The 144,179-nt window shown below is 36.4% G+C and overlaps 9 protein-coding genes and 1 non-coding gene across 22 annotated transcripts in view; 6 read left to right on the top strand and 4 right to left on the bottom strand.

The window, feature by feature from the left end:
* Positions 1-428, top strand: part of LOC145801476 (uncharacterized) — an 8,112-nt gene extending 7,684 nt beyond the window's left edge. For all 4 annotated transcript variants that reach the window (XM_082893141.1, XM_082893144.1, XM_082893145.1 and 1 more), the window contains exon 4: positions 1-428. This exon is cut by the window's left edge and continues 365 nt beyond it. In XM_082893141.1, the coding sequence (XP_082749267.1) occupies positions 1-97 (97 nt within the window). In that variant the 3' untranslated portion in view covers positions 98-428.
* An 870-nt stretch (positions 429-1,298) lies between these two features.
* On the bottom strand, positions 1,299-7,713 carry LOC145801475 (eukaryotic translation initiation factor 3 subunit C-like). The gene is made up of 4 exons (XM_082893140.1): positions 7,043-7,713; positions 6,580-6,649; positions 4,631-6,448; positions 1,299-2,502 (listed from the first exon to the last, which is right to left on the bottom strand). Exons 2-4 carry the CDS (start codon positions 6,601-6,603, stop codon positions 1,486-1,488), a joined length of 2,859 nt encoding a protein of 952 aa, XP_082749266.1. The 5' UTR covers positions 6,604-6,649; positions 7,043-7,713; the 3' UTR covers positions 1,299-1,485.
* Positions 7,714-48,474: 40,761 nt separating this feature from the next.
* LOC114272810 (IQ domain-containing protein IQM6) lies at positions 48,475-54,105 on the top strand. Its single transcript, XM_028214510.2, has 9 exons — positions 48,475-48,801; positions 49,858-50,421; positions 50,938-51,052; positions 51,133-51,198; positions 51,558-51,646; positions 51,742-51,829; positions 52,297-52,536; positions 52,652-52,753; positions 53,111-54,105. The coding sequence occupies exons 2-9, from the start codon at positions 49,943-49,945 to the stop codon at positions 53,858-53,860; spliced, it is 1,929 nt and encodes a 642-aa protein (XP_028070311.1). The 5' UTR covers positions 48,475-48,801; positions 49,858-49,942; the 3' UTR covers positions 53,861-54,105.
* Positions 54,106-54,741: 636 nt separating this feature from the next.
* HST (homogentisate prenyltransferase) lies at positions 54,742-59,742 on the bottom strand. 2 transcript variants are annotated; one of them, XM_028214517.2, is made up of 10 exons: positions 59,533-59,742; positions 58,240-58,361; positions 57,986-58,132; positions 57,574-57,799; positions 57,351-57,424; positions 56,926-57,018; positions 56,462-56,579; positions 56,231-56,293; positions 55,922-55,954; positions 54,742-55,113 (listed from the first exon to the last, which is right to left on the bottom strand). In XM_028214517.2, the coding sequence occupies exons 1-10, from the start codon at positions 59,740-59,742 to the stop codon at positions 55,039-55,041; spliced, it is 1,161 nt and encodes a 386-aa protein (XP_028070318.1). In that variant the 3' UTR covers positions 54,742-55,038. The 2 variants fall into 2 exon arrangements, with proteins under 2 accessions (XP_028070318.1, XP_028070326.1); XM_028214525.2 differs by having other exon boundaries at positions 58,240-58,374; positions 59,533-59,672.
* Positions 59,743-59,894: 152 nt separating this feature from the next.
* On the top strand, positions 59,895-64,732 carry LOC114272834 (small ribosomal subunit protein uS7). The gene is made up of 5 exons (XM_028214538.2): positions 59,895-60,028; positions 62,206-62,333; positions 63,313-63,584; positions 63,996-64,199; positions 64,381-64,732. The coding sequence occupies exons 1-5, from the start codon at positions 59,899-59,901 to the stop codon at positions 64,433-64,435; spliced, it is 789 nt and encodes a 262-aa protein (XP_028070339.1). The 5' UTR covers positions 59,895-59,898; the 3' UTR covers positions 64,436-64,732.
* A 3,620-nt stretch (positions 64,733-68,352) lies between these two features.
* On the bottom strand, positions 68,353-83,226 carry LOC145801528 (uncharacterized). The gene is made up of 4 exons (XM_082893296.1): positions 82,632-83,226; positions 82,472-82,554; positions 72,165-72,429; positions 68,353-68,984 (listed from the first exon to the last, which is right to left on the bottom strand). The coding sequence occupies exons 1-4, from the start codon at positions 83,224-83,226 to the stop codon at positions 68,353-68,355; spliced, it is 1,575 nt and encodes a 524-aa protein (XP_082749422.1).
* Positions 83,227-83,752: 526 nt separating this feature from the next.
* LOC114303227 (eukaryotic translation initiation factor 3 subunit C) lies at positions 83,753-97,334 on the top strand. 4 transcript variants are annotated; one of them, XM_082893130.1, is made up of 6 exons: positions 83,836-83,914; positions 88,031-88,062; positions 88,201-88,249; positions 92,281-92,350; positions 92,482-94,299; positions 96,138-97,334. In XM_082893130.1, exons 4-6 carry the CDS (start codon positions 92,327-92,329, stop codon positions 97,152-97,154), a joined length of 2,859 nt encoding a protein of 952 aa, XP_082749256.1. In that variant the 5' UTR covers positions 83,836-83,914; positions 88,031-88,062; positions 88,201-88,249; positions 92,281-92,326; the 3' UTR covers positions 97,155-97,334. The 4 variants fall into 4 exon arrangements, with proteins under 4 accessions (XP_082749255.1, XP_082749258.1, XP_082749257.1 ...); XM_082893132.1 differs by lacking the exons at positions 88,031-88,062; positions 88,201-88,249 and adding an exon at positions 84,051-84,204 and having other exon boundaries at positions 83,754-83,914; XM_082893131.1 differs by lacking the exon at positions 88,031-88,062 and having other exon boundaries at positions 83,816-83,914.
* Positions 97,335-97,541: 207 nt separating this feature from the next.
* LOC145801474 (uncharacterized) lies at positions 97,542-101,494 on the bottom strand. Of its 6 annotated transcripts, none has more exons than XM_082893134.1 (4): positions 101,209-101,494; positions 100,732-100,778; positions 98,606-99,542; positions 97,542-98,327 (listed from the first exon to the last, which is right to left on the bottom strand). In XM_082893134.1, exons 3-4 carry the CDS (start codon positions 99,527-99,529, stop codon positions 97,866-97,868), a joined length of 1,386 nt encoding a protein of 461 aa, XP_082749260.1. In that variant the 5' UTR covers positions 99,530-99,542; positions 100,732-100,778; positions 101,209-101,494; the 3' UTR covers positions 97,542-97,865. The 6 variants fall into 6 exon arrangements, with proteins under 6 accessions (XP_082749260.1, XP_082749261.1, XP_082749264.1 ...); XM_082893135.1 differs by having other exon boundaries at positions 100,732-100,759; XM_082893138.1 differs by having other exon boundaries at positions 100,727-100,778; positions 101,209-101,466.
* Positions 101,495-113,207: 11,713 nt separating this feature from the next.
* Positions 113,208-114,302, top strand: LOC145801526 (zinc finger BED domain-containing protein RICESLEEPER 2-like). Its single transcript, XM_082893282.1, has one exon. It carries the CDS (start codon positions 113,208-113,210, stop codon positions 114,300-114,302), a length of 1,095 nt encoding a protein of 364 aa, XP_082749408.1.
* A 7,227-nt stretch (positions 114,303-121,529) lies between these two features.
* On the top strand, positions 121,530-124,172 carry LOC114272799 (uncharacterized). Its single transcript, XR_014343054.1, has 2 exons — positions 121,530-121,666; positions 123,736-124,172. It is a non-coding gene; the product is annotated as an uncharacterized LOC114272799 (transcript).
* Positions 124,173-144,179: the final 20,007 nt, after the last annotated feature.

The following is a 144,179-nucleotide window of genomic DNA, read 5'->3' as shown; positions in this document are numbered from 1 at the left end:
ACCAGAGTCACCCAATGAAAAAAGCACAGAGTCACCCACCAAAGCAGAAGACATCCCGGAGTCACTCACACTGAAAAAGGGTCAAACAGAGTATTGAAATTTGATGACACCCATAATTGAATTTCAATTATGGTAAGCTAGCAAACCATATCCATGAAATGGAGAGATCCTTCAATTACCAAAGAGTATCCATTTTTTCATTTTTCTATCTTTTTTCAGTGCAACTTGGCTAGCAATGTCTCATCAACAATTGTCTCATTCTATGAGTTTAGGTTGTCTCCTTTTTCTCCCCTTGGTTCCCCAACACCCACCCCCCCCCCCCCCCCCCCCCTCTTTTTTCGTTTCTGTCTGTCCATTTTTATTTGTTCATGTAATGAACACAAATTTTGCTTGCACTGGAATTGATTTTACGTGTTTGTTCTTTCCAACTGGGCCTTTATTGTTAGCCTTCTATATCCAAATTCCATTTCCAAAGCTCAATCCAACTGGGTGATCCTGATTCCTGATCCAGATTTTTTTCTTTCTTTCTTATAATATATGCTGCCATAGAACTAGGGAAAACACTCATTTTCAACCTTATGTTTTGTTACTCATGTGACTTGTAAGAGTGTGGTCATGTCAATGAAGAGAAGTGCCATTGGAAAGGGTTTTATTTTTACGAGGAAAATATTAAGTTTAAAAAAATCAAATAGAGAACTTGGTTGCGCTGTGTTATGTTCATTGTCATGCACAAATTTTTTTTGTTTATTAAAAAAAAAAAATTGGAACTTACTTTCAAAACTACTTTTGGTAATTGCTTTGTTATCAAAAAAAAAATGACCAGCACTCAAAAAAGTGTTATTATTAAAAATCGACTTGTTTTCAAAATCAACTCAGCATCTAACATTTTCAGGTAAAATTTAAATAATTAACTATTCGACTCAACAAGTCAAAGTCTAGGCCTGAATACATGTTAAAACTTCCTAAATTTTTAAATCAAACTTGAATAACTTTTCAACTCAACTGGTTTGCAACTCATCACTTTGGGAACAACTTCTATCCATACATAACTTGGAACATCTCTCCACGATTCCAATTATTTGCACATCTCTGTATGCACAAGTGAAGCTAATGAAACTCCTCTTCATCACATCAGAGATTATATATATAATCATCATCATCATCAAAAGGGTCCAAACAAATACAGCCGGACCAAATTTCAAATCCCAAAATTTCCTGTAAGCATGTTATGGAAACACCAACATATCAAGCTTAAATCCTAACACCATCTAGCTGAAATGAAATCACTTCAAGATCAGTAGCTAAAATCACAAAATTGACTTTTTTTTGAAGAATTCAAGCTCCATTTAGAACACTTTCAATTAAAAAGATAAACAATTAACTACCAAAACAGCAATAGACAAATTTCTGGTTCACCTGCCAAAATGTTTTCGAAAAGCAATCAAACAAATAGGTGCTTATTCTCTGCTTCTCTCTCTCTCTCGCTTAAGAACGAACACCCCTGTTCAGACTAACCATGCGCGTAGTACCATCCATCTGCGATCCCCTTGTAGAACCACTCTGATACGTTCTCCCAGGTCCACCATATGCAGTGTCCTGATATCGTGTGCTCTGATACCCCGTAGAATATCCACCTGTTCCTCTCTGGACACGGTCCCTCATATAGCCTCCTCCGGAAGTTTGTCCTCTAGCCATTGATCTCCCACCACCAGCGTTATACCCAGATCGCCCACCGCTACTGCCTTGCCTTCCCTGTGAGTAAGACGAGTTGTCTTGCCACTTGGCACCACCAGAAGACACCACAGCAGCAGCATAGTCCTGACCGTCCCTCCTCCTCACGGGCAGGCTGTCCAATCCGCCACCACCAGTCCTTGCCTCTATTGCCCTCTCGTTACTTTCCGCAAGGATAGACAGCTTCTCTGTCAGCTGGAATGCCAGAGCCTGCAACCTCGTGTGCTCAACATCATGGAAAACCATGCATCGGGTTGGTTGGTCCCAACTCGCATGGAGCTCCTCAGTTATCATCATTTTGCTCACAATGCTGTGGGTCTGGGCATCTGAAAGATCAAACATCTTTGCAAGCTGGTCCAAGCTCAAAGACTCATAAGCCGACGAGTATGTGAAAAGGTAGGTCCTCAGGGCTTCTTCCTTAATCCGGGCCCTAAGCATCTCGAGAACATTCTCATGGTTCCTGAGGAGCTTCCAGGCATCGAGGGACTTAATGATATCAAATGCATTCTGGAAATCTCCCTTGGTAAGAGCTCTAGTGGCGGCCATCACATGGTCTCTCACATTTTCAGGTGGGCCAGTGAATGTTTGCCTCTCGCTCATCTCAAGCAATCGCCGGAAGGTCTTGCTTATGACTTTGCGCTTGGCATCATGACTATTGGCTGCCATGTTGGGGACCTCTAGCAGCATGGCACATATCAAATGGACAGCCTCCAGAAGCTCTAGATTTATGTGCATGTGGTATGGCATCTGCCGTCTCCTTTCCAACCGTTCCTGACAAGATTCAATCATCATACAAAAGTGAGTCCAAAGATTGTGACACATAATATACAAGCTCTAGTAAGCTGAAATCAAATACAAGTATCTAATAGAATTAAATTAACAAAATTCCAAATATATATATAAGATAAACAAACAAAGCCAAAGGGGTTAAAAGTTAAAAGGTCATCTAAGCAAAGGGGTTAGAAAAACACTTGTAAGAACTAACAAATAGCTTCAACACAGTTATTAGTGTCTTGAGGCACACGACTATAAATATGATTCAATAAATTTTACAGGCAGATCAACATGTAACACAGATATACATCCAATGTTAAATCTCCTCTATAAACACTTAAAAATTACTTGGAACATACAAATTTTGAAAGTTTTGGCATTTTAAAAAAAAAAGTTAATTCCAAACATAATTTCACTAAAAAAAGTGGGTCTGTCATGTGGTACCAGATGAACAAATAAAGCCAAACCTTCCCATTGAGCAAAGTAGTTAGAAAGGTCATTCAATGTATCAATGGAAGTAAATACAGTATCATGCAACATGTCTATGCAACAACGGAACTTTTATCTTCTCAAAACAGATGAAATGCAATGAGTTCTTAGAAAGGGGTGCTATGTGAAGAGTTCATCATCAAAAATTGAAAGCCAATGAATGCAGTAACCCTCAGTTTATATGAATTTTCCTGCAGGCACAAGCATGCTATCTGTTGGAAAGAAGGTAATTTTTACTCATTATCAAAGGTGAACACATAACTCGAGGCGTTTTACCCCTCATGAAGCGAGGTGTAAGCCTTAAGGCGTTGAGGCAAAGCATTTTAAATTTTAATATTTAGTAAATAAATTAAATATTTCAAAATAGTGAAAAAACAAATAAAAATTAAACATAAAGGTATAAATACTTTTCTCTTTTAAGGCACCGAACATTTCACTACAGAAAATAAAGCTTGCCTTCATTGAAAGTGAAATTGATATTGTTAGCTTTAGTGATTGAGCTTCTCACTTGAGCACCAACTTTGTATTTTTTGTTCATTGTTCATTTACTTAATTTTTTCTATAGAATATAGTCACAAAAGGGTTCTTTTATTTTTGGCATTTTGATGTTTAAACTATATAGGCTAAGTTTGGGAAGTCCCAAATAAGCCAAAAAGTCAAAAAGTTACTCAAAAAGTTAAAAAGTTAACACTATTCACCAAAAGTCAACAATTACGGCTGCACAACTCCCAATTCAAATTTTCCTCTACAAACCAATTTTTACAATTTTTTATTACACATTTTTCCATAAAAAGTCAAAAAGTTAACCCAAACATCCATATTTTCAATCTCAATTTTTTAGTCCAAAAAGACAAAAAGTGCACTTATTTAGTCTTCCCAAACTTGGCCTAAGTTTGACAAGAGTCTAAGGCAAACTATTCATATGCATACATTTTTTTTTTGGGTGAATAATTCATATGCATACTTGTCATAGGCTTATGCACAAAAGGCATACAAGGCGCACATAAGGTGCATGCCTCAGGTTGTGATGAACAAGCTTTTAGGGAGTATAGCCTAAAAATCAAAACCTTGATGCGTTTTACCTTAGCCTTGAGGCGAGAGGAGCCTCAGTAAAGCCTTTGAAAACTTTGCTCATTATTTTCACCTTTCTTGCAGGAATTAAAATGTATCTATAAATGGCACAGAACATACAATTGAATACAAGACAGCTAATTTGACCACTACAGTATAAACTGAACAGTGACTACATTCTAAAAGGGCCAATTCCAATCAAAACCAAGCCACTCCTTTCCCCAAGTTAAAAGTTCAAAGAACTTGACCATTGATTTAGAACGATCAAAGTTTCATATAAGATGCATGCAGAATAATTAAATTGATTTGAGAAAGCATGTGACAATTCAAAATAAGAATGAAAGTGCATGTTTTTTAGTACAAACAAATTGTGATTACTGATGCAAGATTATGGATCTTATATTAGGAACCAAAAAAAAAACCTAATAAGAAGCATCTGTTAAGCACAACTAGCAAAAAATCAGTCATCCACTTAATCAAGCAGGAAATGTTCCAACTCAAAGAGAAGACATGTTTGCCAAGCTTGAAACTATAAGCGCAATCAACATCAAACAAAAATCAATACCTGTTCAGGAGTCTTCTCATGATATCGGCTTTGGGAGACACCCTGTGCAAGTAACTCCTTCACCCTGCCACCTGAATATAGTTCAGAAAGACAACCATGTCCTTCGGCAATTAGACCCACCCTAAACGCACATAGACCAAGCTGAGCCATAGCCCTGTTAAAAAGTATCTGGGTGGAAATGTCCATGTGCTGAATACTATCCTGCAAGTGACTCATTAGCAACAAGTCACGTGAGGTTGAAAATTCATCTAATATGGCATGGTGGTATATGTCACAAAGCATTGCCCGAGCCTTAGTCCGCTCATCCCCATACTTGTAAATGAGGGAAACTAAGATATCCATCAATGCCCTGCTGTTCTCTGGAAAGGTGGGTTTACGAGGCACGAGCTCAGGAGTAACGACAAAGGCAGGCGGGCCCCTACTTTCTTCGACCACTTTGGGTGCATCCCCTGCTTCTGTTTCTCCATTCTCTCCAGCTTCTGTCAGCTCAGCCAACTTCCTCATAGCATCATATACTTCTTGTGGCTTATAATAAACGAGTTCAACCCGTTTTAGTGCTACCTTTGCAGCAGCCTTGTAATCTCCAACCCGCTCTAGATATTCCTGGACATTCTGCGCAAGAACCAAGAAAATAGGTTCATCTCTCAGCCTCTCAACATATTCACGAGTATGAGGATCAATGCACTGCAAGCTCTTAAAGAACTCAACATCTATCCTCTCAAGGAAGGCCACCAAGTTTCCCCAAACACGAATCGTCCCCTGGAAGTCTGTTCCTTTTCGAGTTTCATCCTCTTCAGGCTCCACCACGTCATCAACCACAATGTTAGGATGCTGGACAAGGATATCAAGTATGGCAAGCATATTCTGCACACACTTCTTCCATACATTTATTGGCATGTGTCCACTGAGACTTGGATTGACATCAAATTGTGCAGAAACAACACTGAAAAGTATCTCAAGCTTCTGAGCAGGCGTCTTAGCCACCCTGGTCAGGAAGGTGAGCTGTTCAACCAGCTCAACCCTTCCCGTTCCCTTCCTGCCACGAGCAGCCACAATCTCTTTGAACTTTTTGTTAACTATATCCCATGTGATCTCACTAGGGTCCTTCATGAACTGCTTGTCCATTATCTTATCTTTCCTGCTCATCATCTTCTCCCAGACCCCACCACCCTCAGCTGTGCCATCCCTACCCCCTTCATCGTCATCCTCATCTCCCGAATCTGACCCCCCCATGGCAATCTTCGATGGATCCTCCTCAAACTCTAAATCCTCGTCCTCATCATCTTCACTCCGGTGATCAGCATCCCCGTCATCCTCACTCTCGGGATTCTCCCTGCACTTGGTAATCAAATCTTCATACTGCTTGTTGTTCTTCTTCAGTTTTTGTTTCATTGAATTCAAGGCCTTAGCATTGCTACTACTCATCTTTTTCTTGGCTTCCTTATTGGCTAAAGCCTGATTCAAGAAGTCCTCCAACATAACAAGAGCTTTGATGTATAGATTTGGGACCTTTTCAAACTCAGTAACGCGCATGACCTTCTCAAGCTGTTTATTAATCTTGTCAAAGCTCTCTTGCAAACTGACCCAATCGTTGATCTTCATGGCATTCTTCATCTGATCAACGGTAGCAGACATCTCCTCAGATCGTTTATATTTGGCAGATCGGACAACGCGTTTCTGCCCATCCGAGTCATCACTATCACTAGCATTTTCCTTAAGATATCTGCTTCCAGCAGCTGCAGTGGCAGACTCACCAGCTCCGCCAGCAGTGATGTCCTCACCATAATCACTCTCCACGTCATCACTGTCACTATCACCCTATCATAGACAAAAAATAAAAATAATCTGTTTAAATGAACAAGTCACCAATAAACATATGCATGATACATGTAAATTTTAACTGGAACACAAAATAAAACACTCAAAATTTGGTGGCATATATCACGAACCTGAGTCCAAAACCTTGATGCCATTTTTCTTGTGCGAATTTCAATCCAATAAATCAGAAATCACAATAACCTACAGAAGACAAAGAGAAAGAAAGACAATCCATCGTCAAACTCAAAAGCAGAACTGTTTTTGCCCCAGATTGCATCATGATACATCAAAAAAACTAAACCCACAACAAAATGAACAGAAAAAATAGACAATCCTCAAATACTCAAAACTGCTGAACTAAAACAGATATCAAAAACCCTAAAATCCTTTGAATATTTATGTATATGCATATATATCAGAAAGAAGTCAAGAAATCAAATCTAACATAGTGAATTTACCACAAATCAAATAAAAGTTAAAACTCCACAACTGCCACATTTGTTCACGTATCTCATGGACAGACGACAAATTTTCCAACTATAGGCATGGGGCAATTTGAGCCATAAAAGGAGCTACAGATCGATTCAAACTTACACGGCTAATTTTAGCAACAGCAACCGTCGAAGGTCACCGATCGTCGAAGATCGATCTTGCGAAAGTCGATCAATCGCTGCTGGTCGCCAGAGAGAGACAGATGGAAGAACGAGACAGAGTGAGATGAGAAGAGACAGGCTGCGCACTGTGCAGACGTTGAGAGATTAGGGTTTGGTTTGGGCAACATCGATTCGATCTGGTCGCGCCACACAGAGAGAGATGGAAGAACGAGAGAGAGTAAGATGAGAAGAGAAGAGAGGCTGCGCAGATGTTGAGAGATTAGGGTTTTGTTGGGCAAAAATATTGGGCGAGTTGTGAAATTCTGAACCTCACAAAAGCAAAAACTAGAGCATTTGGGCCCTGTTTGGTCTGTGGTTATCATTTTTGGCTAAATAATCACAAAATGATAAATAAAAAATTATAAAATTATAAAAAGATAAAAAAGAAAAAAAAATTTAAAAAGCCAATCAAAATTACTAAACGAATAAAAAAATCTTAAACTAAAAAAATTAAAAAGATTAAAAAGTTAACTAAAAAATTCATTGCCAAACAAATGCTTAATATGAAGTTTTGGGCTGTGCAAAACCCAGACAGATTGGGTTAAGTTTTGGGTTTGCCCTTCTTCCCCTTCTCCCGAGCTATTCAAAAAATCAAAAATAATAAAATTGAGCAAGTCTCTAAACTATCCCAAAAATAAATAAAATAAGGGTTTGGGGAAATTTTTCTTAACAATTTTTTTATTTTTTTGATCATTTTTTAAAAATATTTTTTATTACTTTTTACGCCTTATTACATTAAAAGTTTGTAAATTTTTTAAATATATACTAAATGTGGACCCAAAAAAATCACAAAAAGAATATATCAATTTTCTTAGTTTTTTTTTTAGGGAGCTTTTTTCTAGTTTGATCTTTATTTATTTTTTAATTGTTCAAGATCTTCTAGTCTAGATAGTCTTAAAAGATTAATATATGTATATTTCATACCAAAAAAAAAAATCACTAAATATAACAAATTTGGAAAATATATATGTTTAATGGAAATTTTGTTTCCAATATTATGAAGTCAAGACTTGTAGAAGATTGAATGTTGCAATATTATTCTTTAGGGTATGATTTTTTTTTCTCAAATTTAAGTTTAAATTGGATGATGTAATTTATGTAACGGGATTTCGCTATGTTATCAAAAAGTCTAATTTATGGCTCAAATTGCCCCATGCCTATAGTTGGAAAATTTGTCGTCCATCCAAGAGCTTCAACCATAGAAGGCGAGAGTGAACTACGAAATGGGTCAAGAATACGTCCTCCCGTACTAAAAGCCGACTCCGATGCAACGGTAGAAATAGGCATGGCCAACACATCCCTAGCAAGTTGTGATAACACCCTATATTTGGTTGCATTCAACTTTCAATAATCCAAAATCTCAAATGTTTGATTCTTTGCAAAATGTTCAACCTCGGATAAATATTGTTCCAATTCCGACTTAGATCCACTAGTGCATCGCCCCTCCAAATAGGAACTAAATTGGGAGTCAACTAAAGAATAGGGATCATCATCATCATCATCTTCCACCATATTCACAACTTCACTCACACTTGGAAATTTCTCATTTGAAGGATAAAGTGTGACATAATGGCTATACAAACGACTCAAGCAATTCTTAACCTTGTCTACCATCTCTTCCACCTTCCTATTATCTCCAAGAAACAAATTGGAAAAACAAAACTCCAAGTATGTCATTTTTTTGGTAGGATCAAGAACCACCGCAACATACAACAACAAATTGATTTTGCTTCCATCCCCCCAATACTTGCTAAACTTTAGCTTCATAGTCTTTGCCATTGTGCTCAAAGTATCATCCTCCTCCAAAATTAATTGGTTAATTTTGCTTTCAATAACAAACATCTCTTTGTAAAAAGCATTGGAAGTAACAAAAAGGGACCCCGAAAATTTCTTGGTTGCAACATAAAATAATTTTAGAAACCTCAAAAAAATTCTACACTTTTTCCAATCCAACTCATTCGGACTTCTTCTTATGCCACCATCAATATCCTTAAAATAAAGTTCAAAGTTGGAATCCACTAACTTCAATCGGTTAAAAGCCTTCTCATACTTTTCGGCGACCTCTAACATCAAATAGGTAGAGTTCCACCTAGTTGGTACATCTAGGCATACAAGAGCTTTTGAATCAAGTTTGAGTGTGGCCGCACACTTCTTAAAAACATCATGCCTATGAGGAGAAGACCTCACATATCTCACCGCAAGTCTAATGTTGGCAATAGAATCATCCATTTCTTTCAACCCATCACTCACAACGAGATTAAGAATATGTGCACAACAACACATATGAATAAACTCATGTTGCAAAATAGTCCCCTTCCAATCTTTGGTTATCGTTTTCAAATATTGAATGGTAAGATTATTTGAACTAGCATTATCAACTGTTAAGGTGAATATGCTATCAATGTTCCACTCAATTAAACACGACTCAATTTTTCGACCCAATGTTTCTCCTTTGTGATCCTCAACTTGTTGAAAATTTATGATTCTTTTTTGAAGTTTCCAGTTATCATCAATGAAATGAGCAGTCAAACACATGTGACACAAATTCTGAATAGATGTCCAAGTGTCCGTAGTAAAGCAAATTCTACGACCCTTCATGGCCTTTTTTAACTTATCCCTTTCATTCTTGAATATGTTGAGCACTTCTCTAGATATGGTTTGACGAGAGGGAATTGGTGTGAATTTGGGTTGCATGACATTACAAAATCTTCTAAACCCAACACCCTCCACAAATCTAAATGGTAACTCATCAATGACAACCATCTCCGCAAGAGCCCTTTTACAAGTATCAAAATTAAAAATTGTTGCTACAACCTCAACACCCTCTTCATTTTGTTTCGGTTTAAGATTTAATGTTTGTTGACCATCTGTATCCCTATTTGGATATTCTTTACAATTGGGTGTATGACTCCTCAAATTGCTAGTCCCATGAAGTCTAGAGTCAGCCATATACTCTTTCTTGCAATATTTACATACGGCTCTACGCTTCCCATCGGTCCCTACAACCTTGTCAAAATGATCCCAAACTGTGGATGGTGCTCTCCCCCCTCCACCCTCACTCTTTCTCTTTGGGGTCTAGGAGGCTTAGGTTCAGGTTCATGTTCGGGTTCGACTAAGAGGGGATTCATTTGAGAATTAGAGGATTCCGGAGGTACAAGATTGATTGCGGGAGATTGAATACTATCCTCCATTTAAACTGGATTACAAAAACAGTCAAGGATTCAATTTTAATTCAATCAAACAGATTAATTCAACAGATTTAATCAAAAATTCCCTAAACAAACACAAACACAAAGATAGTATTCAAGAAGACTGGATTAACTCTTCTTCATTGCAGTACTGTGCTATAAATCTAGAAATACCACAAATAACAAAATCAAAACACAGATACAAAAACCATAGAATTCAAAATGCAAGATCGAAGGTAAGGATAAAGGGATCGAAATAGCTACAACCCAGAACAAGTCCCATTTCCACAAAACTATAATGGCATTGCCCATCATGGGTATGTCTATAAAATCACCAAAGACGATGAAAACTAGAAACAATAAATAAAAAACAGATCTGATAGATGAGAACTTGAAACTGAAAATACAAATACAAGGGTGGCAAGATCCAAACAAATAACCATCAACCGACCTATATTCAAAATCATAAATTTCAAAATAAAATTGCTCCAAATGTACCCCAATTCCGGAAATCTAAAATTTCAACAACAAAGTCAAAAAAAGTTTTGGGATTTCAAAGATCTAATCTTAAACGAAAGAAAAACAAAACAAAATGAAAACTGATCCACAATATTAATTCAATCCACCACAAAATTTGTATGTACGAGAAATCAACACAGACAGATTTAAATCAACACAGACAGATTTAAATCAACACAGACAGATCTATACAAATTCAACACAGACAGATTTAAATCAAAAAATTAGTTGCTTAAATCAAAAATTATACATTCCAAACAAACAAACACAGACAGAGATCGGGGCGAGAGAGAGAGAGAGAGAAAGAGAGGCTTACCTGTGAGAGAGAGCCGATCGGTGTGGATGCAAAACCAGAGAGTAAGAGACTGAGATGAGAGAGTGAGGGAGATGAGATAGTGAGGGACACAGATCAGAGTCAGAGAGAGACAGATCTCATATGTTCGAAAAAAAAACCAAAGATCGGGGAGAGAGAAACATAGACAGAGATCAGAGAGAGGGTTTTACCTGTGTGCGATGAGGTCGATCGATCGGTCGATCTTGTGAGAGAGAGATTCGATCGTTGAGTGAGTGCACAGATGAAAATCGCGAGTGAGAGTGAGAGAGAGACCGAGAGGACGAGAGGCGATAGATAGATACAGTTCTGATGATGAGTGATGAGTGAATGGGTTTGATTAGGTTAGGGTTTTTTATGTTTTGGACGATCAGATTTAAAGGGGCAAAAAAGAGGTAATTTTGAACGGTCAGATCAGATTAAAAAAAAAAAAAAAGAGTTTTATGCGGGCGGGTCGGGCGGGTGCGGGTCAAACCCGCAACCCGTCCGCAACCCGAAATTTACATAAAATCCAAACCGCACCCTACCCTAATGTGTTTGCGAAACCGCCCATACATGCGCGGTTCGAATCGGGTATGGCGGTTTGGGCGGTTCGAATGACCTATGCCCAACCCTACTTGTGATTATTGTTGCCCCTTTCCTTTCAATCTTTGTCCACCAATAAACAAGCTCTATATCTAACCGAACTGGTAAACATGTTCACTCCCACTACCAACCAAAGCTCTTTTACAATGAAAAACCAAAATAAAAGTTTTTTTTTTACCTTTATCTGGAACCTCATACCACTCCTCAACTGAATATGGATTAATGTTAAGCAAAAATCATAGACATGAGACACGTATCCTTTGAGCTTTTATTAGCAGATCTAATCAAAAACTTATAATTGTGAACAATAATTAAAATTTTCATAATCGATTCAACAATATCACACGGTCAAGATAGTTATTCATGAATTAGAGAAGAGCTTAGAGATTGGATGAGAGGTATGATAACAAAAAGGGAAATAAGTTGCTATGCTATTCTAAGCAATGATATATCTCCTAATTCCCCCCCCCCAAACCAAAAAACACCCCTTCAATGATGTGGCAACCAATTTTGAAAGGAGAAATAAGAGTTTGGTTGGTCAGTATTATTTGCCATATCATTGAGGGGGAGAAATTAGGGGAATGGAGCATTTCTTATGCTATTTTATAAAACTCAGGTTAATTGATGGTTCAATCGCAAACTTTTATTCAACAATTTAATGATATGTCAAAATATTTTTATAAAATTGACTATTTAGAGCTATTTTGGCAACAAATTATAATAGTAAAAAAAAATCACCAAAGAAGCTAAAAAATCAAAGGCTTCATTTGGTTTAGTTTTTGAAAAGAATTTTGAGTTTTGAATTGTATTTTGAAAGATAAGTTGTTTAAAAGAGTTTTGAAAATTGAATTTTTTTTTAGTTATGAGTTTTGAAAATAATTTTGTGATGACTTGTAGTTTTTTTTTTTTTTTTTGTAGTTGAATAAATAGGTGTGAGAGAAAAATTGATTGATTGATGTGTAAAATGTGATAAAATGAAATAGAGGAGAGAGAAGAGAGAAAAAGTGATTAATTAATTTATTAATAACAAAAAAAAAAAGAGAGAGAGAGGAAAGAAAAAGAATGAGTATGTTAGGTTTCAGTTTTTTAAAAATTGAGTTTTTTTGTTTTTTATGCTTTTTTGTTTTTGGTGAATATTTTTAAATTTTTAATTAATTTTTTTTATTTTTTTAGATACACTTTACTTAGATGTATCTAAATAGTAAAATATTTATGAAAAATATTTAAAATTTTAATAAATACACAAAAATGCAAAAAATGTACTAAACTTTCTTTTTTTTTAATATTTTTGGTGCTTAGTAATTTTTTTAAAGATTTTTTTCACAAATATTATATTTTAAAAGTATATTTATGTTAGTTGTGTCTAAAAATTAAAAAAAATAAAAATTGCTTAAAATATTTTAAAAAATCAATAAAAGCAAAAAAATACGGAAAACGAAAATGTAAAATTTTCTGAAAAATGAATTATTAAAACTGAAACCAAATAGAGTGAATAATTTTGAAAAAAAAAAATTGAAAATTTATTAACCAAACATGTTTTTTGATTTTTTAATCCAAATGTTAATTTAAAAATTAAACCAAACACTACCAAAGATTCCATTTATTCTCTATTTTTTGCAATTTTGTTTTATTTATTTTATTTATTTTTTGTAAAAAACAAAGAAAAAAAATCATCCAAAGCATACTAATTTATTTGACTTTATATTTTAATCAAAAAATAAAAAAAAATACTAAAATAACCTATTTATAAACAAATCTTTAGTTTAAGAGCAAATTACCTACACCGTTCTTGAGGTTTAACTAAATTGCAAATTCTCCTCTCAGGTTTCAAAACTTACATCCCGCCCCATTGCAATTAACGCCGTTGACGGATATAGTAAATTGACCAAAATGCCCCTAACTGGGTTATGTAGAGAAATGATGATATTTGGCTGATACATCATGTCAAGTCAGTCAATAGTTGCACAGTTTAAAAATTAATTTGATTAAGAAATAAAAAAATAAAAAATAATTATCATTTTATATAATTTTTTTTGGAGAGGTTAGTGTGACGACCATTTCCTTAATCAATTAAATTAATTATCGTAATTGTATACCTGGTGTTAATTGTGTGATTATGTGCTAATTGTGAATTATGTGTCATGTGTGATATATATATATATATGGTATTGTCATTATGAACAGATAAGTAGAGCTATGGATTAAATCTATCTGATTCGTTAATTTTAACAAGTTAGAATTAAATAATATAATAGAAAATTAAAGCCTAATTCACATTAATTTATTGACATTTAGTATAATTGAGATTATATTGTGGTAAGGGTTAATTTAAATCACTTCGCAATGATTTATTAGCCTTAGTTGAATTAATTAAAATATTAATAGAAACTGAAAATCCTACTCATTTAGTCATCCATTTAGAGAATAGTTGTATGCTTTTAGGGTCCATCTTCAAACAATAAGAGGAGTATAGTGGACTTTCTGGGGTCTTAGTCCATCTCCACGTAGGGAGAGAGGGAGCACTTTTGGAAGGAGAGTTCAATAAGAGAAATAAGTTAGAAAGAAGAGGAAGCGAAAAGGGACTTGGAATCTTCACCAATTAACCAATTAAGGTAAGAATTTTTTACCAAATTTCATGAAATTGAAATGCTTTCCTTATAATCCTTTAGACTTTGAGAAATAATTATGAGATTAGTAGTGTAAATTGATGTTAGGAATTCATTTGATCACACGAAGAGGGAATTATGGAGAATTAACTTGAATTAGTAACATGCATGGCATGAATTCAAGACACTCTTGTTTAGATGCATATTTCTTGCATAATCTTCATAAGTCTAAAAGTTTTGAAAAGATTTTCTCATCAATTTTAGACTTGAAGCTTTGAAATACATGATTTATGTGTCTATGTTTTATTTAGAGTCTTGAGCTTTCAAATTGGCAATTTGGTCATTGTTTACAAGTTTTAATTTGTGTTTCATGATCAAGGTTCAAAGTCAAGCATGTTTCTATGAATTTTTTAGAGTGAATTGCATGAAAATGAGCTTGATTTTGCAAAAGAACACATTGTCAAACAAGAGCAGATTTCGGGCTAGTTTTGGAACAACCCCGCACGTGCGGCTTAGGGCCCGCACGTAAGGAAAACAGGGTAGTTTTGGGGTGTATATTGAAATAAAAGCAAGTGCGGGAGGCACGTGCGGCAAAAACCCCCATACGTGCAGCCCTTTGGGCTGACTTGGTTTTGTTTCCGTTTCTCTTTTCCACCTTCTAGGCCTCCGTTTGTATGGTTTTAAGGTGTTTTTCATGTGCATTTCATCTCATGATTGAACGAATGAAAAATTAGAACCGAACGAGTAAAGACATATGGAAATTGAATAAGTAACAACTGAATCGAACAGAATCAACTAGCGATATGAATGCAATTGAGTTGTTGTGTTTGATTTGTTTGTTTAGGTTGGACGTCACATCCTTAGTGCATTTTAATGCGTGTTTCAAGGAACCCACTGTAAGTCACAATATTGTAAAGCTATGTTCAATTATTATTTTCTGAATGATTGACTGTACTGCTTTATGAAATGATATTGTTTATTGAATGAATGTTTGTTCTAATTTATGAACTGTACTCGTGGCATCCATAGCAACTGACTGTTACTGCTACTGCTACTGTTATCGTTACTGCTACTGTTACTGAGATCTCTGTCAGTTCCAATGTTTGGAACTACTGTTTACTGTTTTGATGGCCATCAACTGACTGTTCAGTCTTCTAAAGCCTACTGTACTGTTTAGCTATTGGATGTATCATGTATGACTGCTATGATTATTTTATGACAGATATGATATGGAATATGAGATTGATTGAATAAATGATTTACTGATGTAATTAACTGTTTTAATCATTGAAAAAACATTCATTCTTAACCCTTTTACACATTTGTTATTTACTGGGTTTTAACTCACAGTTTATTATATATATGTAGGTGGTCAGGTACCGAAGCAAAGTTAGCAGCGTCAACCTGAATCTGTTTTGTCAAGCCATGTGCCTCACCACGAGGCTCTGAACTGTTAATGTCAAGGCTTTTTGGGTGATTGAAATCCACCATTTTGAATGTTATCTAAGTCAAGTTAATGTTTATGATTTGTTTTGACTTTGGAATTTAATTCCCAAACTTCTATTTTGTTTTTATATATAAGCGTCTTATGGACTTATGTGTTGTGTATATTAAAGTATATGAGATTTGTGTTTGTGACAACCCTCACCACTGATTAGTGCTAATCTATTATTAAGCATGTTAAGTGACTGATTGACTGAAATCCTGAACTGATTGATTTAGTGTATTAGTTTAAATGCAAATCTATCTGTTTGACTGTTAAATTATCTGTTCAAGTTTTATGTTTTAAACTGCAAATTGAAGGCCTTATCGGCGGCCGAATCTGAAATTGATTAGTGTTTCATGCTAATTAGAATTTACGTGATTTTATGGTATGTTTAATTGAAATTTGATTTAGTATGATTAAATTGGATTAAATAATGTTGAATTACATTAGTTGGCTTAATTACCATTTTGCCACTTAGTGGACTAGTTCATGAGCCTTTTATTTGATCTCTATATGCTAGCATTATAACATTTCTTCAACCATTCCTGAACCATAACCAACTAGAGAGAGAGAGTGAGAGGAAAAACTTGATTTCAACAAATTTAGCTTGGAGACTTGAAGATTTTGAAGAGAGATTTCATAATTGCGCTCCTAGACTTGAAATTAAGGATCTAAAGTAGAGAATTCATCTTCTCCATTATGAATTTGAGTTACTTCTTGCATGGTTCTTGGTGAATTAGAGTTTAGGGTTAAGATTTGGTTTAAAATGTTGATTTGAGTAGTAATCAATGCATGCATGTACATGTTCTAGCATTTTGAGATTGTTTTCATGGAAATTGCTACATACATGTCCATATCTTGGTTATAGTTCATAAATTCATCATGTTTTTGAAAGGATTGACTCATTTGATTATGTATTGGAAGCTTTGAAGTTGAGTGAATTCATGCATGTTGCATGTCCATCATGTTCTTAAAGTTTTGTTTGAAAATGGGTTCAATTGAACTACCTTTGGGCTTTGATTTTGCAAATTGATCTTTGAAACATGTCATATTATGAGTTTTAAAGTGTTTTTCCAAAAAATTAGCCCAAAAAGATTGAATTTGATGCTTTAAATGTTGATTTTGAGCTTGGAGGTTCAATCTGGAAATTTCAGAATTTGGACACACGCTCAAGCGTACACTTTGAGTTCATGCAGTCCGCTCGAGCGAGTAAAGTGACGCTCGAGCGTGAAATGCGTGTGTCCAGTACTTTGCATGTGTTTACAGTTCGCTCGAGCGAGGACTTGTGTCTCACGCTCGAGCGGGGGTCGAGCGCCCATCGAGCGTGAATTTCGTGCATCTAGTACTTTTGCAGTCCGCTCGAGCGAGGAAAGTCACGCTCGAGCGAAACTCCTTTGTCTGCATGTCCGCTCGAGCGTAGAAAGCCACGCTCGAGTGAGACCCATGTTTTCTGAAATTTTGAAAAGTGTTTTTAAAGTGCATCTTTGCATCTTCATTCCATCTTAGGCATTTCTAGACCTAGTTTAAGGCATCTTAATGAGGATATTGATGTAGAACCACACCGAGTCAAGATAGGGACTAAGTCATTGTTTTCCAAGTGTGCAACTTAGTGTGTGTTCGTTCTGTAACTGTGTAGGGTTGGCATCCGAGGACGCTCACTAGCCTATCTGTAACCCAGAACTCTGTGAGTAACAATGTTGTAAAGATATATTCAATCATGAATACTTTCTGAATGATCAACTATACTGCTTTCTGAAATGATATTTCTTACTGAATGAATGCTTGTCCTATTTGTGAACTGTATTCGTGGCATCCATAGCAATTTACTGTTACTATATTGTACTACTACTCTCACAGAGATCTCTATCGGTTCCCATGTTTGGAACCACTACTGTTTACTGATATGATGGCCACCAACTGACTGTTCGGTCTGTTAAGACCTACTGTATTGTTTGCTATTGCATGTACCACTTATGACTGCTATGATCGAATAACTGATATACTGTTCGAATGACTGTTTTTAATACTGAAAGAACATTCATTCCTAACCTCTTTACTCATATGTTATTCGCTGGGCTTTAGCTTACTGTTTATATATATATGTAGGTGTCCAGGCACCGGACCGGAGCTAGGAACGGTGGGTTTAACTCCCTTTTTGTCAAGCCAACCACTGTGGCTCACTGAGAGGTTCCAAGTCCTTCAAGCTAGGGCTGCTTCGGGGTGTTTTAGATTCCCCATTTCTGTCTTTGTTTTGTATAGACTTGTATTGTACTGTTATGGTAGGGATTTGGTCCCTAACCCGAATGCCTGTATATGTGTATGTACATACTGCTTTTGTTCTGATTATGAATGTGTTATGAAAAGTCTTTTTGCATACAGACTGTCACAGCTCATTGGATATCTTTTATTACTATTTTGGCTTCTGCCAGCCCCTGTACTCTGTATTACTGTCTTTACTGTTAAGCAGGCCTTCGGTAATCATGGATTACTGGCCAGTTACGGTGCTAAACCCATAGGGGCAGGTTTGGGTCGTGACAGTGTTATTCGTTTTAGTTTTCCCAGTTCTTTGGACATTATTTTTCTATGATTGATTGGTTTCTGCCAGCCTCATTATTGTGTTATTGTCATTATTGCTAAATAGGCCTTTGGTAATTACACGCTAAACCTTATGAGGCGGGTTTGGGTCGTGACAGTTAGAAATAATTTTTAAAATTAAATATATTTGTTCATATTTATTTTTATTAAATTAGTTTCTATTTTTTTTTAAATGAAATTTTTTTTGTAAACAACAAATCAAACATTGTTCAAAAAACTTAGGTAACGTTTGGTTTAGAACTCAAATCATAATTTGAATAAAAGAATTCAAAACTTATAACCAAATTATTTTCCAAACTCTTTACAGAACTCTATTTTTTTTAAAAAAAAGAATCAATTTTTTTTCTTTAATTTTTTTTATTTATTATTTATGTCAAAAAAATATTTTTTATTTTTTGAAGAAAAATATTTTTTATTTTTATTTTTGAAGAAAAACATATTTTGTTATTTTTTAAGTATTGGCCAAATAATTTGTTATAATTTAGATATATATAAGTGATTCAAAAAAATTTAAATTAGGTTGTTCAGTACTTTGAAAAATGGCATCAAGGACAATATCGTCCATCAAGATTGTGGAGAAGTGGTTTGGAAATACTCTCTGGATCTTGTAGGACGCTCTTAATCCTCAGCTAGTCACCTGAAAAGGAATGAACGATCCGGTCGGGGGTACCGGAATTAGCACTCGGACGGATAAGTTAGTGTATACTCTATTGGCTGCTTGTATCTTCAGTTAATCTTACTTGTTCTCACATACCTTTTTTTGGTTGATGCTCCTCTATTTATATTTTTATTTTGGGCCTCAGGGTCGAGCCCACCCTCAATCCATTGCACATTTATTTATTCAGCTTTTGTTCAACTGGTTCTTCGGCCGATTAGTCTATTCGGTCTTGCCATCGTCCAGAATGAAGCCGAATACAAATTTCGTCCTTGACTGTGCTCATACCGTCATTCTTCTTTACTACCTGTATACTAACAATATCCGGCTCCCACAATTGCCCCCCAAACATCCTATTAACGCCAGTTAGTCAACACGTTTGGTTTCGAACGGCGTGTTTGGTTTTGAACTTGAAAAGACAAGGAAAGAACGGTGGTTAACCCTATTCCAACGCATGTCAGAACACACGCTTTTTAGGTATCATTACATCTTCTCGCCTCTTCGTACGCTTTCTTCATTTAATGTGATTTGAAACTATGTTGTCCCTTCGAATGTAAGTTTTGTGAATACTCAAAGCTTATGGTTTGCCTTTCGATATACCTCCATTTCACGACCTTTGCAATTTTCTCATGTCTCTCATTGTCTCTTCTGTTTCTTGTAAGTTCTCTTATCCTTCATTTCGAATCCCACTTCTTTGTTTATTTTTAGTTTTGCACAATCCTTAGGCTAGCTAGGATGACAAAACACTTGAAAGAACTCTTTTTTACGGATCAAATTTATGGTTTCCAACGCCATTATTCCATCCCTGACGACGTCCCTCTATCACTCGTGACAGACAGAACCATTGATATGGAGAGGACTGATGAAAGTACAATCATCTTTCCTCTTCTATCAATTGCTGAGGGCGGAGTCTGTTTTTCCATTCACCTATTTTTAAGGGCCATCATTCGCCACTAGGGTTTAATCCCTTCCCAACCTAATGTAAATTTTTTCCAAATCATAATGGGGATTATAGAGTTGAACCGACGCCTTACCATTAACCTTGGTATACTTGCAATTCGGCATTATTTTGCCTTAGCCAAATCTTCTGGCCGGCAGGGACGCTATTTTCTCAAGGCCAAGGATACCGACCATCACTTAGTGGCTATGCTTGCCAATTCTGGTAAGCGTGTTGATGATGTAATGGTCGTTATCCGAGGCGACTGGAAATTCGGCGAGGGTGAAGATCGCCTGGATCCCATGCCAAGACGAAGAGGCAAACTAGGTGGCCGTATAGCTCCTTATTTTTTATTATTATATATTTATTCGGCTTTCCTTTTATGTACTTACCATTTTATTTGTCCAGTCAATGATTTGAAGAAAGTTTTGGTTTCAGCCAACGACGCCGTACTTGCGGAAATTAAAATCATGCTCCAACTCTTTGGTCGTCTAAGCCTTCAGAAACAAGGGAAGGCGGCCCACATTCTTCTGAGATACGAGCCAAATTACGCAACGTTTTTGGCTACAGACAACATTCCAATTCCAAGGGGCAAACAGCAGCTTACGGCTCTTATCTTACCCAACTTCAAAAACCTAAGGCAGATTGGTTTGGAAGCCTCTAATTCGGAGCAGATGGAGGAACAAGTAGCCGAACAGGCCGTCGAGGAGTCAAACCAGTCGGAAGCTGAGGTAGACGAGGCTCTAAACTTGGTCTTTGAGGAAGCCGGCCTAAATTCATCCAACCCTCCGTCCACTTTAGGCTGAGGGGACGTCTCCTTTGGAGACATTTTTACAGACTTAGGAGACCTTCCCGGCGCGTATCCTGAGAATAAGGTCGGGGAGTCGCTCACTCAACTTGCCAGAAGGAAAAATGCCGAAAGGATGGCCACCCGAAGGAGAACCGAGGCCATCCGATCGGAAACTCCACCCGTTGCCGTCGTTGAGTCCTCTCTGCCTGTTATTGAGGAAGAAACAGCTCAGACCGAAACAGCTGAGACGGAGCAAGTGGAACAGGGGGATCAGGAGGCTGAGCAAAGGGAGAAAAAACACCCCACCTAGCGAGAAACCATCTCTGGTAAGGACCAAATCGATAAACAGCCGCGTATTGAGGAATCGGACTTGGTTGTTTCATTCACTGTTCAACCAAAGATAAGGAATATGCCGATTGTCTCTGATGTGTCGGTTTTGAAGGACCTGGCTGTCGCCTTAAGCATGGCCTCCTCAATTTCCTTGTCGGTTGACAGAGCCACATTTCGAGCATAGCCAGATCTACTGTCAATTGCAATTGCCGCTCAATCGGCCTTATTGGTACATTGCTTGCCTTATCTACAATCTTCCGCCTAGATATATATATATATATATATATTTTATTGTAACTCTATTTCCTTGTTTTCCAGATTGTGGGAAGGATAGCTAAAATCGGCCGACGTCAACATGACGCTATAGAACAGATCGGCTTGTTAAAAGCCAAAATTAAAAATAAAAAAAGCAAGGCTGTGGAAGCCTCTCAAAGAGCCGATTCTGAGGCAGCAAAAGCGCCAGAGGAACGTGCGAGAGCCGACTCCGAAGCCGAGAGCGCAAGGAATTCCGACCAACTAAGGCTGGCCGCCGAAGAGAAGGCCAAAGCGAGTGAAGACGTGCTCAAGTTAGCTAAGGAGGTGATCGCCAAGCTGGAAGCCGACTTGGAAGAGTCGAGGAAGGCAAAGGAAATAGCCGACTCCGAGATTTCCAAAACGTTCCAAGCTGAGAAGGACGCCGCCTTGGAAAACTACGTAGAGGAAGTGGCCAAGTTTGAGAATCGGGGCTTCCAAAACAGCTGGCTCAAAGCCCTCACTGCCGCGAATGTGACATTGGTACAGCCGATTCCATACGAGCAGGTAGACGTTGAGCCGCTGGAGTCTGACCCTGAAAATTGATTAGGGTGATACTTTGATTTTTGTCAAGCATCTTAGATGCATAGTTTTTGTAGGTTTTGTTAGTAGATTTTCATTTCTTTACTTCTACTAGAAGTTTAAATGTAAGGTAATTTTCATGTGTAAAATGACTACTATCTGTGCTTAATTTATTAATGAAAATTTTCTATGCTTTTCAATTTACTGCATATACTATTTGTCTTCAATTTATTAATGAAAATTCCTTGTGCTTTTCTATCTGCGTCGTATGAGTAAATTAAACATCCGATAAATTAACCGAATCAATTAAACATCATATGCTTGTCTTTGCTATTTAGCCGAATAAATAAACGAATCGGCAGTTAACAATTGGAAAAGGTACATGAATATTCGATAAAATAACAAGTAAATCGGCTTAAGGCCTCGACGTCTGGCCGATTAAATTAATGGATCTACCCTTGCCCCAGCTAATGCATGAACTGGAACGCCGAATGCTATTAGTTCATAGGGTGGCTAGGGCACATGAGCTGATCGACGCCAGGCCTGTACATTTGGCCGAATAGATTAATGAATCTGTCTTTGACCCAGCTAATATATGAACTGGAACGGCGAATTCTATTACTTCATAGGGTGGATGGGGCACATGAGGTGATCGGCGTTAGGCCTGTATATTTAGCCGAATAGATTAATGAATCTGCCATTGACCCAGTTAATGTATGAACTGGAATGCCGAATTCTATTAGTTCATGGGGTGGCTAGGGCACATGAGATGATCGGCGCCAGGCCTGTACGTCCAGCCGATTAGATTAATGAATCTGCCCTTGCCCCAGCTAATGCATGAACTGGAACGCCGAATGCTATTAGTTCATGGGGTGGCTGGGGCACATGAGATCATTGGCGCCAGGCCTGTACATTTGGCCGAATAGATTAATGAATCTGCCTTGCCCCAGCGAATGTAGGAACTCACAACCTAATCGGCGCAAGGCCTTGACATTTGACCAAGTAGAGCCTGGTCGAATCTGGCGAAAGGTTTTAAATATTAGCATTGATGAGATCGCCTCGGGGATGCTGCACCCGTAAGAAATAAATGGAATGGGTGTTGGGTGCGTAGAGGGGCCATTGTTGCGTTCAGAGCCAATAAATTGAGGGAGGAAAAAAGTAGTGTGGACAATTGTGGATGGCAAGAAGGTTATTCTTCAACAGTAAAGGAGAAGGGAGAACACTCGCGGAATTGGACACAGAGATGAACCGAGGTGGCGAACATACGCGCACTGGGAGTAAGACGTTGAGGGAACGTGAAAAATGCCAATCTCCGCGTCCCCGAAGTAGGTCACCCAGAAGGGAAAAACAGCAATGGGGCAGCTCTCCTCTACCATGCTTGAGAGGAGAAACCAGTGCAACGCCGCGCTCGTTAAGTTTTACGGTTTTTGTGGGAAACAAACCGATGACGGAAGCGAATTCAATTGTTCATGACCCAAATATGGCAGTCAAGTTTGCTCGACATATTTTTCCACCAGAAGTCTAGCAGTCGATGGTCAGTCGACCTGCTTTCGAAGTGTTTCGGGAGGACATCCATAGAGCGGTGAAATGGTTGTATACCGCCTATCAAATCAACATGCGTCTTCGTGCCGCGCGGCGAGAAATAGAGCAGAAGGATGAACGCATTTGAAACTTGGAAGCTCAAGAATGGTCAAAACTGCCGAGACACAGTCGGCCGGACAAGTTAACCCGATTGTGGAAGAAAACGTGACCCAACAACTCATAAGTCATGCGATTGCCGATCGAGATACAGCAAACATGTTCGCAATGGAGGCTGCAAAGACCAAAGCTTATGAACAAGGCTTCCATGACGGCCGAAAAGTTAGGATATAGAAGACTAAGAAGAAGTTCGCTGAGGAGGTTTGCCGATGCAGGAATCGTGGATTTAAGCACGGGTGGGTCAAGGCTCTCTAGGCCACAGAGGCTCTCCGAGCAGAAGGCGTTGATTCGGCGTCGCCGTTATATCAGGGTCATCATTTTCCCTTTGTGGCTTTCGAAGTCGAGAAGAGCGATGACGAGAGGGATGCCGAATAAAACTAAACATATTGTACCGCTCTAACATAGATTGGAAGCGAATTATGTATTATCAATTAATTCAATGAAACATTTTATTTTAAATGTTTGCATGTTGTTTTAATTTATGTTTATATATTCAGCTGTGATCATCTTCCATTTTTCGTCAACTGCGTTTATGCTTGTCAATCATAATATTCACGAAAAAAATGCCGAATTCGAAGGTGTTTTGCCTTGGCCAAACGTGGTTTCCACGAAGAGTGCTCCAGATTCGGAGGCTTATTTCCTTGGCCAATCGGTCCACGGAGGGCCCTCCAAATTCAGAGGCTCGTTCGGCCCAAACGTGTCTTGCACGGAGGCTTACTCGGCCCAAACTTGTCATTCACGGATTTGACTCCAAATTTAGAGGATTTTATCTTGGCCAACCGTGAAATCCACTAAGGGCGCTCCGAATCCGGAGGCATACTGGGCCCAACGTGTCTTGCACGGATGGGGCTCCAAATTCGAAGGCTTTTATCTTGGCCAATCGTGAAATCCACGAAAAGTGCTTCGAATCCGGAGGCTTACTCAGCCCAACGTGTCTTGCACGGATGGGGCTCTGAATTCGGAGGCTTTTATCTTGGCCAATCGTGAAATCCATGAAAGGCGCTCCGAATCTGGAGGCTTATTCAGCCCAACGTGTCTTACACGGATAGGGATTCGAATTCAGAGGCTTTTATCTTAGCTAATCGTGAAGTGAAATCTATGAAGGCAGCTTCGAATCCGGAGGATTACTCGCCCCAACGTGTCTTGCACGGACGGGGCTCCGAATTCGGAGGCTTTTATCCTGGCCAATCGTGAAATCCACGAAGGGCGCTCTGAATCCGGAGGCTTAATCGGCCCAACGTGTCTTGCACGGATGGGGCTCCGAATTTGGAGGCTTTTATCTTGGCCAATCGTGAAGTTGTCACGACCCAAACCCGGCCCTATGGGTTTAGCACCGTAACGGGCCAGTAATCCGAGATTACCGAAGGCCTGCAGAACAGTAGAACAGTAAAACAGAGTACAGGGCCTGGCGGAAGCTAAAACAGTAAATAAACAATGTCCAATGAGTTGTGACAGTCTGTATGCAAAAAGACTTTCATACATATATACATAATCAGTACAGAACAGTATGCACAAAATGCACAATCATTCAGACTAGGGACTCAACCCTTTACATCACAGTACAGTAACCATTCGGTCTATACAAAACAGTAAGACAGTACAGAAGGGGGAATTATAAAACACCCCTAAGCCTTAACATGATAGGCTCGGAACCTCGCAGTGAGGCACATAGGCTGGCTTGACAAAACTGGAGTAACCCTGACGCTCCTAGCCGCGGTCTGATGCCTGAACACCTACATATATATAAGAGCAGTGAGCTAAAGCCCAGTGAATAACATAATGCGTAAAGAGGTTAAGAATGAATGTCCTTACAGTAATGAAAACAGTTCATTAAATCAGTATTTCAGTCGTTCAGTCAGTACAGTCATATGTGGTACATCCATTAGCATAACAGTACAGTAAACAGTAGGTCTTAAAAGACCGAACAATAATGATGGCCATCAGTCAGTAAACAGTAGTGGTTCCAACAAGGGAACCGACAGAGATCTCTGTAACAGTAACAGTAACAGTAAACAGTAGGTGCTAAGGATGCCACAATACAGTTCAGAATATAGGACATACATTCATTCAATTAACAGTATTCAATTCAGAAACAGTACAGTTCAGTTGTTCAAAAAATAATCATTTTTGAACATATCTTTACACAATCGTTACTCACAGAGTTCTGGGCTACAGTATGCTAGAGCGTGTCTCCCCAGTCGCCAACCCTACACAGTTAACAGATTCAACACACTAAGCTACACAGCTGGGAAAGATAATAACTTAATCCCTAAATGCCTCGGTGTGTTCTACATCTACGCCCTCATGAAGATGTCTTAAACTAGGCCTAAGAATGCCTAGGATGAGATGAGGATGTAAAGATGTGATCAGAAAACAGTTTCAGGAGTTTTCAGAAAAACAGAGTCCCGCTCGAGCTCAGGTTTCCCCGCTCGAGCGGTCATGCAACAAAGGTACACGCTCGAGCGTCAAATATCCCGCTCGAGCGTGCTGTAAAGTACTGGATGGGTGAAATCTCCGCTCGACGGACGCTCGACGCCCGCTCGATCGTGAGACACATGCCTCCGCTCGAGCGCCCAATCCTCCGCTCGAGCAGACTGTAAAACAGTGCAGAGAAAATACTGGATGCTCGGATTCCCCGCTCGAGCGTCACTAGCCCCCGCTCGAGCGGAAGTGCAGAATCTGGAAAACCCAGATTGCACCTCCAAGCTCAAACCAAGTTTTAACAACTCAAAACTCGACCTCTTGGGCTGAATTTCCAGAAAACATTTGTAAACACATAGAATAACATGGTTCAAAACTCAACTTTGAGAAATCAAAGCCCAAGGGTGTTTAATTCAAACCCAATTTCAAACCAATTTCATGAACATGGAGAACATGCAAACATGCATGAATTTTAAACAACTCAAACCTCAATTTGATGCTCTAAGGAGCCAATTGATCCAAAAACAAGATGAAAACATGGACCATTACAAAATCATGGACATGCATGTAACAATTTGCCATGAACTCAACTCAAAATCCAACAATTCAAACATGCATGCATGGATTATGCTCTATATCAACATGTATGAACTAAAACATGACTTAGCTCTACAATTTAACATGGACCATGCAAGAATTAGCTCAAACACAAGAATGAGAAGATGAAATCCTTACCTAAGTCTTGGAATTAGAAGACTAGGAGCTCAAATATGTAATATATACTTCAATTACTAAGCAATTCTTCAAGTTCCCAAGCAATTCAAGATGAACAATTCAATCTCTCACTCTCTCCCCCTCTTGGTCGACTATGGCAAGGAGAAAGACTGAGCAATGTTTTGATCTAAGTGTACACAAGGCTTCAAATATGAGTAAACAAAGGCCCTACTAGATGGCAAAAGTGTAATTACGTCAAACTCTTTAATTGGCTTTACTTAATTTAGTTTAATCATACATAATCAGTTTTCAGATGAATTTACCATAAAATCACATTAATTATGAGGATCATAAAACATCAATCAATTCCCGGTTCGGCCACCGATAAGGCCTTCAATTAGCAGTTTAAACATAAAACGTGAATAGATCAAGTAAACAATCAAACAGATAGAATACATAACACACATACTCAGTCAATTCAGTTCCAGTTTTCAATCAGTCAGTTTAGTACTTTAATCAGTTCAATTATCAGTCATAATCAGTTCAGTTATCAGTCATAATCAGTTCAGTGTGATGGTAATCAATGTTTATCGGTAAGCAGTGATGAGGGTTATTATAGAAGTCCACGAAGGGCACTCCGAATCCAAAGGCTTACTCGGCCCATCATGCCTTGCACGGATGGGACTCCGAATTCGAAGGCTTTTATCTTGGCCAATCGTGAAATCCACGAAGGGCGCTCCGAATCCGGAGGCTTACTCGGCTTAACTGTCTTGCACGGATAGGGCTCTGAATTCAGAGGCTTTTATCTTGGCCAATCATGAAATCCACGAAGGGCGCTCCGAATCCGGAGGCTTACTCGGCCCAACGTGTCTTGCACGGATGGGGCTCCGAATTCGAAGGCTTTTATCTTGGCCAATCGTGAAATCCACGAAGGGCGCTCCAAATCCAGAGGCTTTTGATTTGCCGAACTAAAATTTCATACAGTGATAAGAAGTCCTGCATTATAAAAACGAAAGTTGTACACAACGAACATTCAAAACAAGTTATCATGCCCCCACAAGTTAGGTTAATGATAAAATTTACGCAAATACGTGAAATTCCAAGGACGTGGCAGACTTTTCCCAGACATGTCTTTGAGCTGATATGCCCCTGTTCCTGCGATTAAATCAATCTGATAGGGGCCGTCTCAGTTAGGATCCAGTTTTCCATCAGCCGGATTCCTGGCAGCGGGAAGTACTTTCTTGAGGACCAATTCTCCTGGTGTATAACGGCGTAGCTAAACACGTTGATCATATGACTTAGCGAACTGTTGCTGGTACCGTGCCATGGGTCCAAGGGCACGGTCTCATCGTTCTTCAATTAGAGTCAAATCCAAGGCCAACATCATGTTATTTCGGCCCATATCAAAAACTTTCGATTTCAAGGTTGGGAGGCCTATCTCAGGGGGATGATTACCTGGGTTCCGAAGCATAAAGCAAACGGCGTTTCCCCAGTGGATCGCCTCGGAGTAGTGCAATGAGCCCATAACACATTGGGCAATTCTTCGACCCATCTGCCTTTAGCTTTCTCCAGCCTTTTCTTGATGTCGTCCAAGATGGCTTTGTTGGAGGTTTTAGCTTGACCATTGCTCTGTGGATAAGCCAGGGTGGAGAAATAGGGCCGAATACCATACGTGCTGCATGATTCTTAGTAGACGCCACAATCAAACTGGGTGTCGTTGTCTGAAATGAGTGCTCTTGGAATGTCGAATCGTGTTATGACATTTTTCCATACAAAATGCCTAACATCAGTATCTCGAATGTATGTTAGTGCCTCCGCTTCGACCCATTTTGTGAAATAATCTGTCACGATAATCAAGAATCGCTTGTTCTCTGGGGCCCGTAGCAATGGTCCGAAGATATCAAGCCCCCATTGAGCGAACGGCCAAGGACTGGTGATTGAGCTCAACTTCTCAACAGGAAAATGGGTTAGAGGGGAAAACTTTTGGCACTATTCACATTTCTTAACGTAACACTCGGCATCAGCTCTCATGGTCGGCCAGTAGTACCCTTGTGTTACAGCTCGATGAGCCAAAGAACACCCGCCAGAATGGGCACCACAACTACCTTCGTGTATTTCAGTCAAGAGTTCTTTGACTTTATCCGAATGAACGCATTCTAGGTATGGACCAGAAAGGGATTTTTTGTAGAGCTTTCCTTGCAGATCTAAGTAATATTGCGAGGCTTTGTTTTGTAGTTTGCGCGCTTCTTTCTTGTCTGTCGGGAGCTGTTTGGAAGATAGAAATGCAGTGATGGGGTCCATCTAACTTGGACCTGATTCTATGATATTGACTTGAATTTACTCTGAGGGGGGAATGCTCGGCTCAGGAATGAATCCTACTTCAATTGTCCGTTTAATTTCTGAGTTGATGGCGGAGGCTAGGCAAGTCAGGGCGTCTGCATGTGTGTTCTGATCCGGGGTTATTTGATTTAATTCATAATGGTTGAATTTTTCCAGCAAAGAATTCGCCGTTTTCATGTAAGCTGCCATACGGTCATTTTTTGCTGCATATTCCTCCTTCAATTGGTTGATGACTAGCTTTCAGTCGCAAAAGATAAGCAGATGCCGAGCACCAAGGAGAAGTGCATTCCGTAAGCCAGTTAACAATGCTTTGTATTCAGCCTCATTGTTTGATGCTTCGAAGCCTAGTTTGACAGCCTGCTCGATTATTGCCCTGTCGGGAGCCATGATCACTACGCCTGCCCTACTGCCATGTCGGTTGGATGATCTGTCATAATACAACTGCCAAATGTCCCCAACATAAATTTTCCAGTTCGGCTTAGGTTGAATTTGATCAACCTTAAAGTCGGCGAGACATATAGTGAATTCAGCTATAAAGTCGGCAAGCACTTGCCCCTTGATTGAGGTTTTGGACAGGAATTGAATATCGTACTGGCTGAGTTCGAGAGCCCATTTTAAAACGCGCCCTGATGCTCTACACTACGGAGTACTGACTGGAGGGGGTAGTCCGTTAGTACCCCAATGGTATGCCCCTAAAAGTAATGCATCAGTTTTCTTGCTACCATAACGAGAGCAATGACGAGTTTTTCCAATGGAAGGTAACGTGTTTCGGCATCAACCATTGCTTTGCTCACATAATAAACTGGCCGCTGCTCCCCTAATTCTTCCTTTAACAATACGGCGCTGACGGCCCGGTCAGAAACTGCCAGATATAAAATGAGCGGATCACCTACCGAAGGTGTTGTCAAGAGTGGAACTGATCGGAGGTAAGTCTTCAAACCGTCCAAAGCACCTTCGCACTCGGGGGTCCATTTAAAAGCTTTACCCTGCCAAAGGGTATGAAAGAATTGTTGGCAGCGATCTATAGAATGACTAATGAACCTGTTGAGTGCGGCGGCCATTCCCATCGGCTTTTGAACCTCTTTAATAGACCAAGGAGAGTCGAGTTTTAGAATTGCTGTGATTTGCCTCGGGTTAGCTTCGATTCTGCGGTGGTTAACAATGTAGCCAAGGAATTTGCCGGATCCGATGCCAAAGGCACATTTGGAAGCGTTCAGCTTCATTTTATATTTGCGAAGAATGCCGAATGTCTCTTCCAGATTGGCTAGATGAGTTTGCTCTTCTTTGGACTTGACCACCATATCATCAATGTACACTTCCATAGTACGACCGAGTTGCTCCTTGGACATGGAAGTGACTAGTCTTTGGTAGGTTGCCCCCGCATTCTTCAGCTGAAAGGCATAACCTTATAGCAATAGGTTCCTTTGGGGGTAAAGAATGCAGTTTTGTCTTGGTCCTTCGGATGCATGGCAATCTGATGGTAACCTCTGTATACATCCAAAAAGCTCATACGTTCATGATGTGCCGTCGCATCTACGAGTTGGTCTATTCTGGGGAGGGAAAAACAATCCTTGGGACCAGCTTTATTTAAGTCCGTGAAATCCACACAAACACGCCAAGTTTCATTTTTCTTCTTTACAACCATAGTATTCGACAGCCATGTAGGATAGGTCACTTTGCGGATTGCCCCGGCCCCCGGCATCAAGCAACCGATTAACTTCTTCAACAATGGCAGCAGTGTGTTCCGCGGCTGACAGCCAGCTTTTCTGAATAATCGGCTTACATTTGGGATCAACGTTTTAGCGGTACTGAGACACAGATGGATCCACCCCCGGTATTTCATATGGTGACCATGCGAATACATCAAGGTTGCCGAGTAAGAAGGAAATTAGCTCCTGTCTGTCGACTTTATTCAGGGAAGCGCCGACCATGAAGAACTTGTTAGGATTCCCGTCAATTTCAACTCGATCTAGGGCTCCGGTTGCCTTTTCACTTGGGAGTCGCCCAACGTCGTCAAGGCTCTCTTGATCTGGCACCTCAATTGAATTCACTTCCAGCTCTCTTGGTGTCTTTACGGCAAGAAGATAACATGTCTGCGCCGATTTCTGGGAACCTCGAATTTGCTCAACGTCGCGTTCAGTCGGAAAGTGAAATAGTTGATGATAGGTGCTTGGCATGGCCTGCATGGTATGCAGCCAAGTTCGTCCCATGATGAGATTATACGGCGAAGAAAGCTTGACAACCAAAAATTTAACATCCACTGATCGGGAGCCCGCCTGAACTGGTAGTGTGATTTTGCCCAACGGATATTCCGGATTAGCGTTAAACGAATAATGAGATGGAGACATGTCCGACTCAGTGAAGCCGAGTTTGACGAAGGTCTTGTAGTACATAACTTCTGAAGTACTCCCTTGGTCAATGAGAACACGTTCAACGGTGAGTCGGTTTATGCGTAGTTTAATGACCAAGGAATCAATGTGGGGGAGCGTTACGCATACCAAATCAGAATCATCGAAAGTAATACTCGCAGCTTCATGCGGCTGTTTCGCTAGCGTGATTTACTTTTGAGGTTTAGGATGCGACTGAATTGTATGTACCGCGGATGCCGTCGGCAAGCTGTATATCATATGGATTACGCCGAGTGGAAGTGAATCCTGCCGTAAAGCAATTGTTTTGGTTGAGTCGTTCTTTCGAACGTGTTATTTAAGCCGACCGTCCTGTACCAACTCCTCAAGGTGATCCTTCAATGCGTAACAACTATCGGTATCATGACCATGGTCTTTGTGATATTCACACCGCTTATCCCGTCTCCTCGTGTCGGGAGGTCCTACCATCTTGGGTGGCCATTTAAAGAACGGAAGGTGTTGGACTTTAGACATGACCGTGCTGATCGGCTCCGACAACTTTGTATATTTCTTGTCCGCGCGCCTTATGCGCCTGCTATCCACTTGAAGTTGTTCATTAGCTCGGTGTGAACATTGGTCATTTGATCGGCGTGAATCTCGTCTTTTGTCTCGTTTAGTCCGATTCCGTGGTTCAGGGCTCCGTGATGGTACAGAATTTATCGGTTGAACGATTTCAAATGAAGCCGTCTTGTTGGCCATGTACCCGGCTTTGACCCGCAGGGCGTCATCCTCCACTTTGCAGTATTCCTTGACTTTCTTCATTAATGACCAGACTGTTTTGAGGGGCCTTCTGGTTAAGGGGTTGCAGGGGCGCTATCAGGATACAATCCCATTTTAAAGGCGGTGATGGCCATGGAGTCATTACAGGCATCATCTACTAGATTAAAGCATTCCTAATAGCGCGTCGAATACGCACGCAGTGTTTCCCCTAGTTGGATTTGCATTGCCCAGAGAGAGTCGGCCTGCTTCGGTTAGACCTCATTGGTGATGAACCTTGCCTTGAAGGATTTTTGGAGTTGATGGAAGCTCTTGATCGATGCCGGTTCCAACTTATAATACTATCTGAGCGCCAATGGTCCCAAACTGCTCGGAAATATTCGACACATGAGAGCCTCGTCGTCTGCATGAAGCGTCATGGCTTGCTTATAATGACGAATGTGATCAGTGGGGTCCGATTTTCCATCGTATAAGGTGAACGATGGAGCTTTGAACTTTTTGGGTAGCACTGCCCTTGCGATCCGTCGCACAAAGGGGTTATGTTGATCCTCTTCATTTGAATCATTTCTTCTTCGCTTATTCTGTGAACGCGGACTTCCTTCGGAAGAACTGGAGACTTCTACTTATCCATTTTTTTTGGATTCTGGAGATGGTGAGTCAGAATCATTGCCACTATCATGTCTCCGAATTCGAGGTCGTCGACCATCCTTTCTCAGAGGTCGTCCCGGATTTTGGCGCGCTGCTTGTTGGGATTTTGCTACCTCTAAGGCCAAATCCTGTCGAAAGCGCTCGTTCTCAGCCATTATGTTTTCCAACCTCTGTTCATTTTGCTTCGCCTGATCCATAATCGTTTGCATTGTCTCATGTGCTGATGTTGAGGGTGAGGTATGGGCAACTAAGTCGAAGTTCAAGGCCCTTCGTGAGGTAATGTTCTCTGGCCCAAGCATGTTGCTTGGAGTGGTATCATCTCGTGGTGTAAGGTCATCAGCGACTACCGGAGGATCTTCCGTCACACCGGCCATGGATATGCTGTAGTATTCCCACAGACGGCGCCAATTGTGGAGAAGTGTTTTGGAAATACTCTCTAGATCCTATAGGACGCTCTTGATTCTCAGCTAGTCACCTGAAAAAGAATGAGCGCTCCGATCGGGGGTGCCGGAATTAGCACTCCAACGGATAAATCAGTGTATACTCTCTTGGTTGCTTATATCTTCAGTTAATCTTACTTGTTCTCACATACCTTTCTTTGGCTAATGCTCCTTTATTTATATATTTGTTTTGGGCCTTAGGGTCGGGCCCACCCTCAATCCATTGGACGTTTATTTATTCGGCTTTTGTTCAACTGGTTCTTCGGCCGATTAGTCTATTCGGTCTTGCCATCGTCCAGAATGAAGCCGAATACAAATTTCGTCCTTGACTGTCCTCGTACCATCATTTGGCTTTATTGCATGTATACCAACAATATCCAGCTCCCACAAAGATCTATTTTCATGATGTTAGCAACAATTCCTATCGTTTATTTCACGACATGGAGCAAATTGTTATGCAAATATAAACCTCGAGAGACAAAATGTAATTTCTAAAACTTAAGGGGAAATTTGTAATTTAACTAAACTTCAAGAGGACTGTAGGTAATTTGTCCTGAGTTTAATTATAAACAAATGGAGAACTCACTCCCTCTTCTTTTAGTACTAGACTAGTGGAAATAATATTCACACTTTTTTATTTTCATTTCCATAATTTACTTTTTAAAAAATTTTACTTTTTTTATTTTCATATTTTTTTTTTGTTTTTATTGAATTTTTTTAATATTTTACGCAATTTTTTTAATTTTTAGACACGCCTAACATAAGTATAATATTTATGAAAAAATCTTTACAAAATTCACTAAATACCAAAAATACAAAAAAAATAAATAAAAATTCAATACATTTTTCGTGTTTTTTTGTGTATTTATTAATTTTTTAAAATATTTTTTCACAAATATTTTACTATTTAGATACATTTAAGTAAAGCGCATCTAAAAAAGTTTAAAAAAAATTAAATTTTTTAAAATATTAACTAAAAACAAAAATATTCAAAAAATAAAACACTCAATTTCTAAAAAAATTAAATTTAAAAACTTAAAACTAAACACACTAATTAGCTTTTATAAAGAACTTGTTGAATGGGTTTAGAAGAAATGTACTTTTCTCATTTTTTGGTCAATTTCTATCCAAATGTGAGACCCATAAACCCTTCAAACAAGCCAAGTAATATGTAATTCAAGCCCCACAATATGGGTTATGACTTTCAAAATAGCGAAAAGCCTTAGACCCCACTGGGGTGACCCATAGGGCCCCAATGGGACGTGATTGGTTGAATTATTTTTTTTTTTTTTCTTGGTCCACAGCCTCTAATGTGGAGGTGAGGGTGCTGGGGTCACCCCTCACTGGGGGTCCCCAGCACGACTGTTCAAAATATTATTACTAGGTAAGTTAGCGAACCCACAACTTAACTAACTTTTGTGATCATTTTAGAGTTTGCATATTTAGTAATTTTTTTTGTTTTTTATAAAAAAAAAGGTAAATTACACTGACACCCCCTGACATTTATGTTTATTACAGTTCACTCCCTCACATTGGGAAATTACACTGACCCTCCTGTTAATTTAATTTTATGTATGATGATCATTACGGTGAAGGAGGGAACTGTTATGAAACTTTAAATCTCAGGGGGCAATCTGTAATGAAATTTTAAACCTTAGAGAGGGGAGTGTAATTTCTAAAAGGTAAGGGAAAAAAATGTAATAAACATAAACCTCAGGGGGTGTCAATGTAACTTACCCAAAAAACAAAGATAATATGATAACTTGTAACAAATAAGCAAATAAACTACTTATTTATGATGTTCCCAAACCACACCTTAAGGACATTTGGTCCATAAATCAAATTCTCAATTTTGTTTAGCTAAAAGTCCATGCGCTATAATATTTGTCCAAAATGACAACTTTGGACAAAATGACCAAAATACCCCTATTTATATTCGCAAATTGTTATGCGAATATAAATTTCGGGGGATGAAATGTAATTTCTGAAACTTAAGGGAGAAATTTATAATTTAACTAAACCTCAAAGGATGTAGATAATTTGCCCGTATGTTAATCATAAACAAGGAGATAACTCACTCCCTCTTCATTTAGTACTAGACTAGTGGAAATAATATTCAGTGTGCTTGGTTTCAATTTTTTGAAAATTGAATTTTTTGTTTTTCATATTTTTAGTGAATATTTTTAAAATTTTAAACCATTTTTTTACTTTTTTAGATGCACTTTACTTAGATGTATTCAAATAATAAAATATTTATGAAAAAATATTTTTTTAAAATTAATAAATACACAAAAATATGAAAAATGTATTGAATTTTTTTTATTTATATTTTTGGTATTTAGTGAATTTTTTGAAGATTTTTTCACAGATATTATACTTTTTAAATGTATTTATGTTAGATGTGTCTAATTTTTTTAAAAAAAAAATACTTAAAATATTTTAAAAAATCAATAAAAGCAAAATGAAAAAGTTAAATTTTTTGAAAAGTAAATTCTAAAAACTGAAATCAAATAGAGTGATTATCTTTTATAAAAGACTTGTAGAATGAGTTTAAAAGAAATGTATAAACCCTTCAAACAAGCCAAGTAATATTTTCAAGTCCCACAATATGGGCTATGACTTTCAAAATATTCTTACTAGGCAAGTTAGAGAACACGCAACTTAACTAATTCTTATGATCGTTTAGAGTTTGCATATTTAGTATTTTTTTTAGTTTTTATGGAAAAATATATACAAAAATAAAGAGATAATATGACAACTTGTTACAAATAAACTATTTATTTATCATATTCGCAAACCACACCTTAATTGCAAGTTGCCAAGTTAAAAAATGCAAAGTGGTGAAATAATATAACTGTGTTTGAATTATGAATTTAATTAGAAATTTAGTAAGGGAAAAGAAAATAAAAAAAATTAAGGGCATTCAGTCCGTAAATCCAATTCTTGATTTTGTTTGACCAAAAGTTCAGACACTAGAATACTTGTTCAAAAGGACAACTTTAGACAAAATAACCAAAATATCCCTATTAATATCGTATACACCTTAATACACACACATACACACACTCTCTCTCTCCATTCCGCCGCCGCTTTTTCTCCATCGCGATCCTCTGTCGTTGCTCCGCTGCCTTCCTTCGCCGTGAGATCCAGATCCATAGCTTGTTAGGCAAATCTAGAAGAGGATTAAGGTTGAAGAATACGAATCTACCATTGATGAACATCTAACTTACCAGGTTGCTCTTGATTCTCCTGTGTGGATCTGTGAAAGAAAGAGAGAGAGCGAGAGAAAGAGAGAGAGAGAGAGAATTTGAACATATAGTCAAAAATTCGAACAAATAGTTAAAAAATATGAACAGATAGAAAATATTGAAACAAATAGATATAAATTTGAACAGATAGAAAAAAATTAAACAAACAATCAATGAAAAGTCAACAGATAAAAAAAAATCAACAAATAAATTAAGGGTAAAATTGAAAATAAAATGTCCTCTAAAATCAACGAAAGAACTTCGCACCAAACTATTTTATGAAGGGTAGACCTCTCACGAAAAAAAAAATATCCACTAGATCTAATGTCTTATATCATCCGTAGATTGGACTTTTCAACAATTTACTCTGAAATTAATTATATTTTAATTATATTTCTTTTACATTTTCTTGGTGACCATTGTTTCATATTTTAATAAAAAAATTTACTTTTTAAATATATCTAATTTAGATACATCTAAAAAGTAAAATAAATTAATTAAAATATGAAAAATGTTTAATAAAAAAATGGAAAAAAAATTATATGCATTTTTATTTGGATTTTCCTTTATTTTTAGTGTTTTTTCTACATATTTTAGTTATTTTTTTACCTTTTAGATGCACTTAGGGGATTTTTGGGAATCAAGCATTTTAGTTAAAAAAGTAAAAAAAATAACCTCAAGTTGTCAAATTATTATATCTATTTTTAATACATTTTTTTTTGTAAAAAATAAAAGAATCACTAAGAACTAATTCACAAACAAGCCCCTAGTGTTGATATATCTATTTTTTTTTATTTAAAAAAACTAAAATATAAAATAATTCATTGAAAATTCATTTAAAAACAAATTATGACAATCAAAGGAAACAAAATAATTATACAAACTTGATCAAAAAAAGAAAAGAAAAAAAAAAGAAGGAAAGCCAGGTCTCTCGTATGATAAGAGATAACATTATTTTGACTTTTAACGATGTGAAAGAGAAAGAATAAAGAGAAATAGACAGAGAAATGACGAGTAATATGGGTTCTCCATTTACATGATCCATTTAATATGATTAGAGATTAATTGAAGCCTTGTTTGAGAACAAATTATTTTAATGATTTTTTAATTTTTTATAAAAAAGATGTGTAAAAATATATAAAAAAAAATAATATAGCAACTTATAACAAATTTTTTAATTTTTTTTTGACTAAAGCATATAACTGTTGAACAAGACCTAAAAGTGCTCAATTAAAAGTTCAAAATATTTTTGTTAGATAATGTCTCAATGGGACCACATAATTAAATGTGGTGTTATCATTTATAAGAAGCCTATAATTTAAGTGATTCAATTTAGTTAATAGGCTTAAGGGTATATGTGTTATGGACCTAATGTGTAGATACTAGTTGTATAATTTCTATTTCTATGAGGGGCAGAAATAGAAATTAAAACATATTGGTTAAAGTTGGTTTTCATTCATTTTGAACTTCCACAACCTTTCAGTTTTGAAAACCAATAAATAGAAATTAAAACCAATAATGGTTAAAGTTGGTTTTCATTCCTTTTGAACTTCCACAACCTTTCAGTTTTGAAAACCAATTACAACCTTTAAAAGGTTATGGTCCTTATTCCTTCCCAAGTGGAAAAATAAGAGCACTGCCATTTTTCTTTCTAAATCCTGTCAAGGAGAAACATAAGGCACCAAAGGGGAAAGGATTAGAAGGCAATAACATAATCAATAGCAAAGAGTTCATTGATAATCATGCTTCCGTTTAACCGTTCATAATGGATTCAGGTATGTCATTTTGTCTTGATTTCTTGATAATACACATGGTAAATGATCCAAAGTGTAAGGTTTATGTTCTGAAATTTATGTTGACAATTGGTATCAGAGCATACATATCATGTGTCTTATCAGAATTGATATGCTTTATTCATTCTATTTAGTTTCCTGGAATCAGATTCTGAATTTTCTTATGAATGTAAATTCTGTTTTTTTTCCTGTTTTGTTCTGTGAAAATGGCAATCTGTTTTTTGGAATTGTAAAATGATTCGGTGGGCAGTTTTTTTTTTTTTTTTTTTCTCTCAAATGGATGAACATCATGTATTTATATATATATATATATATATAGATATATCTTGCGATTTGATCGGTTTAATTTTGAACATTATAAAAATATATATATATTTATTTATTTTTGGACCCGTCAATTCTATTTATATATGTATATATATAATTGGAATTGCTGCAGGTTATATAACATATACGGGGTCACAAATTTAGAAATCTTTAAATTTAATGTAATTTCATACAACGTCTACAGAAATTTAATTTTCTAACACTCTTAATATAAGTCAATTCAAACAAGATGTCACAAAAGTGATCTCTCTTGTCTAGATTGTTTTATATGGAATGTTTTGAAGTTCATGTCTGTGTATCTCATGCGGGTATTTATCGGTCCAAAGACATGATTAAGACTTGGCAGAATTACACACACATTTTGTGGTGATAAACATGTGCCAATTGTCAAGAAAACCTAATGTGAATAATAAATCCATCAAAAGATAGATTTGTTATTTGATATAACTTATTGTCAATGTTTGATCATTACAACAAGAATACCACTTACAGTTAATATCACTACCCAAAGGCTTGGTATTAATGTTGTGCTAGGTATCTTGAGATGTTGTCATTAAATTAATTTATTTAGAGATTATCTGTTTGGTAACTTAATGTGAGCATAATTGTTTATTCATTTTATTTTCTTTTTTATTCAGCTTTAATGTCGACTACTTCAATCTCTGCCAACATGAACAATGTTCCAATGTTAAATGGAACAAACTTTAAGGACTGGAAAGAGAACATATTGATTGTTCTCGGCTGCATGGACATAGACTTGGCATTAAGGATGCCAAAACCGAATGCTCTCACTGCACAAAGTACTCCTGAGGAAACTGTGTACTTTGAAAAGTGGGATCGTTCTAACAGGCTAAGTCTTATGATCATGAAGCGTGGGATTCCAGAAGTTTTTCGGGGTGCAATAACAGAGGATGTTACCGTTGCCGGTGAATTTCTTTCAGAAATTCAAAAACATTTTGCTAAAAACGATAAAGCTGAAACAAGCACGCTTTTAGCAAGCTTGATTTCAATAAAGTATAAAGGCAAGGGTAATGTTCGCGAGTACATCATGGAAATGTCTCATCTTGCTTCAAAACTTAAGGCACTAAAGCTCGACCTATCTGATGATTTGCTCGTGCATTTAGTTCTCATCTCTCTTCCTGCACAATTTAAACAATTTAAGGTTAGTTATAACTGCCAGAAGGAGAAATGGACTTTCAATGAGCTCATTTCATTTTGTGTGCAAGAGGAAGAGAGATTGAAGCAAGAAATGACTGAAAGTGCTCATCTGGCAAGCACCTCCAAGCATACGGGCAAAAGAAAGCATAAGGGAAAGGAAGTTGCTATTCCTCAGGGTCCGGAACCAAAGAAACAGAAAGTGCAGGATGGTTGTTTCTTTTGTGGCAAGCCCGGACACAGAAAGAATGATTGTGCCAAATACGTCGCCTGGCGTGTAAAGAAAGGTACATTTCATGTTTTGGTCTGTTCTGAAATAAATTTAGCTTCAGTACCAAGAAACACTTGGTGGGTAGATTCTGGTGCTACTGCTTACATATGTGTTTCTATGCAGGGTTGCCTGAACTACTGAAAGCCAACTGATGCTGAAAGATACATCTTTGTGGGTGATGGCAAGTCAATAGAAGTGCAGGCAATAGCGCACTTTAGATTATTACTGAAAACTGGTTATTATTTGGATTTATTAGACACTTTTGTTGTACCGTCCTTTAGACGGAATTTAATTTCTGTTTCTGTATTGGACAAATTGGGATATTATTGTTCTTTTGGAAATATGAAGTTTAGTATGTCTATTAATTCCAATGTTGTTGGTACTGGTTTACTTAATGTGTTTGATAATCTATATTTGCTCGAAACTATTGCATCTTATACTGCAACCTTGCACGTGGAATCACGAGGTACAAAGCGTAAATTAACTAAGGAAAATTCAGCCTCATTATGGCACAAACGCCTAGGTCACATCTCTAAATCTAGAGTTGAGCGCCTTGTGTCTGATAGAATTTTGGACTCTCTTGATTTTTCAGATTTTGATGTCTGTATTGAGTGTATCAAGGGAAAACAGACCAAAATAAAGAAATATGGTGCCCATAGGACTACAGATGTCGGCGTCTTGGAATGGTCAATAATATTTTATCACATTCATAGACGACTATTCCAGATATGGGTATCTATTTCTTTTCCATGAGAAATCACAGTCTTTGGACGTATTCAAAAAATTTAAGGCCGAAGTTGAGTTACAACTCAACAAACGGATTAAAAGTGTCAGGTCTGACCGTGGTGGTGAATACTATGGCAGATATGATGGATCAGGTGAACAACGTCCAGGACCATTTGCAAAATACCTGGAGGAATGTGGAATCGTCCCACAATACACCATGCCAGGATCACCTAGCATGAATGGTGTATCTGAGAGACGAAACCGGACTCTTAAGGATATGGTAAGAAGTATGATCAGTCATTCTACTTTACCAGAGTCCCTCTGGGGTGAGGCTCTAAAGACAACAACTTATATCTTAAATCGGGTGCCAACTAAAGCAGTTGTAAAAACACCTTATGAGCTTTGGGTTGGGCGAAAGCCTAGTCTAAAACATTTGCATGCGTGGGGGTGTCCTGCTGAGGCGAGGCCTTATAAACCTCATGAACGAAAATTGGACTCTAAAACCATTAGCAGCTACTTTATTGGCTATGCCGAACGATCACGGGGTTACAAGTTTTATGATCCCACAAATAGGTCAATATTTGAGACGGGAATTGCAATATTTTTTGAGGATGTTGAGTTTGGGGGGAGAAATCCAGTTAAAGACATTGTCTTTGAGGAGGAAGCAGGAGTAATCCCACTTCCTACTACTACTTTTGACCAATCACAGGTTCCTATACCTGTCATTGCTCGAGAAGTAATTTCGGATCCTCAACCAGACAATGTTGTTCAAGATAATATAGTTCAAACCCCCATTCAAGATGAGGTAATTGTTCCTGAGGAACAAACTCTACAACCTCAACCTCAAGAATCTGTGCCATTAAGGCGATCCACCAGAGAAAGGAGATTTGCATTTTCAGATGATTATATTGTATATCTCCAGGAACATGAGGTAGAAAATGGAATGTCGAAAGATGATCCAATCAACTTTCGTCAAGCCATGGAAAGTTCCAACTCTCATAAGTGGATAGAAGCCATGAATGAAGAATATAAGTCTATGCAAGACAATAAAGTTTGGGAACTTGTCTCATTACCAGTTGGTGCGAAGCCCGTAGGTTGTAAATGGATATTTAAAACCAAAAGGGATTCAAATGGTAATGTGGAGAGGTATAAGGCACGTCTTGTAGCCAAAGGCTTTACTCGAAAAGAAGGAATTGACTTTAAAGAAACTTTCTCTCCAGTTTCTTCGAAAGATTCTTTTAGGACAATTATGGCGCTTGTTGCATATTTTGATCTTGAGTTGCATCAGATGGATGTCAAAACAGCTTTTCTTAATGGTGACATTAAAGAAACAATTTATATGGTGCAGCCAGAAAACTTTGTGTCAAGAGACCCAAAGAATATGGTTTGCAAATTGACTAAATCCATCTATGGACTCAAACAAGCTTCTCGTCAGTGGTACTTCAAATTTCATCAAATTCTCACTTCGTATGGTTTTGAAACTAATGTTGTTGATGAATGTGTGTATCACAAGTTCAGTGGGAGTAAACACATATTTTTGGTTTTATATGTTGACGACATATTGCTTGCCACAAACGATATAAACTTATTGCATGACACCAAGAGATTTCTATCTAAGAATTTTGAAATGAAAGATCTTGGTGATGCTTCCTTTGTATTAGGAATCGAAATACTCCGAGATCGTTCTCGGGGTATTCTGGGATTATCACAAAGGAGCTATATCGGAAAAATACTCAATAGATTTGGCATGCAAAATTATAAATCAGGTGAAACCCTGGTTGCTAAGGGAGACAAGTTTAGTCTCAGCCAATGCCCGAAGAACAGTCTTGAAATTCAAGAAATGCAGAAGATTCCTTATGCCTCGGCTGTAGGGAGTCTAATGTATGCTCAAGTATGTACGTGTCCGGATATTGCATTTATAGTTGGCATGTTAGGCAGATATTTAAGTAATCCTGGCATGGATCATTGGAAAGCAGTCAAGCGTGTTATGCGATATTTACAGAGAACAAAGGAATATATGCTCACATATAGGAGATCGGATAAGTTAGAGGTCATTGGATATTCCGACTCCGATTTTGCTGGATGCCAAGACAGTAGGAAATTCACATCAGGCTATATTTATCTATTAGCTGGCGGAGCAATTTCTTGGAGGTCTGCAAAGCAGACGCTCATAACTTCATCCACTATGACCGCAGAATTTGTAGCATGTTATGAGGCATCAAACCAAGGGATATGACTACGGAATTTTGTCACTGGGTTGCGTATTTTGGAAGGCACTGCAAGACCACTTAAGTTATATTGTGACAACAAGTCTGCAGTTTTATATTCCAATAACAACAGGAGCTCGACAAAATCAAAGCATATCGATATCAAGTTCCTAGTTGTAAAAGAAAGAGTGCAGAGTGGACAGATTTCCATAGAGCACATTGGGAGAAACTCCATGATAGCGGATCCACTTATGAAGGGACTACCACCCAAGGTCTTTCATGAGCACACTGCTCAGATGGGTGTTGTTCTATTTTAGAACATTCTGGTTTAGTGGGAGTTTGTATTTATATTACTGCTTCATGTCAGCCTTGAGTTTTATCTATGTAATTAGATTAATTTCTACAGAAATGAAATATTCAGTTTATTACGCTCTGTTACGTATTATGAAGTATTGATCTCAATAAAGTTAAGTAGGACCAGTTGGAAATAGGCATGTATGGATCACATCACATGTAATTTACACGCTACGCATCCATAATTGATCTATGTCATTTAGCTGTATTAGTATACGTGACCATTGGTGGGTCGAGTTACGATTGATGTAACGAAGACCGCTTTGATCCTATATTAATATAGTTAATGGACAAGATTGTTTGGATACCCTCAAGTTATGATAACAAATTTCTGAGCTCACTAAAGTTAAGCACATTTTTCAGAATACATATGTGGTCCAGTGGGAGATTGTTAGATAATGTCTCAATGGGACCACATAATTAAATGTGGTGTTATCATTTATAAGAAGCCTACAATTTAAGTGATTCAATTTAGTTAATAGGCTTAAAGGTATATGTGTTATGGACCTAATGTGTAGATACTAGTTGTATAATTTCTATTTCTATGAGGGGCAGAAATATAAATTAAAACATATTGGTTAAAGTTGGTTTTCATTCATTTTGAACTTCCACAACCTTTCAGTTTTGAAAATCAATAAATAGAAATTAAAACCAATAATGGTTAAAGTTGATTTTCATTCCTTTTGAACTTCCACAACCTTTCAGTTTTGAAAACCAATTACAACCTTTAAAAGGTTATGGTCCCTATTCCTTCCCAAGTGGAAAAATAAGAACACTGCCATTTTTCTTTCTAAATCCTCTCAAGGAGAAACATAAGGCACCAAAGGGGAAAGGATTAGAAGGCAATAACATAATCAATAACAAAGAGTTCATTGATAATCACGCTTCCGTTTAACCGTTCATCAATGGATTCAGGTATGTCATTTTATCTTAATTTCTTGATAATATATATAATAAATGATCCAAAATATAAGATTTATATTCTAAAATTTATGTTGACAATTTTTCCTTTATAAAACTTGGAAAGGGACAATGTCGGTTATCTCTCTCACTCACTATCTGGTCAAAATACGAACTAGCATGGAGATGCACTCTTGAAATGGGTAAGAGTCAAAAGTCACCGTCAGTCACCGTCTCTCTTTTTTTTAAGAATTTAATTTCTAGTGTTATTCACACCATTTCCAGCTAGCATTTCGAATATAAAGACAGCGTTTGGCAAATTTTAAATAAATATATATTTTCAATTAAATATTTAAAAGGAAAAAAAAAAACCTATTTATTTGGAGCAAAAAAGGTTTTCAAACAACAATATATATATATATATATATATGAAACAATTTACCAAATGAACCAAGTTTTCTGTATTTGATAATAATTGTCGAACCCATTCTAAAATTAGTATGTAATTTTTTAATTGTCTTTTACTTTTCTCTTTCAACCCATCCACACACCCACTCACCTACCAAGCGTCTCATTTATGCTTCACAAGTATACTCTCTCCCACACTTTACAAAGTCTGTTGATGTCACATTTCACAAAGCTACACTTCACGAAGTTACTTCAGTGAACTCTTTTCAAAGAGAAAAATTGAAAAGGCTCCATCATTTTTCAAGAAGGAAAATTGAAAAGGCAAAAGAAATATATAAAGAGCAAGACAGAGTAGACCGAATCAACAAAAAAAAAAAAAAAAAAAAACAAAGCAATCCAACCAAACTCTCTGTTTCTTTCTCACTTCTCAATCTTTCATGTAACAAATCAAGGCTTCTCCTTGTTTTTCTATCTTTGAAGTTCAACTTAGACATTATTTGAGATGTGTGAATATCGCGACCCAAATCCGTCCCCATAGGTTTAGCGTTGTAACCGGCTAGTAATTCTCAGATTACCAAAAATCTCATGACATAATAGTATGTAACAAGGGGCTGCGGAAGCATCATACAAAATATGAATAATCCATTGAGCTGTACTGACTTACATAGAATAGATAACTTAAAACTTCTTTATAACAAGATACAATATTTACATACATACCAAGTACATGCCAATAAACATCTTGACCAAACACAACATAGTATAAACATAGTCTAAAGTGTTTACAAAAACAGCCATGAAACTTGACTTTAATCGGAACCTCCTTGGGAGGCACAAGGGTTAGCTGACAAAACTGAAGTATAGGCCATCAACTCTGGGCCTAATCACGTGCTTGCTCACCTACATACATAATATAAATAGTGAGCTAAAGCCTAGTGAATAATAACAGAGTAAAGATTTTACTGAATGATGTCCATACAGAAACAAAGCCCTGTACATAATCGGTTATCATAACAGAGTAGATTCATAGACATAGTTACGTTCGTATTCAAAGCTTGTATATGCATCGTTATAACACGTGACACATCCATTAGCATTACAAATCTGATGACCCACAAGGGACTGCCATGAAGGCTTTCTGATGACTCATGTGCACAAAAACGTTTCTGATGACCCATAAAGGGACCTGATGACCCATGAAAGAACCTGATGACCCATAAAGGGACCTGATGACCCATAACGAGACCTGATGACCCATGAAGGGACGCATATCATATGATGCTAAGGATGGCACGAGTAACTTTCAGAATCTTGGACAATCATTCATTCGTTTCAAACATAACATAGCACTTCAGAAAACTAATTACTTCGTATCATAATATTCAGAAAATAGTTAACATTGAACATAACTTTACAAAGTTATTACTCACAAATAATTGGTCGCCCCAACTAGATGGCAAAATGCCACTTCACTTATCCTGAGACGCGTGACCTACACGAACACACATACAAATACACACTTGAATTATACATAACTTATTTTGTTTGTTCTTAGTGTATTTTTAGCCATTAACCTCATTATAGGGTCTTAATCATGGCCTAGGAATGCCTAGGATGGAATGAGGATGCAAAAATGTAGTTGAAACACTTAGTCAAAATTTTGCTGAAACAGGGGTCTTGCTTGAGCGTGGCTTTCTTCGCTCAAGCGGACATGTCAAATGCGAGTGGTTGCTCGAGCGTAGACTCCTTTCGCTCGAGCGATCTGCAAAAATGTGAAAAGTACTGATTATTGAAAATCTCCGCTCAATGCTCGCTCGAGCGTGAGACACAGGTCCTCGCTCGAGCGCAAGTCTTGTCGCCCAAGCGTGCTTCTACACATACAAAATTCTGAGAGTTTGCAATTTCCGCTCGAGCCAGCCTTCTGTCGCTCGAGCGGAAGGATGAAAACAAACATGGTCAGTCGAGCGTGGAAACAAAATTTTGGGTTTTCCAAATTTGCTCCCAAGCTTCAAAATATGATTCCAACTCTTCAAAACACACCTCTTGGGCCCCAAAACTTGAGGCAACAAAGCAAACTTGTAAAACATGAAGAATTGAGGATCATTTCACAAAATTATGGCCCAAGAGTTTGCCAATTGTACAAAATTCAACTTAAACTTCGTAAATGTTTGAGGAACACAACATGCATGAATTTTTCTTGAATCCAACATTTTCAAAACATGATCAAACTTGGCAATTTAATGGAAAACATGATGAACTCCCAAAATGTAAGTGAGATGAACACACGCATAAAAGAAATCTTTGAACTCATGCTCAATTTGTGAGAAAATGTATATGCGTGCATGGAATGGCCCAATTCTAGAGCAATTCCTATATAAATTCACTTAATTCACTAATGATCTTGTAGAATCTAATTAAATTACTCAATTAAGAGTTTAGTCTCTTACCTAGAGGCTTCAATCTACAAAAAATTGATGTTGAGGCTCTACAGATCTTTTTCAATTAACAACATTTCTTAGCACCTCCCTTAGTTTGAGCTCAATTCCTCAAGTCTTGAACCAATTCTCCCCTCTCTCACTCTCTCTCACATTTGGCGTTGAAGATGGAAGATGATAGAGTCAAAACATGTATAAGGTATGAAACAATCTTGTAAAAGCCCACTCAATGACACTTGTAAACAACTTAAGCTAAACTAATTAACATTCGTTATTCTAATTTAATCGTTCCAAATCGACGTTTAATTAAAATTACCATAAAATCTCATAAATCCTACTTAACACATAAATCAAGTCAATTTCTGAATCGGATGCCGATAGGGCCTTTAATTCGTAAATCGAAAGAAAAACATAAACAGATTTTCCTACGTTGAACAGATATAGACATAATCCATGCAACACACACATGCAATTTAATACAGAATTTCACCCTAATTACTAATTAAGCATAATTAACCACGGATTAACGTTAATCAGAGATCGGGGTTATTACAGCAAAGCAAGATCTTCAGCCTTAAAAGAGGGTTATTGTTCAGAGATTGAGGTATCTCTCTTTATTCGTTTTGGGGTTTTTATTTTTGATGTTTTGATTTATAATTTATAACTTTTTGTTGGTTAATACTTCATATTTTGATTCTCTAATCACGGTTGATTTGGGAGTTTCTAAGTATTTTTCATTTTCTTATTTTGATTTTTTAATTCTCTATTTTTTATTGTTATGTTTTCATTTACTTGTGAATTGTACAAAATTATAAAGTTTAATCTATCATTATGTTAATTTCAATGGGCTAACTTTTGTTGTGATTAATTGAGTAATTTTAATTTTGAATTGGGCTGTAAGTAATTTTATTCCCTTAATTTTGGATAAAAAATGATAAAAGAAAGAAAAGCCCAACATGTTATCAGCCCAACCCGCCCAAACCGACCACATCCGATTTGACAACCCGACTACCAATTCGGTCAATTTCGACAGGTGTTTGGTTCAAAAACTGTTGGGTAGAATGTCAATCCGAACTAATCCAGTCGACTACCGAGTATGTATCCAATCCGACCCCAACCAACCCGTGAACAACCCTAAGTATATGGATATAGTTTCATAATATTGTTAACTGCCCAATAGAAAATCATGAGTTAAGTTCAAAAATTAACAAAAATATTATGAAAACCCATTGAAAAATAAAGAAAAATACCACACACAAACACTCTCTCTCTCTCTCTCACACGCGCACACACACACACATATAATCAAACCATTGAAATTGTTGGAGGCTATCTCTCTCTCTCTCTCTCCAACTTCTATATATAAATGTTGTTATATCGGCGAAGGCGTATAGCCAACCTGTCTTTTGATATATTCAGAAATAGTAGTGTAAGACAAACAAACGACAATCTTAAATAGACAGAGAAAACAACTATGCACCCTGGTTCTTTTAGGCCCCATTTTGCCCTCTCTCTCTTTCTGTCTTGCATTGGTGCTTAGAGAACCCACATCTCTTGAGGGGTCATCTTTCCTTTTGTTTATCTCTCTGCCTTCTCTTTATCCCTAGGATCTTCCCTAAGCCCAGTCGCATCTCCAATTCACAGCTTCTCATCTTTAGGTAAATATATTCTCTCTCTCTCATTGTGGGTTTTTTATTTTTTATTTCTGTTTCCCACATAGGTGGTTGTTATTTTGTTGTATGATTGAACGAGTTCAATGAAATGCTGCTTCCAGCTTCCTTTTTTTTTTTTTTTTTTTTTTTTGGGTATTGCTGATGTGATCATGATAAATGGGTATTGTAGCTTTGAATTTCTTTCTTGGTAGCTTAGTCGCAAATTATGCATTATCTGGGCTTTTATTTTGTTGTTTGGTATTGGAGGGTTAATAATTATTGCTGAATTGATAATGAGAAATGGGTACTGCAGCTTTAATTTTTTTCCTTGGCAGCATAGTCACAAATTATGAATTTGGGGCATTCATTCAACCTTTTTTTAATTATTATTCTTTTTTTGGTTATTTCCTTGAATTTGGTTAAAAACATCTTGAAGCTGATGTTGTGGGATAATTTTGCCTCTTTGGCTTCAACATTTGATAAGAATTGTTCTATTTTGAAGCATTACTTGAAATATTTTATTTGTTTTGTAAATTTACGTTGTTTTGTTGATCAAATTAAATGAGCATGACTCAGTGTTGCTTTTTTGGAATTCTTTGAACTTTCATTTTTTTAATACTTGATTTATCTTTTTCTGTAGATCAAAACAAACCTTAGTAATTTAAAATTGTTCTTGAATCAAATGATTTATCCATTTTTTATTTGGGGCAAATTCAAAATTATTTGAATAGTGTAATCGTCAATTACTGACTTTGGTAAATGACCCAAGGCAATTTGATTATAATTCAAAATTATGTTTTGTTTAAAACTCTCATTATGCCCCCAAATTTGTGGATTTATGTTGGGATCTCTATAAAAATAAAAATAAAATAAAAAAAGAAGAAGAAGAAAAGAGTTAAAAAATCTCATGTATGAAATTTGGATGTTGAGGAACTTTATAATTCTCCATTCAAAGAAGTTGAGTTATTATTGATGGATATTTAGCATTACCTCGTAATGTTGTTCAATGTTCTCTCATATTGAGTTAAAGGCTAAATTCTATAGTTTTGTTCCTATTAACAGGCATTGTGATCCCAAAGATCTTGTTCTATATAGATCCCGGTCCTTTGGAGATTTCTAGCACGATATCCCAATTTTTGTTCATAAAATGGGGGTACCCTTATCCTGTCCATTCGCTGATCTCGATGATTTGGATAGACGGTTTGAAGCCCTTTTGGCTAGATCAATGAGCTTGGATGGCAGCAATATGGCGACAGCCTTGCGATCATTTAGTTTCAATGGTCGAGGTTCTGAACGTGCCAATCTGAAATCATTCAGTTCTGGAAATGTGTTATTCAAAGGTTCGGTTAGCTTTAAAGGGAGGGAATTGGGGACAATGATCTCATTTAGAGCTCCTTCTAATATGGGGGAAAATGTGTTTGTTAGATCTGCTAGCCATACAATCAACAAAAGTGGTGAACAATTGCCAACAGATAGCATGTTTGAGAAAACACCCAAAACCCCATTGTTAGAAGAAGAATCAGGGAACCAAAGATCTCAGGCGGCAATAAAGTTGCAGAAGGTGTACAAAAGTTTCCGTACCAGAAGACAGTTGGCGGACTGTGCTGTTTTAGTAGAGCAGAGATGGTTTGTTTACTATGAGAATTCTCTAAAAAAAGTTTCAGCACCACATTGAGCTGAAATGGATTCGTGTTAATTTGAAACTACTGATACATCTTTCAGAATGAAGTGATTATAATGTAGTGTTTCGTTCATTGGAACAAGACTAGAACGGAATGGGAATTCCGTCGGAATATTTATTCTCATGTTTGGTATGGTAAAAAGAAAAGGAATTTACATTGGCAATGGAATTACCATTCACCAGTTTAGAAGAATGTCATTCCATTGGAAGGATAAGGAATAACCATTCCATTCTTGCCTAAAATCATTCCAGTGAGCCAAACACCACCTAATGGTTAAAGCGACCCCCATTTCTTTGAAAGTTTAACATGAACCTTTTCCATGCTGTGGAATAGTTCTAGATTGTAAAGAAATCCAAGAATGGAATGTTTCATTCCAATGTGATGCATTGAAATTCGCTGTTTCTTCGTATTCTTTTTTGTTACAGTGTTTGATTTCTTTTTTTTTGGTTGCACTTTCTAGGTGGAAATTATTAGATTTTGCTGAACTAAAGCATAGTTCTATATCTTTCTTTGAAATTGAGAAGCCACAAACTGCCATTTCACGTTGGTCAAGAGCAAGAACCCGAGCTGCCAAGGTAATTTTGAGACAAACTAATGCATACTTGATACTTCTTTGTTGTAGATCTGACCTGTTGGCTTATTTCTCCATTGGCAGGTTGGGAAGGGTTTATCAAAAGACAAAAGAGCTCGAAAACTTGCTCTACAGCATTGGCTCGAGGCAGTAAGTCACATTAATAGTGAAGATAACTTTTGAAATTTGAACGATACTATTGCTCCGTTTGTTTGGGTAAAAACATTTTTTGAAAAACGTTTTCCATATTTTTTGGTTTTTGGTATGACAGAAAATGAAAGTCAACATAAAACATTTTTTGTGAACAATGGAAAGCAAGCTTATTTGGGTGGAGACTATAGTTTTTCCACCCCACCACCTCCACTGCCACTAGCAAATAAGTTTCAAAGTCGCAACCAAACATAGGAAACCATTTTCTAGAAAAAGTTCTTAGCAGAAAATGTTTTCCACTAAAACAAATGGGCATTTTTGAAAGGTTCATTGTTAATTTTTGTACTACTTGTGATTAGATTGATCCACGACATCGCTATGGTCACAATCTTCAGTTCTATTATGTCAAGTGGCTCCACTGCCAGAGTACACAACCCTTCTTTTATTGGTAAGATTAAATGGACCAAAAAGCAATCGAGAAGAGAAACATATATTTTCCGCTTGAAATTGGCAATTTCAACTAATAGAAGGCTAAAATTGCAGGCTCGACATTGGAGATGGTAAAGAAGTCAATCTTGAGAAATGCCCCCGATCAAAGCTTCAACAACAATGCATCAAATATCTTGGTCCGGTGAGCCTCATCCTCCTCCATGGAGGTCCTTATGATTTACTATATGCCTAAGACTCCTTTATGAAGTAATGAATTTTGATTCCTACATCAATTTGGAACCAGGTTGAAACACAATATGCAATTGTAAAGTCTGAAATATTTTCTCGTGATTTCTTTTAAACATTCCTGTAGGGAAGTGCAAAAGTTACAACCTATTTGATTGAGTTTTCAAAAAAAAATTCATATTTTTTTCTTCCAAAAAAAAAATGAAGAAAATAAAAATCCATCCTTGTCAAATGATTTTATCTTTTTTGGGGCAAAAATAAAATTTGACTTTTTTATTTGAGGAAAGAAAACAGAAAACATATTTCGAAAACTCAACCAAACAGGGTGCTACGTACTTAAATGGAGTGATATGAAATGAAATGTCAGAAAAATTATCTTCAGTTGACATTTGCCTTGCCAATAATTTTTTATTCATTTCGCAGACAGAAAGGAAGGCTTATGAAATTGCAGTGGAGGACGGCAAGTTCTTCTACAAGGAAACACAGAAGCTTGTTGATACAAGGGAAGGACCTCAAAACACCAAGTGGATTTTTGTCCTCAGCGCCTCAAAAACATTGTACATTGGGCAAAAGCACAAAGGCACTTTTCAACATTCAAGTTTCTTGGCTGGAGGGGCCACATTATCTGCTGGGAGATTAGAGGTGGAGGATGGTATTCTCAAGGTACTGAACTCAAGTGACATATATAAGTTCACTTTTCTTTTCCCCTTGTGTGATATCTGTTTGAATTTTAAGGGATTAATGTTCTCATCTGTTACTCGAAATTCGAATTTTATAGGCAGTTTGGCCCCACAGTGGGCATTATCGGCCGACGGAAGAGAATTTTGAAGAATTAATGTCATTCCTGGAGGAGCACAGTGTAGATCTTAGTATTGTCCAGGTTAAAAGTGTAACCTTGATTTTTTTAATTTTTTTTTAATACAATAATTGTTCAAAAAATGCCACAAAGTTAGAGCATAAAGAGTCTGTGCCGGATGATGCAGCAGGAAGTTATTGGCTAGTCACTGGGATTAGTACTAAGAATTATTTTGAGTATTGATGTAAATATATATTTGGATATGTCTTGAGCTCCTCAAAGTCAAACCCCATTTTAGCAGGAGTCTCGTGCACTGGATTGCCTTTATTTTTTGTCCGTGTGTGGATGCATCCCAGTAGGTAGCCAAAACATTCTGTGACATCATCAAGCGGAGAAAATATAGGCCTCTCATCTATCTTCTTTTTTTTGGGTTATGTTCAGACAAGCCCAACAGACGAAGAAGAAGAAGCACATGGCAAGAAGAGAAGTGGCATTGCCATACAAAACAGCTTAACAGAACTAGATTTGACTAAAGTCATTGAAGAAATCATTGCCAAAAGTTCTGCTCAAGAGAAAACTGATTCTAGAGCACAAGATTGCAATATTGCAGGAAATACACGTATACCCTTGCCACGATTTTCCCGAAAATTACACTCAAAGATAACTACACTTGAAATACCGAGAAAGGATAATGTGATCAAGATGTTCAAGAAAGATGGACAAGAACAACAACTGGGGCCAAGTGGCAGCATCCCAACTCCAACAGACGGGTATGAAACAGCAGAAGAAGTTTTATCAGACGATGATGATTTCATGATTCCGAAACGGAACTTGTTTGATGAGGATGAGGAAGAAGATTATGAAGATTCCGTACCAAAAGAGAAGATTATTCAGAGGATAAATTCACACAAAGGAACAGAATCATGTCAGTTGGCTCAGCGGTTATCTTGCAAATGGACGACCGGAGCTGGACCAAGGATTGGGTGTGTGAGGGACTACCCTACAGAGCTCCAAAACCGGGCACTAGAGGAAGTGCACTTGTCTCCAAGATGTGCTTTTTCCTCTCCAAGGAGATCGTTCCGTCCGAGTCCTAGGGTTTTGACTCCTACAAATTTGTGTAGAGAAACCAGTGCAGCCAGAAGTCCACTTGCTTTTGATCAAGTGATATTGCATAAAATATCAACACCATAGTTTTAATCTACAGGGTCATGTGTTTTGAGTATAGTATGTATTAGGACTTATTTTCCAATCTTTTTCTTTAAAATTCTTTTACACAATTCTTTTGTAGATCGTATGGCAATGTAAAAAAGAGCAACTCGGTGTACATTTTCCTGCTAAAGCGGATATGGGAGGGCAAAATGTACGCAATTTTACTCCTATTTCTGGAGATCTTGTGATAAGATATTGAGTGAAAAGTTAAAAGTTCAGTTCTCCTATTGGTAAGTGTTGACATTCCGTTATAATGAGAGGTAAATTTAGATGAGAATTTGAATATACAGCACATAGCAGTGGCTCCAGTTAAAAGTTCATTTACAAATAGACACTCGTAATATGGCCGAACGTTTCAATCTAGCTGAGAAACGGTTATGCTATGTTTTAGATCTTAGATTTGCAAGGGGAAACTAGAAGAAAAGGGAAATGTTTAAGAGATTTCGGGTGTTTTGAAATATGTTTTTGGAAATTTTTTTCTAAAAACATGTTTGGTTATAAATTTTCTCAAAAAATTTTTAAAATTATTTCTCTCTATATTACACATCTATCAATCACTTTTTCTCTCTCATTCTCAATTACTTTTTCTTTTTACACACATCTACTCAACTACAATAAAATATCAAATCATCCCAAACTCTAAAACTATTTTAAAAATATACAACCAAACAAACCAAAAAAATTTCTATACTCTCCCCAAATTTTTTTTTAAAAAAATTATCTCAAAACACAAACCAAACATTCATTTCTCTCAACAAATTAATGATTCAAACATAACCTGGATCTGCAAAAATTCAGAAACATCTAAGTAAATTGCATTTCACTCATACTTCACCTCCATTATCATCCATTTCACAAAGAACTTTCAGGGTTACATCAAGTAAATTGCATTGCAATGGTACTTCTATTGATGGAAATTTTGTTTTGATACAAGCAACAGTTAATTTCTACAATATAGACACTCGAAAAGAAAAAGAAAAAAAAACTCTGTATCCTCTCGGTAATGTATTTTTTTGGATTTATAATTTTCAGACACATTGGAAACAAACTTGAACTCTATTCTAGCTTGGCCCATTTGAAGTTCCATGCTCTCATATGCTGTGGCAACTTTGGAAACTTCCAACAACAAAGGATACAGCTCGTAGATAAAGAATAACTTGTTACATGAAAGGAAACATGGCATACTCAGCATAGAAGAGATTCCATATAAACCGATAGAACTCTGAGATTGCTTCCTGCAAGATGCAAGTGAAACAGTGATCAGACCTTAAAATTAAGCATTCTGTTTGAGCTAATTGTTCCATCATACATTCTATTTTTTAATTTTATTTTTATTATGAAAATAAATAAAAAAAAAGAAAATCTCATCCCTTATCAAAATTGCAAGCATGAAATTCTCTATAGGACAGTAGAATTAAACGATCTTGAAATGATCTGTTTTGAGATTTCCATATGGTGGTCGAACCACAACCTAATCACTAATAAAATGGCGAGTGTTAATGAACACAGTACACATTACGGTTTTGCTTTCTATAATCTCTGGTGGCTGGTAACAAATTAAGTCTAATCCTCAGTCCATTGTGGTCAAATATCGTTTATGATACGCACATATATATGTGTGTGTGTGTGTGTGTATTGTAAATTAGCCACTAGTTGTGGCTATTTGATCTTGAATTCATGACCAAAAGACACTATCTTGGATCACAAGGGAAGGGGTACAGAGGAGAGGTTGAGGAGAGAGGGCAGGCGGCATTGGGGGAATGAATGGGCATGGGCAAAAAATGACTTTTTGTGACTGATCTGTATATAAGTTTTAATACATAAGACTTTAGAAGGAATATCTTCATTTCATGAACTTAATTGTAATAAGTTTGTCTTTTATTGTCATGAGTGCAATAATCACATAGATAGAACTACGGGTCCTATCGAGGATCCCTATCTCAAGCAAGTCCAAAAACATCTCAATGAGGTTACCCTAGAGAGAGAATATCATTGAAGTTGAAAAGCTATTACAATTATTCATAGAACTTGAAAAGGTGATACCTTTGTATAATTTGCTTTTTCCAACAACCGTGCCTGAAACCACACGAAATGAAATATTATGCTAGAGAAATCCATCTGAAAATTAAAACTGACAACTTCTAGACAACATATAGAATATCTAAAAGAGCATGGGGCTCAATAGAAGAGTCGGAGAACAACATAGCCATAAACAAAGATGGAAGATATTTTTTTTCACTGAAACCAAGAAAATGGAGAGAAATTGAACGAAAGAGCAAGTGGATCCAAAACATTCCCAGGAAAATTCCTGCTGGTAATTAGGGTGAGAAAATTTAGAATTAAAAAACAAACCTGGAAAATTAAACTCAATGCCAAGATGGTATGTGCAGGTATCATTAAGCTGCGCTTGAAAACCTGCAATACATGTAAAATGAGAGACCAAATGTTTGTGATCATTTGTTGCCCAAGAAACATTTCAACCTTTCACACAAATGCTTGCATGATGCTAGTAAATAACACATGGGATGAATCTCACCAACCAGGTGATAATCAATAAGTTAACTCCAATCAAGATCTATTCACCTGAGGCATGAAAACTGCAGCCAATATAGCACCAATATAATTTAACAACAAAAGCCCTGAACCAAGGAATGCAATGTTTCTAACGCCAAGCTTTGTTGCCAAAGTAGATATCTGAAACCTAGGAAAACAATTATATCAACAGCAAATGGAAACAGTTAGGTGTTTAGCAATAATCATGGTATTTGATCTTAGATTTGAATAAGAAGCAAAGATTCAAGGAACAGGTGAGTAAATTTAGTACATTACAGCTTCTAAGAAAAAAATTGGGAAAAAGTAAAAGATGGAATGTAAGTAGTTAGGATGTCATTTAATATTTATTGGATGTTGTCAAAATGTAAATATATATAAAGAAGAAGGGGGAAAAAGAAAGTATCAGCATCTTGAAAACAATCCTATGTAGGAATAGTAAAAAACAAAACAAAAATAGCAACAGACATATTGTGAAAATTGGTTTTCTAACTTACTTTCTATCCCCCTCTACATCTGGAAGATCTTTAGTAATGGCAATGACCAGCGCAAACAATGTTACAAAAGTTGTGATGAAAGCCACAGGTAAGCTGCAGTAGAAATTGATAACGTGCACATGAGAAATTTTCTTAACAACCTGGACAAAACAGTATGAATTCCTACAACACCGTAATAGGTATTTCGAATGGCACTCTAGAAGCATAATATATTGCCTTTAGGTTGTACCTCAGAAGCACAAAGTAGAAGTGAGATTTTAAGGTTAGCCCACCGACAGTAATGGTCCAAGATAATATTATGTGAGCCCATTTGGTGGACCCCATGTATGCTTGTGTGTGAGAGTGGGTTAACTTGTTACTTTATACAGCTTCCTTTTCCAATGGTAAAAGGGGCTGCGTGAAGCAAAAAATAATAAGCAACTCACCTCCATTCAAATGTAAGTCCAAGGGCAGCTCTCGTGGCATAATATACACCAAAATTAAGAAGAAAACCTCGGACCTGTGAAGAATATGACGGAGCATTATCGAAACAACATGTAGTTATAATTAAACATCACTTTATTTGTCAGAGAATACAACAAATAATACACTCTATTATACTGAAGGTTCAAAAAAAAAAGTAAAATGGAGGAAGGGCAAAAAGAATACCGTGGCAATAATAAGAAATGCTACAACGGGAAACCTCTTCATTCGAAATGGGGGAACAGAATAGATGGTTCCAAGAAATAGACCAAGACAGTAGAGAGCAGTAATGAACGGACCAAAGTTAATTCCAACAATCAAAAGGCCTGTCACTGCAAAAAGTAACACCAAAAACCAAGCAGACTGAACTGAAAGATCTCCAGCAGCTATAGGTAAATAAGGTTTGTTTACCCTGCAATTGGAGCAGAAAAGCATTAACCCACGTATATATATATATATAATATTATATAAATAGGTAACAGAAATGAGAAAATTCTTTGAATCTAAGTATATTAAGCACATTAATCATAGACATCCCCTGAGATTACATGACCAACACTACAGAAACCATAGGAACCATCTGAGGATTGGATCTTACTTGTCAATTCCGATATCGTAAATCTGATTGATGCCCACTATGTAACCATTGCCACATATTAGCGCAAGCAGACCAGAAAAGGCCTTAAACAATAATGACCACCTTATCAAATTTGTGTTCTCGATGAGAGCTCTTGCTACTAAAGAACTGTAACAGAAGAAAAGATTAACTGAGTCAATTACAACTTAACCAAGCTGCCTAAGACAAATCTATAAACCAAACAGAAGTACTGCATTAGCATAATAATTACTTACATTGATCCCAGTGTCGTTCCGCGTATGGTGTGTGGCCTTAGGAATCTCCAGAATGCATCTTTGAACTCAGACACTTTATTCAAAACTGGATCAGATCCAGCAGCACCAATTTGTGAGCAGGCCTGGCAGCATCCACTTTTACATAAATGCCATAAATTAAATTGACAACCTTTTTATGTCCTATGTAACATTTTGATTATAAGTTAAAAGGTAATTGTGGCAATCCTAGACTTGGCTCGTCAATCAGCTTGATTTAGCATAATTTATTAACGCTATGTTTGGTAACTTAGGAGAGAAAAGAAAATAAATGATTACTTAAGTAATAAGAGAAAAGAAAAGAAAAGAAATGATTGTAATTTCTCTCCTTTTTATTTGGATAAGTAAGAAATAAAAGAAAAGAAATGATTGTGATTTCTCTCCTTCTTGTTTGGTTAGATTTCATTAAGAGAAAAGAAAAGAAATTATTTTATGCTATATTACCAAAATAACCTTTTTATATTTTCAATCATTTTATTTCTTTTATTTTTACAGGGGTAAAATTGGTATTATGAAAATATAAACATTTGTGGATTTCTTTTCTCTCCCAATCTCTCCACTTTTGGGAAGATTGAAAATAAGGGTTATGAGAGAAATGAGTTTCTCTCTATTTCTCTCTATTTCTCCCCATTTCTTTCCACTTAAGATAACCAAACAAGGAAGAGAAATACATTTCTCTCTATTTCTTTTCTTTTCTCTCCAAATCACTCAATCCAAACACAGTGTAAAGGTTTTGGCTTGTGATCCAATCCTTGTAGCTAACATGTTTGTGTTCACTTTCTTAATCTATCCAAGAGCAACATGGGTTCAGATTTCCCCATTGGACCATTATAATAATAATAATAATATCTTGGGCAAAACCATTCTCATGAGTTTTCATCATATGGTTATATCAATATTTTTTTTAATTTCAATAGGCCACGGAATTTGACTTAGATAAAACATTAAATGAATTTACTAGAATCAATAATGTATTCCTAAATAATTGACAATAAATTTGTGTTAATAAACATGAAAGTTTACAAAATGTTATTTGTGGCCAACATGATAAGCCATACCATAGTAGGGTAAAAGAGATTTATATACGATGAACCAGAAATACCCAGATGAAGAAACATATTGAAGTGCTAAACAATTGAATTGTTAAAAATGTCCCATTCTGTTTTCCATGAGATACCCACCCAAATGAAAACAACATCAATTTGTAGATGAGGAAAAGCATAGAATTAGGTAATAAAAGGAAGGAGTTAGACATACCCAGATTGAAATACGCTTCTGGTGCCTCTTTGCATAAGTTATTGTGCAGCTTCGGTAAGTGTACAACCCTGATAAAGGGAGGTTGTTGGAGCATTTCAATGGCAAATGAGAGGATAAGCAGGTGGGCTTAATGGGTAATCTTTTATAGCGAGAAGAAGATAGAGCTGAAATTCGAACAGAAGAAGAAGAAGTTGAGAGTGAGATATCCATCAAGAAGGGATGAGAAAGAGAGAGAAGACGATGACCAGACAAGTATCAGTGGGTGCCCTTCACTTCACTCGACGATAACACACACACACACACACAGACGGAGCAGGGCAGTGTCGTCTGGTTGGTTTTATTCCGGTGTGGTGAAGCCTATTTAAGATGGGCAAAGATGTCATTTCACCGCTAACTTGGCCCTTTAAAAACGCATTAGGGTTCCCTATTCTAGAGCCAACTAAACTACAAGCCTGCGCCGAGTCTCTCCAGCCGCACCTCTCTCTCCCCATCACAGGTTTCTCCTCAACTGTTATTCATGAATGTCATTTGAAGATTGTTAGAAGCTATTTTAGGGTTTTAGTAATCCATTATGTGATCAATTCTCTGTTTTCTTAATTTTTTTTTTAATGTTATCTGACTTTCTAGATCTGTTGTTTGTGTTTGGTTTCTGGGATTTTTGAGAGAGAAAGGAAAGAAAATAGTTGAAGGTGGAAGAACTGAACACATTTGTGACCATGTATTCATCTTCAGGATTTAGATTGTTTATTGCCTTTTAATGAAGCCTAGTTCTACTAAGTCTATGTAAATTCAAATCCCACCTTGTATATTTATCTTAAAAATGTTTTATTTTGTGAAGTATTTTCCTACCCCCATTCTTGATTGATGCATCTATATTGTTAGAAAACCCATCTTACGGTTTTTAAGTTATCAATCATGTCTTCAATTCTTTCCTCTTGATTTTTTCTTTTTTTTTTTTGTTGGTTCATCTGATTATTTGATTATGCGTTTTTATGATACAGCTATAGATGTGTTTGTTTGTGTTTGGTTTCTGTTTAATTTTGAGAGAAAAAAAAAATTAAAGAAAATAGAACTGAACCCATTTCTTTCTTGTCTTTTAAAGTAGCCTAGTTCTACCAGGTTTATGTAAGAAACATAGTGTAAGATTTTTTAGTTTGTATAGGATTACTCGTTTATATTTGTCTTTAACATAAAAATTTACGCATAACACAATTTTTTACACATGTTAAATGACAAGATTTGGAAAAAGAAGGGAAGTGCAAATTCTTTTGAGTGTATATGTATAGTTGTTTGGGGATGTATATGGGAAATGATATTGTAGTCTCGATTGAATGTTAGTCCTGTTTGAAGATGATCTTACTTGTTTAGATGGGTTTGTTGAGTTCTGCTTATTATATCTTTTCTTTTGGTCATTCTTCTTGCTGAAGATCTATAACTACTTAACTTGTGTTTTTGAGGTGGGAGTTGTTTCAACTTTCAAACACTCACATTTTTCTGTGTAGTATGCTATCTTTTGCCATATATGAACCTGAAATTATTTCTTGCTCTTTGATTGGGCCCATCCATCCCAAAACACTCACAATTATTGGATCATGTGAGAATCTCTAGACGTAGTAATGTTGACGCATGACGGTTGTGAGTGTTTTGGGACAATGTGACAAAGTGATTTGGCAATGGAGAATTCCATGCTCTTTGATTGGATTTTGCTTCTTGACATGAACTTGTTTGTCAATTTGGAGGACTTGAGATGGTTCACTTCATGACCACCATAAAAAGGGAAGAAAAAAAAAGAGAGCACCTTTTAACTTTCTGTGCATCGTCTATGTTTTCTTTTCTCATGCATCATATGATATGCATGTTTTGTTAATCTCAATTATTCTTAATGGCATGGAGAGTCATCTGCTAAAGTTTTTTTGCACTCCACACTCCATATTTTGCATCACACAAATTTCTGTACACCTGAAATTTCTACACACAAATGACAAGATTTGGGTAATAATTATAAAGGATATACGTGTAGTTTGTTTGGAGATGTACATGGGGAATGATTTTGTAGTCTCAACTGAAAGTTTGCCTAGTTTTAACATGATCTTTCTTGTTTGTATTTTTTTTTTTTTTTTTGTTGAAGATTTATATTTGTTGAGTTCTGCTCATTATGTATTTTCCTTGGCTATTTGTCTTGCTTTTAGGTCAGAGTTGTTTCAATTTTCAATACACACATATGTCTGCCTTTTTCTATTTATGATGCTGAAAGTTATTACTTGCTGCCCTTTTTTGATTGGGCCATGGGCCAAGGATCTTATGTTCCCAAATTCCCATGCTTCCCATCCCAAAACTCTTACAATTATTGGATAATGTCTCAATGCACGAAAATCTCGTGACTTGATGATTGGGCCCATTCCCTTTGATTGTAATTTTCTTCTTGACTCAAACTCATTTCTTCTTATTTAGATTATGTGAAGAGTCGTGTACTTGTTACTTTTAACTTTTATTTTGATCTATAACCATACTATTTGAAAATTGGGAATAATACTTAAGCATGTTGTATTATGTAATTGAAAATTGAGCACTGTACTTTTTATTGTTAAACTTCCAGCATCGAAATACTTGCATACTGATTTTTTAACAAAATTTCAATACAAGTGTGATGTACTGATTGGAAATGAAATACAGTTGAAGCAGAAATGGAGGCGGCTATCGCAGATCAACCAATTGTTGCGGTTGCCAATCAGAAGGAACAGGCAAACCAGGTTCACAGTGATGTGAAACTCTTCAACAGATGGTCCTTCGACGAAGTTCAAGTACTGATATCTCAATCTCTTGCATTTCTGTTTTTTTGATTTTCAGACTCTCCTCCAGATGCAAACTATTCCCATTTCTTCACTTTATGTAACTACTATTTTCCCTAGATATATGTCTAATCCAATTGAGATTTGTGGTTTCATTTTTGGGTAGTTAACTATTGTTCTTTCGCTCAATGAACCATAATGACTTAAGTTTTTGTTTTAATTGGGTCTTATGTCCTGACCTGTTTGGATTGCCTGCCGGGAGTTATGTACTACATATAAATGTGAAGATACTCATCTTTATAGAATTGATCCTCTTCTCATTAATATTTTATTTTATTTTTATTTTTATTTTTATTTTTATTTTTATTTTTTTTTTGAGGAACCCGTTGTATATAATAATTTAATAATTTTTGGATTCCTCACTCTCCCTTTTTGACCCTCCATCACAGCTCCATTAACCATTTGCTATCATATAATAGACCAACAGCACCATCACCTCTTCACCGACATCACCTCACCACCAACAACCATCTCAAAACTTATATGTTACGAGACTTAGGGGGTTGTTTGAGATGATCTAAATAAGTGCACTTTTTTACTTTTTATGAAATATTGGTTGGGTTTGATGTGATGTGATAGAAAGGTGATGTGACTTAAATAAGATGATATGACTTAAATAGGATAGTGACTTTTTGACTTTTTAACTTTTTTGGGTTATGCCAAACCTAGCCTTACTCATAAACTGCCCCAGTGTCTGGTTTGTGGTGTTATTTGTCTATTATACTGTCAATTTACATGTTATAGTGCTATGCAAAATGCTTTAATATAATTTTTAGTGATATCCAATCATCTCTATGAAACTTTGTTGGCTTCATATATGTTGCTAATTCTAAATTATTTAAAATTTGTATTTTATGAATGTTCAAAGTTACCCCCACTACTGGCATTTGTCAATATATTATCAGATAATTTGTTATGTCGTTTGGTACAGATCAGTGACATGTCCGTGATGGATTACATTGCTGTGAATCCTGCAAGGCACGCAACTTATGTGCCTCACACAGCTGGAAGGTATTCAGTCAAGCGGTTTAGGAAGGCCCAGTGCCCAATTGTGGAGAGGCTAACTAACTCTTTGATGATGCACGGGCGGAACAATGGCAAGAAGCTGATGGCGGTCCGCATTGTCAAGCATGCTATGGAAATTATCCATTTGCTGACTGACCTAAACCCTATTCAAGTCATTGTTGATGCTGTGATCAACAGGTATGCAAATTTGATTTATGTTATCTTATTTAGGATGATAGTTCAGGATAAATTATTCAGTGCTCCTAGAGCAAGTCTAGGTGGTGTGGTGGTGCTCCAAACTGATATATATCGTTTTTGTGTTGGGAGTTTGAGGAGACGATATAAAATGTGTCAATTAGTGATTGGAGTGGAGCATTGCTCCACGAGCACCTAATAATATTTTGATAGCGAGAGCTTAGCTTCACTCACTGGCTGAATAAACTTTACTGCTTCCTCTCATACATTTGGACACTTGGTAGAGTGATGCACTTAGGTTGCCTTCTTGTTCTTTTAAATTTTCATTATCAAGTTGATAGAATTATGCACTTAGGTTGCCCTCTTGTTCTTTTTGGTGGCATCATGATTTATTTCGTTTTACTGTTAATACAGTGGACCAAGAGAAGATGCTACTCGAATTGGTTCTGCTGGTGTCGTGAGGCGTCAGGCTGTTGATATTTCCCCACTGAGGCGTGTTAACCAAGCAATATATCTCCTTACAACCGGTGCTCGTGAAAGTGCATTCAGAAACATCAAGACCATTGCTGAGTGCCTTGCTGATGAACTCATTAATGCTGCCAAGGGGTCTTCCAACAGGTAAAGAAGGGCTAGTATTGGTTTTTTCATATATTATTAACGAGGACAGAGTTTTTATTGGTTGATTCGTCCTTCTCACTCTCCCATTAGTTTTGTTTTTATTCTTAGTAATTTATTTTGTGAGCTAATAATAATTTGATTCATCTACTTGGTGGTCCTCTTTATTTTGGGGCATATGCAGCTATGCTATTAAGAAGAAAGATGAGATCGAGAGGGTTGCAAAGGCCAACCGTTGAAGAGTGGATGTTAGTGGTGGAATGGAGAAAGCATACAGTGACGAGATAATTTTGTTTATTGTGCTTTCTAGTTCGCCGTTATAATAGGTGCTAGAAATATGAAATTGCCAAGAAACATGTTTGTCGGCTGAAGTATTTACTGTTTTTTCATGGATTTGGGTTCTTTCTCTAGTGTGTTTTATTTAGTTAAAATTGTATTGTTATCGAGTATTTTGACTTTGGAAGTTTTATTGTCAAGTTTTTGACCTGCAGTTTTGGTGAGCACTGCTTTTTGTGTTCCTATTTCCCAGTTCAAAATTCTTTGCACTGCTTTCTGCATGCTTCGATGGTATGGTAGTATTTTGCTGTACGTCTTGCAGCTCCTTTTGCATGTCTACTATGAAATGTATACTTTTTATCACAAAAAAATATAATTTTGGTTATTCAAAACTTTAAGGTCATGTTTGTTTGGGTGGACATGAGCTTGGGATTGGACTAATAGTCCAATAAAATTATTAATCCGATGTTTGGTTAAACAATTGAAGTACGGACTAATTATTTTAAACTTGACTATTAGTTAAGATAGGATACATAATCCAACGGATTTGTAGTCCTAAGACTATTAGTTATGGGAATGCTAATCCAGTCCGCCCAAACAAATAATTTTTACTCAAAATTTGTAACTTTCATCGTAAAAAAAAAATTATAATTTTTCTTATGATGTGGAAGTGCACGTTGTTGCATTTTTATTCGATACCCTTACTGCAGCAGCCTAGAGCAGTGCAGTCTTCTTTGGTAGTGTTTGGTATTGTAAATTTTTTGTGCAAAAATAGTTTTTGATAATTAAAAAAAAAAAATTCCAATTTTTTTAAGAAGCTTCTCTCAACAGGGAGTTAAAAATACCGAGTTCTAAAATTCTTTCTGTGGATTCTATTCTCGTTTTTGTTTTTTAATTCTTGAAAACAAAAATGATGCTGGATAAGCAAACCACTTTTAAGTTTTTGAAATGTAAAGTAAGTCAGAACCCCAAGTTTTTTACTATAAAAAAAAAAAAAAAAAAACTTGACTCGTCTTTAGTTTTTATCACATTTTCATTTTTTTTTTGTTTTTACTATTTTTCTTTTGAATTTTTTTAACAAATATTTTTATTTCCTAAGTGCATTTAAAAAATAAAAGATAATTAATCAAAATATTTAAAAAAAAGAAATACAAAAAATAAAAACTCAAAAACAATTACAATTTGTATAATTTGTTTTTGATATCCAATTTAGTCTTGTAGCTCCACTCGCATTATTTTTTTGGCTTTATAATTGGAGTAGTGTCGAATTAATCTAACTAAAAGTAATTGTTAATATTTTAATAATATTATAGACATGTGTATCTTTACAATTTTTTTTTTTTTTTTTTTTTTTATACGAGATAGCGGTTATATTAAACTAATCTCCCTCCATAGATTCGAACTTAAAAACTTACTCACCTTGACATCTGTCTTTTTTATGACCACTTGATTAATTATCTAGGATTATCTTTACACTTAAATTCACAAAAAAATAAAATTATTCACGCACTTTAAAAGTGTTGAATCCTGATTGGTCCAAAAATATTGACGTCCATTTAACAATTATGTTGAATGACTCCACTTAGCATTATAATTTTTATTATTTTAAATTAATTAAAATTTATATTTTATTCACAATGTGTAAAATTCCAATTATAAACATAATTTCTCCCAATAAAAACAACAACAACGTGAGGTGGTGTTGACAAGTAGGGGTGTAAAAATGGCTTGGCCCGGGCTCAAGCCGGCCTACAATCGAGCCTAGCGAACTCCCACAAAAAATGGGGCCACGTTGGGTCGATCCACTCGTACAAAAATTCTGGGTTAGCTATCAGGTCGTGGCTGCAACGCCTGGATTTGGGCTCGAACTTAGGATGAGCTTGACCATTTTTTAATTTTTTTTCTACTAAAATTTTATTTTATTTTTTTCCCACAAAAAAAAAAAAAAAAACTTGGAAATGAGAGTGGGCCTCGGGTGGGCCCAAATGGGCCTTGGAGAAGGCCAGTGGACTGGGTTCATGGGTCAGGTCACAAAAAATATAGCCTAGGCCCAGGCCTAGGGCCTTGGGATGGACTAGGGCCGGGAGACGATGGATAGATTTTACACCCCTATTGATGAGAAAAAAAATTAGGTGTTAAATGTCATGTGAGACTTTTTACTATTATGATTAAATTTGAGAGTATAATCCATATATATTTGAAAAATATAAAATAAAGAATATATACAATCGTGATTAGTGGTACCTATTAGCATATAAAAAAAATAAAAATTGACAAAAGAATGGTAAAACAGATAGCGCAAATGTAATTTTGCTATGGTGCAGTACAGTACATTTTAATTTGGGACAAATCGTCATTTCACGAGCAACTTTGCGCTTTATAAGAGAACACATTAGGGTTTTAGTGTCCTTCCCTAGTTGAAACGCAAGCCTAGTGAGAAATCTCTGCAGCCGCCTCTCTCTCGATCTCTCTATCCGACATAGGTCTGTTGTGTTCCTCACCTCAATCAACTGAAGATCGTTAGAAAACCTATCTTACACTTTTTAAGTTATCCATCATGTCTTCAATTATTTTCCCTTGTTTTTTTTTTTTGGGGTTCATCTGATTATTTGATTATGCGTTTTTGTGATACAGCTATAGATCTATTGTTCGTGTTTGGTTTATGTGGAATTTTGGGAGGAAAAAAAAACGAAAAAAATAGTCAAAGGTGGTAGAACTAAACTCGTTTGTTTCTTCTTTTTTAAAGTAGCCTAGTTATACCAAGTTTATGTAAGAAACATATTATAAGATTTTTTAGTTTGTATAGTATTACACGTTTATAATTTGACTTTTAACATAAAAATTTGCACATAACTCAAATTTCTATACAAGCTAAATGACAAGATTTGGAATTTAATTATAAAGAAGAGGGTGCAAATTGAACTTTGGTGCCTTGAAATCAAGATTAGATGAGTCCTTTTCTCACACACACATACAGAGTAGTGTTTAGTATGTTCAGTTTTAGTTTTTAGTTTTTAGTTTTTAATTTTTTTTTTTGCTACAACGGAAAGAAAACAAATAACAGAGAGGGGCTAGTCCCTCACTCTACCAAAGCCTAATATATCAGCAACCAGAAGGCTGCGAATCTCAACCGGAGGCTCGTTAACTACTAGTAAATCTTCAGGTTGTTCCGCCCCAAGCTTCTCCAACGCATCAGCACAAGTATTTCTTTATCGCATGACATGAATAACTTCACACTCGCATCCTCTCAGAATGATTCTTGCATCCTCCACTAATCCCCGAAATGAAAAGTTGTTGCCTGGGCCTTCCTTTAACCGCTGGACTACCTGCTCCGCATTCGTTTCGATGACAACTTTGGTGAGCCCCCTTTGGAGTAGTATGGTAAGACCCTTATAAACCGCCCACAACTCAGCTTCGAGACTGCTGCGGCTCTCAATTCTGCCGTAATAGCCACTAATCCAGGCTCCTTGTTCATCACGGAAAAAATCTCCAAAGCCTCAAATTCCTAGACTTTCTCGCAAGCATCCATCCGAGTTCAACTTGATTAAACCTACAAAAGGAGGAATCCACCTAATTAGAACAGAGGATTTTTTTGGTGTAACAATAGATCGACTAAAAGCCATATGAATTTCTAAAGAAAATTCGAAAATAAACTTCACACTTTCGAAAGAATTAAAATTTTTATTTTCGAAAATCTTTTTGTTCCTATAAGTCCAAACTCTCCAAAGAGCAACAATGAAAATAGTTCCAAATGAAATGTAATTGCTATAAGGAGTTTGTTTTTGGCATTCACAATGATCCAATCCAGCAAGGGTGTATTAAGCATTCTCAAATACCATTGAGTATTAAAAACAGAGGCCCACAGCTCTCCTGCTTGGGGTCAAGTTCGCAACACATGATTTAAGTCGTCCATGTTATTGTAACTAATACAATTAGAATCATTCGTGAGTCCCCTCCTCATATGTATATCATTGCTAAGGAGTTTTCTATTAAGCACCACCCAAAGAAAACCTTTAAGTTTTTGTGGAATTCGCAGTTTCCACAACCACTTCCAATCACCCACATGTTGGTCTTTTCCAACAATAATATCATAAGCTGCAGCAGAAGTGAACCCCCCATTATGGGATCCCTTCCAACAAGGTTTATTAATGAGATTCACAAACCACGGAGGGTGGATGCGCAGTATGTCAGGAATTGCTTCCTCCGGTATTTGGTTAGTAATCAAATCCATATCCCACTTTTTTTCCTCATTCAATATTGTACTAACAGTGGCAGAATTGCATAATTCATGGTTGGGAATAGCCTTATCCAAGACCGTATCCCCACACCACCAATCTTTCCAAATCCTTACTTTAGTACCATCACCAATGGTCCATTTCACCCCTTTACTCAACATATTTCTAGTAATCATAAGTCCTCTCCAAAAATGAGAAGCTTTTATTTTTGTAGACCAATTGTGAATGGTATTATGTTTCAAATACTTAGCTTTTAAAACATCAATCCACAATCCCCCTTCACCACAAAGAATTTTCCAGCTAAGTTTGGTAAGAAAAGCTAGATTATTATCTCTAGCTCTCCGGATACCAAGCCCACCATCATCCTTTTTCTTGCAAACTTGATCCCATTTAATGAGGTGATGTAACAACCCTCGTCACTGTTTACTAATTAACCACTGATTACCGTTAAACTGAACTGATTATGACTGATAAGTGAACTGAATAAGCTACTGAACTGATCGACTAAAATTGAAACTGAATTGACTGGGTATACCTGTTTACTTGTAATTCTATCTGTTTGATTATTTGATTATCTGTTCGTGCTTTTATGTTTAAATTGCAAATTGAAGGCCTTATCGGCGGCCGAATCCGAAATTAATTGATGATTTATGATCCTTAGAATTAATGTGATTTTATGGTATATTTATCTGAAAACTGATTCGGTATGATTAAATTAGGTTAATTATTGAGAAGTTACATAGTTTGACTTAACTACAACTTTGCCATTTGAGTGGGCCACTACACCAAACCTTGTCTAAGGCTTAGTCTTGCATTACAAACATTTGCTCAGCCATTATTCTTGAGTGTATAGCCGACTAGAGAGGGAGAATAGGGAGGTAGAGTAAATTCATCTTGAATTGCTTGGAATCTTGAAGAATTGTGAGAGATTTGCCTTCTTGAGCCTCCATACCTCTAATTCAAGACTTAGGTAAGGAATTCCAACCTCTCTGTTAGAATTTACCTTCACCTACCACCACTACCACCTCACCTACTCCACTAAACCTAACCCACTACACCACTACCACCATCCACTACACCTACATCTATATAAGGAACCATTTGTAATAGACAATATATAACACAAATCAATAAATAATAAGATACATTTATTCTCTCTGTATTTTTCTCTTTATACATTGATTTTTAACATGTTTTTTTTTTTTTAGTAAAAATATTAATATATTATTGATTGATTGATAGATGTTGTCTTTATTACAATTACAAGGATTCCTATTATATAGGAGTGTGTTTGGGAGTAGGTGGAGAGTAGGTGAGTGGTGGTAGTGGATGGTAGTGGAGGTGGTGGGTGGTAGTGGAGATGGTAGGTGGAGTTGGTGGTGGGGTAATTTACACAATTTACAATTTACATTAACATGTTAAAAATCAATGTATAAAGAGAAAAATACAGAGAGAATAAATGTATCTTATTATTTATTGATTTGTGTTATATATTGTCTATTACAAATGGTTCCTTATATAGATGTAGGTGTAGTGGATGGTGGTAGTGGTGTAGTGGGTTAGGTTTAGTGGAGTAGGTGAGGTGGTAGTGGTGTAGTGGGTTAGGTTTAGTGGAGTAGGTGAGGTGGTAGTGGTGGTAGGTGAAGGTAAATTCTAACAGCCCCCCGCAAACTCAAGGAGGATAGAAACTAACCAACTTGAGTTTGAAGAGAGAAACAAAACAAGAAAATACATAAAAATAAAAAAGGATAGGAGACACTGTATGGTCGTGTCAGACCGTTGGTGAAGACACTGAATGGTTGTGTCATAACGGTGTAGAGGACACTGTATGGGGGTGTCATAACCATGTAGAGGACAGTTTATGGGGTCATGTCGGACCGTTGTAGAAGACAGTTTATGGGGTCATGTCGGACCGTTGTAGCAGACACTATTGTGACAGTTGTGGTGACAGTTTACGGAGTCTTGCTGGACCCTTGTAGAAACTAACCGGAATCTATGTCGGGACAGTTTACAGAGTCTTGTCGGACCCTTGTAGAAACTAACCGGAATCTATGTCGGGACAGTTTACAGAGTCTGGTCGGACCCTTGTAGAAACTAACCGGAATCTATGTCGGGACAGTTTACAGAGTCTTGTCGGACCCATAAAGGAGCTAACCAGAATTAATGTCGGGACAGTTTACAGAGTCTTGTCGGACCCTTGTAGAAACTAACCGGAATCAATGTCGGGACAGTTTACAGAGTCTTGTCGGACCCTTAAAAAGTCGCACCCTCAAAAGGTGTGCCCAATCGGTCAAAAAAAGGCGTGCCATCAAAAGGCGTGCCCAATTCATCAAAAGGCGTGCCATCAAAAAGCGTGTCCAATCCATAAAAAGGTGTGCCGGACATGATGGCGAGGCACGTGGGCGCCTTGGCTTGCGCGCCCGTTGGTCGGCTGGCGTCAAGAGGCGCGCTATGCGCGTGGCGGCCTCGGCCATTTAACCAAGACGAAGCTGAGGCTGAGGCAAACAAAAAACTTCTGAAAATCCTCTGAAAAAAAAAACTCTTCCTTTGCTGAGAGAGAAACTCTGTAATACTCTGTAACCAACCCGTCTCTGAAACACTCAGCAACATGGCCTCTTCTTCCCGTCCAGCTACCCAGAACATGGCCTCCTCTTCCCGTGGTCTGCTCACGCTCTTTCCAGAACTGAACGAGCCCACAAGAGAAATAACTTTCCGATGCGGTCTGTGGAGCAAAGAATGGCAGTGCAGTCAGATGTGGAAGCCAATCAGTATACTTTGAAGTCTTGTGTGGAAACCATGACGGCGGTTACAAATTTGTCGAACCGGCTGCAGAGTAGGACAAATGAGGTGCAGCATTTAAACTCCCAGCTGGCTCTGCTCCAACGCATGTATAAGGATGCGCGAGCAGAGATAAGTGTGCTAAAGGCAGAAAATAAGGAACTGAAGCGGAAGGCCACCGTGATGTTCCGATTCGGAGGTCCGCCATATGCTGCAGTGGAGGAGTATGGGGGAGTGAACGTGCTCGGTGGACAAGGAAACACGGAGACCGGACTGGCACGGGACACCCAAGATAAAAGTAAGAAGAAGAGACCTGCAGTAGAATAGAGAAGGGAAAAGAAAAATCCCACTGTGGGTGTGGTTGTTTTGTTTGTGGGTTTTTTTTTTTTGTGTAAAATGGTGATCGGGGTAAGGCCCGATATGAATAAAATGAGTTTGCAGTTTGTCTTCTTCCTCTTTGTTGGTTTGTTTGTTTGTTTGTTTTTTTTTGTTTTTTTTTTTTTGTTTTTAATAAAATAAATAAATAAATAAATAAAATAAAAGAAAAGAAAGAAAGTGGAGCAATGGGTGAGGTGCAAAAGGTGATGATAATTTTTTGTGAGTGGAGAATAAAGAAAAGAAAAGAAAGGGGTTGTGTGGCACTTTTTTTTTTTCTGGAAAAACATGCTGTGTCCCCCACCATCCAAACACTGAGCTAAACTAATGGTTATATGTGCTGGATCTGGGTGAAGCGTGGGTGGTAATGCTTTTGTTCCTTCAAGCTGCAAGTAGCAGTCAGAAAGCAAGCCGTATACATAAGCAAGGCGCTGTTTGCGATGCCCATCAATTGCAGGGTAGACAAACATGGAATAAATTCGGCAATCAGCACCATAGGATCTTTCAGGAAGTTCAATACCAAGATCAGGATGAAGAAATTTCATAAATTGACGAGCATCATCAGGATTCTGAAAGAGCAAAAAAATGAGAGAAAGTAGAGAGAGAGAGGAACAGTAAACACTCAATCTCTTCCCTCCTTCGCTCTCTGAGGTCACAGTCTCTCTCCGATCCGACGGCCACGATCTTCTCACGCCAGCGGTGATCTTCTCACGCCAGCGGCAGTCTGTGGACTAGCAACCTAGTGTGCACAGGCTTCGTCGATAGCAGCGGAGACGGAGGGTTTGCTTTGGCGAGGTATGTGTAAAAAAATCTTAGCGGACTAGGTTGAGGTCCGGCGGGCGGCCAAGGCGAGGTTGCCGCCCGCCGGTGAAGCGAAAAAGACTAAGTGCTTAACCTTGCTCTGATACCATGTTAAAAATCAATGTATAAAGAGAAAAATACAGAGAGAATAAATGTATCTTATTATTTATTGATTTGTGTTATATATTGTCTATTACAAATGGTTCCTTATATAGATGTAGGTGTAGTGGATGGTGGTAGTGGTGTAGTGGGTTAGGTTTAGTGGAGTAGGTGAGGTGGTAGTGGTGTAGTGGGTTAGGTTTAGTGGAGTAGGTGAGGTGGTAGTGGTGGTAGGTGAAGGTAAATTCTAACACTCTCCTTGTTGTATTTGAGCTTGTTCATGCGTGGTTCTTGAGCCTTTAGTGATTTAAGTCAAGTTTTGGTCTCATGATGTTGAATTGGAGCCTAGTTCATGCATGCATGCCTTTACTTTGAAGTTTTGAAGTTATCCTTCATGAAATTGTACATGCATGCTCATATTTTTACAATAGACCATGTTTTCACCTTGTCTTTGAAAGAATTGGCTCATTAGAGCATGAAATTGAAGCTTGAAATAGTTTAAATTCATGCATGTTTGCATGTTCTTCATATTCATGGAAATTGGTTTGAATTGGATTTATTTGAAACACCCTTGGGCTTTGATTTTACAAATTGAGCTTTGAATCATGTTAAAGTATGAGTTTTGATGTGTTTTCTGGACAATGGGCCCAAGAGGATCGAAATTTATGGTTTAAAACTTGGTTTTGAGCTTGAGGTTCAAATCTGGAATTTCCAGAATTTGGACTCACGCTCGAGCGGGGTGACTGGCGCTCGAGCGTGGAAATCGTGCTCCCAGCATTTTGTTCCCGTTTTGAATTCCGCTCAAGCGGAATAATTGACGCTCGAGCGGGGAATTGTGTCTCATGCTCGAGCGGGTGTCGAGCGCCTAATCGAGCGTGATTTTCGCCTATCCAGCACTTTTGACTGTTTTGCAGAACGCTCGAGCGGGTAAATCTACGCTCGAGCGGAAACCTTTGTCTGTATGTCCGCTCGAGCGGATTAACCTACGCTCGAGCGTGACCCCTGTTTTCTGAAAAATCTGGAAATGCTTTTTCAAGTGCATCTTTGCATCCTCATCTCATCCTAGGCATTCTTGGGCCTAGTTTAAGACATCTTAATGAGGATATAGATGTAGAACACACCGAGGCAATTAGGGATTAAGTTATTATCCTTCCCAACTGTGTAGCTTAGTGTGTGTTCAATCTGTAACTGTGTAGGGTTGGCGACTGGGGACGCGCTCTAGCTTACTGTAGCCCAGAACTCTGTGAGTAACAACTGTGTAAAGATATGTTCAAAATGATTATCTTCTGAACAATTGAACCGTACTGCTTTCTGAACTGATACTGTTAATTGAATGAATGTGTGTCCTATATTCTGAACTGTATTGTGGCATCCTTAGCAACTACTATTTACTGTTACTGCTACAGGGATCTTTGTCGGTTTCCTCGTTGGAACCACTACTGTTACTGACTGATGGCCATCATTTACTGCTCGGCCTTTTTAAGGCCTACTGTTTTACTGTACTGTTATGCTAATGGATGTACCACATATGATTGTATCGACTGAACGACTAAAATACTGATTTAATGAACTATTTTCATTATTGTAAGGACATTCATTCTTAACCTCTTTACGCATTGTGTTATTCACTGGGCTTTAGCTCACTGTTCATATATATATGTAGGTGTGCAGGCACCAGACCGCAGCTAGAAGCGTCGGGGTAAACTCCAGTTTTGTCAAGCCAACCTTTGTGCCTCACTGCGAGGTTCCGAACCTGTCAAGCTACGGCTTAGGGGTGTTTTTAAATTCCCCGTCTGTCTCTGTATCTGTCCTGTTCGACTGTATGGACTGTTACTGTACTGTTTGATAGGGATTAGGTCCCTGAACTGGATGACCGTATATATGTACATACTGTTTTGTCTGACTGTATATATTTGAATGAAAAGTCTTTTTGGCATACAGACTGTCACAGCTCATTGGACATTGTTTATTTACTGTATTGGCTTCCGCCAGCCCCTGTACTTTGTATTACTGTATTACTATTAAGCAGGCCTTCGGTAATCTCGGATTACTGGCCGGTTATAGTGCTAAACCCATAGGGGCAGGTTTGGGTCGTGACAGAGTGGTATCAGAGCGATACTTACCACGAGTTATACCGCACACACGTGTCCAAATGAGCTATAGGATGTCCTAGAAAAGTGATTAGGGAATTACATGAGCATGATAAGTGTGTGATATGACTGACTGAATATATGCTAAAGTATGAACCTGTGTAAACATTGACTGCCTATATTGATAATTGTTACAACTACTTATAGTGAAATGGATAATGTAAACACTGCAACTGAATCCTCATCCTCTGAGGCCAGAATGGCTAGACTGGAACGGATGATGGAACTGATAACTGAAAGATTAGACCAACAACAGAATCAACAGCCCCCACCTCCTCCTCCGGCTGTACCGGAACAGAATACTAACGTTAATGATGGGGACATAATTGCTCTCACCCACAAGTTCAGCAAAATGAAACCGCCATCCTTTCAGGGAGGCCTTGAACCGTTAAAGGCTGAAGCATGGGTTCTTAAGACTGAAAAATTATTTGAGATTTTTCCGTGCTCTGAAGCACATAAAGTGCTATTGGCCACCTTTACTCTGCAAGAAGAAGCTAGAAGGTGGTGGATGCTTATCCGTAATGAAAATACAGTTATGACTTGGGCTCAATTCAAATGAGCCTTCTTCGAAAAGTATTTCCCTCAGTGTGTCAGGGATAGAAAAGTAACTGAGTTTGAACAGCTGAGACAGGGCACAATGTCTATTGCTGAATATGAAACAAAATTCACCAAACTTGCTAGATACGCACCACACATGGTGGACACCGAGTACAAGAAGGCCAGGAAGTTCGAAGGTGGCCTTAATGTTGCAATTCTCGATAGAATTAATGTTCTGAAGTTACCAAACTATGTAAATGTTCTTGACCGAGCCTTGATGGCTGAATCGAATATCGAGGCACTGAAACACCAGCGTCTGAATGGCGTGGGAAAAGGCAGGGTTTCAAATTCAAGAAAGACAAACATAACCCAGTGAACAAGAAACAGAATACGGGGTCAACAACTAGCCCCAGCTAGGGAAGTGGTTTCATACCATTCTGTTCTGAGTGTGGCAAGAAGCATAAAGGGGTCTGTTACAAAATATCTGGAGCTTGTTACAGGTGTGGCAAGATGGGCCACATGGTTAAAAACTGCCCATCTGCTCCACAGGCCAGTAGTAAAGCTACACCAAGCATGGCAGCCTCAACTGTTGCACCAAAATCGAACCCCAAAGCTACCGGGAAAAAGCCCATGAGGCAGGGCCGAGTGTTTGCCCTAGTACAGGGAGACGTGCAGAATACCGAGATCGTTGTGTCAGGTATTCTCTCTATTTGCATCCGAAATGCTTATGTACTGATTGATTCGGGGTCTACGCATTCATATGTGTCGCATGCTTTTTCGCGAAAACTGAATAGACCATTAGAACCCATGAATTATCTGTTAGCTGTATCATCACCCATTGGGGAATCTATGACCTGTGCATATATGTACCCTGCTTGTGAAATTATTGTTGGTGATGCACATTTGTTTATTGACTTACTGCCTCTGAACATTGATCATTTTGATGTAATATTGGGAATAGACTGGTTAACAAAATACCATGCTACCATAGACTGTGTAACGAAACAAGTAGTTTTTCGTCCACCGGGTTTACCCGAATTTGTGTTTAATGGGGGCGGAGTAGTACCTCCTCCGTATTTGATTTCATCTGTGAAGGCTGTTAAATTGATTAGAAAGGGGTGTAAGGGATATCTGTGTTCTGTATTGACTGTATCTACTGATGATGATGCTAACGTGAACAGTATTCCTATAGTCAGAGAATTTCTAGATGTTTTCCCAGATAATCTGCCAGGGGTTTGACTGGCAGAGAGATTGAATTCACCGTTGATGTGATTCCGGGAACGCAGCCAGTATCTAAAGCTCCTTACCGAATGGCTCCAACTGAACTGAAGGAATTGAAAGTGCAATTGCAGGAACTGTTAGATAAGAAGTTCATCAGACCTAGCACTTCGCCTTAGGGTGCTCCTGTTTTATTTGTGAAGAAGAAAGACGGGTAACTGAGACTGTGCATTGACTACCGTGAACTGAACAAGGTAACTGTGAAAAATAAATACCCATTGCCACGTATTGATGACTTATTTGATCAGTTACAGGATGCTCAAGTGTTTTCTAAGATCGATCTCAGATCCAGATACCATCAGTTGAAAGTTAAACCAGAAGGCATTGATAAAACTGCTTTTCGAACGAGGTATGGACATTACGAATTTTTAGTTACGCCTTTTGGAGTTACCAATGCACCTGTTGCATTCATGGACCTCATGAACAGAATCTTTAAACCATACCTTGATGACTTTATTGTTGTATTCATTGATGACATACTGATTTACTCCAAAAGTATAGAAGAACATGAACATCATCTGAGACTTGCCCTACAGACCCTAAGGGAACAGAAACTTTATGCTAAACTATCTAAATGTGAATTTTGGCTTGATCATGTTATGTTTTTGGGGCATGTTGTTAGCAAAGATGGAATTTTCGTTGATCCACAGAAAATTGAAGCTGTAGTGAACTGGCTTAGACCAACAAATGTGACAGAAGTTCGAAGCTTTTTGGGACTAGCCGGGTATTACAGAAGATTTGTCAAAGACTTCTCCAAAATTTCCTTACCATTAACTCAACTGACACAGAGGGGGATGTCATTTGACTGGACTGACCAAAGAGAATCAGCTTTCCAAGAGTTGAAGACTCGACTCGTGACTGCACCAGTTCTTACCTTACCTTCAGGTACGGACGGTTATACCATATTTAGTGATGCTTCTCATAAGGGTTTGGGGTGTGTTTTAATGCAGAATGGGAGAGTAATTGCCTATGCTTCCCGACAACTGAGACCGTATGAAAAGAACTACTTGACCCATGATCTGGAACTTGTGGCAGTAGTATTTGCACTAAAAATCTGGCGTCACTACCTTTATGGGGCGACGTGTGAAGTATATACCGACCATAAGAGTTTGAAATATTTCTTCACATAGAAAGAACTGAACATGAGACAGCGGAGATGGCTAGAACTGATTAAAAACTATGACCTACAGATTTTGTACCATCCGGGAAAAGCCAACACCGTTGCCGATGCACTGAGTCGGAAATCGACTGAAAATTTAGCCTATTTGCTTACCGGGCGGAAAGAGTTGCTTTGTGACCTTGAAAAATCTGAAATTGAAATTGTTGTACGAGAACAAGGTGGAACCTTAGCTGTTATTTCTGCTCAACCGGCACTGATTGAAGAGATTAAAGAGAAATAGCAATTGGATGACTTCTTGAAGAAGATCATCGAAGAAAGGGAATCCAAACCAAGACCGGGTTTCAAATTTGAAAGTAATGTACTGAAATTTCAAGAAAGACTGTGCGTACCAAATGATTCTGAATTAAAAAGAAGAGTTCTGCAAGAGGGCTACAATTCAAAATTTTCTATCCAGCCAGGGAATACGAAAATGTATCAAGATCTGAAACTGAATTTCTGGTGGCCGGGAATGAAGAAAGAAATTGCCGATTTTGTATCAAAATGTCTTCATTGCCAACAAGTCAAAGCCGAACATCAACGACCCGCAGGCTTATTGCAGCCCTTACCGATACCGGAGTGGAAATGAGAACATATTACCATGGACTTTATCGTTGGATTACCTCGCTCTAGTAAAGGTATGGACTCAATTTGGGTTATTGTTGATAGACTGACTAAATCTGCTCATTTCTTACCTGTTAAGACAATTTATAACGAGGACAAATTGGCTATACTCTATATTGATGAAATTGTTAGACTACATGGAGTGCCTGTGTCCATTGTTTCTGACAGGGATTCGAAGTTTATGTCGAGATTTTGGCAAAGCTTACAGACTGCATTGGGTACTGAATTGAGACTCAGTAGTGCTTATCATCCTCAGACCGATGGCCAGTCAGAAAGAACCATCCAGACTCTGGAGGATTTACTGAGAATGTGTGTCCTTGATTTTCAAGGAAATTGGGAAAGCCATTTGCCATTGGCTGAATTCGCCTACAACAACAGCTACCATTCAAGTATTGGTATGGCGCCTTTCGAGGCATTGTATGGCAGAAAATGTAGATCTCCGATTTGCTGGGCAGAAGTTGGAGATGGGCCTTTGCTTGGGCCCGAGATTGTTTATGAAACAACTGAGAAAGTGAAACTAATACAACAGAGACTGAAAACTGCGTAGAGCAGACAGAAGAGTTATGCCGATGTTAGAAGACGAGACAGAGAGTATGAAGTGGGTGATCACGTTTTTGTGAAAGTGACACCGATGAAAGGCCAGACTCGTTTTGGAGTCAAAGGCAAGTTAGCGCCGAGATGTGTCGGACCGTACGAGATTATCGAGAAAATCAATCCGGTGGCGTATCAAGTTGCGCTTCCTCCTGAAATGGAGCATATGCACAACGTCTTCCACATATATATGTTGAGGGACTACCTCCGGGATCATTTCATGTGATAGAGCCTACTCGTGTAGTGCTGAGTGATGACTACACTTACGAGGAACGACCCATACAGATTGTGAACAGATGGATCAAGAAGTTGAGAAATAAAAAAATTCCGCTAGTGAAAATCGACTGGCAAAACCATGGTGGCGTGTATGCCACTTGGGAAAGGGAATATGACATGGCTAAAAGATATCCTGAACTGTTCCCACTGAACCCTGTTTTCTTCCCGAATGAAGGTAACTCGAGTTTAGAGGACTAAACTCTTTTTAAGGAGGGAAGACTGTAACAACCCTCGTCACTGTTTACTAATTAACCACTGATTACCGTTAAACTGAACTGATTATGACTGATAAGTGAACTGAATAAGCTACTGAACTGATCGACTAAAATTGAAACTGAATTGACTGGGTATACCTGTTTACTTGTAATTCTATCTGTTTGATTATTTGATTATATGTTCGTGCTTTTATGTTTAAATTGCAAATTGAAGGCCTTATCGGCGGCCGAATTCGAAATTAATTGATGATTTATGATCCTTAGAATTAATGTGATTTTATGGTATATTTATCTGAAAACTGATTCGGTATGATTAAATTAGGTTAATTATTGAGAAGTTACATAGTTTGACTTAACTACAACTTTGCCATTTGAGTGGGCCACTACACCAAACCTTGTCTAAGGCTTAGTCTTGCATTACAAACATTTGCTCAGCCATTATTCTTGAGTGTATAGCCGACTAGAGAGGGAGAATAGGGAGGTAGAGTAAATTCATCTTGAATTGCTTGGAATCTTGAAGAATTGTGAGAGATTTGCCTTCTTGAGCCTCCATACCTCTAATTCAAGACTTAGGTAAGGAATTCCAACCTCTCCTTGTTGTATTTGAGCTTGTTCATGCGTGGTTCTTGAGCCTTTAGTGATTTAAGTCAAGTTTTGGTCTCATGATGTTGAATTGGAGCCTAGTTCATGCATGCATGCCTTTACTTTGAAGTTTTGAAGTTATCCTTCATGAAATTGTACATGCATGCTCATATTTTTACAATAGACCATGTTTTCACCTTGTCTTTGAAAGAATTGGCTCATTAGAGCATGAAATTGAAGCTTGAAATAGTTTAAATTCATGCATGTTTGCATGTTCTTCATATTCATGGAAATTGGTTTGAATTGGATTTATTTGAAACACCCTTGGGCTTTGATTTTACAAATTGAGCTTTGAATCATGTTAAAGTATGAGTTTTGATGTGTTTTCTGGACAATGGGCCCAAGAGGATCGAAATTTATGGTTTAAAACTTGATTTTGAGCTTGAGGTTCAAATCTGGAATTTCCAGAATTTGGACTCACGCTCGAGCGGGGTGACAGAACGCTCGAGCGGGTAAATCTACGCTCGAGAGGAAACCTTTGTCTGCATGTCTGCTCGAGCGGATTAACCTACGCTCGAGCGTGACCCCTGTTTTCTGAAAAATCTGGAAATGCTTTTTCAAGTGCATCTTTGCATCCTCATCTCATCCTAGGCATTCTTAGGCCTAGTTTAAGACATCTTAATGAGGATATAGATGTAGAACATACCGAGGCAATTAGGGATTAAGTTATTATCCTTCCCAACTGTGTAGCTTAGTGTGTGTTCAATCTGTAACTGTGTAGGGTTGACGACTGGGGACGCGCTCTAGCTTACTGTAGCCCAGAACTCTGTGAGTAACAACTGTGTAAAGATATGTTCAAAATGATTATCTTCTGAACAATTTAGTCGTACTGCTTTCTGAACTGATACTGTTCTGAAATGTATTGTGGCATCCTTAGCAACTACTGTTTACTGTTACTGCTACAGAGATCTCTGTCGGTTTCCTCGTTGGAACCACTACTGTTACCGACTGATGGCCATCATTTACTGCTCGGTCTTTTTAAGACCTACTGTTTACTGTACTGTTATGCTAATGGATGTACCACATATGACTGTATCGACTGAACGACTGAAATACTGATTTAATGAACTGTTTTCATTACTATAAGGACATTCATTCTTAACCTCTTTACGCATTGTGTTATTCACTGGATTTTAGCTCACTGTTCATATATATATGTAGGTGTGCAGGCACCAGACCGCAGCTAGAAGCGTCGGGGTAAACTCTAGTTTTGTCAAGCCAAACGTTGTGCCTTACTGCGAGGTTCCGAGCCTGTCAAGCTACGGCTTAGGGGTGTTTTTAAATTCCCCGTCTGTCTCTGTATCTGTCCTATTCGACTGTATGGACTGTTACTGTACTGTTTGATAGGGATTAGGTCCCTGAACTGGATGACCGTATATATGTACATACTGTTTTGTCTGACTGTATATATTTGAATGAAAAGTCTTTTGGCATACAGACTGTCACAGCTCATTGGACATTGTTTATTTACTGTATTGGCTTCCGCCAGCCCCTGTACTCTGTATTACTGTATTACTATTAAGCAGGCCTTCGGTAATCTCGGATTACTGGCCGGTTACGGTGCTAAACCCATAGGGGCGGGTTTGGGTCGTGACAGGTGAATTTTCCTCTGTTCGAGGGTATCACCCCAAAGGAAGTTTCGGTTCAAATGATTAATCTCATCACACACCCTTATAGGGACTTTCATTGTTTTCATAGTGTATGCCAGAATGGCTGAAGTAATTGATTGTATAAGAGTGGCTCTCCCAGCCAAGGATAAAGTATTGATTTTCCATCCCTCACGTCTTTTTTGCATTTTCTCCAAAATGGAGTTGAAATGGCTGCGACTAATTCTACCATGAAGAAGGGGGACCCCAAGGTACTTTCCCAGATCCTTAGTTAAAGGAATACCACACAAAGAACTGAGGGTGCGAGCATAGCTACAATTCACATTCGGAGAGACAAACATTTTGGACTTGTGAGTATTAATTTGCAGGCCAGAAATATCACTAAACTCATTAAGAGTTTCCATGATAGTCTCACAACTAGTGGGGTTCGCTGAGGCAAATAAAAGCAGATCATCCGCAAAAAAAAAAAAATGAGTGATACATAGGCCTTCTCTACCAATTGAAATTCCTTTCCAAGTTTTAAGGGCAGCCTTGTTGCAAATTATGTTAGATAAACGCTCCATACAAAGAACAAAGAGATAAGGAGACAGGTCTCCTTGTCTCAAACCCTTTCCCGAAGTGAAATCCTCCAAAACCTCACCATTCCACAAAATATCAGATTTGACAATAGTTACACAACTCATAATAAGCATAATGAGATTAGGATAAAATTGAATTCCTGGAGAGTTTGTTGCAAAAAAACTCATGAGATATTATCATAGGCCTTTTCAAGGTCAATTTTTAAAATCAAATCACCTTTTTTCTTCTTCTTGCCCATCAAAGTATGAATAATTTCCTGAGTGATAATGATGTTGTCACTGGTCGTACGACCAGGAATAAAACTACTTTGGTTAGGTCGAACAATATTATCCAAAAAAGGGCTAATACGACTCACAATAATTTTAGTAATGATTCTATAAGTAACATTACAAAGACTAATGGGCCGAAACTGTTTAATAGACTCAGGGTTTTCAACCTTAGGAATGAGAGCAATCAAGGTCTGATTCATCTCTCTAGGGACAGAATTTGTATGAAAACAATTCTTGACAAACTCACACACCGAGGGGCCAACAATATCCCAGTAAGTATGGTAAAAAATAGCTTGAAAACCATCACTACCAGGGGCTTTGAACGCTTTTATATTCTTAATTGCACTCAAAATCTCCTCATTGGTAACCCTTTTACAGATCTCATTATTATTTTCATCCGTAAGCTTACAAGAAATTAACCCATTCCAGTGATCAAGTCTAACAGTGGGAGTGGCTTGAAAAAGGTTGATGAAAATTTTTTTAACTAAAACTTTTAAATCATGAATTTGGTCCACCCACTCACCATTGTCAAACTTGGGCATCTCAATTTTCAACCTCCTTCGTTTAATAATGGTGGAAACATGAAAATATTTAGTATTTCTATCCCCTTGAGTAATCCAGTTGGATCTAGATTTTTGGAACCACAACAGCTCCTCTTAATAAAGAGTTAAATTGTAATCAGAAATTAACTCTTTCTCGAGAATACACAGATTATGAGAGAAATTATTGGCCTGGGCTTTTTGAATTCCTTCAATACGCCCAAGAAGCCATGTTTTGTTTTTAATGAATATTTTTAAAATATAAAGTAATTTTTTTACTTTTTTAGATTCATCTTACTTCGGTGTATATAAATAGTAAAATATTTGTGAAAAAATATTTTTAAAAAATAATAAATACACAAGAATATGAAAAATATACTGAATTTTTAAATTTTTGGTATTTAGTAAATTTTTTAAAGATATATTTTTTATTTTTTAAGTGTATTTATGCTAAGTGTGCCTAAATTTTTTTAAAAATAACTTAAAATTTTTTAAAATAAAAAAAATACGAAAAAAAAATTAGAATTTTTGGGGGTGGTGACGTATATTTTAAGATGGGCAAAAATGTTATTTCACCACTAACTTGGCCCTTAAAAACGCATTAGGGTTTCTCGCCTCCCTATTCGAGCGCCAACTAAACTACAAGCCTGCGCCAAGTCTCTCCAGCCGCACCTCTTTCTCCCCGGCACAGGTTTCTCCTCAACTGTTATTCATGAATGTCATTTGAAGATTGTTAGAAGCTATTTTAGGGTTTTTGTAATCCATTATGTGATCAATTCTCTGTTTTTTTTTTGTTTTTTTTTATTTAATGTTATCTGACTTTCTAGGTCTGTTGTTTGTGTTTGGTTTCTGGGATTTTTGAGAGAGAAAGGAAAGAAAATAGTTGAAGGTGGAAGAACTGAACACATTTGTGACCATGTATTCATCTTCAGGATTTAGATTGTTTTTATTGTCTTTTAAAGAAGCCTAGTTCTACTAAGTGTATGTAAATTCAAATCCCACTTTGTATATTTATCTTAAAAATGATTTATTTTGTGAAGTATTGTCCCACCCCGTTTCTTGATTGATGCATCTATATTCTTAGAAAACCCATCTTACGGATTTTAAGTTATCCATCATGTCTTCAATTCTTTCCCCTTTGATTTTTTTTTTTTGGTTCATCTGATTATTTGATTTTCCGTTTTTATGATACAGCTATAGATCTGTTGTTTGTGTTTGCTTTCTGTGGAGAAAAAAAAAATTAAAGAAAATAGTTGAAGGTGGTAGTACTGAATCTATTTCATTCTTGTCTTTTAAAGTAGCTTAGTTCTACCAAGTTTTTGTAAGAAACATATTGTAAGATTTGTTAGTTTGTATAGGATTACTAGTTTATATTTGTCTTTAACATAAAAATTTACGCATAACACAAATTTTTACACATGCTAAATGACAAGATTTGGAAAAAGAAGAGTGCAAAATCTTGTGAGTGTGTATTAGGGGTGTCCGCGGTTCGGTTTAGGACGGTTTGCGGTTCGGTTTGGACCCGCCCGCATCTATGCGGTTTGTGAAAAAATCAACCCGCAACCGCCCGTAATGCGGTTTGCGGTTTGTGCGGATAGGGTTCGCGGTTGTGCGGGCGGTTTGCGGATTGAACTTTTTTTTCAAAAAATTATTTTTAAACCTTTTTTTTTCCCCATTTTGTCATTTTTTTTTTAAACCTTTTTTCTCATATTTTCTAAAATGCTCCACCATTAATAATTAATAAACTAAAACTTATAAAATAAAAAAACACAACAAATTCAATTCGTAACCTAAACAAATCATTCAAAATCTACATTCTATCATTAACTTACATTCATCTTATCCACATTCATCATTCATAATCCAAATAAGAAAATCTTACATTAAAAATTCAACATTCATCATTCCAATCTTACATTAAAAATTCAACATTCATTATTCCTAACCTCCAAAAAAAAAAAAAAAAAAGAAGAGTAATTCTTCATTAACTTACATTCATCCAAAATGCAAAAAAAAAAAAAAAAAATCATTAAGTTACATTCATCCAAAACCAAAACGCAATTAAAAAAAAAAATTGTTGTCAAACTTAAACTTCATTCAATACAAACCCATGAAATAAAATTAAAACACTTCTAAGATATCAAACTTCATCTTCATGAATCACATCCAATTCAACTTTCGCAAATTCCAATTTTAATTCCATGCATTTGGTTGATGAACCCTACACAAACAAATTGAAAAAATATAAACTTTAATCTTCAATTATAGATAGTAAGAAATGAAAAAATAAACAAATGTCTATATATTGCATCTCAATATAGTAAGAAAATGTGTTGATATGAAAAAATTACCAATGAGTAAATGGATATTAGACATCAATTATAGCATCAACATTATAGGTTGAAGTTGAAGATGAGCTTAACTCAAAAGTACCTAATTTGAAGTCAAGAAGAGAAGATTAATAAAACTTACATTAGAAAATGAATAATAATACAAATTAAAATAAAGATAAATAAATTCTCATTTACCCGAGTCATATTGCTCAAATTCTTCCACATCATCCATCGCCTTTCGAAGAGAAATTGGAAGGTTGCTTCGAAGCCAATTTTGAGTACATACAAGAGCTTCAACCATAGAAGGCGAGAGTGAACTACGAAATGGGTCAAGAATACGTCCTCCCGTACTAAAAGCCGACTCCGATGCAACGGTAGAAATAGGCATGGCCAACACATCCCGAGCAAGTTGTGATAACACCCTATATTTGGTTGCATTCAACTTCCAATAATCCAAAATCTCAAATGTTTGATTCTTTGCAAAATGTTCAACCTCGGATAAATATTGTTCCAATTCCGACTTAGATCTACTAGTGCATCGCCCCTCCAAATAGGAATTAAATTGGGAGTCAACTAAAGAATAGGGATCATCATCATCATCATCATCATCATCATCTTCCACCATATTCACAACGTCACTCACACTTGGAAATTTCTCATTTGAAGGATAAAGTGTGACATAATGGCTATACAAACGACTCAAGCAACTCTTAACCTTGTCTACCATCTCTTCCACCTTCCTATTATCTCCAAGAAACAAATTGGAAAAACAAAACTCCAAGTATGTCATTTTTTTGGTAGGATCAAGAACCACCGCAACATACAACAACAAATTGATTTTGCTTCCATCCCCCCAATACTTGCTAAACTTTAGCTTCATAGTCTTTGCCATTGTGCTCAAAGTATCATCCTCCTCCAAAATTAATTGGTTAATTTTGCTTTCAATAACAAACATCTCTTTGTAAAAAGCATTGGAAGTAACAAAGAGGGACCCCGAAAATTTTTTGGTTACAACATAAAATAATTTTAAAAACCTCAAAAAAATTCTACACTTTTTCCAATCCAACTCATTCGGACTTCTTCTTATGCCACCATCAACATCCTTAAAATAAGGTTCAAAGTTAGAATCCACTAACTTCAATCGGTTAAAAGCCTTCTCATACTTTTCGGCGGCCTCTAACATCAAATAGGTAGAGTTCCACCTAGTTGGTACATCTAGGCATACAAGAGCTTTTGAATCAAGTTTGAGTGTGGCCGCACACTTCTTAAAAACATCATGCCTATGAGGAGAAGACCTCACATATCTCACCGCAAGTCTAATGTTGGCAATAGAATCATCCATTTTTTTCAACCCATCACTCACAACGAGATTAAGAATATGTGCACAACAACGCATATGAATAAACTCATGTTGCAAAATAGTCCCCTTCCAATCTTTGGTTATCGTTTTCAAATATTGAATGGTAAGATTATTTGAACTAGCATTATCAACTGTTAAGGTGAATATGCTATCAATGTTCCACTCAATTAAACACGACTCAATTTTTCGACCCAATGTTTCTCCTTTGTGATCCTCAACTTGTTGAAAATTTATGATTCTTTTTTGAAGTTTCCAGTTATCATCAATGAAATGAGCAGTCAAACACATGTAAAACAAATTCTGAATAGATGTCCAAGTGTCCGTAGTAAAGCAAATTCTACGACCCTTCATGGCCTTCTTTAACTTATCCCTTTCATTCTTGAATATGTTGAGCACTTCTCTAGATATGGTTTGACGAGAGGGAATTGGTGTGAATTTGGGTTGCATGACATTACAAAATCTTCTAAACCCAACACCCTCCACAAATCTAAATGGTAACTCATTAATGACAACCATCTCCGCAAGAGCCCTTTTACAAGTATCAAAATTAAAAATTGTTGCTACAACCTCAACACCCTCTTCATTTTGTTTCGGTTTAAGATTTAATGTTTGTTGACCATCTGTATCCGTATTTGGATATTCTTTACAATTGGGTGTATGACTCCTCAAATTGCTAGTCCCATGAAGTCTAGAGTCAGCCATATACTCTTTCTTACAATATTTACATACGGCTCTACGCTTCCGCCCGATCCGAACCGCGCATGTATGGGCGGTTTCGCAAACACATTAGGGTAGGGTGCGGTTTGGATTTTATGTAAATTTCGGGTTGCGGGCGGGTTGTGGGTTTGACCCGCACCCGCCCAACCCGCCCGCATAAAACACTTTTTTTTTTTTTTTTAATCTAATCTGACCGTTCAAAATTACCTCTTTTTTGCCCCTTTAAATCTGATCGTCCAAAACATAAAAAACCCTAACCTAATCAAACCCACTCACTCATCACTCATCATCAGAACTGTATCTATCTATCTCCTCTCTTCCTCTCGGTCTCTCTCTCACTCTCACTCGCGATTTTCATCTGTGCACTCACTCAACGATCGAATCTCTCTCTCACAAGATCGACCGATCGATCGACCTCATCGCACACAGGTAAAGCCCTCTCTCTGATCTCTGTCTATGTTTCTTTCTCCCCGATCTTTGGTTTTTTTTCGAACATATGAGATCTGTCTCTCTCTGACTCTGATCTGTGTCCCTCACTATCTCATCTCCCTTACTCTCTCATCTCAGTCTCTTACTCTCTGGTTTTGCATCCACACCGATCGGCTCTCTCTCACAGGTAAGCCTCTCTCTCTCTCTCTCTCTCTCGCCCCGATCTCTGTCTGTGTTTGTTTGTTTGGAATGTATAATTTTGGATTTAAGCAACTGATTTTTTGATTTAAATCTGTCTGTGTTGAATTTGTATAGATCTGTCTGTGTTGATTTAAATCTGTCTGTGTTGATTTGTCGTACATACAAATTTTGTGGTGGATTGAATTAATATTGTGGATCAGTTTTCATTTTGTTTTGTTTTTCTTTCGTTTAAGATTAGATCTTTGAAATCCCAAAACTTTTTTTGACTTTGTTGTTGAAATTTTAGATTTCCGGAATTGGGGTACATTTGGAGCAATTTTATTTTGAAATTTATGATTTTGAATATAGGTCGGTTGATGGTTATTTGTTTGGATCTTGCCACCCTTGTATTTGTATTTTCAGTTTCAAGTTCTCATCTATCAGATCTGTTTTTTATTTATTGTTTCTAGTTTTCATCGTCTTTGGTGATTTTATAGACATACCCATGATGGGCAATGCCATTATAGTTTTGTGGAAATGGGACTTGTTCTGGGTTGTAGCTATTTCGATCCCTTTATCCTTACCTTCGATCTTGCATTTTGAATTCTATGGTTCTTGTATCTGTGTTTTGATTTTGTTATTTGTGGTATTTCTGGATTTTATAGCACAGTACTGCAATGAAGAAGAGTTAATCCAGTCTTCTTGAATACTATCTTTGTGTTTGTGTTTGTGTTTGTTTAGGGAATTTTTGATTAAATCTGTTGAATTAATCTGTTTGATTGAATTAAAATTGAATCCTTGACTGTTTTTGTAATCCAGTTTAAATGGAGGATAGTATTCAATCTCCCGCAATCAATCTTGTACCTCCGGAATCCTCTAATTCTCAAATGAATCCCCTCTTAGTCGAACTCGAACATGAACCTGAACCTAAGCCTCCTAGACCCCCAAAGAGAAAGAGTGAGGGTGGAGGGGGGAGAGCACCATCCACAGTTTGGGATCATTTTGACAAGGTTGTAGGGACCGATGGGAAGCGTAGAGCCGTATGTAAATATTGTAAGAAAGAGTATATGGCTGACTCTAGACTTCATGGGATTAGCAATTTGAGGAGTCATACACCCAATTGTAAAGAATATCCAAATACGGATACAGATGGTCAACAAACATTAAATCTTAAACCGAAACAAAATGAAGAGGGTGTTGAGGTTGTAGCAACAATTTTTAATTTTGATACTTGTAAAAGGGCTCTTGCGGAGATGGTTGTCATTGATGAGTTACCATTTAGATTTGTGGAGGGTGTTGGGTTTAGAAGATTTTGTAATGTCATGCAACCCAAATTCACACCAATTCCCTCTCGTCAAACCATATCTAGAGAAGTGCTCAACATATTCAAGAATGAAAGGGATAAGTTAAAGAAGGCCATGAAGGGTCGTAGAATTTGCTTTACTACGGACACTTGGACATCTATTCAGAATTTGTGTTACATGTGTTTGACTGCTCATTTCATTGATGATAACTGGAAACTTCAAAAATGAATCATAAATTTTCAACAAGTTGAGGATCACAAAGGAGAAACATTGGTCGAAAAATTGAGTCGTGTTTAATTGAGTGGAACATTGTGATGTACAGAGAGAGAGAGAGAGAGAGGGGGGGGACTCTTAGGTTTAGAGTATCAAAGAAAAAAATCTGACGGTAAACGAATGACAAAACATATAAATATAAAAATTATCAGTTGAACAATAAGAACTGAACTTTATACAAATAATCTCACAAAATCATACACCAATTCAAGAAAGAAAAAATATTGGGGGGAAATGGGGCGAAAATGCAGTCTATACATACAAGAAAAGCAAATCGTTAGAAAAAAAAAACACAAAATAGGGTTTTTTTTTTCCGTGAGGGAGAAGGGAGATCTGAGAGAGAGTACCTTGGTGGCAGACGGCGGTAGATCGAAGAAATGAGTTAGAGAGAGAGAGAGAGAGAGGCGGCCGTTCTAGTGTGTGTGAGAGGAACGAATGAATGATCGGATGAGGGTGGGTCTGTTTGATCAAATAGGGTTTTAAAGTTTTGATTGTGTGTGGAGGTGTGCACATTAGATCGCATACACAACAACTATTGTTGTCAAACTTCAATAAAAGTAATTCCAAAACAGAAACAGATTCTTAATTAGGGATGGAATCAAACTTCACAGAGCACTAAAAACGAAACTAATCATGAAACTTATAGAAGCAAAACCACACATTTATTTATTACAAAACATAAACCATAGTTTGAGCAACACAAATTCAGAAACACAAAGCAAACCTAGTACAGGACATCATAAGCTCCTGTTTAAACACACAAAATAGTATTTAAAAAAAAAAAAACATGAAAATAGACACTAGGGAAAAGGCTATACGTATTTGATCAATGGGTACATAACAACAACATTAAATTGCGAAAAAAACAAAAGGTATTCTTCAATTTCTCTGGTTGCAGGATTGATTTAATAAAATTTCTTTTTGTATCATGAAACAATATTCCCTTCAAATACAAGAATACCCAAGAGCATGTCTCAACCCAAAAAAGGAGCTACAGATCGATTCAAACTTACACGGCTAATTTTACCCAAGAGATAGGCTGCGCACTGTGCAGACGTTGAGAGATTAGGGTTTGGTTTGGGCAAAATCGATTCGATCTGGTTGCGCCACACAGAGAGAGATGGAAGAACGAGAGAGAGTAAGATGAGAAGAGAAGAGAGGCTGCGCAGATGTTGAGAGATTAGGGTTTTGTTGGGCAAAAATATTGGGCGAGTTGTGAAATTCTGAACCTCACAAAAGCAAAAACTAGAGCATTTGGGCCCTGTTTGGTCTGTGGTTATCATTTTTGGCTAAATAATCACAAAATGATAAATAAAAAATTATAAAATTATAAAAAGATAAAAAAAAAATAAATTTAAAAAGCCAATCAAAATTACTAAACGAATAAAAAAATCTTAGACTAAAAAAATTAAAAAGATTAAAAAGTTAACTAAAAAATTCATTGCCAAACAAATGCTTAATATGAAGTTTTGGGCTGTGCAAAACCCAGACAGATTGGGTTAAGTTTTGGGTTTGCCCTTCTTCCCCTTCTCCCGAGCTATTCAAAAAATCAAAAATAATAAAATTGAGCAAGTCTCTAAACTACCCCAAAAATAAATAAAATAAGGGTTTGGGGAAATTTTTCTTAACAATTTTTTTATTTTTTTGATCATTTTTTTAAAATATTTTTTATTACTTTTTACGCCTTATTACATTAAAAGTTTGTAAATTTTTTAAATATATACTAAATGTGGACCCAAAAAAAATCACAAAAAGAATATATCAATTTTCTTAGTTTTTTTTTTAGGGAGCTTTTTTCTAGTTTGATCTTTATTTATTTTTTAATTGTTCAAGATCTTCTAGTATAGATAGTCTTAAAAGATTAATATATGTATATTTCATACCAAAAAAAAAAAAAATCACTAAATATAACAAATTTGGAAAATATATATGTTTAATGGAAATTTTGTTTCCAATATTATGAAGTCAAGACTTGTAGAAGATTGAATGTTGCAATATTATTCTTTAGGGTATGATTTTTTTTTCTCAAATTTAAGTTTAAATTGGATGATGTAATTTATGTAACGGGATTTCGCTATGTTATCAAAAAGTCTAATTTATGGCTCAAATTGCCCCATGCCTGTAGTTGGAAAATTTGTCATCTGTCCATGAGATACGTGAACAAATGTGGCAGTTGTGGAGTTTTAACTTTTATTTGATTTGTGGTAAATTCACTGTGTTAGATTTGATTTCTTGACTTCTTTCTGATATATATGCATATACATAAATATTCAAAGGATTTTAGGGTTTTTGAAATCTGTTTTAGTTCAGCAGTTTTGAGTATTTGAGGATTGTCTATTTTTTCTGTTCATTTTGTTGTGGGTTTAGTTTTTTTGATGTATCATGATGCAATCTGGGGCAAAAACAGTTCTGCTTTTGAGTTTGACGATGGATTCTCTTTCTTTCTCTTTGTCTTCTGTAGGTTATTGTGATTTCTGATTTATTGGATTGAAATTCGCACAAGAAAAATGGCATCAAGGTTTTGGACTCAGGTTCGTGATATATGCCACCAAATTTTGAGTGTTTTATTTTGTGTTCCAGTTAAAATTTACATGTATCATGCATATGTTTATTGGTGACTTGTTCATTTAAACAGATTATTTTTATTTTTTGTCTATGATAGGGTGATAGTGACAGTGATGACGAGGAGAGTGATTATGATGAGGGCATCACTGCTGGCGGAGCTGGTGAGTCTGCCACTGCAGCTGCTGGAAGCAGATATCTTAAGGAAAATGCTAGTGATAGTGATGACTCGGATGGGCAGAAACGCGTTGTCCGATCTGCCAAATATAAACGATCTGAGGAGATGTCTGCTACCATTGATCAGATGAAGAATGCCATGAAGATCAACGATTGGGTCAGTTTGCAAGAGAGCTTTGACAAGATTAATAAACAGCTTGAGAAGGTCATGCGCGTTACTGAGTTTGAAAAGGTCCCAAATCTATACATCAAAGCTCTTGTTATGTTGGAGGACTTCTTGAATCAGGCTTTAGCCAATAAGGAAGCCAAGAAAAAGATGAGTAGTAGCAATGCTAAGGCCTTGAATTCAATGAAACAAAAACTGAAGAAGAACAACAAGCAGTATGAAGATTTGATTACCAAGTGCAGGGAGAATCCCGAGAGTGAGGATGACGGGGATGCTGATCACCGGAGTGAAGATGATGAGGACGAGGATTTAGAGTTTGAGGAGGATCCATCGAGGATTGCCATGGGGGGGTCAGATTCGGGAGATGAGGATGACGATGAAGGGGGTAGGGATGGCACAGCTGAGGGTGGTGGGGTCTGGGAGAAGATGATGAGCAGGAAAGATAAGATAATGGACAAGCAGTTCATGAAGGACCCTAGTGAGATCACATGGGATATAGTTAACAAAAAGTTCAAAGAGATTGTGGCTGCTCGTGGCAGGAAGGGAACGGGAAGGGTTGAGCTGGTTGAACAGCTCACCTTCCTGACCAGGGTGGCTAAGACGCCTGCTCAGAAGCTTGAGATACTTTTCAGTGTTGTTTCTGCACAATTTGATGTCAATCCAAGTCTCAGTGGACACATGCCAATAAATGTATGGAAGAAGTGTGTGCAGAATATGCTTGCTATACTTGATATCCTTGTCCAGCATCCTAACATTGTGGTTGATGACGTGGTGGAGCCTGAAGAGGATGAAACTCGAAAAGGAACAGACTTCCAGGGGACGATTCGTGTTTGGGGAAACTTGGTGGCCTTCCTTGAGAGGATAGATGTTGAGTTCTTTAAGAGCTTGCAGTGCATTGATCCTCATACTCGTGAATATGTTGAGAGGCTGAGAGATGAACCTATTTTCTTGGTTCTTGCGCAGAATGTCCAGGAATATCTAGAGCGGGTTGGAGATTACAAGGCTGCTGCAAAGGTAGCACTAAAACGGGTTGAACTCGTTTATTATAAGCCACAAGAAGTATATGATGCTATGAGGAAGTTGGCTGAGCTGACAGAAGCTGGAGAGAATGGAGAAACAGAAGCAGGGGATGCACCCAAAGTGGTCGAAGAAAGTAGGGGCCCGCCTGCCTTTGTCGTTACTCCTGAGCTCGTGCCTCGTAAACCCACCTTTCCAGAGAACAGCAGGGCATTGATGGATATCTTAGTTTCCCTCATTTACAAGTATGGGGATGAGCGGACTAAGGCTCGGGCAATGCTTTGTGACATATACCACCATGCCATATTAGATGAATTTTCAACCTCACGTGACTTGTTGCTAATGAGTCACTTGCAGGATAGTATTCAGCACATGGACATTTCCACCCAGATACTTTTTAACAGGGCTATGGCTCAGCTTGGTCTATGTGCGTTTAGGGTGGGTCTAATTGCCGAAGGACATGGTTGTCTTTCTGAACTATATTCAGGTGGCAGGGTGAAGGAGTTACTTGCACAGGGTGTCTCCCAAAGCCGATATCATGAGAAGACTCCTGAACAGGTATTGATTTTTGTTTGATGTTGATTGCGCTTATAGTTTCAAGCTTGGCAAACATGTCTTCTCTTTGAGTTGGAACATTTCCTGCTTGATTAAGTGGATGACTGATTTTTTGCTAGTTGTGCTTAACAGATGCTTCTTATTAGGTTTTTTTTTTGGTTCCTAATATATGATCCATAATCTTGCATCAGTAATCACAATTTGTTTGTACTAAAAAACATGCACTTTCATTCTTATTTTGAATTGTCACATGCTTTCTCAAATCAATTTAATTATTCTCCGTGCATCGTATATGAAACTTTGATCGTTCTGAATCAATGGTCAAGTTCTTTGAACTTTTAACTTGGGGAAAGGAGTGGCTTGGTTTTGATTGGAATTGGCCCTTTTAGAATGTAGTCACTGTTCAGTTTATACTGTAGTGGTCAAATTAGCTGTCTTGTATTCAATTGTATGTTCTGTGCCATTTATAGATACATTTTAATTCCTGGAAGAAAGGTGAAAATAATGAGCAAAGTTTTCAAAGGCTTTACTGAGGCTCCTCTCGCCTCAAGGCTAAGGTAAAACGCATCAAGGTTTTGATTTTTAGGCTATACTCCCTAAAAGCTTGTTCATCACAACCTGAGGCATGCACCTTATGTGCGCCTTGTATGCCTTTTGTGCATAAGCCTATGACAAGTATGCATATGAATTATTCACCCAAAAAAAAAAATGTATGCATATGAATAGTTTGCCTTAGACTCTTGTCAAACTTAGTCTAGTATATAGTTTAAACATCAAAATGCCAAAAATAAAAAAACCCTTTTGTGACTATATTCTATAGAAAAAATTAAGTAAATGAACAATGAACAAAAAATACAAAGTTGGTGCTCAAGTGAGAAGCTCAATCACTAAAGCTAACAATATCAATTTCACTTTCAATGAAGGCAAGCTTTATTTTCTGTAGTGAAATGTTCGGTGCCTTAAAAGAGAAAAGTATTTATACCTTTATGTTTAATTTTTATTTGTTTTTTCACTATTTTGAAATATTTAATTTATTTACTAAATATTAAAATTTAAAATGCTTTGCCTCAACGCCTTAAGGCTTACACCTCGCTTCATGAGGGGTAAAACGCCTCGAGTTATGTGTTCACCTTTGATAATGAGTAAAAATTACCTTCTTTCCAACAGATAGCATGCTTGTGCCTGCAGGAAAATTCATATAAACTGAGGGTTAATGCATTCATTGGCTTTCAATTTGTTTTGAGAACTCATTGCATTTCATCTGTTTTGAGAAGATAAAAGTTCCGTTGTTGCATAGACATGTTGCATGATACTGTATTTACTTCCATTGATACATTGAATGACCTTTCTAACTACTTTGCTCAATGGGAAGGTTTGGCTTTATTTGTTCATCTGGTACCACATGACAGACCCACTTTTTTTAGTGAAATTATGTTTGGAATTAACTTTTTTTTTAAAATGCCAAAACTTTCAAAATTTGTATGTTTCAAGTAATTTTTAAGTGTTTATAGAGGAGATTTAACATTGGATGTATATCTGTGTTACATGTTGATCTGCCTGTAAAATTTATTGAATCATATTTATAGTCGTGTGCCTCAAGACACTAATAACTGTGTTGAAGCTATTTGTTAGTTCTTACAAGTGTTTTTCTAACCCCTTTGCTTAGATGACCTTTTAACTTTTAACCCCTTTGGCTTTGTTTGTTTATCTTATATATATATTTGGAATTTTGTTAATTTAATTCTATTAGATACTTGTATTTGATTTCAGCTTACTAGAGCTTGTATATTATGTGTCACAATCTTTGGACTTACTTTTGTATGATGATTGAATCTTGTCAGGAACGGTTGGAAAGGAGACGGCAGATGCCATACCACATGCACATAAATCTAGAGCTTCTGGAGGCTGTCCATTTGATATGTGCCATGCTGCTAGAGGTCCCCAACATGGCAGCCAATAGTCATGATGCCAAGCGCAAAGTCATAAGCAAGACCTTCCGGCGATTGCTTGAGATGAGCGAGAGGCAAACATTCACTGGCCCACCTGAAAATGTGAGAGACCATGTGATGGCCGCCACTAGAGCTCTTACCAAGGGAGATTTCCAGAATGCATTTGATATCATTAAGTCCCTCGATGCCTGGAAGCTCCTCAGGAACCATGAGAATGTTCTCGAGATGCTTAGGGCCCGGATTAAGGAAGAAGCCCTGAGGACCTACCTTTTCACATACTCGTCGGCTTATGAGTCTTTGAGCTTGGACCAGCTTGCAAAGATGTTTGATCTTTCAGATGCCCAGACCCACAGCATTGTGAGCAAAATGATGATAACTGAGGAGCTCCATGCGAGTTGGGACCAACCAACCCGATGCATGGTTTTCCATGATGTTGAGCACACGAGGTTGCAGGCTCTGGCATTCCAGCTGACAGAGAAGCTGTCTATCCTTGCGGAAAGTAACGAGAGGGCAATAGAGGCAAGGACTGGTGGTGGCGGATTGGACAGCCTGCCCGTGAGGAGGAGGGACGGTCAGGACTATGCTGCTGCTGTGGTGTCTTCTGGTGGTGCCAAGTGGCAAGACAACTCGTCTTACTCGCAGGGAAGGCAAGGCAGTAGCGGTGGGCGATCTGGGTATAACGCTGGTGGTGGGAGATCAATGGCTAGAGGACAAACTTCCGGAGGAGGCTATATGAGGGACCGTGTCCAGAGAGGAACAGGTGGATATTCTACGGGGTATCAGAGCACACGATATCAAGACACTGCATATGGTGGACCTGGGAGAACGTATCAGAGTGGTTCTACAAGGGGATCGCAGATGGATGGTACTACGCGCATGGTTAGTCTGAACAGGGGTGTTCGTTCTTAAGCGAGAGAGAGAGAGAAGCAGAGAATAAGCACCTATTTGTTTGATTGCTTTTCGAAAACATTTTGGCAGGTGAACCAGAAATTTGTCTATTGCTGTTTTGGTAGTTAATTGTTTATCTTTTTAATTGAAAGTGTTCTAAATGGAGCTTGAATTCTTCAAAAAAAAGTCAATTTTGTGATTGTTTATCTCTTCATTGACATGACCACACTCTTACAAGTCACATGAGTAACAAAACATAAGGTTGAAAATGAGTGTTTTCCCTAGTTCTATGGCAGCATATATTATAAGAAAGAAAGAAAAAAATCTGGATCAGGAATCAGGATCACCCAGTTGGATTGAGCTTTGGAAATGGAATTTGGATATAGAAGGCTAACAATAAAGGCCCAGTTGGAAAGAACAAACACGTAAAATCAATTCCAGTGCAAGCAAAATTTGTGTTCATTACATGAACAAATAAAAATGGACAGACAGAAACGAAAAAAGAGGGGGGGGGGGGGGTGGGTGTTGGGGAACCAAGGGGAGAAAAAGGAGACAACCTAAACTCATAGAATGAGACAATTGTTGATGAGACATTGCTAGCCAAGTTGCACTGAAAAAAGATAGAAAAATGAAAAAATGGATACTCTTTGGTAATTGAAGGATCTCTCCATTTCATGGATATGGTTTGCTAGCTTACCATAATTGAAATTCAATTATGGGTGTCATCAAATTTCAATACTCTGTTTGACCCTTTTTCAGTGTGAGTGACTCCGGGATGTCTTCTGCTTTGGTGGGTGACTCTCTGCTTTTTTCATTGGGTGACTCTGGTTTCTCTTCTTTTTTGGGTGACTCATCTTTCTTAGGTGGTGAGTCTGAGCAATCTTTGGTGGGTAACTCGGCACATTCTTCTTTTTTAGGGAGCGACTCATTGTGTTCTTCTGCTTCTTGGGGGGGTGACTCATTGTGTTCTTTTTTGTTGGGTGGTTCGATGGACAACTCCGCACGCCCTTCTTCTTGGGTAGCTGACTGTGCTGACTCTTCTTTTTTATTTGGTGATTCTATGTGGTCTTCAGAATCGCTGACCTTGACGTTTATGTTGACTTCAAGTGGGCCAAGCTTTGCTTCAAGATCCTTGCTAGCAAAGGTCAACGACCTGACATCCCGAGCTGCTGCTAATCGTCCAGGCGAATCCAACTGTCACAAAACGAAGAAGTATGCACTTTATTAGATGTTACCTAACAACTGAATTTAGGACTTTGACAAATGGTAACATAAAAAATACCAATGCAGGACAATAAAACAATACATTAAAATATAGTAACAAAATAAAGATAAATAACAAGATAACCAGTTTGTGTAAATTCTACAGTCAAAGTTTTGTACATTAATATGCCGATCGTTCCTTCCATCAGACACTGATTATGTTTCAAAATTAAGAATTGGGAGCATATACAAACACCCTTCAGACTTACCTCTTCCAGTTGTTCCACTCGCTTTTTAAGATCATCCAGAGAAGCATCCTTGTGAACGACTTGGAGAATATAGAGCAAATGAGATTGGAGATTCTCCAAACGTTGTTGTTCAATTGTACTCTGAGAAACAGAAGATTGACAACCGACTTGATAAAAGGGGCAGTTCATGAGCTTCATTGGACATATGGTTATGCAATGTTTGTCCATTTCGCGCCTCATGATGCTAGCTGAGCACTTTTGCTCACATGGAAGTACCTTAAATGGGCAGATAGAGTCGTGATTCTCCAGATGAGCAGCACAAAATCTGGCATTACACCCTTCATTTGTGCAGTCTACAGTCCTAAAACCGCACTGTGGATTATGCCCAGAGAGCTCTTCCGCAGAGTTGAATTTCATATTGCAGTGAAATATATTCTTGAAGTCAACATTTTTGAGCAAAGTTTGTGCAATGACTTCTCTCCTCTCGATGAACCAAAACCCATTTATCTCCATTTCTTGTACAAAATCATCTATTCTGTCTTCTCTCCTTTCACTTAGTAGCCATCCTGAAACCCGACTAAATATGTTCCTTTTTGAACTCGCAAAATCATCAACGAAATTAGAAATTATGTCGTAAGGGTTGTCTGACACTTCTGCTTCAGGACCACCTTCTAAGATTACAGATTCTGCCACAAATGTTTCGCTTCTCAGTGTGAGAAATTCCACCATTTCCTTTCTTATCTCAACAGCCACTGAAGCAGGGCTCTTGAAGAGACCGCCTGTTGTGTTGTCTACACAGGCTGAGGCTAATCCGGGGAGGAACTCTTGTGCTATCTTATGAACAATTTCTGTATCAAAAAGACCACAGTGGTACGAAGGACCTGCCTCCTTGACTTCTTCAAACTTCTCAGGTTTGATTTCAACATCAGTTGCAGGAAGATCCATTACTTCAAGACGTCTACAGAAATATTTACAACACAAAGCATCAGGGTTTGATATTATATGAAGATGATTAATTTCAGAGGGAAAAAATTATAAAGAAGAAAATACACATTTCTAGATTTAGTGGGAAAATATTTCATCACACAGAAATTTGAAATCCTCCGGGTCTAAAAGTGAAGAACTCAGTTGTCAACAGACATATGATTGTTATGAAAATCTCTGAAAGACAACACTTAAAATTTCGAAAAATTATGTAACCATAATTCCAAAGTTTACTTGACAGTTATCCTGTGTTTAATGTGCTGCTTGTTGTGACTACTCATGGGTTGGTGCCAAAAGTTTCCTTTGGAGGGTGTAACTTTATGTCATCCAGAAACTCATGATCTAAAAGATGGACGAAAGCACATCTCAAAGCAGTAGAGCATGGCAAGGGAAGGACGGTGGTCTTGCATTCTGATACGGTCATGGGGAGTAAGACATGGCAACTACCTAAAATCCGGATATGGGAACAGAGCATTGTATGTGCAAGTGAATTAGAACAAAAGTAACGTATCTCCTCATTTCGGTTTGTTTGAGAACCATGAATATTGTAATGAAAAACAAAGTAACGATCTGCACATTTTAAGGGAAAATAAAGGTGGAAAGTTACTGACAGCAAAGCTGTTCTTGTGCAATGTGTCCAAAACAACAATCTTCAACAAGAAGAAATATATATGCATTTGCACAAAATATTTTAACTTACCTAGAGCTCATAGAAAACAAAATCTTCAAACCTCTATTGATAACCAGCAAACTTGAGTTGTAGCAAAGATTACCAGTTATCCAAAAACCAAAAAAGAAAAAGAAAAAGAAAAAGAAAAAGAAAAAAAAGCTATGTTTACTACGCTGTTTCGATTTGCTGGGTTGGCCGTGGGTTGGGAGTGTGATTAAAATCTGGAATTCAAAATCTGGACTTTTTCTATACAATTAAAATCTGCGCAGGTTCAACATCAATCAGACTGGGGAAAGAAAAAAAAAAATTGATATACATATGAGAATACAAAAAACTCCCAATCATCAAATAAACCAAATACAAACAAAATCAACTTCTCATACTTAGAATTATAAAAATGTTCAGAAAAATATATAAGTTAAGAAATAAATAAATGAACTTCACATACATCTCACAAAATCAACTTCTCATACATCAGGAGTGAGTACCTTACCAGATGATGTAGCAGCAGTTGGATGAGTCTGAGGAAGAGATCAAGAACTGAGTTAGAAAGAAAGAAAGAAACAAGTGAGGATATGAATAGATTTTGTTTGTATTATTTCTTAAAATAAAAATTTTAATTAATAAAGGAAATTAAACAATGTTAATCAATTATTAACCATGAAGCCAATTGTTTACCCAGTTTGACTTCAAATAGATAATCAACTTTTCTCTTAGATAAAGAAGAAAAGCACCGCTTATCATAATCATAATCATACATGGAAATTTAACTTAAATGATTGATAATTATTTACAATTTCACAATTGAAACTTCAAACTGAAACCACATAGTAGAAATCAATAACAGCTCTGGATAAGATTTTGTCAATTTTCATTTCAATTCACTAAGAATCATTAAGAATAAGCAAATAAGCACATCCACAAAAACAAATCTGTACGTGTTTACGCATATATATATATATACACTTACCTAGAGAGAGAGAGAGATAGAGAGAGAGAGAGAGAGAATTGAATTTCTATGGCGTCCTTGCCGCCAAAACGTTTTGGATCTGAATTCAGAAGCTTCAATTGGGTATCAATTTGCCCAAATTCGCAAATGGAGACAAACAAAACTTTGCATTGAAATCATCTAAAACATAATCAGATCACAAACTAGAGAGAGAGAGAGAGAGAGAAGGAGAACAAGGTGCTATGAAAATGCAGAAGAAATAATAATAATAATAATAATAATAATAACAATAATAATATGTATGTATGTATTAAACTGTTATAATCAAGGTTTTAAAAAGCGGTCGCAACCGTTACGTAATGGTTTTGGCGGTTACCGCCACCCGTTATGGCCGCTTTTGTAGTGTGATTGAGATTCACAGGTGTGTCGGCCGTAGCGGCTGCCATAGCGGTCATAACGGTGCCGTAACAACCGTAACGGCCTGTTACACACCATTATGTAACGGTTCCAAACTGTTTCTTTCGAAAAAACACACAAAAAAAAGCTGAAAATGGGGGAAGAGGGATAGAGAGAAAAGGGAAGATAAATAGAGAAAATAGAGGGGCAAGAGATCGAGAGAGAGAAGAGGGAAGATGAAGAACAGTTTGGAACCGTTACGGTGAGAACAAGTAAGATTAACTGAAGACACAAGCAGCCAATAGAATATACACTGACTTATCCGTCCGAGTGCTAATTCCGGTACCCCCGACCGGAGCGTTCATTCCTTTTCAGGTGACTAGCTGAGGATTAAGAGCGTCCTACAGGATCCAGAGAGTATTTCCAAACTACTTCTCCACAATCTTGATGGACGATATTGTCCTTGATGCCATTTTTCAAAGTACTGAACAACCTAATTTAAATTTTTTTGAATCACTTATATATATCTAAATTATAACAAATTATTTGGCCAATACTTAAAAAATAACAAAATATGTTTTTCTTCAAAAATAAAAATAAAAAATATTTTTCTTCCAAAAATAAAAAATATTTTTTTGACATAAATAATAAATAAAAAAAAATTAAAGAAAAAAAATTGATTCTTTTTTTTAAAAAAAAAAATAGAGTTCTGTAAAGAGTTTGGAAAATAATTTGGTTATAAGTTTTGAATTTTTTTATTCAAATTATGATTTGAGTTCTAAACCAAACGTTACCTAAGTTTTTTGAACAATGTTTGATTTGTTGTTTACAAAAAAAAATTCATTTAAAAAAAAAATAGAAACTAATTTAATAAAAATAAATATGAACAAATATATTTAATTTTAAAAATTATTTCTAACTGTCACGACCCAAACCCGCCTCATAAGGTTTAGCGTGTAATTACCAAAGGCCTATTTAGCAATAATGACAATAACACAATAATGAGGCTGGCAGAAACCAATCAATCATAGAAAAATAATGTCCAAAGAGCTGGGAAAACTAAAACGAATAACACTGTCACGACCCAAACCTGCCCCTATGGGTTTAGCACCGTAGCTGGCCAGTAATCCATGATTACCGAAGGCCTGCTTAACAGTAAAGACAGTAATACAGAGTACAGGGGTTGGCAGAAGCCAAAATAGTAATAAAAGATATCCAATGAGCTGTGACAGTCTGTATGCAAAAAGACTTTGCATAACACATTCATAATCAGAACAAAAGCAGTATGTACATACACATATACAGGCATTCGGGTTAGGGACCAAATCCCTACCATAATAGTACAATACAAGTCTATACAGTCTATACAAAACAAAGACAGAAAGGGGGAATCTAAAACACCCCGAAGCAGCCCTAGCTTGAAGGACTTGGAACCTCTCAGTGAGGCACAGTGGTTGGCTTGACAAAAAGGGAGTTAAACCCACCGCTCCTAGCTCCGGTCCGGTGCCTGGACACCTACATATATATATAAACAGTAAGCTAAAGCCCAATGAATAACATATGCGTAAAGAGGTTAGGAATGAATGTTCTTTCAGTATTAAAAACAGTCATTCGAACAGTATATCAGTTATTCGATCATAGCAGTCATAAGTGGTACATGCAATAGCAAACAATACAGTAGGTCTTAACAGACCGAACAGTCAGTTGGTGGCCATCATATCAGTAAACAGTAGCGGTTCCAAACATGGGAACCGATAGAGATCTCTGTGAGAGTAGTAGTACAGTACAGTAACAGTAAATTGCTATGGATGCCACGAATACAGTTCACAAATAGGACAAGCATTCATTCAGTAAGAAATATCATTTCAGAAAGCAGTACAGTTGATCATTCAGAAAGTATTCATGATTGAATATATCTTTACAACATTGTTACTCACAGAGTTCTGGGTTACAGATAGGCTAGTGAGCGTCCTCGGATGCCAACCCTACACAGTTACAGAACGAACACACATTAAGTTGCACACTTGGAAAACAATGACTTAGTCCCTATCTTGACTCGGTGTGGTTCTACATCAATATCCTCATTAAGATGCCTTAAACTAGGTCTAGGAATGCCTAAGATGGAATGAAGATGCAAAGATGCACTTTAAAAACACTTTTCAAAATTTCAGAAAACATGGGTCTCACTCGAGCGTGGCTTTCTACGCTCGAGCGGACATGCAGACAAAGGAGTTTCGCTCGAGCGTGACTTTCCTCGCTCGAGCGGACTGCAAAAGTACTAGATGCACGAAATTCACGCTCGATGGGCGCTCGACCCCCGCTCGAGCGTGAGACACAAGTCCTCGCTCGAGCGGACTGTAAATACATGCAAAGTACTGGACACACGCATTTCACGCTCGAGCGTCACTTTACTCGCTCGAGCGGACTGCATGAACTCAAAGTGTACGCTTGAGCGTGGGTCCAAATTCTGAAATTTCCAGATTGAACCTCCAAGCTCAAAATCAACATTTAAAGCATCAAATTCAATCTTTTTGGGCTAATTTTTTGGAAAAACACTTTAAAACTCATAATATGACATGTTTCAAAGATCAATTTGCAAAATCAAAGCCCAAAGGTAGTTCAATTGAACCCAATTTCAAACAAAACTTCAAGAACATGATGGACATGCAACATGCATGAATTCACTCAACTTCAAAGCTTCCAACACATAATCAAATGAGTCAATCCTTTCAAAAACATGATGAATTTATGAACTATAATCAAGATATGGACATGTATGTAGCAATTTCCATGAAAACAATCTCAAAATGCTAGAACATGTACATGCATGCATTGATTACTACTCAAATCAACATTTTAAACCAAATCTTAACCCTAAACTCTAATTCACCAAGAACCATGCAAGAAGTAACTCAAATTCATAATGGAGAAGATGAATTCTCTACTTTAGATCCTTAATTTCAAGTCTAGGAGCGCAATTATGAAATCTCTCTTCAAAATCTTCAAGTCTCCAAGCTAAATTTGTTGAAATCAAGTTTTTCCTCTCACTCTCTCTCTCTCTCTAGTCGGTTATGGTTCAGGAATGGTTGAAGAAATGTTATAATGCTAGCATATAGAGATCAAATAAAAGGCTTATGAACTAGTCCACTAAGTGGCAAAATGGTAATTAAGCCAACTAATGTAATTCAACATTATTTAATCCAATTTAATCATACCAAATCAAATTTCAATTAAACATACCATAAAATCACGTAAATTCTAATTAGCATGAAACACTAACGTTGTGTTTGGTAACGTTTACGTTTTCAGTTTATATTTACAAAAAATTTATAAACTGGTTTTTTTTTTATTTTTTGTTTATTTTTAGAAAAACATAAACTACAAACGCATTTGGTAATTGACAAAATGTTTACAAAATTTAAAAAATATGAAAAAGAGTGAAAAATGGCAAGTAGTGGCAAGTGGCGGTGAAAGACGGTGGGTGGTGGGTAGCTGGTGGTTGTGGGTGGTGGCGGGTGGGTGGGTGACGGTGGCGAGTGGTAGCGAGTGGGTGGTGGTGGTGGTGGTGGCGGTGGCGGTGGCGGTGGCGGTGGCGGTGGCGGTGGCGGGTGGTGGAAAGTGGTGACGGTGGGTGGTGGGTACCTGGTGGTGGTGGGTGGTGGTGGGTGGGTGGGTAACGGTGGCGAGTGGTGGGTGGTAGCGAGTCGGTGGTGGTGGTGGCGTCGGCGGTGGCGGGTGGTGGTGGCAGGTGGGTGGCGGATAGGTGGCGGATGCTGGTAGTGGGTGGGTGGATGACAGTGGCAGGTGGTGGGTGGTGGCGAGTTGGTGGCGGTGGTGGCGGTGGTGGGTGGTGGATGGTGGTGGCAGGTGAGTGGCGGATGGCGGGTGGTGGTGGGTGGTGGCAGGTGGGTGGTGGGTGGTGATGGTGGTTGGGTGGGTGACGGTAGCGGGTAGTGGGTAGTGGTGGCGGTGGTGACGACGGGTGGTTGGTGGTGGTGGCAAGTGGGTGGCGGATGGCGGGTGGTGGTGGATAGTGGTGGCGGCCGGTGGTTGGTGGTGGTGACAAGTGGGTGGTGGGTGGTGGCGGGTGGTGGTGGTGGTGGTGGGTGGGTGAGTGGGTGACAGTGGCGGGTGGTAGGTGGTAATGAGTGAGTGGTGGTGGCAGGTGGGTTGTGGGTGATGGTGATGGTGGTGGTGGTGGTGGTGATGGGGACGGGTAGGTGGGTGACATGTGGCTGGTGGTGGTGGGTAGCTGGTGGTGGTGGGTGGTGGATGGTGGTGGTAGGTGGGTAGTGAGTGGTGATGGCAAGTAGGTGGCGGGTGGTGGTGGTAGCGAGCGATGGATGGTAGTGGCGGGTGGTGGGTGGTGAATGACAGGTGGGTGATGGGTGGTAGTGGTGGTGGTGGTGGTGGTGGTGGTGGTGGTGGCAAGGGGTGGGTGGGTTGTGGTGGCGAGTGGATGGCAGGTGGGTGGTGGTGGCAGGTGGGTGGTGGTAGCGGGTGGTGGTGGCAGGTAGGCGGTGAGTGGTGGTGGCAGGTGGTGGTGGGGGGTGGGTGTGGTGGCGGAAGACGGTGGTGGAAAATGGTGGCGAGTGGTGGCTAGTGTTGGGTGGTTAAAAAAAAAATAAAACTGAAAACTCAAAATGGAAACACATTTTTTGTGTTTTCATTTTTTAGCCAAATTTATAAACTGAGACCACTGATTTATAAATCAAAAATTTTACCAAACAAGTTTTTATTTGAATTTTTAAAATTTTTGTAAATATAAACAGAAAACTGAAAACGTAAGTGTTACCAAACGGCACCTAATCAATTTCAGATTCGGCCGCCGATAAGGCCTTCAATTTGCAGTTTAAAACATAAAACTTGAACAGATAATTTAGCAGTCAAACAGATAGATTTACATTTAAACTAATACACTCAATCAATCAGTTCAGGATTTCAGTCAATCAGTCACTTAACATGCTTAATAATAGATTAGCACTAATCAGTGGTGAGGGTTGTCACAAACACAAATCTCATATACTTTAATATACACAACACATAAGTCCATAAGACGCTTATATATAAAAACAAAATAGAAGTTTGGGAATTAAATTCCAAAGTCAAAACAAATCATAAACATTAACTTGACTTAGATAACATTCAAAATGGTGGATTTCAATCACCCAAAAAGCCTTGACATTAACAGTTCAGAGCCTCGTGGTGAGGCACATGGCTTGACAAAACAGATTCAGGTTGACGCTGCTAACTTTGCTTCGGTACCTGACCACCTACATATATATAATAAACTGTGAGTTAAAACCCAGTAAATAACAAATGTGTAAAAGGGTTAAGAATGAATGCCTTTTCAATGATTAAAACAGTTAATTACATAAGTAAATCATTTATTCAATCAATCTCATATTCCATATCATATCTGTCATAAAATAATCATAGCAGTCATACATGATACATCCAATAGCTAAACAGTACAGTAGGCCTTAGAAGACCGAACAGTCAGTTGATGGTCATCAAAACAGTAAACAGTAGTTCCAAACATTGGAATTGACAGAGATCTCAGTAACAGTAGCAGTAACGATAACAGTAGTAGTAGCAGTAACAGTCAGTTGCTATGGATGCCACGAGTACAGTTCATAAATTAGAACAAACATTCATTCAATAAACAATATCATTTCATAAAGCAGTACAGTCAATCATTCAGAAAATAATAATTGAACATAGCTTTACAATATTGTGACTTACAGTGGGTTCCTTGAAACACGCATTAAAATGCACTAAGGATGTGACGTCCGACCTAAACAAACAAATCAAACACAACAACTCAATTGCATTCATATCGCTAGTTGATTCTGTTCGATTCAGTTGTTACTTATTCAATTTCCATATGTCTTTACTCGTTCGGTTCTAATTTTTCATTCGTTCAATCATGAGATGAAATGCACATGAAAAACACCTTAAAACCATACAAACGGAGGCCTAGAAGGTGAAAAAGAGAAACGGAAACAAAACCAAGTCAGCCCAAAGGGCTGCACGTATGGGGGTTTTTGCCGCACGTGCCTCCCGCACTTGCTTTTATTTCAATATCCACCCCAAAACTACCATGTTTTCCTTACGTGCGGGCCCTAAGCCGCACGTGCGGGGTTGTTCCAAAACTAGCCCGAAATCTGCTCTTGTTTGACAATGTGTTCTTTTGCAAAATCAAGCTCATTTTCATGCAATTCACTCTAAAAAATTCATAGAAACATGCTTGACTTTGAACCTTGATCATGAAACACAAATTAAAACTTGTAAACAATGACCAAATTGCCAATTTGAAAGCTCAAGACTCTAAATAAAACATAGACACATAAATCATGTATTTCAAAGCTTCAAGTCTAAAATTGATGAGAAAATCTTTTCAAAACTTTTAGACTTATGAAGATTATGCAAGAAATATGCATCTAAACAAGAGTGTCTTGAATTCATGCCATGCATGTTACTAATTCAAGTTAATTCTCCATAATTCCCTCTTCGTGTGATCAAATGAATTCCTAACATCAATTTACACTACTAATCTCATAATTATTTCTCAAAGTCTAAAGGATTATAAGGAAAGCATTTCAATTTCATGAAATTTGGTAAAAAATTCTTACCTTAATTGGTTAATTGGTGAAGATTCCAAGTCCCTTTTCACTTCCTCTGCTTTCTAACTTATTTCTCTTATTGAACTCTCCTTCCAAAAGTGCTCCCTCTCTCTCTACGTGGAGATGGACTAAGACCCCAGAAAGTCCACTATACTCCTCTTATTGTTTGAAGATGGACCCTAAAAGCATACAACTATTCTCTAAATGGATGACTAGATGAGTAGGATTTTCAGTTTCTATTAATATTTTAATTAATTCAACTAAGGCTAATAAATCATTGCGAAGTGATTTAAATTAACCCTTACCACAATATAATCTCAATTATACTAAATGTCAATAAATTAATGTGAATTAGGCTTTAATTTTCTATCATATTATTTAATTCTAACTTGTTAAAATTAACGAATCAGATAGATTTAATCCATAGCTCTACTTATCTGTTCATAATGACAATACCATATATATATATATATATATATCACACATGACACATAATTCACAATTAGCACATAATCACACAATTAACACCAGGTATACAATTACGATAATTAATTTAATTGATTAAGGAAATGGTCGTCACACTAACCTCTCCAAAAAAAATTATATAAAATGATAATTATTTTTTATTTTTTTATTTCTTAATCAAATTAATTTTTAAACTGTGCAACTATTGACTGACTTGACATGATGTATCAACCAAATATCATCATTTCTCTACATAACCCAGTTAGGGGCATTTTGGTCAATTTTCTATATCCGTCAACGGCGTTAATTGCAATGGGGCGGGATGTAAGTTTTGAAACCTGAGAGGAGAATCTGCAATTTAGTTAAACCTCAAGAACGGTGTAGGTAATTTGCTCTTAAACTAAAGATTTGTTTATAAATAGGTTATTTTAGTAATTTTTTTTTATTTTTTGATTAAAATATAAAGTCAAATAAATTAGTATGCTTTGGATGATTTTTTTTCTTTGTTTTTTACAAAAAATAAATAAAATAAATAAAACAAAATTGCAAAAAATAGAGAATAAATGGAATCTTTGGTAGTGTTTGGTTTAATTTTTAAATTAACATTTGGATTAAAAAATCAAAAAACATGTTTGGTTAATAAATTTTCAATTTTTTTTTCAAAATTATTCACTCTATTTGGTTTCAGTTTTAATAATTCATTTTTCAGAAAATTTTACATTTTCGTTTTCCGTATTTTTTTGCTTTTATTGATTTTTTAAAATATTTTAAGCAATTTTTATTTTTTTTAATTTTTAGACATAACTAACATAAATATACTTTTAAAATATAATATTTGTGAAAAAAATCTTTAAAAAAATTACTAAGCACCAAAAATATTAAAAAAAAAAAAAGAGTTTAGTACATTTTTTTCATTTTTGTGTATTTATTAAAATTTTAAATATTTTTCATAAATATTTTACTATTTAGATACATCTAAGTAAAGTGTATCTAAAAAAATAAAAAAAATTAATTAAAATTTTAAAAATATTCACCAAAAACAAAAAAGCATAAAAAATAAAAAAACTCAATTTTTAGAAAACTGAAACCTAACATACTCATTCTTTTTCTTTCCTCTCTCTCTCTTTTTTTTTTGTTATTAATAAATTAATTAATCACTTTTTCTCTCTTCCTTCTCCTCTATTTCATTTTATCACATTTTACACATCAATCAATCAATTTTTCTCTCACACCTATTTATTCAACTACAAAAAAAAAAAAAAAACTACAAGTCATCACAAAATTATTTTCAAAACTCATAACTAAAAAAAAATTCAATTTTCAAAACTCTTTTAAACAACTTATCTTTCAAAATACAATTCAAAACTCAAAATTCTTTTCAAAAACTAAACCAAATGAAGCCCTTGATTTTTTAGCTTCTTTGGTGATTTTTTTTTATTATTATAATTTGTTGCCAAAATAGCTCTAAATAGTCAATTTTATAAAAATATTTTGACATATCATTAAATTGTTGAATAAAAGTTTGCGATTGAACCATCAATTAACCTGAGTTTTATAAAATAGCATAAGAAATGCTCCATTCCCCTAATTTCTCCCCCTCAATGATGTGGCAAATAATACTGACCAACCAATTCTCTTCAAACTCTTATTTCTCCTTTCAAAATTGGTTGCCACATCATTGAAGGGGAGTGTTTTGGTTGGGGGGGGGGAATTAGGAGATATATCATTGCTTAGAATAGCATAGCAACTTATTTCCCTTTTTGTTATCATACCTCTCATCCAATCTCTAAGCTCTTCTCTAATTCATGAATAACTATCTTGACCGTGTGATATTGTTGAATCGATTATGAAAATTTTAATTATTGTTCACAATTATAAGTTTTTGATTAGATCTGCTAATAAAAGCTCAAAGGATACGTGTCTCATGTCTATGATTTTTGCTTAACATTAATCCATATTCAGTTGAGGAGTGGTATGAGGTTCTAGATAAAGGTAAAAAAAAAACTTTTATTTTGGTTTTTCATTGTAAAAGAGCTTTGGTCGGTAGTGGGAGTGAACATGTTTACCAGTTCGGTTAGATATAGAGCTTGTTTATTGGTGGACAAAGATTGAAAGGAAAGGGGCGACAATAATCACAAGTAGGGGTGGGCATAGGGTCATCCGAACCGCCCAAACCGCCCTACCCGATCCGAACCGCGCATGTATGGGCGGTTTCACAAACACATTAGGGTAGGGTGCGGTTTGGATTTTATGTAAATTTCGGGTTGCGGGCGGGTTGCGGGCTTGACCCACACCCGCCCAACCCGCCCACATAAAACTCTTTTTTTTTTTTTTTAATCTGATCTGACCGTTCAAAATTACCTCTTTTTTGCCCCTTTAAATCTGATCGTCCAAAACATAAAAAACCCTAACCTAATCAAACCCACTCATTCATCACTCATCATCAGAACTGTATCTATCTATCTCCTCTCTTCCTCTCGGTTTCTCTCTCACTCTCACTCGCGATTTTCATCTGTGCACTCACTCAACGATCGAATCTCTCTCTCACAAGATCGACCGATCGATCGACCTCATCGCACACAGGTAAAGCCCTCTCTCTGATCTCTGTCTATGTTTCTCTCTCCCCGATCTTTGGTTTTTTTTCGAACATATGAGATCTGTCTCTCTCTGACTCTGATCTGTGTCCCTCACTATCTCATCTCCCTCACTCTCTCATCTCAGTCTCTTACTCTCTGGTTTTGCATCCACACCGATCGGCTCTCTCTCACAGGTAAGCCTCTCTCTCTCTCGCCCCGATCTCTGTCTGTGTTTGTTTGTTTGGAATGTATAATTTTTGATTTAAGCAACTGATTTTTTGATTTAAATCTGTCTGTGTTGAATTTGTATAGATCTGTCTGTGTTGATTTAAATCTGTCTGTGTTGATTTCTCGTACATACAAATTTTGTGGTGGATTGAATTAATATTGTGGATTAGTTTTCATTTTGTTTTGTTTTTCTTTCGTTTAAGATTAGATCTTTGAAATCCCAAATCTTTTTTTGACTTTGTTGTTGAAATTTTAGATTTCCGGAATTGGGGTACATTTGGAGCAATTTTATTTTGAAATTTATGATTTTGAATATAGGTCGGTTGATGGTTATTTGTTTGGATCTTTCCACCCTTGTATTTGTATTTTCAGTTTCAAGTTCTCATCTATCAGATCTGTTTTTTATTTATTGTTTCTAGTTTTCATCGTCTTTGGTGATTTTATAGACATACCCATGATGGGCAATGCCATTATAGTTTTGTGGAAATGGGACTTGTTCTGGGTTGTAGCTATTTCGATCCCTTTATCCTTACCTTAGATCTTGCATTTTGAATTCTATGGTTTTTGTATCTGTGTTTTGATTTTGTTGTTTGTGGTATTTCTGGATTTTATAGCACAGTACTGCAATGAAGAAGAGTTAATCCAGTCTTCTTGAATACTATCTTTGTGTTTGTGTTTGTTTAGGGAATTTTTGATTAAATCTGTTGAATTAATCTGTTTGATTGAATTAAAATTGAATCCTTGACTGTTTTTGTAATCCAGTTTAAATGGAGGATAGTATTCAATCTCCCGCAATCAATCTTGTACCTCCGGAATCCTCTAATTCTCAAATGAATCCCCTCTTAGTCGAACCCGAACATGAACCTGAACCTAAGCCTCCTAGACCCCCAAAGAGAAAGAGTGAGGGTGGAGGGGGGAGAGCACCATCCACAGTTTAGGATCATTTTGACAAGGTTGTAGGGACCGATGGGAAGCGTAGAGCCGTATGTAAATATTGTAAGAAAGAGTATATGGCTGACTCTAGACTTCATGGGACTAGCAATTTGAGGAGTCATACACCCAATTGTAAAGAATATCCAAATACGGATACAGATGGTCAACAAACATTAAATCTTAAACCGAAACAAAATGAAGAGGGTGTTGAGGTTGTAGTAACAATTTTTAATTTTGATACTTGTAAAAGGGCTCTTGCGGAGATGGTTGTCATTGATGAGTTACCATTTAGATTTGTGGAGGGTGTTGGGTTTAGAAGATTTTGTAATGTCATGCAACCCAAATTCACACTAATTCCCTCTCGTCAAACCATATCTAGAGAAGTGCTCAACATATTCAAGAATGAAAGGGATAAGTTAAAGAAGGCCATGAAGGGTCGTAGAATTTGCTTTACTACGGACACTTGGACATCTATTCAGAATTTGTGTTACATGTGTTTGACTGCTCATTTCATTGATGATAACTGGAAACTTCAAAAAAGAATTATAAATTTTCAACAAGTTGAGGATCACAAAGGAGAAACATTGGTCGAAAAATTGAGTCGTGTTTAATTGAGTGGAACATTGATAGCATATTCACCTTAACAGTTGATAATGCTAGTTCAAATAATCTTACCATTCAATATTTGAAAACGATAACCAAAGATTGGAAGGGGACTATTTTGCAACATGAGTTTATTCATATGCGTTGTTGTGCACATATTCTTAATCTCGTTTTGAGTGATGGGTTGAAAGAAATGGATGATTCTATTGCCAACATTAGACTTGCGGTGAGATATGTGAGGTCTTCTCCTCATAGGCATGATGTTTTTAAGAAGTGTGCGGCCACACTCAAACTTGATTCAAAAGCTCTTGTATGCCTAGATGTACCAACTAGGTGGAACTCTACCTATTTGATGTTAGAGGCCGCCGAAAAGTATGAGAAGGCTTTTAACCGATTGAAGTTAGTGGATTCCAACTTTGAACTTTATTTTAAGGATGTTGATGGTGGCATAAGAAGAAGTCCGAATGAGTTGGATTGGAAAAAGTGTAGAATTTTTTTGAGGTTTCTAAAATTATTTTATGTTGCAACCAAGAAATTTTCGGGGTCCCTCTTTGTTACTTCTAATGCTTTTTACAAAGAAATGTTTGTTATTGAAAGCAAAATTAACCAATTAATTTTGAAAGAGGATGATACTTTGAGCACAATGGCAAAGACTATGAAGCTAAAGTTTAGCAAGTATTGGGGGGATGGAAGCAAAATCAATTTGTTGTTGTATGTTGCGGTGGTTCTTGATCCTACCAAAAAAATGGCATACTTGGAGTTTTGTTTTTCCAATTTGTTTCTTGGAGATAATAGGAAGGTGGAAGAGATTGTAGACAAGGTTAAGAGTTGCTTGAGTCGTTTGTATAGCCATTATGTCACACTTTATCCTTCAAATGAGAAATTTCCAAGTGTGAGTGAAGTTGTGAATATGGTGGAAGATGATGATGATGATGATCCCTATTCTTTAGTTGACTCCCAATTTAGTTCCTATTTGGAGGGGCGATGCACTAGTGGATCTAAGTCGGAATTGGAACAATATTTATCCAAGGTTGAACATTTTGCAAAGAATCAAACATTTGAGATTTTGGATTATTGGAAGTTGAATGCAACCAAATATAGGGTGTTATCACAACTTGCTCGGGATGTGTTGGCCATGCCTATTTCTACCGTTGCATCGGAGTCGGCTTTTAGTACGGGAGGACGTATTCTTGACCCATTTCGTAGTTCACTCTCGCCTTCTATGGTTGAAGCTCTTGGACGGACGACAAATTTTCCAACTATAGGCATGGGGCAATTTGAGCCATAAATTAGACTTTTTGATAACATAGTGAAATCCCGTTACATAAATTACATCATCCAATTTAAAATTAAATTTGAGAAAAAAAAAATCATACCCTAAAGAATAATATTGCAACATTCAATCTTCTACAAGTCTTGACTTCATAATATTGGAAACAAAATTTCCATTAAACATATATATTTTCCAAATTTGTTATATTTAGTGATTTTTTTTTTTTTGGTATGAAATATACATATATTAATCTTTTAAGACTATCTATACTAGAAGATCTTGAACAATTAAAAAATAAATAAAGATCAAACTAGAAAAAAGCTCCCTAAAAAAAAAACTAAGAAAATTGATATATTCTTTTTGTGATTTTTTTTGGGTCCACATTTAGTATATATTTAAAAAATTTACAAACTTTTAATGTAACAAGGCGTAAAAAGTAATAAAAAATATTTTAAAAAAATGATCAAAAAAATAAAAAAATTGTTAAGAAAAATTTCCCCAAACCCTTATTTTATTTATTTTTGGGGTAGTTTAGAGACTTGCTCAATTTTATTATTTTTGATTTTTTGAATAGCTCGGGAGAAGGGGAAGAAAGGGCAAACCCAAAACTTAACCCAATCTGTCTGGGTTTTGCACAGCCCAAAACTTCATATTAAGCATTTGTTTGGCAATGAATTTTTTAGTTAACTTTTTAATCTTTTTAATTTTTTTAGTCTAAGATTTTTTTATTCGTTTAGTAATTTTGATTGGCTTTTTAAATTTATTTATTTTTTATCTTTTTATAATTTTATAATTTTTTATTTATCATTTTGTGATTATTTAGCCAAAAATGATAACCACAGACCAAACAGGGCCCAAATGCTCTAGTTTTTGCTTTTGTGAGGTTCAGAATTTCACAACTCACCCAATATTTTTGCCCAACAAAACCCTAATCTCTCAACATCTGCGCAGCCTCTCTTCTCTTCTCATCTTACTCTCTCTCGTTCTTCCATCTCTCTCTGTGTGGCGCAACCAGATCGAATCGATTTTGCCCAAACCAAACCCTAATCTCTCAACGTCTGCACAGTGCGCAGCCTATCTCTTCTCTTCTCACTCTGTCTCGTTCTTCCATCTGTCTCTCTCTGGCGACCAGAAGCGACTGATCGACTTTCGCAAGATCGATCTTCAATGATCGGTGACCTTCGACGGCTGCTGTTGCTAAAATTAGCCGTGTAAGTTTGAATCGATCTGTAGCTCCTTTTTTGGGTTGAGACATGCTCTTGGGTATTCTTGTATTTGAAGGGAATATTGTTTCATGATACAAAAAGAAATTTTATTAAATCAATCCTGCAACCAGAGAAATTGAAGAATACCTTTTGTTTTTTTCGCAATTTAATGTTGTTGTTATGTACCCATTGATCAAATACGTATAGCCTTTTCAATAGTGTCTATTTTCATGTTTTTTTTTTTTTAAACTATTTTGTGTGTTTAAACAGGAGCTTATGATGTCCTGTACTAGGTTTGCTTTGTGTTTCTGAATTTGTGTTGCTCAAACTATGGTTTATGTTTTGTAATAAATAAATGTGTGGTTTTGCTTCTATAAGTTTCATGATTAGTTTCGTTTTTAGTGCTCTGTGAAGTTTGATTCCATCCCTAATTAAGAATCTGTTTCTGTTTTGGAATTACTTTTATTGAAGTTTGACAACAGTAGTTGAAGTTTGACAACAGTAGTTGAAGTTTGACAGCAACTTATAGAAGCAAAACCACACATTTTCTATCCATCCAGGGAATACGAAAATGTATCAAGATCTGAAACTGAATTTCTGGTTGCCGGGAATGAAGAAAGAAATTGCCGATTTTGTATCAAAATGTCTTCATTGCCAACAAGTCAAAGCCGAACATCAACGACACGCAGGCTTATTGCCGCCCTTACCGATACCGGAGTGAAAATGAGAACATATTACCATGGACTTTATCGTTGGATTACCTCGCTCTAGTAAAGGTATGGACTCAATTTGGGTTATTGTTGATAGACTGACTAAATCTGCTCATTTCTTACCTGTTAAGACAATTTATAACGCGGACAAATTGGCTATACTCTATATTGATGAAATTGTTAGACTACATGGAATGCCTGTGTCTATTGTTTCTGACAGGGATTCGAAGTTTATGTCGAGATTTTGGCAAAGCTTACAGACTGCATTGGGTACTGAATTGAGACTCAGTAGTGCTTATCATCCTCAGACCAATGGCCAGTCAGAAAGAACTATCCAGACTCTGGAGGATTTACTGAGAATGTGTGTCCTTGATTTTCAAGGAAATTGGGAAAGCCATTTGCCATTGGCTGAATTCGCCTACAACAACAGCTACCATTCAAGTATTGGTATGGCGCCTTTCAAGGCATTGTATGGCAGAAAATGTAGATCTCCGATTTGCTGGGCAGAAGTTGGAGATGGGCCTTTGCTTGGGCCCGAGATTGTTTATGAAACAACTGAGAAAGTGAAACTAATACAACAGAGACTGAAAACTGCGTAGAGCAGACAGAAGAGTTATGTCGATGTTAGAAGACGAGACAGAGAGTATGAAGTGGGTGATCACGTTTTTGTGAAAGTGACACCGATGAAAGGCCAGAATCGTTTTGGAGTCAAAGGCAAGTTAGCGTCGAGATGTGTCGAACCGTACGAGATTATCGAGAAAATCAATCCGGTGGCGTATCAAGTTGCGCTTCCTCCTGAAATGGAGCATATGCACAACGTCTTCCACATATCTATGTTGAGGGACTACCTTCGGGATCCTTTTCATGTAATAGAGCCTACTCGTGTAGTGCTGAGTGATGACTACACTTACGAGGAACGGCCCATACAGATTATGAACAGATGGATCAAGAAGTTGAGAAATAAAGAGATTCCGCTAGTGAAAATTGACTGGCAAAACCATGGTGGCGTGTATGCCACTTGGGAAAGGGAAGATGACATGGCTAAAAGATATCCTGAACTGTTCCCACTGAACCCTGTTTTCTTCCCGAATGAAGGTAACTCGAGTTTAGAAGACTAAACTCTTTTTAAGGATGGGAGACTGTAACAACCCTCGTCACTGTTTACTAATTAACCACTGATTACCGTTAAACTGAACTGATTATGACTGATAAGTGAACTGAATAAGCTACTGAACTGATCGACTAAAATTGAAACTGAATTGACTGGGTATACCTGTTTAATTGTAATTCTATCTGTTTGATTATTTGATTATCTGTTCGTGCTTTTATGTTTAAATTGCAAATTGAAGGCCTTATCGGCGGCCGAATCCGAAATTAATTGATGATTTATGATCCTTAGAATTAATGTGATTTTATGGTATATTTATCTGAAAACTGATTCGGTATGATTAAATTAGGTTAATTATTGAGAAGTTACATAGTTTGACTTAACTACAACTTTGCCATTTGAGTGGGCCACTACACCAAACCTTGTCTAAGGCTTAGTCTTGCATTACAAACATTTGCTCAGCCATTATTCTTGAGTGTATAGCCGACTAGAGAGGGAGAATAGGGAGGTAGAGTAAATTCATCTTGAATTGCTTGGAATCTTGAAGAATTGTGAGAGATTTGCCTTCTTGAGCCTCCATACCTCTAATTCAAGACTTAGGTAAGGAATTCCAACCTCTCCTTGTTGTATTTGAGCTTGTTCATGCGTGGTTCTTGAGCCTTTAGTGATTTAAGTCAAGTTTTGGTCTCATGATGTTGAATTGGAGCCTAGTTCATGCATGCATGCCTTTACTTTGAAGTTTTGAAGTTATCCTTCATGAAATTGTACATGCATGCTCATATTTTTACAATAGACCATGTTTTCACCTTGTCTTTGAAAGAATTGGCTCATTAGAGCATGAAATTGAAGCTTGAAATAGTTTAAATTCATGCATGTTTGCATGTTCTTCATATTCATGGAAATTGGTTTGAATTGGATTTATTTGAAACACCCTTGGGCTTTGATTTTACAAATTGAGCTTTGAATCATGTTAAAGTATGAGTTTTGATGTGTTTTCTGGACAATTGGCCCAAGAGGATCGAAATTTATGGTTTAAAACTTGGTTTTGAGCTTGAGGTTCAAATCTGGAATTTCCAGAATTTGGACTCACGCTCGAGCGGGGTGACAGAACGCTCGAGCTGGTAAATCTACGCTCGAGCGGAAACCTTTGTCTGCATGTCTGCTCGAGCGGATTAACCTACGCTCGAGCGTGACCCCTGTTTTCTGAAAAATCTGGAAATGCTTTTTTAAGTGCATCTTTGCATCCTCATCTCATCCTAGGCATTCTTAGGCCTAGTGTAAGGCATCTTAATGAGGATATAGATGTAGAACACACCGAGGCAATTAGGGATTAAGTTATTATCCTTCCCAACTGTGTAGCTTAGTGTGTGTTCAATCTGTAACTGTGTAGGGTTGACGACTGGGGACGCGCTCTAGCTTACTGTAGCCCAGAACTCTGTGAGTAACAACTGTGTAAAGATATGTTCAAAATGATTATCTTCTGAACAATTTAACCGTACTGCTTTCTGAACTGATACTGTTCTGAACTGTATTGTGGCATCCTTAGCAACTACTGTTTACTGTTACTGCTACAGAGATCTCTGTCGGTTTCCTCGTTGGAACCACTACTGTTACCGACTGATGGCCATCATTTACTGCTCGGTCTTTTTAAGACCTACTGTTTACTGTACTATTATGCTAATGGATGTACCACATATGACTGTATCGACTGAACGACTGAAATACTGATTTAATGAACTGTTTTCATTACTGTAAGGACATTCATTCTTAACCTTTTTACGCATTGTGTTATTCACTGGACTTTAGCTCACTGTTCATATATATATGTAGGTGTGCAGGCACCAAATCGCAGCTAGAAGCGTCGGGGTAAACTCCAGTTTTGTCAAGCCAGCCGTTGTGCCTCACTGCGAGGTTCCGAGCCTGTCAAGCTACGGCTTAGGGGTGTTTTTAAATTCCCCGTCTGTCTCTGTATCTGTCCTGTTCGACTGTATGGACTGTTACTGTACTGTTTGATAGGGATTAGGTCCCTGAACTGGATGACCGTATATATGTACATACTGTTTTGTCTGACTGCATATATTTGAATGAAAAGTCTTTTTGGCATACAGACTGTCACAGCTCATTGGACATTGTTTATTTACAGTATTGGCTTCCGCCAGCCCCTGTACTCTGTATTACTGTATTACTATTAAGCAGGCCTTCGGTAATCTCGGATTACTGGTCGGTTACGGTACTAAACCCATAGGGGCGGGTTTGGGTCGTGACAGGTGAATTTTCCTCTGTTCGAGGGTATCACCCCAAAGGAAGTTTCGGTTCAAATGATTAATCTCATTACACACCCTTATAGGGACTTTCATTGTTTTCATAGTGTATGCCAGAATGGCTGAAGTAATTGATTGTATTAGAGTGGCTCTCCCAGCCAAGGATATAGTATTGATTTTCCATCCCTCACGTCTTTTTTGCATTTTCTCCAAAATGGAGTTGAAATGGCTGCGACTAATTCTACCATGAAGAAGGGGGACCCCAAGGTACTTTCCCAGATCCCTAGTTAAAGGAATACCACACAAAGAACTGAGGGTGCGAGCATAGCTACAATTCACATTCGGAGAGACAAACATTTTGGACTTGTGAGTATTAATTTGCAGGCCAGAAATATCACTAAACTCATTAAGAGTTTCCATGATAGTCTCACAACTAGTGGGGTTCGCTGAGGCAAATAAAAGCAGATCATCCGCAAAAAAAAAAAAATGAGTGATACACAGGCCTTCTCTACCAATTGAAATTCCTTTCCAAGTTTTAAGGGCAGCCTTGTTGCAAATTATGTTAGATAAACGCTCCATACAAAGAACAAAGAGATAAGGAGACAGGTCTCCTTATCTCAAACCCTTTCCAGAAGTGAAATCCTCCAAAACCTCACCATTCCACAAAATATCAGATTGGACAATAGTTACACAACTCATAATAAGCATAATGAGATTAGGATGAAAATTGAATTCCTGGAGAGTTTGTTGCAAAAAAACTCATGAGATATTATCATAGGCCTTTTCAAGGTCAATTTTTAAAATCAAATCACCTTTTTTCTTCTTCTTGCCTATCAAAGTATGAATAATTTCCTGAGTGATAATGATGTTGTCACTGGTCGTACGGCCAGGAATAAAATTACTTTGGTTAGGTCGAACAATATTATCCAAAAAAGGTCTAATACGACTCACAATAATTTTAGTAATGATTCTATAAGTAACATTACAAAGACTAATGGGCCGAAACTGTTTAATAGACTCAGGGTTTTCAACCTTAGGAATGAGAGCAATCAAGGTCTGATTCATCTCTCTAGGGACAGAATTTGTATGAAAACAATTCTTGACAAACTCACACACTGAGGGGCCAACAATATCCCAGTAAGTATGGTAAAAAATAGCTTGAAAACCATCACTACCAGGGGCTTTGAATGCTTTTATATTCTTAATTGCACTCAAAATCTCCTCATTGGTGACCCTTTTACAGATCTCATTATTATTCTCATCCGTAAGCTTACAAGAAATTAACCCATTCCAGTGATCAAGTCTAACAGTGGGAGTGGCTTGAAAAAGGTTGATGAAAATTTTTTTAACTAAAACTTTTAAATCATGGATTTGGTCCACCCACTCACCATTGTCAAACTTGGGCATCTCAATTTTCAACCTCCTTCGTTTAATAATGGTGGAAACATGAAAATATTTAGTATTTCTATCCCCTTGAGTAATCTAGTTGGATCTAGATTTTTGGAACCACAACAGCTCCTCTTAATAAAGAGCTAAATTGTAATCAGAAATTAACTCTTTCTCGAGAATACACAGATTATGAGAAAAATTATTGGCCTGGGCTTTTTGAATTCCTTCAATACGCCCAAGAAGCCATGTTTTGTTTTTAATGAATATTTTTAAAATATAAAGTAATTTTTTTACTTTTTTAGATTCATCTTACTTCGGTGTATATAAATAGTAAAATATTTGTGAAAAAATATTTTTAAAAAATAATAAATACACAAGAATATGAAAAATATACTGAATTTTTAAATTTTTGGTATTTAGTAAATTTTTTAAAGATATATTTTTTATTTTTTAAGTGTATTTATGCTAAGTGTGCCTAAATTTTTTTAAAAATAACTTAAAATTTTTTAAAATAAAAAAAATACGAAAAAAAAATTAGAATTTTTGGGGGTGGTGACGTATATTTTAAGATGGGCAAAAATGTTATTTCACGACTAACTTGGCCCTTAAAAACGCATTAGGGTTTCTCGCCTCCCTATTCGAGCGCCAACTAAACTACAAGCCTGCGCCAAGTCTCTCCAGCCGCACCTCTTTCTCCCCGGCACAGGTTTCTCCTCAACTGTTATTCATGAATGTCATTTGAAGATTGTTAGAAGCTATTTTAGGGTTTTTGTAATCCATTATGCGATCAATTCTCTGTTTTTTTTTTTGTTTTTTTTTTGTTTAATGTTATCTGACTTTCTAGGTCTGTTGTTTGTGTTTGGTTTCTGGGATTTTTGAGAGAGAAAGGAAAGAAAATAGTTGAAGGTGGAAGAACTGAACACATTTGTGACCATGTATTCATCTTCAGGATTTAGATTGTTTTTATTGTCTTTTAAAGAAGCCTAGTTCTACTAAGTGTATGTAAATTCAAATCCCACTTTGTATATTTATCTTAAAAATGATTTATTTTGTGAAGTATTTTCCCACCCCGTTTCTTGATTGATGCATCTATATTCTTAGAAAACCCATCTTACGGTTTTTAAGTTATCCATCATGTCTTCAATTCTTTCCCCTTTGATTTTTTTTTTTTTTTTGGTTCATCTGATTATTTGATTTTCCGTTTTTATGATACAGCTATAGATCTGTTGTTTGTGTTTGGTTTCTGTGGAGAAAAAAAAAATTAAAGAAAATAGTTGAAGGTGGTAGAACTGAATCTATTTCATTCTTGTCTTTTAAAGTAGCTTAGTTCTACCAAGTTTTTGTAAGAAACATATTGTAAGATTTGTTAGTTTGTATAGGATTACTAGTTTATATTTGTCTTTAACATAAAAATTTACGCATAACACAAATTTTTACACATGCTAAATGACAAGATTTGGAAAAAGAAGAGTGCAAAATCTTTTGAGTGTGTATGTATAGTTGTTTGGGGGTGTATATGGGAAATGATATTGTAGTCTCGATTGAATGGTAGTCCTGTTTGAAGATGATCTTGTTTAGATGGGTTTGTTGTGTTCTGCTTATTATATCTTTTCTTTTGGTCATTCTTCTTGCTGAAGATCTATAACTACTTAACTTGTGTTTTTGAGGTCGGAGTTGTTTCAACTTTCAAACATTCACAATTTTCTGTGTAGTGTGCTATCTTTTGCCATGTATGATGCTGAAGTTATTATTTCCTGCTCTTTGATTGGGCCCATCCATTTCAAAACATTCACAATTATTGGATCATGTGAGAATCTCTAGATATAGTAATCTTGAGGCATAACGGTTGTGAGTGTTTTGGGACAGTGTGACAAAGTGATTTGGCAATGGAGAATCCCATGCTCTTTGATTGGATTTTGCTTCTTGACATGAACTTAATGGTTGATTTGGATGACTTGAGATGGTTCACTTCATGACCACCATAAAAAGGGAAGAAAAAAAAGAAATACCCTTATTTGCTCTATGCAATTGAAAAACAAAAGGGGAGGGAGGGGGGGAATAACTTTTCTTCTTCTTGTCTAATGGAGTTAATGGTGCAATTATGCATAAAGTATTCAATGATATATTATATACCTGTTTGAGCTCAAGGGAGCTGTATTTGGTGAATGGATTAGTCTTGCCTTTATATTATAGTGGACTATATTTCGTTTATCAGTGCCACATGCGTGAAATGAAGCTGCTTGGGTGTCTAATTTTTTCGGAGGTGGTTTGGTTGCCATTCAAATTGAACTCTGGTGCCTTAAAATCAAGATTAGATGAGTCCTTCAGAATCTGCTGTGTTCATCATATGTATCGACTCTATTATGAACATTTGTCGTAGACTTTACTTGGTAGGTTGAAACCAATTGGAATCAAAGGGGGCCTTAAATATTGTTTTTTTTGGTTTATTTCTATATTGACAAACGAACCTAAACTGAATAGCAGTTCCAAGCTTTTCACTTTATAAATTTGTTGGTGTTTGGTAGTTTTGATGTTTATTGCATATTCTCAGTAACTTGCGCAGTTATTTAATTTCAGTAAAATGGGCACTACATCAGCAAAACTATGCCTCTCTTTTTTGTAGTTACTGTCTAATGAAAATGAAAATGAAATTTATACAGAGGTTTCTTGTCTATTGTATCTGTCACATGTCTGCTGTGGTGTTCTTGTTTATGTTTTTTCTATGATGCATGTTTTTCCAGAAAGTATTTCTGAGTATCTGTTTTTCTGGTTCAGAATGGAGTCTCAGATCAAGCATGCCATCGTGGTGAAAGTTATGGGTCGCACAGGATCAAGGGGACAGGTGACCCAGGTGAGGGTCAAATTTATTGATGATCAGAACCGGTTTATCATGAGGAATGTCAAGGGACCGGTGAGGGAAGGGGATGTGCTCACCCTGCTCGAGTCTGAGAGGGAAGCAAGAAGGTTGCGCTGATCGCTTTTACGCTTGTTCTACCCACCAAGTTTTGATTGCTTGTTACGCAACGCCGCACTTACTCCATATACATTATGTTTTGATAGCTAAATTAAGACTTGAGACTTCGTATCTGAGGATGGAGATTGATGATTTGCCTTTCTTTTTTTTTGTTGTTGTTTGAGAAAAGACAATTAGTATGTTTTAGTGCTTGAGATGTTGGAGTAAAATGCTTTAAGCGATATTGAGCTTGTGGAAATTATTTCGATATTATTCTGGCATGAGGTCTATAGTTTACTAGCATCATTTCTGCAGGGTTAGTCCTTCATGAGATCTATAAGGTCTGCAAGTTAAGAAGGCTATTCTCTCTTTTCTCTCCTCTGCTGCATTGAGTGCCTGGTTATGTTATCTAAATCTAATTGTGACAAAACCAAATTGGTTGGCTTGGCCTATTTTGCCCATCTCCACCACAATCATTAGATCACCATTGCCACCACCACCTTCTCTGTTGCTGCCACTCCACCATCATGGCCACCTTGCCTTACCACCACTGCCGGGCTAGCTAGGTGAGGTTTAAGTCCCTATATATAGGTGTTACATACAGCAAGTATACTTGTTATATATAAAAGATACAGAATCAATATCCTTAATTTATTTTTATTTTTATTTTTTTTTTGATAATGCAAGTATTCCCGACCCTTCGGTTTTTCGGGAAGGCAGGACTAATCTTGCGAGGTAAGTAGTCCGGGGGAAGCCGTGTATTCTTTTCAAACTACTGCAAGCACTCACCCAATGAAGAATCGAACATGTGACCGTGCGTCTTACCCACACAGTCACGTGTGTGTCCTTACCACTAGGGCAACCTGCCCCCCAAAATCAATATGCTTAAATTAACACCTTTAAATTGATTAGTCTTGATTATTTTTAAGGACAAGACTTGGAAAAATAACAATTTTTTTAAAATATCATTTACATTATTTTTTGTTAAAATTCTATGGAAGAAATTATGTCAAAAATATTATTTTTTTATTTGATAAAAAAAAACGTTATTGGTTGGCCTTGAATACCGTCATGTAATGTCCCAATAAAGTTGTGATTGCTATGTTCCAAAAATTATAAAAAGCACTGGCATGCATGTTTAAACCATAATAATGGCACTCATTCATGATTCCAAATCCACATCAATGTCTCAACTTTTGCATAATGACCTGTACAGAATTATTGACTTCACCCGTGTGGCTGTTGCTTTTACTTAACATCAAATATTATTAAGCCAACGGGTTGTGGCATTGTGGTAAGATTTTAGAGTTTAAGTTTCAAGATTACAGGTTTAATTTTCTCTTTGGATCAATTTCTTGGGTAAAGCACTGTTGGTTAGGAGATTGGACCTCAAGGATGTCTAATCAGCTACTTGGTGTGGATTTAATGCTTCCTCGCTGTGCGAGTCCTGACTTAATCGAAACTTGCCTTGGGAGGTCGAGACAAGCTTCCAGGTTATAGTCTCTTACTCGGAACGGACAACAGGACACCCTAGTGCTCTCCTCATGGGGCGCTGCCTTGGACCTGCGAGAGGGTGGGAGGATTTTCCTATAACCAAAAAAAAAAAAAAAAAAAAAAAAAATATCAAATATTATTTCAGTAATGTTACATGTACCCTTTTTTTATATCATATTCTGAATATGATCTTATGTGTTATAATCATAATCAATAGTCCAAAATAAATAATTAACATTATTGATATTTGTGGGAGCCGGTTAAAATGGACACAGATAGACCGAATACACATTTAGATAATTGGTACATGTACTTGTCCCCGTCTTGAACGTTTTGGATGCCGAATAGATTAGTCGGCCACAAAGCCAGCTGAACGAGGGGCCGATTGGAAGTCAGGTTACGACGAAAGAAGAGCTGAGTGAGCAATCACACGACAGATTAGTAGTGGGGCCCATCCTGAGGACTAAGAGTGTATATAAATAGAAGAACAGCAACCAAAGAGAAGTATGTGAGAACTTTTACCCTTAACTTAAGATACAAGTAACTAAGAGAACATACACTGACTTAACTGTCGGAGTGCTGATTCTGGCACCCCTGATCGGAGTGTTCATTCATTTTCAGGTTACTAGCTAAGGATCTCAAGTGTCTCAGTGGATCAAAAGAGTATTTCCAAACCACTTCCCCCACAATTGGCCCCGTCTGTGGGAATACTCAACTACATCTATGGCAGAGAGATGACCTCACTCCAACAAACATGCTTGGACTGGAGACTATCGCCGCAAGACGTGCCTTGAACTTCGACTCTCTTGCCCAGAACTCACCCTCGACTTCAGCACATGAGACAGTGCAAGCGATCATGGAACAAGCGAAGCAAAACGAATAGAGGCTGGAAAACATGATCGCTGAGAACGAGCGCCTCTATCAGGATTTGGCCTTGGAAGTAGCAAAATCAAAGCAAGCTGCACGCCAAGATCCCAGACGACCTCTAAAAGAAGACGATCGACAACCTCGAGTTCGAAGACAAGAAAGTGACAGTGATTCTGACTCATTATCCCCGAAACCCAAAAGGAAGGGACAAATTGAAAGCACCAGTTCCTCCAAAGAAGTCCACGTGCACGCCATAAGTGAAGGCGAAATGGTTCAGGCGAAGAGGACCAGCATAATCCCTTTGTGCGACGGATCGTGAAGGCAATACTACCAAAAAAGTTTAAAGCCCCATCGTTCACCCTTTACGATTGGAAATCAGATCCCACTGATTACATCCGACATTACAAGCAGGCTATGACGTTGCATGCGGACGACAAGGCCCTCATGTGCCGAATATTTTCGAGCAGTTTGGGACCGTTGGCCGTCAGATGGTATTATAAATTGGAACCGGCATCGATTAAGAGCTTCCATCAACTCCAAAAATCCTTCAAGGCAAGGTTCATCACCAATGAGGTCCAGCCGAAGCACGCCGATTCTCTCTGGGCAATGCAAATCCAGTCAGGGGAAACATTACGGGCGTATTAGGCGCGCTATTGGGAATACTTTAATCTTGTGGATGATGCCTGCAACGACTCAATGGCCATCACCGCCTTTAAAATGGGGTTGCATCCTGATAATGTCCTTCGAAGTTCCTTGACTAGAAGGCTCCCCAAAACAGTCTGGCCGTTGATGAAGAAAGTCGAAGAATATTGCAAAGTTGAAGATGACGCACTGCGGGTCAAAGCCGGGCACCAAGCAATCAAGACGGCCCCATCTGAAATTATTCAGCCGATAAGTTCTGTACCATCACGGAGCCTTGAACCACGGGGCCGGGCTAAACGAGATAAAAGAAATTCGTGCCGATCAAACGACCAATGCTCCCACCGAGCTAATGAACAACTTTAAGTGGATAACAGGCGTGCAAGGCGCGCGGCCAAGAAATATACAGAGTTGTCGGAGCCGATCAGCACGGTCATGACTAAAATTCAACATCTGTCGTTCTTCAAGTGGCCGTCCAAGATGGTGGGACCCCCTGACATAAGGAGACGGGATAGGCGGTGCGAATATCACAAAGATCACGGTCATGATACCGACAGTTACTATGCTTTGAAAGACCACCCTGAGGAGTTGGTACAAGACGGTCGGCTCCAGCAACACGTCCGAAAAAATAACTCAACCAAAACAGTTGCCCTAAGGCAGGATTCTCCTCCGCTCGGGGTAATCCATATGATATACAGCCTGCCGACAGCCCCCGCCGTACATTTAATTCAGTCTCATCCTGGCCCCCAAAAGCAAACCACACCAGCAAAACGGCCCTATGAAGCTCCAAGTATTACCTTCGGCGATTCTGATTTGATCGGCATAACACTCCCCCACATTGATCCATTGGTCATCGAACTACGCGTAAATCGATTCACCGTTGAACGCGTTCTCATAGACTAGGGGAGTACTTTGGAGGTTATGTATTACAAGACCTTCATCAAACTCGGGTTCACTGAGTCGGACCTGTCTCCGGCTCCTTATCCGTTATTCGGCTTCAATGCTAATCCAGAATACCCGTTGAGCAGAATCACGCTATCAGTTCAAGCGGGCTCTCGAACATTAGATGTGGAGTTCTAGGTTATTAAGCTGCCTTTGTTGTATAATCCTATCATGGGACGAACTTGGCTACATGCCATGCATGCCATGCCCAACACCTATCATCAACTGCTCCGCTGCTTGTCTGAACGAGGCATCGAACAAATCCGTGGTTCCCAGAAATCGGCACAAGCATATTATCTTCTCACCGCAGAGACACCAAGAGAGCTGAAGGTGAACTCTATTGAGGTGCCGGATCACGAGAGCCTGGACGATGTTGGACGGCACCCAAGTGAAAAGGCCACGGAAGCCCTAGACCGAGTTGAAATTGATGAGGATCCTGACAGGTTCGTCATGGTCGGCGCCTCCTTAAATAAAACTGACAGGCAGTAGCTAATTACTTTCTTGCTCGACAACCTTGATGTATTCGCATGGTCACCGTATAAGATACCAGGGGTGGATCCATCTGTTTCTGAGCACTGTCTGAATGTTGACCCTAAATGTAAGTCGATTATTCAGAGAAGCCGGCGGTCAGCCGCTAGGAATGGCAACGGGGCGGGGCGGGGTGGGGTCGGGGACCACACTCCCCGTCCCCGATCCCCGATAGTGAGAAATTTCCCGTCCCCGTCCCCGATCCCCGACGGGGACCCCATATCCCCCCCGCCCCTGTTCCCAATCGGGGATTGGGTATCCCCGACCCCGCAAATTCCCCGACCGAATTACAGTATTTTTTTTTTCAAAAAACAATTTTAAACATCCTATTAAGAATCTGTACATGTTTTAAAATTAAAAGAACTTTCATCCTATCACAAAGAACTTAAAAAATCAATACATAATCTGTACATATTTAAAAAATCCTATCACAAAGAACTTTCATCCTATCACAAAGAACTTAAAAAATCAATACATAATTTGTCAAGCTAAAAAATCAATATATAATTTTAAAATTTTCAAGCTAAAAAGTCTGTCAAGCTAAAAAATCAATACATAATCTGTCGAGCTAAAAAATAATAAATAATTTAAAAATTTTCAAGCTAAAAAATCTGTCAAGCTAAAATCAATACATAATTTGTCAAGCTAAAAAATCAATACATAATCTGTCAACATATTCAAGTAAGATAGGCTACCCAAAAAATTCAACATAATCTGCCAACATATACAAATCAATAAATCTGTCTGGCAGCATCTATCAAATATTCAATAAAATAGCATCCTGTAGCAAGAAAATTCAGCAGCCCATACACAACCCACACACAAAACATCCTGTAGCAACAAAATAGCACAAACAAAACATCTGTCCAGCAGCCCACATACATAAGAAAATTTAACAAGTAGCAAAGAGAATAATTAATCCCAAGCACAACCCGCAAGGGATAGGTTACCCAAAAATTAAAATTAAAAATATAAAAAAATATCCATTACAACATAAAAAATCAAATCCATTGTTTCTCTACAAACCACACAACTTCCATCATCTCCTTCAACTTGAACTCCTGTTAAATAACAAAAAGAAAAAAACAAATAATTAATACTAATAATGAAATGTAAAAAATGTTAACAATTAAAACAAAAAAGATGACAACTAACACAAAAGTGACACATGACTAATCCGACTCGATCTCATCATCATCATATATAGTTGCATAGCCCATCGATTCCAATGTTGAATTTCCTAAAAAGTAAAGAATATAAATTCAATATTGAAATTATTCCATGGTAATATAAATTATTCGATCCCATCATCATCATATATAGGTAAATTTAGTATTGAAATGTTGTGACGCGTCACTCTCAAATGGTACTTGAGAGTTAACGGGTACTTGAGAATTAACGGGTACTTCAAAGTTAACTGGTGCTTGAGAGTTAACATCTGACATTTTTAACCTTTATAAAAATAATATGGATTGAATTAATATTAACAAAGGTAACATAAAAGTAGATTACTGGAACTAAGAAAGAAATTAATAATAACTAATAACATGGATTGAATTAATGGAATTGAGAAACAAATTAACTAAACATCAATTTTCTTTTTTCTTTATTAACAAAACTACGCTATGATTCCATTAATAATAGTTTTTTCTTACATTAATGATTACCAAACCAAGTAACCGTCACTCTAACTCCTATAAATATGTCATGGTGAACATGCTTGCCAAACTATTATTTAAAAGAGTAAATTATGTTAAAATAAGGACAACTTTTTATTTTTTTGATTAAGTCCTTGAGTTAATTTTTTTTTTTTGTTTTTTAATTAAACCCTTAAGTTAGTCGTCAAATACATTATATAGGCCCTAACTAAAGGATAAACTAAGAAAACTCAGCATAAATTTATTTTTCTAATATTAAAATGACCCCCCAAAAAAATCATAGAACTAACACTATCTTTCACCATTTCTCATGTTATCAATGGATTTTTTTTATACTAGGAAAAAGGTTTTAGAATTAAATTTATCGATTTATCCTTTAAATTAGTCCTATTTGATAAACTTAATTGCCAAAAAAGGATAGAATGTCACATAAGGGTAAAACTGAATCAATTCGAGAAGTTAGAGAATTATTTGAATGAAAATTTAGTCTAGAAACTTAATATAAAAAAAAAAATTAAAAACGGTGGTAACAAAAATTAAACTACCTGACATTTTTTTAAAAAAAGTTACAACATTTATTTTAAATAAAAATTTAACAAAGCTATGTCCAGTAGACTAAGGGAAAAAAGATATCTTCTACTTTTTATTTCAACTTCAACTAAGGGAAAAAAGAAATAGCCAACAACAACAGTATTGATATGGAAAAGCAAATATATATATATATATATATATATGTATGCATGCATTTGAAGAAAATAACCAATCTAACTATTAAAAAAAATATAAATAAATAATAAATAATTATAATTTTTTTTAAAAAAAAAGTCTACCACAAACAATATTGCTGGAATAGTGCAATGCGTAACATTTTGTATTAAGATCAATTCATAGTTCTAATATTTCTTTCTTTTTCTTTCTTTTCCTTCATCTTTCTATCACCAACTCCCAATTTTGCTTTCCCGAAGATAGGAATCAAAGAGAAGAAGTTCAGAGCAGATAATTTCAACTTCAGAACACACCAGATTAACAAATTAACTTTCAACTTTCAACAAATTAACAAATTTCAACTTTCAACAAATTAACAAATTAACAATTCAACTACAAACAGATATCTTCAACATCATCATCTTCAATAATGAACAATGAACAATAATTCCTACACAGAATAACATCATCAACATCATCATCTTCAATAACATATAAAATAAACAGATCTAAACAGATCTTCAATAAAAATAATCCTTCAGATTCATAATAAAGAAATATATAAACAGATATATTTATATATATATATATAAAATAAATAAATTTAGAGGAAAAAAAAAAGCAGAGGTTGAAGAAACATATCTATACACTCAGATATACAGATCTAAAATAAACAGATCTATACACTCAGATATATATATATATATATATATAACAATGGAAGGGTGAGTTTGAAAATGTCATTGAAATTAATGGTTTAGATCTATCTAATTTAAAAAGCAATGGCTCAGATTTATTCTTAAAAATATATCTCTCACAAACTATCTTTAATGGTTCAGATTTGTCCAATTTAAAAACACTGGCTAAGATTGAAAAGAGTTTCAATGGTCTAGATTTATCAATCACTAAAATTCAATGGTTTAGATTTGTTTACCAATCTACTCTTACCAACCCACTGCACTTACCAGGTAAGGCACTCTTTACATCATATGTATCATCTGTATCAATGAACAAAGAGCTCTGAGAAAGCTTTGAAGAAGGAAGAACAAAGCTCAATCGAAAGCTCTCTTCTCCACCATCACCAGGTAGGCTCATCCCGTCATCCCCACCTTCAGTTTGTTTTTTCCTGAAGCAAAAATGTGTTTCTTCAAACATTCGGAGGGTTTGTTTTTGAAGCAAAAATGTATTTGTTTTTTCAAAAAAAATTCTGAAGCATTTGGAGGGTTTGATTTGTTTTTTCAAAAAGATTTGTTTCTTCAAGCAAAAATTCTGAAGCAAAATTTATCTCTGAAGCAAAAATTCTAAAGCAAAACATTTGTTTATGGGTCAAGATGATTTGTTTGTGTTTCTTCACTTACTCTGCCTCTCTTTCCCATGTTAAGAGATGGATTCATCTCTTTCTTTTATTGAACCCTTCATTGATTTCATTTAAATGTGTCTATGAATTTTATTCTGTCATGAACAATAGTAGGTGTGTATTGGGTTAGATTGGGTATTGAATTAGATTGGATTAGGCTTTTTTAAGATTGTTTAATCTCTTTGATTTGTGTTTTGTACTAAGATTATGAGACAAAAAAATTTAACAATTCTGTAAGTTTGATCAATAGCGTGTTGGCTATAAGTTGATTCTAGGGTATGTAAGTTTGATAAATTTGAGTTTAAATCAACCTTCTTAGGAATCAACCTTCAAAAACATTTGTTTCTTCAAGCAAAAATTCAGAAGCAAAAATTAACTCCGAAGCAAAAATTCTGAAGCAAAACATTTGTTTATAGGCCAAGATGATTTGTTTGTTTTAGATTTGTTTGTGTTTCTTCACTTACTCTGCCTCTCTTTCCCATGTTAAGAGATGGATTCATCTCTTTCTTTTATTGAACCCTTCATTGATTTCATTGAAATGTGTCTATGTATTTTATTCTGTCATATTGTTTTTGTGATATTCTGTCATATTGTCTATGTATATGTATTTCATTCATTATGATATTGTCATATTTTATTCTTTCCCATATTTTATTCTGTCATATTGTCTATGTATTTCATTCATTGTGATATTGTTTTTGTGATATGGGTTAGATTGGGTACTGAATTAGATTGGATTAGGTTTTTTTAAGATTGTTTAATCTCTTTGATTTGTGTTTTGTACTAAGATTATGGTACAAAAAAATTTAACAATTTTATAAGTTTAATCAATAGCGTGTTGGCCACAAAAGTATTTAACAATTCTATAAGTTTAACAATTTAGATTATGATTTGTGTTTTGTATAAGTTTGATCAAGTTTGATTAAATTGATCACAAAAACAATTCTATAGAAAAACAATATCACAAAAATAAAGCTAAATTTGATCAAACAATATCACAAAAACAGACAATATCATTATCAGGTGGGTTGGATATGGGTTTTCAATTCTGATTGCTATTTTTTAGTCTCTTTGGAAGTTTCGGAATGAATGTATTTTTAACGGAGCATGTGTAGAGTGGGTAAAGGTGTTGGATTTTTCCAAGGTCAAGATTTGTTTGTGATTGAGGGATGGAGATTGTTTGGAGTTTATTTCAATATCTGACTTTGTTATTAATTTTTAAGAAATCTTGAGGGGCTTTGTTCTATAGATGGGGTTGGTGATTGTGGCTTTATTTTTGGATCTTTGGGATGTTCTCAACTTGATCAAACAATATCACAAAAACAAACCCAAAAATGAAAAAAAAAAAATTTGATTAAACAAGCTAAAATTTATAAGTTTGATTCACCAAGTGGGACCCTGTTTGCACCCTGTTTTATTTATAGCAAAAAGATCTGGTGCCAACAAGAGGGGTTTGCACCCTGTTTGCGCCCTGTTTTATTTATAGGGCTGTTTGCACCCTGTTTTATTTTGTTGCATAATCAAAAGCCCATTTTATTTTGCACCATGTTTTTGGTGATAAAAATTCTTATAATCTTTAATAGCAAAAACAAAAATGTTAAACATTTTAAAATTTTTATCAAATGTTAAACAAAATAGATTGGGTTTCAACAAATGTTAAAATTTTTATTGTGTTTTTTTGTTTAATAATCAATTGGGTTTCAACACCCACTTCTCTCTCTCTCTACCAAATGGGGGTTAAGGAAAAATGGATTTCAAATTAAAAATCATTTTTATTGCATCTTAGTTAAATGGGTTGAGACTCTCTGCAAGTATCAATGGTCATAATTATCAATAGTCATATTTTTACTCACCAAATATGGGTTGAAAAAATGTCGGTTTGTCAGAATTTTTAAAATTTTATCAAATGTCTCAAAATACAAAATAAAATTCTGTATTGTGTTTTTTTTCTTTAATAATCAATTGGGTTTCAACACCCGCTTCTCTCTCTCTCTCTCTCTCTCTCTCTCTATCAAATGGGGTTAAGGAAAAATGGATTTCATGTTAAGAATTATTTTTATTTCATCTTATGGGTTGAGACTCTCTTTAAAAAAAAATTCTGAAGCAAAAATCTCATTGAACCCTACCAATGACAAACCGAAATTGAAATTGAAACATTATAGGGATGAAATTGAAACATTAAATTGAAACCCAAAAGATCTAGTGCCAACAAGAGGGGTTTGCACCCTGTTTTATTTATAGGGCTGTTTGCACCATGTTTTATTTTGTTGCATAATCAAAAGCCCATTTTATTTTGCACCATGTTTTTAGTGATAAAAATTCTTATAATCTTTAATAGCAAAAACAAAAATGTTAAACATTTTAAAATTTTTATCAAATGTTAAACAAAATAGATTGGGTTTCAACAAATGTTAAAATTTTGTATTGTGTTTTTTTGTTTAGTAATCAATTGGGTTTCAACACCCACTTCTCTGTCTCTCTATCAAATGGGGGTTAAGGAAAAATGGATTTCAAATTAAGAATCATTTTTATTGCATCTTAGTTAAATGGGTTGAGACTCTCTACAATTATCAATGGTCATAATTATCAATAGTCATATTTTTACTCACCAAATATGGGTTGAAAAAATGTCGGTTTGTCAGAATTTTTAAAATTTTATCAAATGTCTCAAAATACAAAATAAAATTCTGTATTGTGTTTTTTTTCTTTAATAATCAATTGGGTTTCAACACCCGCTTCTCTCTCTCTCTCTCTCTCTCTATCAAACGGGGGTTAAGGAAAAATGGATTTCATGTTAAGAATTATTTTTATTTCATCTTATGGGTTGAGACTCTCTTTTAAAAAAAAATTCTGAAGCAAAAATCTCATTGAACCCTACCAATGACAAACCGAAATTGAAATTGAAACATTATAGGAATGAAATTGAAACATTAAATTAAAACCCAAAAGATCTGGTGCCAACAAGAGGGGTTTGCACCCTGTTTTATTTTGTTGCATAATCAAAAGCCCATTTTATTTTGCACCCTGTTTTTGGTGATAAAAATTATTTTAATCTTTTATAGCAAAAACAAAAATGTTAAACATTTTAAAATTTTTATCAAATGTTAAACAAAATAGATTGGGTTTCAACAAATGTTAAAATTTTGTATTGTGCTTTTTTGTTTAATAATCAATTGGGTTTCAACACCCACTTCTCTCTCTCTATCAAATGGGGGTTAAGGAAAAATGGATTTCAAATTAAGAATCATTTTTATTTCATCTTAGTTAAATGGGTTGAGACTTTATTTAATTATCAATAGTCTTATTTTTACTCACCAAATATGGGTTGACAAAATGACAGTTTGTCAGAATTTTAAAATTTTTATCAATTGTCTCAAATGTCTCAAAATACAAAATGAAATTCAGTATTGTGTTTTTTTTCTTTAATAATCAATTGGGTTTTAACACCCACTTCTCTCTCTCTCTCAAATGGGGGTTAAGGAAAAATGGATTTCATGTTAAGAATCATTTTTATTTCATCTTAGTTAAATGGGTTGAGACTCTCTTTAATTATCAATGGTCATAATTATCAATAGTCATATTTTTACTCACCAAATATGGGTTGACAAAATGACGGTTTGTCAGAATTTTTTATTTTTGTGATTTTTTTTTTTGTTCTTTTTCAATTTTTTGTTTGATTTCTGATTGTGTTTTGTTCTTACTTGCAGATTGTTTCTCGACGCTCTGGTTAGTACTCCAATCTCTGTTTTTTTAGATTTTCTCTCCCTCTCTCTCTCTTTTTTAAGTTTGACAGTTGATTGTTGAGAGAAAGAGAAAAATGAAGTTTGAATCTTATGCATTGTTGCTTGGTATGTGAGAAAAAAGAAGGAAAAGGAAATTGAAAGTTTTAACTTTCTTTACCGTTTCATTGCTTATAAAACATATAATTAAAAATAAATAAATAAATAGAACTTGTAACGCCATCAAAATAATAACATTAAAACCCATCAACTTAGACATGCATTGATACAAAGAAACCAACCATCTTTCCATTAATCTGAATAGTTCTTACAAAAGTATTACATGTTAACAACAAAAGCAAATGCCCTACGGGCTTACAGCTTTACAAGTTAACACTTGGTTACAAAAAGAAGAGTGCTAACTCAATACATATTAAGCCCTTGGCTTGAATTCACATGTAATACATCAAAAGAAAGCAAATAACAAGCAGTCTGTCTGCCTCTAGCCTCCCAAGCTATGTCCTTGGAGGTGGCATGTTACCTATACCTAAAAATGATGTCCCATAAAGGGTGAGCCACAGCCCGGTAGAAATACACTAAACCAGCCATGAACAATGACTAAAAGATTAGTAGTTGATAGATGGTCAACACAGATACATCCACATATATCACATTTCGATTTCATGACATTAAGTCCATGTTACATTTCATTTCCCATGTCTTTTCCAATTTTGAGTTTGAAAACAAGGCTCAACACCTAGCCAAATAACTTAATGAGATTTAGACTCATCTTTAAAACACTTTCAAAATTCATGAGGGATACACATTTTAATGCTGTATCAAGAACACATAAACCATTCCCACACTTTGCGAAAGATACACATTTCGGTACTGTATCAACATAACATAGAATCACTTCTATACTTTACAATTGATGACGATATACATTTTAGTGCTATATCGAATCAATCCAAACACTTCCATAACCAACACTTGATACACATTGTAATGCTGTATCAATATCACACAAAATCCGATTTAGAGGTCCATCCTCTATCTTCCCCTAAACCGTGGAGTACATCCCCTATCTCCTCCCACACGACACATGTATACAAACATAGATCATATACAATCAATCAATACATAGAATTAATGTATTATTCCAGTTGCTATATTAAATAGCATACTCATTCGATTAGTTTTAGTTTGCCTAATCATCATGCAGTGTCTACAACAATCAAGACTATCCTCCACCGATAGCCCAAAGTAGTTATTTCTATATTGAAAATAAATGCACCAAATGGATATATAATCAACATTTCAATTAGGTGAGCGATGAACGAATCTAACTACACCCTTTAATCTCATCCACATCCAATTGCGACATTCTCAATTTAATTTCTCTTTTCTTCAAATTAATTATACCAATTAATTTATCAATGTAATTAGAGCATTTCTCATAATTAACATCACAACCCTAAGGTTCCATTCTCATCAATAAACCAATATTGATCTCATTTCTCTATGCCAAACATGCATATAAGTTTATATAAACAAAACCCCAACTTTTGTAAAATTACACAAAGGCCCAAACTTTCTCAAAATTACCCAACAACCCCCAATTCATCAAAATACTAAAATTCAAAGACAAAACTTATGAGAAGGAGTAGGATATCCCTACCTCGAAGTTAGAGCTTAAACGAGAAAGTTGAAGAAAATCAAAATGCTCCAAACTCAAAGATCCACGGATCAAAATGGAACCCTCGACGATTAACACACTTTTTACAAAGGCCGGAGGATAGTGAGACACTCTAACTAGATCAAACCCTAGAGAGAAGGGAGTTTCTAGAGAGAGGAGCTCTTAAAATGTCTTTTTAGAAAGTAAGAGAGAGAATGTAGAAAGTGATTTTAAAATGCCCAGCTGCCAACTGATATACGACATTACCGCTCGAGCGGAGAACACAACGCTCGAGTGTCAAGAACAAAAAAATGGGTATGCTCGAGCGCAAGAAGGCCCGCTCGTCGCCCAGACACAAGAATAAAGTATATCCGCTCGAGCGCGTCCACTCGGGCGTGGATTTCCCCCTCCCAGAACTTACATAAAAAAGGACTACCCGCTCGAGCGCCAGAGTACCCGCTCGAGCGCAACCGCTCGAGCGTAGAGAAACCCGCTCGAGCGTAAAAATCACACCTGCAGAAGTTTTGCAGGGACACGAAATACTGGGAGTGTGCAATCTCCGCTCGAGCGTAACAAGGCCCGCTCGAGCGGAACGACTAAAAACCTAGCAACAAGATTTTAGACCAGGGTTCAACCCACCTGTTCGAAACATGCCCAACACATCCTAAAACTCAAACGAATGGAATTAAAGGACGATAACAAGATAGATATAACTATCAACTCCACGGAACCGAGTCCGGAATACAACAGAACAATAAAGGGACAACCGGGATCGCTATAGAACTTATGAATGGAAAGTATGGAAAAATTGGTTAATGAAAGATATTTTTGATTAAATAAACTACTGTGTAGTACTCATGGGAGTAAATAAGCTACTGCGTAGCATAATTTTTATGAGTATTGAAAAAGACATTTGTAATTATATAGATAAGACAAAAGATATTTGTAATTATCCAGTTATAGTGCGGTGAAACTTTTTATCAATTTTTATTGTAGTTTTTTTCTTATTTTTTTTTACATTTTAAAATGCAAAATTAGTAATTAAATTTCTATATTGAAGTTTTGCTAAAATTTTATTCATAAGTAGTATAATTTATATTTTTTTATAATTTACTTTTTTTTTGTTTTTTTTTTTTGTTTTGGTGTGGTATACATTAGTTGTTAATACAAAAAGTGGGCAATGCAATCCATAAGAATTTAACTGTTGTCAATGCAAAATTACTATATAGAATTAATTGCAAAATCATGTATTGCAATAGTTCTACATTTTGGCCAATAGAGAAAAATGATGAAGATTTCTATGATAGTGTTCAAATTTTCTTCTATCCTTTTTAATGTATATTGAAGACATAAAAAAATTATAATTTGCCTTCAATCTTGTAGTAGTTCAATTTCTCCATCTGTGATATTCATGCACATACGAACTTCTTAAAGTAGGTTGTTAACTAAAATATGTTATTAGGTTGTTCATTCTGTGTCAATTAATTTTTCTTTATGGCAATTACTAAATCTCATTCTGCTTTCTTACCGTTATATTTCATGTCAACAATCATTTTTATTTCATCTTAATCAAATGGGTTGAGGTTCTCATTAATCATCAATGGTCATATTCTTACTCATCAAATATAAAATAGATTCGTATACATTTTTAGTGTTGAGGAGTGCTCTTACTAATTGTGTGTTTTTTTTTTTTTAATCCTTTTGTCTCATATTTCTTTAGTTTTGATTCTCAAGCAGATACTTAGGTTGGGAAGTCTTTCCCTTGCAATTCTTTATTAGTTTCCTACTTTGTTTCTTGAATTGTAGTGGGTTAATTAATGAACTCTCTCAGATTTCTTTAATGCTTTGGAAATTTCATGTTTGGTCTTGGAATTTCCAATAATTATATTAAACATTAAGCTTTTAATGTTTGGTTTAAAAAAAAAATCTAATATAGTGTGTATAATTATGTATCTTGGTATATAGCTGTTCAATTTCTAGAGAATACTTATGTGTCTTTTTTTTTATTTAAATAATAGGAATGTATGATGAATTATGTGAATACTTACTTCTTTTTTTTTAATAATGATATACAAGCTCATTTTTCATACCCACTTTATTTTTTTTGGATTCTCTCTCTCTCTCTCTCTTTGTCTCAGTTTGGTTGTTGATTGTTGAGAGAGAGAGAGAGAGAGAAGAAAAGGAAGTTTGAATCTTATACATTGTTTGGTATCTAAGAAAAGGAAGGAAAAGGAAATTGAAAGTTTTAACTTTCTTCACTGTTTCACTGCTTATAAAACATATAATTAAAAATAAATAAATAAATAAATATAACTTTTGAATGGACAATATGAAAAAATGAGTGAAGGAAATATATTTATGATTAAATAAGCTACTGTGTCGTGTAACTCATTGGAGTAAATAAGCTGCTGTGTAGTATAATTTTTATGAGGGTATTGAAAAAGGCATTTGTAATTGTATAGATAAGGCAAAAGATGTTTGTACTTATCCAGTGTCAGTGTGGTGAGACTTTTTATAAATTTTTATTGTAGTCTTTTACTCTTCTTTTTTTTTCACATTTTAAAATGCAAAATTAGTAATTAAATTTCTATATTGAAGTTTTGTTAAAAAATTTTTTTGCCTTAGTAGTATAATTTATATTTTTTTATAATTTATTTATTTACTTTTTTTTTGTGGTATATATTAGTTGTTAGTACGAAAAGTAGGCAATACAATCGATAAGAATTTAACTGTTGTCAATGCAAAATTACTATATAGAATCAAGCACAAAATCATTTATTGCGATAGTTCTACATTTTGGCTAATAGAGAAAACTGATGAAGATTTCTATGACAATATTTAATTTTTCTTCTATCCTTTTTAATGTATGTTAAAGACATTAAAAAATTATAATTTATCTTCTATCCTGTAGTAGTTCAATTTCCTCATCTGTGATATTCATGCAATGATGTACTTCTTAAAATAGGTTGTTAACTAAAATATGTTATGAGGTTATTAATTCTGTGTCGATTAATTTTTCTTTATGGCAATTATTAAACCTCATTCTGCCTTCTTACAATTATATTTCATGTCAGCAATTATTTTTATTTCATGTTAATCAAATGGGTTGAGGTTCTCATTAATCATCAATGGTCATATTCTTATTCGTCAAACATGAAAATAGAATCGTGTACATTTTTAGTGTTGAGGAGTGCTCTTACTAATTGTGTTTTTCTTTTTATCCTTCTGTCTCAGATTTCTTTAATTTTGCCTCTCAAGCAGATACTCAGGTTAGGAAGTCTTTCCCTTGCAATTCTTTATTAGTTCCTCGCTTTCTTTTCCGAATTGCAGTGGGTTAATGAATGTTCTAGATTAATGAATGAACTCTCTCAGGTTTCTTTAGTACTTTGGAATTTTCATGTCTGGTCTTTGAATTTTCAATAATTAGATTAAACATTAAGCTTTTAATGTTTGGTTTAGAAAGAAGTCTAATATAGTGTATATAGTTATGTATCGTGGTATATAACTGTTAAATTTCTAGAGAATACTTATGTTTTTTTTTTTTTTTAAATAGTTGGAATGTATGATGAATTATGTGAATGCTTATGTCTTTTTTTTTTTTTTTAATAATGATATACAAGTTCATTTTTTATACCCACTTTATAGACCCAGTGATGTGTCAAGAAGATGATTAGTTGATTCTTGACATATCACTGGGCCTGAATAACTATTCTTTATTTATTAAAGTAGGTCTAACTTTTGGGCCTAAATAACTTTTGGTTGATTCTTGATTCAGTAAAGTAGGTCTAACTTTTGGGCTTGAATAATTATTATTTATCTATTTATTTATTTTTTACAAATATTTTGTTACAGTTTAATTTTGTAATATGATAGGTCTTTTTTTTTTTTTTCCCATCTCTCTTAGGTTGTATTTGGATTTAGGATTTGAAGGGAATTTGTTGATTGAAAGGAAAATGAAACATTAAAAAGTTAATCCTTTTTATTTGATGACCCTTTTTTTTTTTGCTTTTAGTGAACTGTTTTTAATTTGATTTTTTAATTGAACTGCTATTTTAAAATGTTTACGCTTCTCTCTCTCTAAAAATTTAGCTTTTTAAATATTAATTTTGCAAATTTTTTTTAAAAAAAAAGACTTTTTAAAGTAGGTAATTCTGTGTCAATTAATTATTTTTTATGGCAATTATTAAATCTCATTCTGCGTTCTTACAGTTATATTTCGTGTCAACAATCATTTTTATTTCATCTTAATCAAATGGGTTGAGGTTTTCATTAATCATTAATGGTCATATTCTTATTCGTCAAATATGAAAATATATTCGTGTACATTTTTAGTATTGAGGAGTGCTCTTACTAATTGTGTTTTTCTGTTTATCCTTCTGTCTCAGATTCTTTTAATTTTGCTTCTCAAGCAGATACTCAGGTTAGGAAGTCTCTCCCTTGCAATTCTTTATTAGTTCCTTGCTTTCTTTTTTCGAATTGCAGTGGGTTAATGAATGTTCTGGATTAATGAATGAACTCTCTTAGATTTCTTTAATGCTCTGGAATTTTTATGTTTGGTCTTCGAATTTTCAATAATTAGATTACACATTAAGCTTTTAATGTTTGGTTTAGAAAGAAGTCTAATATAGTGTATATAGTTATGTATCTTGGTATATAGCTGTTCAATTTCTAGAGAATACTTTTTTTTTTTTTTGGAATGTATGATGAATTATGTGAATACTTATGTCTTTTTTTTTTTTTTAATAATGATATACAAGTTTATTTTTTATACCCATTTTATAGACCCAGTGATGTGTTAAGAAGATAATTGGTTGATAATTAGATAATATTTAATTATCAACCAGTCCTCTTCTTAACATATCACTGGACCTATAAAATAAGTCTAACTTCTGGGCCTGAATAATTCTTCTTTTTTTTTAAAAAAAAATTTTACAAAGATTTTGTTACAGTTTAATTTTGTAATATGATAGGTTTTTTTTTTTTTTTTCCCATCTCTCTTAGGCTGTATTTGGATTTAGGATTTGAAGGGAATTTGTTGATTGAAAGGAAAAGGGAACATTAAAAAGTTAACCCTTTTTATTTGATAACCTTTATTTTTTTTGCTTTTAGTGAATTGTTTTTAATTTGCTTTTTTATTGAACTTCTATTTTAAAATATTTAGGCTTCTCTCTCTTTAAAAAGAGTCCAGTTTATTTAGCTTTTTCAATTTTATTTTTGGAATTTTTCAAACAAAAAAAAGACTTTTTAGATGTTTATCAGGACTTTTGAAAAAACTGAAACTTATTTTAAAAATTTATTTTAATAATTTTTTAATGATTTTTATGAGAGTATTACTCCTTGGAGTAAATAAGCTACTGTGTAGTATACTTTTTTGAAAAAGGCATTTGCAATTATACAGATAATACAAAAGGTATTTGTAATTTTATAGTTACAGTGTGGTGAGCCTTTTTATAAATTTTTATTGTAATTTTTTACTTATTTTGTTTTCACATTTTAAAATGCAAATTTAGTAATTAAATTTCTGTAATTAAGTTTTGCTAAAATTTTATTCATTAGTATAATTTATATTTTTTTATAATTTACTTAGTTGTTAGTAGGAAAAATGGGCAATGCAATCCATAAGAATTAACCTTTGTCAGTGCAAAGTTACTATATAGAATCAACCACAAAATCATGTATTGCAATAGTTCTACATTTTGGCCAATAGAGAAAAATTATGAAGATTTCTATGAGAGTATTTAATTTTTCTTCTATCCTTTTTAATGTATATTGAAGACATAAAAAAATTATAATTTTTCTTCCATCCTGTAGTAGGTCAATTTCTCCATCTGTGATATTCATGCACAAACGAACTTCTTAAACTAGGTTGTTAACTAAAATATGTTAGGAGGTTGTTAATTTTGTAGTGATTAATTTTTCTTTATGGCAATTATTAAACCTCATTTTGCCTTCATATAGTTATCTTTGTCAAATTTACATAACCAGGCACTTTCAAGTTGAGACACCATTGACCTTCAACCGCTAATTATGAATAACATTACTATTTTTGGTCACGTAAGTTGTTTTCTTTTTTATTTATTTGAAAAAAAAAACATTTTTCTTATAAGCCAAAGTCAATTTTCTTTTCTTTTCATAATTTTTTATCTAATTTCTTATAAAAAAATGCTCTTTTCTTATAATTTACAGATGGATGGAGACCTATGTCGAACTGTAATACTGGCTCCTTTTACTCATTTTCTTGAATGTATAATTTTTTTTAACCTCTAATTATTTTGTATTTTTAGGTCCAATTTCTTCAAGAAAGAAATGTTAATGTTGTTATCCGTGATGAGCGTGACCTTAATGTCATCCGTGTTCGAGAGGTAGGCTCAATTTAATTATATAGATTTTTTTTATTCAAAACATTGTATACACCGTATATTCGTATTTATATATTTTTTAAAAACTTTCTACATATATATTTTTTCTTTATTCTTTAAAAAATTTCTTTATTTTTTGTAGGCAAAAGAAAAGGAAATTGCCAAGGCATTGTTGAAGAAAAACGAAAAGACCATCGTTTTGGGCAAGGGAAAGGAAAATGCATGTTCAGTAGTATGGCTCTTCAACATTTCCATTTAAAGTTCTTTTTTTGAAATATTTATTTTGGACCATGAACCTTGATTATTATTTTTATTTTTTT

The sequence above is a fragment of the Camellia sinensis genome, chromosome 10 (genome assembly GCF_055761805.1).
Source record: "Camellia sinensis isolate YWXY chromosome 10, ASM5576180v1, whole genome shotgun sequence".
In the NCBI taxonomy this organism is placed as follows: Eukaryota; Viridiplantae; Streptophyta; class Magnoliopsida; order Ericales; family Theaceae; genus Camellia; species Camellia sinensis.
The sequence above is the reverse complement of the archived record's forward strand: the minus strand, read 5'-3'. Positions and strand labels throughout refer to the sequence as shown.

Coding starts and splice junctions, on each gene's coding strand:
- LOC145801475 (XM_082893140.1), bottom strand. CDS start 6,603: ATGGCATCAAGGTTTTGGACTCAG. Junction 6,449..6,579: donor CATCAAGGTTTTGGACTCAG/GTTCGTGATATA, acceptor TGTCTATGATAG/GGTGATAGTGACAGTGATGA. Junction 2,503..4,630: donor ATGAGAAGACTCCTGAACAG/GTATTGATTTTT, acceptor GAATCTTGTCAG/GAACGGTTGGAAAGGAGACG.
- LOC114272810 (XM_028214510.2), top strand. CDS start 49,943: ATGGGGGTACCCTTATCCTGTCCATTCGCTGATCTCGATGATTTGGAT. Junction 51,053..51,132: donor CAAGAACCCGAGCTGCCAAG/GTAATTTTGAGA, acceptor CTCCATTGGCAG/GTTGGGAAGGGTTTATCAAA. Junction 51,647..51,741: donor ACACAACCCTTCTTTTATTG/GTAAGATTAAAT, acceptor CTAAAATTGCAG/GCTCGACATTGGAGATGGTA.
- HST (XM_028214517.2), bottom strand. CDS start 59,742: ATGGATATCTCACTCTCAACTTCTTCTTCTTCTGTTCGAATTTCAGCT. Junction 57,425..57,573: donor CATTTCTTATTATTGCCACG/GTATTCTTTTTG, acceptor TATTCTTCACAG/GTCCGAGGTTTTCTTCTTAA. Junction 57,019..57,350: donor GGACTTACATTTGAATGGAG/GTGAGTTGCTTA, acceptor TTTCTACTGCAG/CTTACCTGTGGCTTTCATCA.
- LOC114272834 (XM_028214538.2), top strand. CDS start 59,899: ATGGGCAAAGATGTCATTTCACCGCTAACTTGGCCCTTTAAAAACGCA. Junction 63,585..63,995: donor GTTGATGCTGTGATCAACAG/GTATGCAAATTT, acceptor CTGTTAATACAG/TGGACCAAGAGAAGATGCTA. Junction 64,200..64,380: donor GCCAAGGGGTCTTCCAACAG/GTAAAGAAGGGC, acceptor GGGCATATGCAG/CTATGCTATTAAGAAGAAAG.
- LOC145801528 (XM_082893296.1), bottom strand. CDS start 83,226: ATGCCCAAGTTTGACAATGGTGAGTGGGTGGACCAAATTCATGATTTA. Junction 72,430..82,471: donor ATATTTTGTGGAATGGTGAG/GTTTTGGAGGAT, acceptor TTGCTCTTTCAG/AATCCTGATGATGCTCGTCA. Junction 68,985..72,164: donor TTTAGCTCAGTGTTTGGATG/GTGGGGGACACA, acceptor TTTGTGGTGAAG/GGGGATTGTGGATTGATGTT.
- LOC114303227 (XM_082893129.1), top strand. CDS start 92,327: ATGGCATCAAGGTTTTGGACTCAG. Junction 92,351..92,481: donor CATCAAGGTTTTGGACTCAG/GTTCGTGATATA, acceptor TGTCTATGATAG/GGTGATAGTGACAGTGATGA. Junction 94,300..96,137: donor ATGAGAAGACTCCTGAACAG/GTATTGATTTTT, acceptor GAATCTTGTCAG/GAACGGTTGGAAAGGAGACG.
- LOC145801474 (XM_082893134.1), bottom strand. CDS start 99,529: ATGGATCTTCCTGCAACTGATGTTGAAATCAAACCTGAGAAGTTTGAA. Junction 98,328..98,605: donor GAGTGGAACAACTGGAAGAG/GTAAGTCTGAAG, acceptor GTTTTGTGACAG/TTGGATTCGCCTGGACGATT.
- LOC145801526 (XM_082893282.1), top strand. CDS start 113,208: ATGGATGATTCTATTGCCAACATTAGACTTGCGGTGAGATATGTGAGG.